The sequence below is a fragment of the Cyprinodon tularosa genome, unplaced genomic scaffold (assembly GCF_016077235.1).
Source record: "Cyprinodon tularosa strain WSP-4 unplaced genomic scaffold, ASM1607723v1 ctg406, whole genome shotgun sequence".
NCBI lineage: Eukaryota > Metazoa > Chordata > Actinopteri > Cyprinodontiformes > Cyprinodontidae > Cyprinodon > Cyprinodon tularosa.
This window is the reverse complement of record NW_024039126.1, coordinates 311,202-451,273: the sequence shown is the minus strand read 5'-3', so window position 1 is coordinate 451,273 and position 140,072 is coordinate 311,202. Positions and strand designations below refer to the sequence as shown.

At 47.0% G+C, this 140,072-nt stretch overlaps 9 protein-coding genes across 11 annotated transcripts; 1 reads left to right on the top strand and 8 right to left on the bottom strand.

Moving 5' to 3' along the window:
- Positions 1-5,512: 5,512 nt before the first annotated feature.
- LOC119791936 (helicase with zinc finger domain 2-like) lies at positions 5,513-45,658 on the bottom strand. The gene is made up of 20 exons (XM_038298329.1): positions 45,623-45,658; positions 39,985-41,376; positions 33,024-33,207; positions 32,772-32,879; positions 32,178-32,695; positions 31,460-32,095; positions 27,013-27,805; positions 26,652-26,727; positions 23,165-26,546; positions 22,967-23,052; positions 16,308-16,445; positions 16,078-16,233; positions 15,823-15,967; positions 15,614-15,730; positions 15,286-15,478; positions 8,930-9,076; positions 8,638-8,847; positions 8,278-8,434; positions 7,957-8,124; positions 5,513-6,992 (listed from the first exon to the last, which is right to left on the bottom strand). Exons 2-20 carry the CDS (start codon positions 41,337-41,339, stop codon positions 6,886-6,888), a joined length of 8,676 nt encoding a protein of 2,891 aa, XP_038154257.1. The 5' UTR covers positions 41,340-41,376; positions 45,623-45,658; the 3' UTR covers positions 5,513-6,885.
- Positions 45,659-52,303: 6,645 nt separating this feature from the next.
- wu:fj16a03 (uncharacterized protein LOC335475 homolog) lies at positions 52,304-57,379 on the bottom strand. Its single transcript, XM_038298314.1, has 3 exons — positions 57,221-57,379; positions 56,528-56,626; positions 52,304-52,499 (listed from the first exon to the last, which is right to left on the bottom strand). The coding sequence occupies exons 1-3, from the start codon at positions 57,264-57,266 to the stop codon at positions 52,393-52,395; spliced, it is 252 nt and encodes an 83-aa protein (XP_038154242.1). The 5' UTR covers positions 57,267-57,379; the 3' UTR covers positions 52,304-52,392.
- A 6,242-nt stretch (positions 57,380-63,621) lies between these two features.
- LOC119791923 (echinoderm microtubule-associated protein-like 4) lies at positions 63,622-78,663 on the bottom strand. Of its 3 annotated transcripts, XM_038298310.1 has the most exons (24): positions 78,359-78,663; positions 76,518-76,697; positions 76,323-76,443; positions 74,291-74,458; positions 73,505-73,645; positions 71,640-71,665; positions 71,423-71,458; positions 70,011-70,134; positions 69,492-69,641; positions 69,343-69,412; positions 68,993-69,103; positions 68,827-68,922; positions 68,615-68,749; positions 67,601-67,736; positions 66,597-66,754; positions 66,397-66,522; positions 66,180-66,311; positions 65,818-65,885; positions 65,656-65,744; positions 65,483-65,580; positions 65,205-65,292; positions 64,840-64,938; positions 64,633-64,763; positions 63,622-64,559 (listed from the first exon to the last, which is right to left on the bottom strand). In XM_038298310.1, the coding sequence occupies exons 1-24, from the start codon at positions 78,381-78,383 to the stop codon at positions 64,125-64,127; spliced, it is 2,943 nt and encodes a 980-aa protein (XP_038154238.1). In that variant the 5' UTR covers positions 78,384-78,663; the 3' UTR covers positions 63,622-64,124. The 3 variants fall into 3 exon arrangements, with proteins under 3 accessions (XP_038154238.1, XP_038154239.1, XP_038154240.1); XM_038298311.1 differs by lacking the exon at positions 71,423-71,458; XM_038298312.1 differs by lacking the exon at positions 74,291-74,458.
- Positions 78,664-80,647: 1,984 nt separating this feature from the next.
- On the bottom strand, positions 80,648-91,972 carry tspan14 (tetraspanin 14). The gene is made up of 9 exons (XM_038298330.1): positions 91,865-91,972; positions 86,773-86,853; positions 86,428-86,478; positions 86,210-86,356; positions 85,732-85,902; positions 85,532-85,657; positions 85,412-85,462; positions 85,214-85,327; positions 80,648-81,175 (listed from the first exon to the last, which is right to left on the bottom strand). Exons 2-9 carry the CDS (start codon positions 86,851-86,853, stop codon positions 81,110-81,112), a joined length of 807 nt encoding a protein of 268 aa, XP_038154258.1. The 5' UTR covers positions 91,865-91,972; the 3' UTR covers positions 80,648-81,109.
- A 7,766-nt stretch (positions 91,973-99,738) lies between these two features.
- LOC119791929 (potassium voltage-gated channel subfamily G member 3-like) lies at positions 99,739-104,366 on the bottom strand. The gene is made up of 2 exons (XM_038298319.1): positions 103,131-104,366; positions 99,739-100,709 (listed from the first exon to the last, which is right to left on the bottom strand). The coding sequence occupies exons 1-2, from the start codon at positions 103,706-103,708 to the stop codon at positions 100,064-100,066; spliced, it is 1,224 nt and encodes a 407-aa protein (XP_038154247.1). The 5' UTR covers positions 103,709-104,366; the 3' UTR covers positions 99,739-100,063.
- A 1,371-nt stretch (positions 104,367-105,737) lies between these two features.
- LOC119791935 (cystatin-F) lies at positions 105,738-112,727 on the top strand. The gene is made up of 4 exons (XM_038298328.1): positions 105,738-105,872; positions 110,571-110,746; positions 112,284-112,403; positions 112,476-112,727. Exons 1-4 carry the CDS (start codon positions 105,824-105,826, stop codon positions 112,554-112,556), a joined length of 426 nt encoding a protein of 141 aa, XP_038154256.1. The 5' UTR covers positions 105,738-105,823; the 3' UTR covers positions 112,557-112,727.
- Positions 112,728-117,930: 5,203 nt separating this feature from the next.
- LOC119791933 (adipocyte plasma membrane associated protein) lies at positions 117,931-124,077 on the bottom strand. Its single transcript, XM_038298325.1, has 9 exons — positions 123,902-124,077; positions 123,317-123,433; positions 121,608-121,723; positions 121,432-121,524; positions 120,323-120,439; positions 120,077-120,251; positions 119,867-120,001; positions 119,610-119,802; positions 117,931-118,676 (listed from the first exon to the last, which is right to left on the bottom strand). Exons 1-9 carry the CDS (start codon positions 123,991-123,993, stop codon positions 118,467-118,469), a joined length of 1,248 nt encoding a protein of 415 aa, XP_038154253.1. The 5' UTR covers positions 123,994-124,077; the 3' UTR covers positions 117,931-118,466.
- An 879-nt stretch (positions 124,078-124,956) lies between these two features.
- Positions 124,957-127,751, bottom strand: dnph1 (2'-deoxynucleoside 5'-phosphate N-hydrolase 1). Its single transcript, XM_038298326.1, has 4 exons — positions 127,519-127,751; positions 125,470-125,541; positions 125,279-125,392; positions 124,957-125,208 (listed from the first exon to the last, which is right to left on the bottom strand). The coding sequence occupies exons 1-4, from the start codon at positions 127,652-127,654 to the stop codon at positions 125,090-125,092; spliced, it is 441 nt and encodes a 146-aa protein (XP_038154254.1). The 5' UTR covers positions 127,655-127,751; the 3' UTR covers positions 124,957-125,089.
- Positions 127,752-130,180: 2,429 nt separating this feature from the next.
- yipf3 (Yip1 domain family, member 3) lies at positions 130,181-137,046 on the bottom strand. The gene is made up of 9 exons (XM_038298359.1): positions 136,860-137,046; positions 134,614-134,826; positions 134,305-134,411; positions 134,188-134,233; positions 134,012-134,104; positions 133,547-133,678; positions 133,355-133,468; positions 133,158-133,281; positions 130,181-130,543 (listed from the first exon to the last, which is right to left on the bottom strand). The coding sequence occupies exons 1-9, from the start codon at positions 136,923-136,925 to the stop codon at positions 130,422-130,424; spliced, it is 1,017 nt and encodes a 338-aa protein (XP_038154287.1). The 5' UTR covers positions 136,926-137,046; the 3' UTR covers positions 130,181-130,421.
- Positions 137,047-140,072: the final 3,026 nt, after the last annotated feature.

Genomic DNA, 140,072 nt, shown 5'->3' with positions numbered 1-140,072 from the left:
GCTGCTTCAGAATGGCTTCCATAGTGCATGTCCGATAATGTCCTTAAAACAACCTTAAACGTTCTTTTTTTAAAATATGCTACTCACCGGGTCGTCAGCGCTGTTCAATGACGTTCCAAAAAAAGTTTCGTGAAGAAAAACCGTTCCTGTCTTGTTTTATTTAGCATTTTGTAAGAACTATTTTTTCCGATACATCACAACCGCTTATAAACTTCCGCTTCCCGTTCGAATCTGAAGCGTTGCACACTCCAGACCACTAGTTGGCGACAATGTCTGTATATACTCCTCCTCAGTATATTCCGGTTCAAAACGGTATCCTCTACCTTCAAACTCAAAGTCCAATATGTCCTCATCAAGAATCCACCTTTCGTATTCCATTTTCAGAGTTTTTTAAAGTGTTTAACAGAGACGTTAGCACCTCGACGTCGGAGTACACAGAGTGAAGCGAAAAGACTACAACTAAGTGTAGTCTTTTCCCCATTTCCGTTTCCGGTGGCGGAGGGATATTGACTATTCCAACAGAACTCAATGGGATTTACAAAATGCTAAATAAAACACTACAGGAACGTTTTTTCTTCACGAAACTTTTTATGGAACGTCATTGAACAGCGCTGACGACCCGGTGAGTAGCATATTTTAAAAAAAGAACGTTTAAGGTTGTTTTAAGGACATTATCGGACATGCACAATGGAAGCCATTCTGAAGCAGCCAGGGGGGGATTCTGCATGAGCCAAAAAGCAGAGACAGGACCAATCGTCAAAATTTTGGTGTCGATCATTCGATTTCATCCTGGACACTACAGAAAATGGGCTAAAAGTGTTAAAAACCGGAATTCTCCTTTAAAAGATTAAGAGGACGAAATGATCAAACACAGACAGGGATTTGTAACGTCAACCTCTGCAGTAGGGGAGAAGAACTGCTGGCTCAAACCAGCACCTTTTCTCACAGATCCCTTCACAGCAAAGCCTTTTATTAACAGTTTACAACATAATAGGGTGGGCCTTAAACAGAAAACCCAGTAATGATTATCTGGCAGGATGCAGGTCACAGGACAGTGTGAAATGACCATCTGGCTGGATGGAAGTCACACAACCGTGTGACTCTGCCACATGAACTACTGGATGCAGGTCATAAAAGTTTATGACCCTTCTGGTTGAATCACAGGATAAAACCAGAACCAGAAAGTTTCATATGCCCACACATTATTTTATAAATGTCATTCACTAACTCCAACAACCACATTAAAGCATAGGGACCAAATGTCCAAAATAGGAATAATAAAGGAAGACATTTCTTATACAATAAATATATGTATTAAAAATTTAAAAAGTTTTATAAAAAACACACTTTAAATGGAGTTCCCGGGGCCCATGGAGCGCCCTGGTCCAACGGTGCCCCCTGTATGGATGGAGCCTGGATAGATGGGGCCCCTGGATGGATGCTGACCCCATGGATGGATGGTGCCCTGGATGGATGGTGACCCCTGGATGGATGGGGCCCTGGATGGATGGTGACCCCTGGATGGTGCCACTTGGATGGATGGGGCCTGGATGGATGGTGACCCCTTGATGGATGGTGACCCCTGGATGGATGGTGTGGCTGGAACATCTTGGCTGGAGGTCCTGTTTGAGTTTCTGAAATATAAAAACAATACATTTATTACATGTGAATCATTCTGTATGACAGACACTTAATGCTCATAACATAACACGGTTGTCCCGCTGCAGCGGCCCGGTACCATTCCACAGAGGTCCGCTTTAATTGTACCGGCAGCCGGCCCCACGATCACAGCAGAACCCCCCGGTGCCATTCTACAGAGGTCCGGTAGATCGACTAGCTATGCTAAGAGCTACAGGAGCTAAGCTAAAGAGCCGACCAGCGGCTACATGCTATCCCGCAGCAAAGAGCCTCGGGCCGGCTGAATACACAGCAGTCACCCACACACACACGATCTGGCAGATGAGCTCCCTCCTTAGCCGCAGTGATCCGTTCAGAGGTCCGGCAGATGAGCTACCTTATTAGCCGCTGTGATCCATCCAGAGGTCCGGTAGATCGGCTCCCTCCTTAGCCGCTGTGATCCGTTCAAAGGTCCGGCAGATGGCTACCTGGTTAGCCGCTACCTGACTCAGGCGATCGATGGTGATGTCACCTCTGGTGCCGGAAAGTCTGGTAAACAAGCGTGCAGCTGGTGGAGCCCAGTTTGTCTCACGGATCCGGCTACTCTTTTCACCGTTCAAGGGTGACGGTCAAATACATAAGCTCCATACCCGCTTCCGGGTCACGTGACCAAGCTGGTCCAGCGGCAAAGTGTCTGCCTCCGATGCGGCAGAGGTTTTTATTTTTTTGATAAAAATATAGATAAATTGTAGCCTGGTCATCCACGACCACCAGGGACTGGTTCCCCACAGACTGGGCCTCCAGAACCAGTGGAACTCATGCAGAGCACCATGGGCCGGCCTGGTTCCCCACAGGCCTCCAGAACCAGGTCAGCCCATGCAGCCCCTCTCCCCAGGGACAGGTGTCGACATCAGGGGACAGTAGTCGGCAGATCTGGGCCTTCAGAACCAGCAGGCCCGGTTCCCCACAGACTAGCCTGCAGAACCAGTGCAGCCCCTAACCCCAGGGACAAGTGTCGACATCAGGAGACAGTAGTCGGCAGATCTGGTTCCCCACAGGCCTCCAGAACTAGTGCAGCCCATGCAGCCCCTCACCCCAAAGATAGATTATCACGGGCCTGCATAGAGACGGGCTGAGCACTCCCTTTGACCTCCAGAGAACCACGTGCAGGGCCCCTGCATTTTTAAAATGATCATTCAGGGGACAGATGTGAGCATTAAACGGACAGTGGGTGGCACAGCCCTTGACCTTTGACCTCCAGAGAACGTCACACAGGGCCCGTGGGCTCAGATCGGTGACCTGGAGCATTTTAAATAGGAAAGATTAAAGGGGAACGTAGGTAGGCATTTAAAATTCAACCTTAGACTACATTTACACACACGCAGCAGGACTGGGATCCACACACTGCGTGCGCCTCCAGAACCAGCGAAGCAAGTGGAGCTCCTCTCCCCAGAGATGAAGCACTCTGGGCCCGCATCAACTTCCATGGAGCAGCCCCTGTTTCTCCAGAACCCACATCATGTCCCACTTACGACCCATTTTGCCCACCTCAGCCCACCACCGGCACTCAAACGCTCTAAAAACCCATTAGTGACCCATCTGTCCCACTTTGGACCCTTTGGCCATCCTCACCCCCCGGCAAATGCTCTGAAAACGCTCTAAAAGCACTTAATAGACCCATCTGGCCCTCTTTAGACCCCTTTGGCCCACCTCACCCCACCACCGGCACTCAAACGGTTAAAAAACACTCAATTGACCCACTTTGGACCCCCTTCTGGCATTCCCAAAACCAAAGACAAGACTGCCACCCAGTGGGGGGTGCTCTGTATCGCAGAGGACCACAAAAGGCCCACTTGAAACCCCTTTGGCACTGTTTGAGGAATACCGGACTGGCCCAAGTTGCTCTTCCTGCCATTTGGGACCCAAACGGGACAACCCCTCGGATAATGAAGGAGGACACTTAGGGCACTTTTGGTGAGGCCCCTAACCCTAACCCTATTTTAATCTGATTCTAAAACCCTAACCCTTCTATTTTTTTATATCAATCTTCAAACCCTAAATCCTAGGCCTATGCCTAAACCTAAGCTGGATCTCTCATGATGATTTTATTCTGATTCTAAAAGCCTAATCTCTTACCCTGATATAAATTTTCTAACCCTAAATCATAGGCCTATGCCTAAACCTAAGGAATATTCTAACCCTGATTCTGATTGGACTCTAAATTTGAACTGTTTATTCAATAAATCCTACTAAAGCTTAATTAAAATATTAAGTTAGAGAGACTGCAAGGCAGAGCCAGGAACAGTGATGGACTGTGCACTCAAATTCTGCCGCCAAAGGCACGTGCAATGCCTTCGATCCTCTAACCATCTGCACTAGTCGTTGGACTGGGTGGGGGGGTCATCGAGAGAGTGTCTAACGCCTAACCCCAACCCTAGCCTGGCTTGAAGCAGGAACGAGATGGGTTGGTGTGGTGGTGTAACCCCTCCCCCCACCATCCGGATTTAGGTTCACTTATTGGGTCATCTGATAATCCCGGGACCAACCACCTGTTCTGGTATTATTGGATGTGAGTGTTATGTGTGAATGTGCGTCAGTGGTGTGAGTGGGGGCACTAGGGTGGGAAGGCCTGATTGAGACTGAGTTTTTTTTTTTTTTCTCTCAGGTTGGGGTCTGAACTACTCCCTCTCCCAAACACATCTCAAGTCTTGGCTAAGTGCAGAGCCCATTCCCCCCGTCCTGCTCTCCCTCCGCTGGCTGGCACCTGGGGTCGCCGGTGCACTGGTGGAGCTCGGGGTTTGAGGGTGTATGCCTGGGTGGCTACTGGCTCATTCCTGGCGGCTTCTTCGCGGGGCCCGGCCGGCCGGGACTCCTGCAGGGGGTGGGATGCCCCTCTCCCTCCTCCCTTGGTGGGGTCAGATTTCTTGGGTTTTCCCCCTTCTTGGTTCCTTCACTCTTGGGGTCCCTTTGGGCATCTGGGGCTTTGGGTCTCCCAGCGCTGGGCTCAGTACTCTGGGGGGGCGCCTGATCTAAAACTCCTTGCATAATTATAATAAAGCGAGTTATATGCATGACTCAAGCGGAACACTATGGAAATAGCCCTACTGCTCCACTTGTGAAAGTAAAATCTGTTGGGCTTTTTTTGGTATCAAGACAACTATTCTTGTTGCCACATTGCCAGACAGGACTGTTAAGAAAAGGCACGGATCGCAGTGTCCCATCGTGCGTAGAGCCCTGCTGAACTGGGTGAGATAGGTATCTCCAGAGTTGAGCGCTGTGTGGAAGTTCCCCCCTTTGTGAGGACCTCACTACTGAATCATGGCTTATCTGCAGGGGGTTTTGATAGCTGAAAGTAACCTTCCTCCATCTCTAAAAGCCGAACGAGTTCCTCTGCTGTTGCATCAGACCTATCTAACACTCTTCAGAGAAAAGGCTGCAGCACTTGATTGCAGAGGAGAAGCTGGCTCGGAGCTCGTCTGCCTGGCTGTGTGTTTCCTGGACGGGGCCGCCTGTGGAGCTGGTTGACAGCTGCCTTTTGTATCTATGCTTCTTTTTCTATGTCTGATTCTGTCTCCTTGAACCCCAGTGGGCCTCAGCAGATGGCCGCTCACACTGAGCCTGGTTCTGCTGGAGGTTTCTTCCTGTTCAAAGGGAGTTTTTCCTCTCAACTGTCGCTACAAGCATGCTTAGTGTGAGAGATTGCTGAAGAGTCAATGAGTCGATGCAATCAACTGGTTTTCCTTAGATAGAAAACTTTTAATCAATTTGACTGGATGATCTGGTGAACTGTAAAAAGCCTTGAGATGACTTGTGTTGTGAATTGGCGCTGTATAAATAAACTGAATTGATTTGAAAGTATTTAACGATTAACTCCAGTAAAATAAACAGAGATTGATGTTTTTCACTCAGTCGGCACTTTATTTTTATCTTTGCAAAGAGAGAACAGAGAATCATACAGCCCTTATTGCATGGTAATCAGCCCTGTTCTGATCTGGCCAGCGTTTGCCTCACTTACTAACAATAATGGGAAGTAGTCAGAGTCAAAACTACTTACAGAAACTTTATTTAAACAGAAACATGTTATGAATAAACCTTGAGAAAGAATTTGGCTTATTATGGGATAAGTATTCCTTGTATGCAAAACACTTCTCACTCAGACATTTTGTGGCCTTGCAGGTGAAACAGACTGAGTAAAAACATTTTTCGGTGGGTAAATGGCATATCTCAATATATGAAATAAGAGCGATCGAAATTTACCGACCACAGTTCCACCCTTTGGATTATAAAAGGAAATTATCCTTTTGTAATCAATGAAAAAAAGGCAAAATTAATGAATATATGTAAAGAAAACTAATAACTAAGAAACTTAAAAGTAACTATTAATTAAAAAATATCAAAAATGCACATCTTTAATCAAGCCAGTGATAATTGATTACAATAGATGGAAAAATAATGGAAAAGATGATACCTTAAATATGTTGCCAATAAACAGAGCCCTGGAATCACATCCTAGTTGGAAAAAAATACATTTATCAGTTACCCTTTTTGTTTCCCTGGAAAGAGAAAAGGTGAAATCAGTTGAGAAATAGACTCTTTCATGTGTACAAAGTATAAGTCAAATGATAACCTGAGCTCCTAAACGCAACAATTTTTATTATGAGTAAAAAAAAAGATCAATCTCATTGCAAAATGTTAAAATCATAACAGAAAGATGTTTCACACAAGTTCAGCTCTTTGGAATCTGGGTCAGTCAAAGCACACATCTAAAAAGGTAAAGGTTTAATATCAGCGCTCCTCTTCCCCAATGGTAGCTGAGATGAACTTTCTACAATCATATTTCTTACCAATTTCTTAAAAATTGAAACATTAAACATGCTGGTTAGATCAATTTAATGAGACCAAAGGAAACAATAACTGTTGATGGTAAAATAATTTTGTAGTCCCTATTTATAATTTCATGTAAGGGTCCTGAACTTAATGGTAAATACAGCACCGATTCCTTTAATCCTAACGAACCTGAGATCATCTCAATAAAACTGATGAATCAATTCAGAGAAGATTTAGGACGGACTTCAATAGAAGTGGATAAGAGTGGACCTGTTTATTTCCTGAGATGCTTTTGCTGCATAAATGTTCTGATTGAACGTGAGGTCAATCTGAGTCTTTAGGTTCTTCAAAGAAATTCCTCAACCAGAACAGGAATGTGAGTAAGGGTGCAAAAATGCTGACAGGTCCTTGGAGCTCCATCCGTCTGAGCGAAACTGTTCATCAGTGGAGAACAGAGATCTTCTCAGCATCTGTCACTGCGTTGTGGCGAGTATAGTGTTTCAGCAGTTGGCGCCATGTCTTGCTGAGTCTGAGTAGTCCTTGGTTCCCTTCCAAGAGGAAGAAAGAAGAGAAATGTCATTGTGGTCTAATGAAGTCAATGAGTCGATGCAATCAGCTGGTTTTCCTTAGATAGAAATCTTTGAATCAATCTGACTGGATAATCTGGTGATGAAGTGCCTTGAGATGACATGATGTGAATTGAAGCTAAAGAAATAAACTTAATTTAATTGAGTAAACCTGGTGCCGAATTTATCTTTCACACTGAATCAGTCCTGAAACTGTTGCAGACCACATGTTACCTCTGACACATCCACATGCCCAGTTTAGAGGAAAGAGAAAAAAATTTGCCCATGATAACAGTTCAGAAAACGGATAAAGCATTGATGACTTTGAGCACCAAAAAAAAAATGAGTACGTGAAAGATGGCTTATCATTCTTCCCTCTTTATGAAAAACAAAACATCTGATCCACCTGCTACTGCCTCTATTTAAGCTGCTTGCATACAGTCTTCAGTGCCAATTTTTTCTTGTTCTCTTGAGCCAGTGGTGAGAGTAGTTTTAGCGTACCTTAGTGTTTCTGATTTCTTCATTCTGACCTGTTCTGCCTCTCAACCACTGAGCCTGACCTGGCTTCAGATTCCTGCAAAGTTTCCTAGCCCTAACCACCCTCCCCCCACCACCTGTGGTTGGTTAGCTGTTAGGATCAGGGACCATCCTAACCTAACCCATGGTTAGATAAGAAGAATACCCAGCAGCAGAGGTGGATAACTGGAGTCCAGAAAGTAAAAAGTTTGATTTTCACCATTTCCAGCTCTACAACACAGACAGGTACTAATCACTTAGTTAAGTGAAGAGGATGAAGTAAAACCAGGCAGGATTTTTACCCTCTGGACCTGGATTATCCTTCTCTGCCCAGCGATCCCTAACTTTCCTCTCAGCGTTGAACTGGCTCAGACCAAATTCTGCAGGAGCTTAGTTCTGCATCCCAGACAGCAGGTTCTTGGTTCCTTACCAATGATGCACAGTCCCTCCTTGGCTCTGGTAATGGCTACATTTATCTGGTGGGGGTCTCCTACAAAGCCGACATGTTTGGACATCCAGGCGCCGTCATGCTCTATTTCAAGCTCAGTGCTGGGAACGGAGATGACCGTGGAGACAATCACATAGCGCCACTCACTCCCTAAGAGAAAAAAGAGGTTAGATCTGGATCTACTAGACACACCCAGCTCCACTGAGGTAGTACACCACTTCATCTCTGACTTTGGATCAGACCTATTCTGACAGAACAGATAGAGGGGTTAGGGTTAGGGTCAGATCCAGGAGGAGCATTTACCTTGGCTTTTTGTGATGGTGGTCACTGTAACTTTCTCCAGTTTTATTTTCTTCAGCTCTTCCTTGATCTCAGCTACTTGGGCGTTATAAGGAGACAGAACAACAATACTCTCCTGATCCACTTTGGCCTTATTCACAAGCATTTGAGCGATTTGTGTCTGAAAGAAGAAAAAGGTAGAAATTATAGATTCTATAATGTCAAACATTTTTGCTAAGGAGTCATGTTGGGTTTAAAGGATTTTCTGGAGTTGATCCTTAACCTTAACTCCCTGACTTAACACTGAGCCTGTTTCTGATGGAGGTTTCTTCCTATTAAAAGGTAGATGGTAGATGGACAAATTTAACAGAAAATGCGACATACCACTTTATCTCTCTCACTGGCATTTGCCTTGGAGTTGCTGTTGCCCTTTGCAGTCTTCACCACTTGACAAACAGTTTCTCCTTCAATGTGCCCAAACACGCAAGGCATCGTCCTGCCTTCAACACGCAGGACGCTGCTTGGCTGATGCACGCCTGTTTTCAGCTTGTTCTCATAAAATTCCTTTGAGGGGAACTGGCAGATCTCCTCGTGCTGTTAAAATGGAACACAGCAGCAGATTAGTGTTAAAATGCCCTGCTGGAGAGGTCAGTTAGGACGTATCCGATGTCCTCACCATTCTGTACTGAGTATCCAGCATCACAGCACTTTTGTGGTGTATGGTGTAGTAGCGCTCAAAAAGAGACCTGGACATCCCCAATCTCTTTACACTAGGATTCTTCACAATTGGCTGGAGCTGTTTGTGGTCACCAATGAGCACCACCTGGTAAACAATCAGCAAGTTTAGAGGAGGTGAGTGTGACCCCCCAAAATAAACAACTTTGCTTGACACCTTTATGTTATTAATCCTTAAAATATTTCATACCCTGTGAAAACAAGGGGGGCGGGGGTCAGTCTATGTTCAAGAACATTTTTCTTATTTATTAAGTCACATACAATACTTTCAATTTATTTTTCCTATACTTTCTTCTCATTATCCAGGGCAGTATTGGGTAACTTCCCCCACTTGACGCAGCTTCAAAAAAGTTTATCAAGCTGCTATACATCAGGTTCGATAGGTAGGAAAATCCAGAACCTAACATTTCTGCTTTACCCAGGATCAACGCGAGACAAACAATGGGATAAATCAAAGTCCATCCATCCATCCATCCATCTTCCTCCGCTTATCCGGGGTCGGGTCGCGGGGGCAGCAGCTTAAGAAGGGAGGCCCAGACTTCCCTCTCCCCAGCCACTTCTTCCAGCTCTTCAGGAGGAACCCCAAGGCGTTCCCAGGCCAGCCGAGAAACATAGTCTCTCCAGCGTGTCCTGGGTCCTCCCCGGGGCCTCCCCCCGGTGGGACGTGCCCGGAACACCTCACCAGGGAGGCGTCCAGGAGGCATCCTAAACAGATGCCCGAGCCACCTCAACTGGCTCCTCTCGACGTGGAGGAGCAGCGGCTCTACTCCGAGTCCCTCCCGGATGACCGAGCTTCTCACCCTATCTCTAAGGGAGAGCCCAGCCACCCTACGGAGGAAACCCATTTCGGCCGCTTGTATCCGCGATCTCGTTCTTTCGGTCATGACCCAGAGTTCATGACCATAGATGAGGGTAGGAACGTAGATCGAGCGGTAAATCGAGAGCTTCGCTTTTTGACTCAGCTCTCTCTTCACCACGACGGACCGGTACAGCGCCCGCTTCACGGCAGACGCTGCACCAATCCGCCTGTCGACCTCCCGCTCCCTTCTTCCCTCATTCGTGAACAAGATCCCAAGATACTTAAACTCCTCCACTTGGGGCAGGACACCCCCCCTGACCCGGAGAAGGCACTCTACCCTTTTCCGGCTCAAGACCATGGCCTCGGATTTGGAGGCACTGATCCCCATCCCGGCCACTTCACACTCGGCTGCGAACCGATCCAGCGAGAGCTGCAGATCACGACCTGATGAAGCCAATAGGACCACATCATCTGCAAAAAGCAGAGACGCAATCCTAAGGCCACCAAAACGGATCCCCTCAACACCTTGGCTGCGCCTAGAAATTCTGTCCATGAAGGTAATGAACAGAATCGGTGACAAAGGGCAGCCCTGGCGGAGTCCAACTCTCACTGGAAACGAGCCCGACTTACTGCCGGCAATGCGGACCAGACTCTGACACCGGTCATACAGGGACCTGACAGCCCGTATCAAAGGGCCCGGCACCCCGTACTCCCGGAGAACCCCCCACAGGGCCCCCCGAGGGACACGGTCGAACGCCTTCTCCAAGTCCACAAAGCACATGTAGACTTGTTGGGCGAACTCCCATGCACCCTCCAGGACCCTGCTGAGGGTGTAGAGCTGGTCCAGCGTTCCACGACCAGGACGGAAACCACACTGCTCTTCCTGAATCCGAGGTTCGACTATCCGACGGACCCTCCTCTCCAGCACCCCCGAATAGACCTTGCCAGGGAGGCTTAAGAGTGTGACTCCCCTGTAATTGGAGCACATCCTCCGGTCCCCCTTTTTGAATAGGGGGACCACCACCCCAGTCTGCCAATCCAGGGGGACTGCCCCCGATGTCCATGCAATGTTGAAGAGTCGTGTCAGCCAACACAACCCTACAACATCCAGGACCTTCAGGAACTCCGGGCGGATCTCATCCACCCCCGGGGCCCTGCCACCGAGGAGCTTTTTAACCACCTCGGCGACCTCGCCCACAGAGATTGGAGAGCCCAGTCCAGAGTCCCCAGGCCCAGCTTCCTCAATGGAAGACATGTTGGTGGGATTGAGGAGGTCTTCGAAGTATTCCGCCCACCGACCCACAACGTCCCGAGTCGAGGTCAGCAGCACATCATCCCCACTATAAACAGTGTTGGTGCTGCACCGCTTCCCCCTCCTGAGACGCCGGATGGCGGACCAGAATCGCTTCGGAGCCGTGCGGAAGTCTTTCTCCATGGCCTCTCCAAACTCCTCCCACACCCGAGTTTTTGCCTCAGCAACCATCCGAGCCGCATGCTGCTTCGCCCGCCGGTACCCATCAGCTGATTCCGGAGTCCCACAGGCCAAAAAGGCCCAATAGGCCTCCTTCTTCAACCTGACAGCATCCCTCACCGGAGGTGTCCACCAACGGGTTCGAGGGTTGCCGCCACGACAGGCACCGACAACCTTGTGGCCGCAGCTCAGATGAGCCGCCTCTACAATGGAGGAACGGAACATGGTCCACTCGGACTCAATGTCCCCCACCTCCCCCGGGATGTGTTCGAAGTTCTGCCGGAGATGGGAGTTAAAGCTCCGCCTAACAAGGGACTCCGCCAGACGTTCCCAGCAGACATTCACAACACGTTTGGGCCTGCCAGGTCTGACCGGCATCCTCCCCCACCACCGGAGCCAACTCACCACCAGGTAGTGGTCCGTGGAAAGCTCAGCACCTCTCTCCCCCCGAGTGTCCAAGACATACGGCCGCAAGTGTGTCCAAGACATACGGCCGCAAGTCCGATGAAACGATGACAAAGTCGATCATCGAACTGCGGCCAAGGGTGTCCTGGTGCCATGTGCACATATGGACACCCTTATGCTTGAACATGGTGTTCGTTATGGACAATCCATGACGAGCACAGAAGTCCAACAACAGAACACCACTCGAGTTCAGATCAGGGAAGCCACTCCTCCCAACCACGCCCCTCGAGGTCTCACTGTCATCGCCCACGTGAGCGTTGAAGTCTCCCAGCAGAACAAGGGAGTCCCCAGAAGGGGCACCCTCCAGTACCCCCTCTAAGGACTCCAAGAAGGGTGGGTAATCTGAACTATTGTTCAGCCCGTAAGCACAGACAACAGTCAGAACCCGTCCCCCCACCCGTAGGCGGAGGGAGGCTACCCTCTCGTTCACCGGGGTAAACCCCAACGTACAGGCGCCGAGATGGGGGGCAACAAGTATGCCCACTCCTGCCCGGCGCCTCTCACCGTGGGCAACTCCAGAGTGGAAGTATGTCCAGCCCCTCTCAAGGAGACTGGTTCCAGAACCAGAACCATGCGTTGAGGTGAGACCGACTATTTCTAGCCGGAACCTCTCAGCCTCACACACTAGCTCCGGTTCCTTCCCCACCAGCGAGGTGACATTCCACGTCCCAAGAGCCAGCTTCTGCAGCCGAGGACCGGACCGCCAGGGTCCCCTCCCCCGGCCGCCACCCAACACACATTGCACCCGACCCCTATGGCCCCTCTCACGGGTGGTGGGCCCATGTAAGGGGGGACCCATGTTTCCTCTTTGGGCTGAGCCCGGCCGGGCCCCATGGGTAAAAGCCCGGCCACCAGGCGCTCGCCATCGTGCCCCCCCTCCAGGCCTGGCTCCAGAGTGGGGCCCCGGTGATCCGCGTCCGGGCGAGGGAACGCTGGATCCAAATATTGTACTCATCATAAGGGTCTTTGGGCTGCGCTTTGTCTGGTTCCTCACCTAGGACCTGTCTGCCTTGGGTGACCCTACCAGGGGCATAAAGCCCCAGACAGCATAGCTCCCAGGATCATTGGGACACTCAAACCTCTCCACCACGATAAGGTGGCAGCCCAAGGAGAGGATAATTCAAAGTGTTTATTTAAATTAAGAGGGCCGAGGATTCGTTGTATCAGGCTAGGGCGTCTATCACTGGAAACTCTGGTTTAACAGTTCAGTTCGTGCCCAGAGTGCTCGGTAGGATCCAACCGACAGAGTGTCCCAGATGCTGCAGCCCCAGAGAACATGCACAAGTCCGAAGCCAGGTCAGGGAAACAGATCAGAACAGGAAGGCTCAGAGGTCCAGGAGTCCAAAGCCAGGTAAGGCATACAAATCAGGACAGGAACATGCTGGTTCAGAGGTCCAGGAGTCCAAAGACAGTTTAGGCAAATGGTTCAGATGGGAAAAGAGCGGCTCAGTGGTTTTGAAACAGAACAGCTCAGGATCGGGTAATCAGTACCGCTCAGGTACGCTGAAAACCACTCTCTCCACAGATCAGATGGGAACTGGCACGCTCAGCGGCAGAACAGCTCAGAATCAAGAAATCAGAAAGGTGTGCTAAAAACTTCTCTTATCTTGTTCTTCACTGCCCGGCGAGAACAAGCTAATCTCACACAGATATATGGCTGCAAGCCACTTAAATACAGGCAGAAGCAGGTGGATCAGATGTGCAGTGAATGAGCAACCAGGTAGAATTGGACGGGTGAATGGGGTTAGCAATCAAGTCAATAATCAGCACCAAGACCATGACAGTTTAAATATGTAGTACCTAAAGGCAAGTTTGCTCTCTGAGGAGGCGTCACACAAATGTTTGAATTTTACTGAGGTGTCCAGATGACCCTTTATAAGGCAAGAGCAACTTATTTCTCCTCATTAATAGAGGAGAATAGAAATAATCTTAGATATCTTTTTAATACTGTTGCAAAACTCCCCCAGAGCCATAGCTCTGTTGAACCGTCCATCCCAACTGTCCTTAGCAGTAATGATTTTACTGGATTCATTACAAATAAGTGTCATGATCTTGGTACTGATGACTGGGTTAAATGTTCACTCTATTCACCTGCCTAGCTCCGCCCAGTTTCTCATTACTGTTCATCTCATCTACCTGTTCCTGCCTCTATTTAAGCTGCTTGCTTCCAGTCATCAGAGGCCATATTATTCGAGCCATAGGTGAGAGTTCTCCAGCACACCCTGTGTGTTGGTCTGATTGCTTGATCCTGAATAGTTTCGGGCCATTGTACCTCTAAGCATGCCTTCCCCTGTTCTGATCTGTTTGCCTGACCTGTCTTTGGACTCCTGCTGGATTCTGCCTGCTTTTCCTAGTAATAATAATTTAAGAATGTAATTTAAAAATCCTCCTTCTCACATATAAAGCCTTAAATGGCCAAGCTCCATCTGATATCAGAGATCTGATTGTTCCTTATGTTCCTAACAGAGCACTTCGCTCTCAATCTACAGGTTTACTAGTGGTTCCTAGAATTTCTAAAAGTAGAATGGGAGGCAGATCTTTTAGTTATCAGGCTCCTCTCCTTTGGAACCAACTACCAGTTTTAGTCCGTGAGGCAGACACCCTGTCTACTTTTAAGGCTAGGCTTAAAACTTTCCTTTTTGATAAAGCTTATAGTTAGAGTGGCTCAGGTTATCCTGAGCTATCTCTATAGTTATGCTGCTATAGGTTTAGCCTGCTGGAGGACATAGGGACCCCTTTTCCATCAGTCTGCTTCATTCTATCTCTATTCTCCCACTCTGCAGAATCTGTTAGTTCAATCTCTAACGTTCTGCTCTCTCTGCTTTTTCTCATAGTAGCTTCATCTGGTCTGTTCCTGTTTGGCTGTGACTCCATCCTGGAGAGAAATATCAGCTGTGCTGCTGCCATCAACACCTTTGTTTCTAGATGTTGGAGCTTGGCCTGTTTTCCAGTGTAGTCCTGTTTCTCTGACTGTGATTAACTGGATGTGCCCTCTTCATCCTCTGACATGGGAGCTGGCTCGGATCTTGCTGCCTGGCTGTGTTTCCTGGACGGGGCCGCCTGTGGAGCTGATTTAATGCAATTAATATTTGCATTCCTTTCAACTTAACCATTAGTTTTCCCAACCAAATTATGAGGCACTAAAGCTTTTTCTGTGTGTAACTTTGCATTGTCCATCGGGTCCTTTCTTTCAAATTTCAGGCTAGTTTTGAGAGTTCCCTTCTGATGTAATTTTAAACAGCGACAAGGTCATCATAGTGGCAAATTTTAAAATTTATGTTAACACTAAAATTGTCTGCTTAAACTATTTTTTACTTTTAGTAAAGTGTAACTTAGGTTTGTCTCCCCTGACAGAAATAAATCCATTTTAGTAGCTAATTATAAGAATGCTGTAACAAAACATTAAGAAGCAATGTGAGATTGTTTTCCACAGATACAGTAACAGAACAGTATGATGAACTCTTCTGGTGTCTTCTGGTATATAAGTTTTGGGGGTTAGACTGGGGGTAGACCAACATTAGCAAACACATTATGGAGCAATGCAAAGTAGGAAACACAGAACCTTTTCGGGGTTGTTGCAGACTAAAGGAATCAGAGTCTGGGGTTCCGTGGCCATGGCACTTTCATCAATCAGGATCTGACGTGCACTGACAGTAGAAGGGAGGATGGGGGTGGACGACTGAGTGCAAGTACATAGTATGACATCATGTTGTTTTAGTTCGTATATCCGAGCCTCTTTGAGAAGTTTTTTGTATCTGTGTGGAAATAAGACACAAGAAACGAGAAATCTTGATGTTTTTATTCTGTGGCTTTTTCCTTATTCAAGGGGTTAGCATGAAAACCGTCTCAATGTTTGAATCAAAGAAACTTCATGCTGCATAGTTACTTACTCTTTCACCTCGTCAGAAGTCAAATCATCCCCAAGACTAATACGTTCATCAAATTTTTTTATTTCATTTGACGAGGGGTTCGCCGGCTCACGCATGCGATGATGCATAGTGATGGCCCTATAATGATTAAACACCTGTAAGAATTAATAGAAAGCCTCCAAAGCAGTAAGCAGCTCTGGCTAGCTGTGGTACGGCTAACAGGGCAGTACCTGAGCTCTGGCTTAGAACGTTCCTGGCGAAGTGATCTGTGGGAAAACTGCAGGTCACAGTTTGGGTAAGGATATTCAACAGCCTCTACTTGCTGGCCATAGACCCTTAGAATCCGTAGTGTTTTTCCAAACTTCATCAAGTACTCTGTTGAATAACAAGATACACATAGATCCCAAATGACTCATAAAATTAAATAATGATTCAACAATTGAACCAAAAGCAATCTAAACAATACCTTTTAATAGTAAACTTACCTGCAACAACGTCAACAGACTTGTTGGAGGGGCCGCAGTAGAGAATGACTTCTTTTTTGTTTCTCTCATTTGGGTCTTTGTAATTCCTGGGGCTCTCAGAGTTTAACTTCAAAAACCAGTACACAATATTCACACCAACAACCGTCTTCCCAGTTCCTGTCAGTTACATTAAGCACATCTATGATATTGCAATGTAAAGTCATAGATAATTAACATGTTTCAGCTCCTACCTGGTGGACCTTGTATCAGGGTGAATGTTCTGTTCAGAGCATCTGTAACAGCACGAAGCTGACTCTCATTAAGCTTTGGAAGTCCTGCTGGTAAGCTCATTTTGGCAACCTGGTGTTTCAGCACACTTTCTTTTACAACTAGAAAAGTAAAGCAAAGACAACATTGCTTTGACTTGTGGAGTAACAGGGGTATCAGTACTTGTTCCACTTATTTAATCATTTTGATCCTGTTCCTTCAAGGATAGAAATAACTAATGTAAAGTTGTGTGCTGAAGCAGCACCTCATGAGCTTTTGAGCATCCATGACATCACCTCATAAACTGCACACCTGCCCCCACAAATGACAGAGCAGGTAGCCAACCAACCAAAGAGCCCACCCCAGCCACACATCCATATAGCACTCTCATACCCAAGGCTGCCAGGCAATCACAACCAAGGTAGCCTACCCCCCTAGCCCAAGTTTGGCATGCCAGCCACCTGAGCCCAGGTTCCAGACACCCCTTATGTCCCCCCATCAGACTGCAGACATAAGGTGAGTGCAGGGTCAAGGCAGACAGCAAGGCAGACCAACACAACAAGCTGAGATGCATCCGGCGACAGTGGTTGTATCCCAACTGCCGTACAGCCACACCAGTTAGCCGGCTCCCCTGGGATGGGGCCAAACCCTCCAACGAACCAGACTCCCACCCATGCATTTGTTGTTACCATGGCGGCGCTCCAAGGTGGTGGCTAAGAGTAGCTTCTCTCACCAATTTTACAAAATATGCTGCTTAAAACGATACAAACTAGACATCAAACGTGCTTCTATGATCTCCAACGCCTGGTGGAGCTAGGTCACAAAATGTTTTAAATACTGATATTTTTGACCATTTAAAAAGCTGCAGAGTGCTACAAACGGATGTCACGCCGATAGGAACAAAGAGCTCTGCGTGAATGGAAACTCCTCTGAGACTGTGACCAGGCAATCTACAGCATCTAGAGGGGAAGTACTGCCCTCTGCAGGTGAAAATGAGGAGAGCACTCTAGATGCTTCTATGCCAAATGCTGAAACAGGGGGCAAATGCCAAATGCTGAAACAGGGGGCCAGGAGGAAGCTCCTCCTGGCCCCCTCCGGCTGCTTAACCTGCCGATGGCACCACTGCTGCTTCAACCACGTCAGCCTCTTCAACCCAGGGGGTACCACCCTCACAGCATCATCATCAACTTCTCTTCCTCCCCTGAGCCAGCAGAAGCAAGTTCTTCGGGAGCTGGAGGCAGTAGTAGCAGCTCAACAACAACTGCTGCTTACATTATCATGGCTGCATTTAAAAAAATGAAATTGTCTAGAGAGCTGTTCTAAACGTAATTTCTTTTTGTCTACACTTGTGTACACAAAATGACAAAATAAATCCGTCTAAGTCTAAGAATCAGAATCCCCCATCCTAGCGGACAAGCAAACAAGACACAAGACATCAAAGCCATAAGATGGGAACCAAAGGCCAGAGATCCCAAGGAGAGCCAGAAAACCCCTCCAAGCCATGCCCAACTCCAAGGGCCAAGCCCCATTGCCACTCAAATCTAGTGGTGTTGCCTTTTGGACTATTATGTATTTAAAACCAGGGGGAGGGTAGGTGTGCCCCCCAACCCTAAGTGTCTAAATAAATTTCAACCACAGATGATCATCAGAAGCAAAGCCAGAAAGGCTCACCCACCTCCTGTGATGCTAATATGCCCACCCTGATGCCTTGCATATTTGAAATTATCCTGAATGCTAAATAGGGTGTTAAAATTGGGGTATAGCAAAGCAACCAAACCCACACCCTCTGAATAGAGTGGACGACAAAGACAAGAACCTGCAGAGAGTTGTGCATTTATTGCAACTCAACGTAAATGACATCAGGTGGAAACCCTGATGTTCCCCGTGCTTAACATGGGGGGAACAGTATCTGATGGGATTCAAACCCCGTCAGATAGCGTCCCCTCTGCTTAACATGGGGGGAACAGTATCTGATGGGATTCTAAACCCCGTCAGATAGCGTCCCCCCTGCTTAACATGGGGGGAACAGTATCTGATGGGATTCTAAACCCCGTCAGATAGCATTCCCCCTGCATAAAGGAATAGTACACCCAAAACATGATTAGCCTTCATTATCTACTCACCCCCATGCTGAACAACACTCTGGAGTAGTTTTTTTGATATCTCAAATGCATCTGGAGATCTGGGAGGCTTCTTGCTGTCTGCTGACATTCAAATAATGGAGGTCTATGGTGCCCGAGACAGAAAGGTCCATAAAAGTCCACAAAAAACGTGTCAATATTCCTCCATACTGCTCGTCCAATGTATTCCAAGTGTCCTGAGTTGGTAGCATCCAGAATTTACTCGAAACGAAGTCATTTAGAATGTTTTTAGAGCATAAACAGTAGTGTATAGGATTTCCTGAAAGCGCGCACATGCGCGTTCACGACGCTACGGAAGCCGGCAGACCAAACCAGATGAAAGTGCGCATTCAGCGTCTGCTCTGCCAATAATGCAAGCGTAGAAGAGGAAATGTGCCGTTTACCTGTGCAAAGAAAGAAACAACGAAAGAAGAATGTCTGAGGACTTCAGTGTTGAGGAAGAGCATGAGTTCTTTGCCGAGCTGAATGCGCTGGTTTGGTCTGCCGGCTTCCGTTAATAACTGGGGATGTCCCAAACCCCCCCGGCTGTTACATGCCTTCAACGAGCATGCGTGTTTCCTGTCGCTTGCGCGGTGAATCGTGCAGCCTGCGCTGTGCAGAGATGCAGGGGAAATCGTATGTGATGGGGAAACGCAGCTCGACGTAACACCGGTATTTCCATGTGGAAAACCCTGTTTTATTGCTAGAGTCCTCCTCACTCTCCATCTCTCTGTGTGTGCTGTACATTAACACCCGCCAGCAGAAACACCCACCTTCCCAACTGACAGACGGAATCTCACTATACATTAGCCATTCTCATCCTCCCCTCTCTCATGACAAGGCGCGCACGAGTCCTGTCATGACAAAAAGGTGAGTAACGTGCAGTAACGGGGGGTCAGCAATGGTAACTGCATTAAAGTTACAGTCAAAGTAATTTGTTAGAATACCTCATTACTAAAAAAAAGGTAACAGCATTACTCCCATCACTGCCCCCCACTCACAAACACACACCCACACCACACACAGAAGGCCAACCAGCCAGGTAACGTGATCTTACCAGGGGCGCCATGCCCAGATGCCCCCCCTGCCCGGGGCCAGTGTCTGCCCCTGCCCCCGATGAAGACCTCTGTCCAATCCGACTCACAACAGCCACACACCCACAAATATTCATCATACAAATGGGACTGGGACTGCCAATCTCAGCCAAGGGACTGAGCAGGTTTCCTTTTTCTGTAATATCTCTGATTCTCAGTTACTCTAACTCTCCGGAACTACTTTAAAACATAGCACCTTCTGCTGCACTTTCCTACTGAATTGAGCATAGATACAAGTCCATTAAAATAAATTTCCCAAAGAAATAACTTAGAGGTTTATCATGGCTCAACAGAAAATTAACTGAACTTAAATCAACCATAATTAACATCAAGTGCACCCAGCTACAATGACCTGGTTCTCTCTTCTGAACCTCACAATTGTCTCTTATACCTTTTACCTGAAATATAAAATGGCCTCCAATGGACTTAATAGATGTGGCTAATACATTTACCCTTTAACTAGTTTATGTTACATCCAATAACCTTTGGCAACATCTTTAACATAAACACCATAGAATTAAATCAACATAAAATTAACATGGACAAGGTCTCAATTTGATAACATCAAAATGCAGGAAGTAACGTCACACCTTACCACTTACCTTACCAAGACAGGTAAGGTAAGTTCACCACAACAGACACAAAAGTTAATAATATAATAATATAATATAAAGTTAATAATCAAACAAAACCTAGAAAAATTATAACCCAATATAAACCAAGATGTTATACTAAATCTAGGGTGACCATATTTTCATTTGGGAAAACCAGGACACCTTGGAATTGGAAGTTCAGTTTAATATAATACAACTCTGTGAATAGTTCCGTCTGAAATGAATGAAAATTGTTGTTTTAGTGGTTATTGAGTCAGATATGTGGCGGTAATGTTTGGTTTATCTAAAGGTTTTTATCTGTTACTGTGTAAATGGGTTTGGCTGTAATTTAAGGACAGATTCTAATATATCTGCAGGGTGGGAACTATAAATCTGATAGGAGTTTAATTTTTTTATTGTTGTTTTGCACAATATGCTTAACTAAGTATTTTTTGTTGTTGAATATTAGAGATTTTGCAGATATATTTTTATACATTCATTGTTTAGATTTACTTATGTATTTCTACCCCTTTTATAGTATAGAAAATCCCTTTATTGTCCCACAATGGGCGCATTTACAGCAGCAGAAAGATCATTGAAAATAGTCACACAAATGAGGACCTTAGAAAAATGTATAAGAATAACATAATAGGGAAGAGTTAAAATATAGAAAATAAAATTCTGTAAAGTGTTTTAACAATATAAAACTGGAGAATAAATAACCAATATGCAGCTATGGACATTTTTACAGTAATGGATATTTGAAAATAGCAGCAACATCAGAGATGTGCAAAATGACAGCAGCAGGTTATTTAACTCACTAAGGTTTCTATCATTACATTTGATTGGATTTGTTCCTGCTCCCGGTGGTTGGAATCTTTATTCCACTCTGGATTCTTGTGAGTGTAGTCTTTGTTCGATTTAACTTTTTTTAAAATAAATAAATAAACAAACAGTTTTGAAAACCTCGGTATTCATTCTTTTCCTGCTTTGTGTGTCAACTTACACGGTTGCTAAGCAACAGAGCATACGCTGGTAAAACCCGCCGAAGGGTGGACCTGGTCGAATTTACAGACAAAACTCTTCTGGCCTCCTCATTTTTAAGGACTTCGAAGGATCCAGTCCAGGTAGACCGCGTCTTTGGAGGATGCAGCCCAGGTTTTTGAACAGAGCCTCTGATTAAGAGCAGGGCTGCCTGCACTGACGCGGCTCAGGGATTACGTCACACGGAGCGTCGTGCGCAGTGAAATCAGGACATTTCCTCACTTTTAAAAAAAAACCCGGGACGCCCGGGACAGGACGTGAAATACGGATATGTCCCGGGAAATACGGACGTTTGGTCACCCTACTAAATCATCTGTAAAAATGCAAAAATAAACAAACCCGGGATAGTATATGAAGGCAAACTCGGAATAAAGAGATGGTGAAATCAAACAAACAAAAAAAAAATGTTTAAACTGAGAGTGATCGCACACTTGTTTGGCGACTACTTTCTCAAGAATTTTAGATCAGAAAGGAAGATTGGATATAGGTCTATAATTGACCAAGTCATCTGGGTCAAGAGACGGTTTCTTAAGCAGAGATTTAATTCCAGCAACCTTAAAAGCTTTAGGTACATAGCCCTGTAACAGAGATAGATTAATCACATCTAAAATGGAGGAGGAGATCAAAGGGAATACCTCCTTAAATAACCTGGTTGGAACTGGATCTAACATCCAAGTTGAAGGCTTAGATGAAGACAATAGTTTTGCTAACTCTGAAAGTTCAACTGGATCAAAGCAGTCTAAACCCGGTTCAGATTCCATGACTAACTCAGATGCTGCCTCACCTTCCATATTTAAACCAGTCATAGTTAGAGGAGTGCTAATGATCTTATTTTTAATAAGTTCAATCTTATTTATAAAGAATCCCATAAAATCCTTGCTGCTAAGAGCAGGTGGAATGGACGGTTCAACAGAGCTATGGCTCTGGGGGAGTTTGGCAACTGTAATAAAAAGAAATCTAGGATTATTCTTATTCTCCTCTATTAATGAGGAGAAACATGCTGCTCTTGCTTTACAAAGGGTCCTCTTATACAGCAGGAAACTATTTTTCCAGACTAGGTAGTATTCCCGTAGGCCTGTGGAGCGATATTTTTCTGTGGGCTTCTAGTTTCCTAACATTTTGCGTCAAAGTGCGCAGCTCTGCATTAAACCAAGGAGCCAGCTTTCTATTTTTAACGGTTTTCATTTTCAAAGGAGCTTTTCTAAGGCAGTACGCAGAGAACTAGCAACCCCATAAATTCAAATATATTCAATATTCAAGTCTTTCAAAGAGAATATTATGATCAACAGCATCAAATGTGGCACTGAGATCCAACAGGACGAGCACAGATACAAGTCTGTACTTGTCTTTAACTCCTGGATATTCAACAGCCTGAAGCCTGGATTCTAACTCTGACACCCTCACCTCCAAAGCTACAAAAATACTACACTTATTACACATTCCATTATCACTAAAGGAGGCAGAGGAATAAATGAACACAGAGAGCAGGAGAGAGGAGAGAAAGAAGGAAGAGTTAGAAAAGAGTTAAGGGAGGGAGAGAAAGAAGCCATATCAATGCTAAGCTAGTGCTAGCCTAGACTAGAAACTGACAAGTGCTCAGTAGAGAAGTGCAGCAGAAAGCGCTATGTTTTAAAGTGTTTTTTGCAGACGGAGATAGCCTGAACAGCACGCAGCTCAGCAGTCAAAACAGTACGTGAACATGATACATCGTACATACAACACCAGTACCCCCCTCTAGTGGCAGGAAGAAGTGGCCTCCTGAATCACATAATTTGTTCCATACTGTTCTTACCTTGTTTAGGGATTCTTTGTCCGAGTGCAATCCTCTTCACCAGGTCACATGCTACATTCAGACTAACAACAGCAGCTTCTTTCCGGCTGAGGCAAAACAAAGAAAAACATAGATTTTGGACTGAGAGAGCAAAGGTTTAGCCATATACATGGACGTTCATCGACATTCAAAAAGAAACTAAGGTCAACTTAAACTCACATGTCAGGCAGAAGCTTTGGGATGATCTCAGCAGTATAAAGAATGTTTTTCTGGGAAACACATTCAGGAACTTTTTCCATTGGCAGGTGACTGACACTAAAATCCACTTCACTTCCAGCTTTTCCCTCTTCTACATTGGTTGTGATGCCATGTGCCACCCATGTGAACTCTTTTGGGTCTACTGGTGCTGAATGATTTTGAGGTTCAGGCAATTTCAGACCTCTTTTCCGAATGCAAAGGAAGCACTTATCAAGGTAGAACTCTATAATCCAGTCTTTGATCCATTTCTGATGTAAGAAGAACTTTCCTGTCATTACATTTCCATACCTGGGAGTAAACTTTACCTCGAGGTCCTCAATGATGATGCTGTCACTTTCATCCACTGCATTTGATGCAGATTCCATCTCACACATGGGTTTCCAGATTCCTATATAGTCGTTTGTGTCATTATATCGAGTCTTTGATGGCACATAGGCAGGTTCGGTGTAGCATAAGCAGGGGTCGTGAACATGCTGGACACAAATCTCAAACTTTGGATTAATGTGCACCAATTGTATAATGGGTAAATCAGAGCCCCTTTTCTCCTCTGATGTCATCTGTACCTGAATGGTATCACCTAGCTGCAGTTGAAGAGGAATTTCAGCATAGTGCTCCAGAGAAGTGGCCGATGAAGCTACAGGTAAGACTTCTTGTTCTGGTTCCTGTGGCTCAGCATTCATCAGGAGGAACTTAGCCTGATCCAAGTCTTCTGACTGAACTGCTTCAATTACTGCAGTCCATACTGTCAGGGGAATCTTAATGGATGAACCACGACCTGACATCCTGATCAACTCTTGATGGATCTGTTGTTCGTTGGCTGCATATATCCGTCTGCACCATTTGAGGGTCATGGTATTCCTCCTGGAGTCGTAGATTGGTTGGTCCTCTAACTGTAACTCTCTAAACATGATGGATAAAGGCAACCCAAATATATGCCTGCTAAAAGGAAATGAGACTCTGAAGCTCTCTTCCTCTGGATCTGCAGAGACAACAATGGCTAGCTTTGGTGCACTCTGCTGTTTGGTGCTCACTGCATAGTGGACCTGCTGAGCCTTTTGCTCGAACTGCCTAGCTTTCTTTGCAACCGGGTCAAACTGATTACACAGATCTTCAATCTCAGAGCGTTTGTACTGCAGAGGAATGTTACATATGAAAGAATGCAAGAGCCTTTGCAAGACCAGATCCACATAACGCCTTATTGGTGAGGAGGCTTGTGTGTACTGTTTTAATTTGAGTGAAAAATGTTCAATCGCTGCTTCAGGACAGGAGTTTGAGCGGATGTAATAAGCTTTATTGTGGCACCTTTGAAATTCATAAATGACAGGTTGCAACAGAGGATGAATGTCATCAGCTGCTATGAGGTCCACCAGTCTGTCGGTATCATTTTCTTTTAGAGCTGACTGGATATCTTTCCACACAGATTCTAGGATGGGAAAATGCTCAGTGCTTGGTTCAGGTTGAGGCAGGTTTAGATCCTCAATGTTGAGTCTTTGTTGCACACTAAAAGACAGTGGTATCACTTCCCCACATTTCTCCTTGAATGTTTCCAGCCCCTCAGGCTCTGGCCTGTCCTGACAGCGGAGTGGGGTGTGGTATCTGGTCATACCGGCATCACACAGAAACTTGGCAGCAGAGCTGTTAAATAACACACTGATTTCTTCAATCATCTGGTGGGCTTTACGCCTACCAGGAAACCTGTCGTCATCACACTGAGAATATGGCCATTTATTCCCCAGTCTTATCTTCTTCTGAGCTTTAGCAAAGTGGTAGGCCACGGTCAAACAGTCCTCCACTGTGTCGAATTTTGGGGGCTCTCTGTATCTTTGGGTAATGATGTCCTCTGCTTCTTCATACGTGAACTGCCTATTGGAGCTTATCAGGGAAAGCTGAAACTTTGGATCTTCGAGGATCCTGTGTGTTTCCTTTTCAACTTTGAACATCAAGGACACGGCCCTGCGTTCCTGATAAGGCAGAAGACTAAAACGTCTAATACTCAGGTCTTCAGGGAACATATGAATGGTTTCTTTTTCGGTGTAATGTGAGGAACCACGATTTTTTACTATTCTGTCTAGTTCACTACCTAGACTCACATAACTTGCCACATCTGTAATGTGGATTCCAAGCTGATAATAGTTTCCATCATCCTTAATGCTGATGGCATCATCCAGATCTTTTGCTCCCTCCGGATCAACAGTGAAAGTCATTAGCTCTGTTTCTTTCTTTCTCTTTACACTACCTTTCTCTTCATCTTGGAGATCTTCATATGTCTCCGAAATATTTGTTTTAATGTCTAATTCTTTCTGCAGCAGCCATAGTTGGTAGTCTAAGCGTTCTCTATATCGGATAACATCTGTAACATTTCCCAAAGGATAATAGCAGTTGTCTTTCCATCCGATGACCTGCACCTTAAAAATCCTGTCCCTGACTTCACTGAAATGGTGAATTCTTGCGATGGTCCAGGCGCCACTGGTTTGCTCCCATATTGGTAGGAAGTTACGCCTGTTTTTCTTAATCAGAATGGTTATTTTAGGTGCACTTCTATTGATTGGAATCATCAACCTTTTTACCAAGTTATTTGAGTTAGATGAAGGTATTTTGCTGTGATCTTCTTCCTGAAGGAAGCAGAGGAGTTTCCGAGAAGATTTATTTTCCTTGATGATACCGACCACCCTAGCTGGTCCATCAGCAGTCTGTCTTTGAAAGAGAACTTCATCTCCAGTGAAAGCCTTCCCTATGTTGGCTTTTCCTTCAATGTATATTTGCCTGACAGGCTTTTGAAAAGGAATGACGTAACCATCCTTATAAGACTTCTTAATAAACTTTCCTTTCATGAACAAATCTGGTCGTTTATCACATAACTCCCTCAGATTTTTTCCATTATTATAAACTAACTGCTGATGGGTAAAATCTTTGTTTTTAAACTCAACAAATCTGTCCAAACTATCTTCATCCGAGCTATATTCAGTCTTCATCTGTTCATATTCATCTCTTAACTCTTGCAGGATTGAGTCAGAGATGGTGTTGCTCTCATCCACCTCTTCCACCCTCTGAAACCTGGCAGTTTCCCCTACATCTTGTTCAAAGAAACCCTTGGTGTAATGAGTGGGTTCTACACTGTTTTTGCTGATGCAGTGATTAATGAAGCTTTGCCAGAATCTGGAGCACTTCCCGAAGCAGCAGAGGGCTGCAGCATCTCCTACTACCGTCACCTGAGACTGAGCCCTGGTCATTGCAGTGTTTAGGACACGAGCGTCATTGAAGAGAGGCAGTCCGGACAGGCTGGATTCCTTAAGGCTGTCGCGGGTTTGTACAGTTGTCAGAATTATGGCCCTGAACTGCTTGCCTGTTAAAATATGATAAATTAAACCCAGTGAGGGAAAATCAGTTACACTCTAATAACTGATGTTTAGGGAATCTACAGGATTTCCAATAACAAGATAAAGGTTACCTTGTACGTTAGCAAGTCTATCAACGTTGACTTCAGAGAAATCCTTTCTTGAAAGCAGGGCTCTGATCTGTCGAACCTGTTGAAAAAGGACAATTTAAAATTATAAAACTTTCAGCTGTTTTTGCCAAAAGGTTTACTCTGGGAACCAAATATGAATCACATATATGGCAGATGTCTGAATTCCATGTTTGCTCACACTGGGTCTTATAAGGAGCCAACAGCATTGGCAGAAAGAAAAACTGAGCATTAACAAATCCACTGTCGGTTGGTACAAAGTTACTTTTAAACCATGAACTCTAAAATCTCAAACAAAATATGATTTCATACTACTTTAAACTTTAAAATAATCAGAGTATTTTACCTGATCACCTTCTGACAGAACACAAATGGACTTTAGGTCCTTGGGCCCCCAGTTCTGTGGCCAGTTTTTCAGAATGTCTTTCACAACTTCAGCAACTTTCAAAGACTCTTGCTTGTTGTACCAAGTCATGGACATGGTGTCCAAGTGACATTCTCCCCGAACATGGTGAAAACGGAGAGCATGACCATCTGGAGGAGCTGGAACGTCTCCTGAAGCTTCAATTACATCATTCTTACCAACATAAAAGTGGGTGGAGACAAACTCCACAATCTCTTTAGTTGACCGATAGTTCTGACTAAAAATGATCCTGCTGTTCAGGGCGGCATCACACCTCTGGCCTTGATAGTAGTGGAACAAACGAGTGAGGAGTGTGTGGTCTGAACGACGGTGGTCATCCACAGAGAACAGCTGGGGTCCCATCTGCATGTGATCTCCAGCCAGAACAACCTTGGTGGTCGGCCCCGCAAGACTAAGAGCCAACAAGGCTTCACATTCCAGCATCTGAGAGGCTTCATCAATCAGGATATGGGTGAAGAATCCGTCTGGGAGTTTCAGGTCATGAAACTGTCCTGCCATGGTTGTTGTAGTCACCACCACGTTGTGTTTTTCCAGGGCAGCTGTAGTAGGGGGCAAGAAGGACTTTCTATCTTCTGAGAGAAAACAATATTTTAAAGTGTCCTGATCTGTGGCAGCCAGAGCATTTTGACTGTTTGCTTTGATGCGAACAGGCCTCAGTCTGTCGTTTTTAGCCATGGAAGGGTGAAAGTGATCCCTGACGTACAAGTCTGCGGAACTGAAAGGAGACAGAAAATGGACAAGTTCAACTAATTAATAGAATCTTTGTGTACTTTCTCACAGTTTCATAGATTTTCTTAGGCAGTCCAGGCTTTAATATAAAAGCAACACATTATGTGATGTGCCCTGGTCACAGAAATAAAGGTTCCTAATTTGATTCTCAGATTAGCTATAAAGCTAATAAGTTCCAATGTATCCAATAAAGCCAATAATGTTTAGCAAAGTGTCTATTCAGGTCCAAATACAGCCAAGCTGCTGCATCTAAAGCAGGGGTCACCAACCATTTCAAGGCTGAGGGCTACTTCATGGCTATTGAATCATAGGAAGGGCTACCAATACTGACCTATGAACAAGAGGGGTCAGCGTTCACCTAAACTTCATCCAAATTAAACACATTTTTATTGTTAACTTTTAATTTTCCTTTAAACATTATGATCTTAAAATCTCTATAAATGCTAAAATGCCCTATATGATTACTATGATGAAATGCTCTATAAATGATTAAAAAGAAGAGTCACAGAATAAAATAAAATTTCAAACTTAGCTTACTGCTGAGTTGCTGTTTTCAGAAGGCTTTGAGGGCCCCCCATGTGGTCCTTGCGGGCCCCTTGGTGCCTGCGGGCACCGCGTTGGTGACCCCTGATCTAAAGCCTGGATACCCAGGATCACATTAGAAGTGTTTTGCTACCATCTAGTGGTCAGAGTATGAATGGTATCTAGTTATAATGATCACTAGTGGCAGAATGGAAAGATTTTGTATTATGATTTATTATAAGTTATGAATATCGCGTTTGAAGATTTTATGCTCATCAAAAATAAGTACATTCAAATTATCATAGTTAAACTAAACAAAATAATAATAATCTTATAATGGGACGATACCAATATGTTTTGCGTTAGTGACATTTCTGCAGCACGTCGTCCCATTAATTCCCTTAAATACATTAATTAATGAGTGCTGATTCTGCATTTACTTACTTTATAAAGTTTTCACTCAGTCCTTTCTCACCTGCACAGCCAAGCAGTGTCTGAGTGGAGATGTTAAGTCACTATTAGGGATTATTTGGGACTGGAAAAAAAGCTTCCCATAATAGGCCACACTCTTTCTCTTCATATTCAACAGATTAACTGTTTCCTAAAATGTTTGTAACTTCTTTGGGTTAACTCTATGGGGAAAAAAAACCTTCACAGCCATAATGAACTTTTTGAAGAGTTTCAGTCTGGCTTTAGAGCTCATCATAGCACTGAAACAGCTCTGGTGAAAGTCACTAATGATATTCTCATGGCCTCAGATAATGGACTTGTATCTGTGCTCGTCCTGTTGGATCTCAGTGCTGCATTTGATCCAGTTGACCATAATATTCTTTTAGAAAGACTTGAATATTTTGTTTTAATTAGAGGAACAGCTCTGAAATGGTTTAAATCTTATCTATCTGATGGATTTCAGTTTGTTCATGTTAATGATAGATCTTCCTCATGCTCAAAGGTTACCTGTGGAGTACCACAGGGATCAGTGCTAGGACCAATTCTCTTTACTTTATACATGCTCCCAATCGGAAGAGTTATTAGACAGCATGGGTTTAATTTCCACTGTTATGCTGATGATACCCAGCTATATCTGTCTATAATCCAGATGAAGCTAACCCATTACATAGATTACAGGCATGTCTGAAGACAGAAAAACCTGGATGACTCTTAACTTTCTGCTCCTAAATGCAGACAAAACAGAAGTTATAGTCTTTGGACCAGAGTCTTTGAAACAGAAGCTGATTAGTCAGTCACTTCATTTGGATGGGATTAAACTAATTTTAGATAATAAATAAATAAAAAAATCTTGGTGTTGTTTTTGATCAGGACCTGTCATTTAAATCCCAGATCAAAGAGGTTTCTAAAATTTCCTTCTTTCATCTGTAGAATATTGCAAAAATGAGAAATCTCCTGTCCAGGGGTGATTTGTTACTGATTTGGCATTTGTTGCTTCAAGGCTGGACTATTGTAATTCTTTACTATCAGGAAGTCCACAAACTGTAGTTAAAAGCCTTCAGCTGATCCAAAATGCTGCAGCCAGAGTTCTGATGAAAATGAAAAAGAGAGATCATATCTCTCCTATCCTGGCTTCTCTTCATTGGCTTCCTGTTAATTCCTGAATAGAATTTAAAACCCTCCTTCTCACATATAAAGCCTTAAATGGCCAAGCTCCATCTGATATCAGAGATCTGATTGTTCCTCATGTTCCTAACAGAGCACTTCGCTCTCAATCTGCAGGTTTACTAGTGGTTGCTAGAATGTCTAAAAGTAGAATGGGAGGCAGATCTTTTAGTTCTCAGGCTCCTCTCCTGTGGAACCAACTACCAGTTTTAGTCCGTGAGGCAGACACCCTGTCTACTTTTAAGGCTAGGCTTAAAACTTTCCTTTTTGATAAAGCTTATATTTAGAGTGGCTCAGGTTATCCTGAGCTATCTCTATAGTTCTGCTGCGATAGGCTTAGACTGCTGGAGGACATAGGGACCCCTTTTTCATCATTCTGCTTCATTCTATCTCTATTCTCCCACTCTGCAGAATCTGTTAGTTCAATCTCTAACGTTCTGCTCTCTCTGCTTTTTCTCATAGTAGCTTCATCTGGTCTGTTCCTGTTTGGCTGTTACTCCATCCTGGAGAGAAATATCAGCTGTGCTGCTGCCATCAACATCTTTGTTTCTAGATGTTGGAGCTTGGCCTGTTGTTGCTCCGGGATGGCGCCTAATAAAGGCCCCCTGACTCTGCACTCCTGGATCGGGTTAGGGCTAAAGGGTTAAGAATCCACAGCTGATCAGAAATGGTTATGACCTTTCATTTCAACAGCCTGTCCACTGCCTAATGGCGGCAGAAAATAATGGCGTAATAATGGTGTAATGGTGTAACATGGGTGAGCTCAACTGTCCGTTTTTTTTTTTTAAGTGAGGCTTAAATTTAATCTAGGAAATGACCATTCGGCTCCTTGGGACACTGGAGAAGGGTTATACTATGTAAAGAGGGAGCATGGCCGACATGATTGAAGAACGCCTGAGTCATCTTTGTGCTAAGGTAGGTTTTCCTGAGGGGATTTCTTCCTCCTCTAAATTCTTAGGACACCTTCAGCCAAGATGGGAGAGAGTTTGCATCCTTTATTCCTCTTACTTTACAGCTTCAGCTTTGTTTCCTAAGCATTCTGGATAATATGTGAAGCACTTTAACATAGATCTGACAAACCTACTGTAGGAATAATTTATAGGATAACTTTGTTGATCGTTTATTTTAGTTTATTTGTGAATTGTTTCATGGGACATAACGACTAACCGAGCAATGGATAGTTTCTCTATCCACAAAAGGAAAACATCAGATTTTCCATCTAGTTGAGTGGAGATAGGTTCATTAAACAACGCTGAGGATATAAACTCTGTCAGGAAGACTTCCTGCTACGATACTTCCTCCTCCAGCTCAGACACTCGGCCTAGAACCGCACCGCAGTCCGAGTCAGTGAGATAAGTGGATAAAACTGTCTGATAAGACATCCGTAATGTGTTTTAATGAGGGACTGCTCCAGGTCTAAGCCAAGGAAAGGGGTGTTTAAGCCCCCCAGCAACATAGCCTTTGACACTGATCAAAATAAAGTCTGCATTATTAAAGACTTTACCTGTTGGTGTGGGTGCAAATCAGGATTTTGTTATCAGGATTCCTGCAAAGCTCCATGGCTGCAGTTGCCATGGTGAAGGTCTTCCCAGTTCCAAAAGGTCCATAAATGAGCAGCGGCGCTGTGAACTTCATCTTATCGTGGTTCCCTGTAATGAAGCTCAATGCAGACTGCTGCTTGGCGTTCAGCTTCTCGTAGGTGACATCGGTGACAGGAACTGCACAGTTCTGGAGGTCTGGTAGAACTCTGCTGGTATCTGGGAGGAGGTCTATGGCTTTGTGCATGTTACATAAGAAGTGGCGATCTAACTGAAACTGCACCTCCATTTGATAAGACTCATTGTTTTGAAGAGCAAGATCAAAACAGCACTGTTTAGAGAGCTGAAGGAATATTTGGTTCTCATTGGTTCTCAGCTGCAGGACCTTGGCCTCATAAACCTTAGAGTTAGGATGCAGCGAGTCTGAAGGAGCTATCAGGGCACAATGGATGCTTCGTTTCAGTGCCAGTCCTTCAGGACTGTCCATGGTGAGCTTGTAAGGACTGGAAACAGAACAGTAAAGTTGCCCTTGAGGGGCAAACTCCATCCCAAAACCACTGTTCAGTTTATCCATGGTTGTTATTTGCCCACAAACATTGAGTCTAAAAGAAAGAAGACAGACTGTTTAAAAACTGAACCCAGTGTGAAACCTGTTAGAGAAAGCTTGAAAGATCAGGATTTTACCTTGAAACCACTTGGTCCTCTGCTAGTTCCTCATTGTACAGGAACTCATGCATCTTTGCCTTGTAGTTTTCAGCTGTTAGAGCTGTCTGGTTGTTGCTCGGCCGTCTGTAGAGAACACTGATCTCTGGAGGCTTGTACTCCTTCCAAAGCTCCTCCTGTTTTTCTGTTCTGGAAGAACAGGGTATTATTACTCTGTTCCCTCGAGTCCAGCGCTCTGTACTTTCAACAATGACCCCCTGGTTTAAGACGGGCTCCTTGGCGTCGTCTGCTGATTGCTGGCCAACTCTGACCTTGAGTTTTTTCAAGAGGACTGGTCTCATTTTAAAATCTAGCACCAGCCACTGTTCATACAGGCCTGGGTGCATAGATGTAAAAGACACAGTGATGACATAGGTCCCGCTGGGGGTGAGGAATCTTTCCCCGGTAGAGTAGATGCATGGTTCAGAGCCGTCAGCAGCACCAAGGCTGAATGAAGCTCCAGGTTCCTGCTTCAGCAGTGCAACATGCACCAACTGTCTCTGTGGAAAAACAGAAGAGCTTCTGTTATTTCAAGGCCAAACTCCAACTTTTAGGACTTTCTGTGAATTATTCTACCTCCGTCTCAACCGTGAAGTTCCATGAGAGTTTTGCATTGATGTTTTCACTCTCTACACTTAAATCTTCATCACAGGAGATGCTGACATCATCAACATTTTCAGACAACTGTTTAGACAATCAGAAATGTTAATTTGGTCTGAAACTGAAGCCGTAACTAAAGCCATTCTTATGATGTAACAGTTTTCATCTTCTGAAGTCTGAATACTTTCTTTACTCCACAACACATTTACAACAAAGCATCATACTCACCACATAGACTTCATTGCTGCTGTTCCTGTACTCGTCTAGAAGCTGCTGGTTGTAGCACATTAGGCCCTCAGTCTCCATGCTGCATCGGATCTCCTCCTCCTCTGCAGCTCTCATCATCCACTCCCTAAGCTCCTCCTCAGAGTGAGCTTTTGGACAGTTTGAGCCGTATTCACAAGTCTTTGGTCTACAATTCAAACATCGTGTTAAAAGTGCAATGAAAATATTCATCTGATGTAAAATTGGTTCACTGTTCGAAGACGTCCAACAGTCAGGTAGTGTTTTGACTCCATTTGCTCTAATAAAATAGAAATAAACTGCTGCAAAAACAAGGGGCAGTGTAACCACTGCTGAGTGACATTATGTATTAGCGTTCTTTATCCAAAGCTGAAGATTCGCCTGAGGGAAACAAGGCAGAGGCATCACTCTGCTACTGAAGCTCCATGGACAATAGACAACTGCAGGACTGTATAAAAACATGAACTTGAACTGGAAACCCCAGGTCAACACAGACAACTTGGTTAAAGCTTAATGGGTTTTACTCAGGTTTGAAATCTCTGGCTTATCTGCAGATGATGACGAGACCCTAAATGTCCTCCATCTTTCTGACTGGACTGAAATCTGCTGAAGCCAGAAAGTTGCAGGAAACAATGGAAAAACAAAGTCTCGTGTCTCGTTACTCAAAGCTGCTCCTCAGAGACTCTCTGTGTGGAGTTAGATCTATTTCCCTTTTACAGAAATCATAATAATATTAACTGAACTTTATGGATCTCACATTAGAGAAATCTGCATTTATCCCATCCGCTTGGGGAGCAGTGGGCTGCCATTGTGTGGCACCCGGGGAGCAATGTGGGGTTAAAGGCCTTTGCTCGGAGACCCAGAATGGCAGGCTGTGGGAGTGGAGCTCAAACTCAGAACCTCAGGATTCCAAGCTCTATGCCCTAACCTCAACGCCACCACTCCATCATTCTGATCCTTTGTTGAACAGTGACTTTAGAACGGCGGCTTTAACCTCGTTGTCTTTAAAGTTGCTGAATTCTGCCTTTAAACGACCTAATGACCTTGGACCTGTCTTCTGACCCGGGCTTGGAAATACCTTCAGTGCCTCTTCTGAATTCTAATCTTCTGGCCTGGAAACCTGCTCATGGTTCCACTCTGGCTTGGATGCTACCTCTGGATTCCTCGGCTCCTCTGCATGCTCTGGCTTCTGCTTGTCGTTGCTCCACTTCTCCCCTAGAACTCTGGAAGCGGCTCCATCGCAAGCCATTCCTCCGGACTTCATACCTTCTTCTGGGCTCAGACTGAACTTTACCAGGTTAGGGTAATAACCATGTTTTTTCTCCCACAACATTTGATCGCTGCTGCACTTTAAGAAATGGAAATGTCATGAGAGCTGTACAAAACGAAATTTGGCTTTGTATACACTCTGTGTAAACAAAATGACAATAACAGTTGTCTAAGTATTAGTTAGATCAGGGGTTCTCAAACTTTTGGGGACCAGAGATCCCTTAGCGGCAGCCACATGTTTTCAAGGACCCCTTTCCTTTTAGATTCCTAATGTTGAAAGCCTTTTGTACTCATAAACACATTTGGAGAATTTAAAACTAAATTCAGTAATGAGAAGATTTGGCTTTGTTAATAAGTTTCTCAGACATATTCAAGCTCTTTATTCCTCCCCTATAGCTAGAATAAAGGTAAATGGCAGTCTTTCAGATCCTATTAGCTTGGAGCATGGATGTAGACAGCCCTAGTCTCTTCATCCGAGTCATTGAACCTTTGGCACAGGCCATAAGGCAGGAGGCAAAACTGAGAGGTATCTCCATAAGTGGAGAGAAATAAAAACAAAGCCGATATGCCGACGATGTACTTGTCACATTGTCTGAACCAGTCTCTGGCTTACCTATTTAAATGGACATGCTGGAAACATATGGGAAATATTCAGGTTATGTTCTAAATATAAATAAACCCCAGGTTATAACATTTAATTTTGCTCCAACAGGAACTTAAAACAAAATATACTTTTAGCTGGCACTCAACCAGTATATTTGATTAAAGATTTGTCTCAGTTATTCCAATGTAATTATAACAATGTTAGTAAAAAAAAATATGAGAGGATCTGAATAGATGGAGTCTCCTCACCCTTGACTTTGGCAGTAGAATAAGAACAGTTAAGATGAACATCATGCCCAGATTACTTTATCTTTTTTGTCACTTCCTATAGATATCCCTACAAAACAATGGCCAATAAGAGGCCAAGGTTTAAATTTTCCACTCTCCAGTTGCCAAGGTTGCAGGGTGGGGTATGGCACTCCCATCTATAAAGGACTATTATATATCTGCTCAGCTAAGGCCACTTGAATCTCTATGCAACCCATCTTATACAGCGTAGTGTGGAAAGAAAGTGGAAAGATATAGAGACATCTTTAACAGATGTCCCCTTACAAGCATTTATATGCTGTATTGACAGGGATATGGCAAGACCACAGACAGAAATAGTTAAACGCCATCAGCTTCAGAGGGAGGTAAAACTACTCAACTGGCCTGCTTATGATCCTGACTATAAGCCACCATTGGGTCCATCATGGTATCACATCTCTATACAATAGTTAAAGATGGAAAACTTCATAGTTTTGAACATTTAAGTAGGGCCCATGGTTTGAGGAGACAGGATTTTTACAGGTACTTACAAATGTCTAATTATTTCTGTAAAGAGGTTAGGGACTCTGAAAAGAAAGGTTGGTCTAAGGTTGTTCAGTTATTTGTTGGAGCATACAACTGCATGAGCAGTAAAGGACTGATAAGTAAACTGTACCACGCTGTCACATCTCTTAAGAAGGACTCAATAGAATATGTGAAGCAGCGTTGGGGGGAAAAAAACTGGACATTGTAATAACAGAAGACATATGGACGAATTCTTGGAATCACAGTCAACTACTACAAACTCATTGGGGTGGAGAGACTTCTGCTGGAAGAAACTGATCTTCTTATAGAAAACTTCTTTATAAGCCCTAAGAAAAGGAGCAAACACACAGACACTCAGCTGGGATGCTGGAGAGAATGTGGAGAAAACATGGTGGACCATGCGCATATTTTTTGGTTTTGCCCCTCCATCCACACTTGGTAGACATTATTGATAAGGTCTTGGGTTATAGTGTGGATGTGACATTTTTTTTTTTCTGTATTTATGTCATTTTCCTGAGGAAGATGATGAGTATCTCTTAAAAATTCTGATCTCAGCAGGGAAAATGGTAAATGGCCTGTACTTATATAGCGCCTTTATTCAATTTAGGAGACTTGACCATAGCGCTTTACACTACATTCATTCACCCATTCACTCACACACTGATGGTGGCAAGCTACATTGTAGCCACAGCTGCCCTGGGGCTCACTGACAGAAGCAGGGCTGCCGTACACTGGGGCCACCGGGCCCTCTGACCACCATCAGTAGATAATGCAGGTGAAGTGTCTTGCCCAAGGACACAACGACACTGAAAGTCGGAGTCGGGGCTTGAACCGTCAATCCTTCGATTTCAGGGCAAACTCCTGCATCCAACGCCACTGTCGCCAATTACCAAATATTAGCTTTTCAAAGATATGCCTACGGGCACATTAGTTGGCAGACTAAAACATTTACATCTCCGTGAGCAGATGACCTTTTCCTTAAAGGAATAGTACACCCAAAACATGATTGGCCTTCATTTTCTACTCACCCCCATGCTGAACAACACTCTGGAGTACTTTTTTGATATCTCAAATGCATCTGGAGATCTGGGAGGCTTCTTGCTGTCTGCTGACATTCAAATAATGGAGGTCTATGGTGCCCGAGGCAGAAAGGTCCATAAAAGTCCACAAAAAACGTGTCAATATTCCTCCATACTGCTCGTCCAATGTATTCCAAGTGTCCTGAGTGGGTAGCATCCAGAATTTACTCGAAACGAAGTCATTTAGAATGTTTTTAGAGCATAAACAGTAGTGTATAGGATTTCCTGAAAGCGCGTTCACGACGCTACAGAAACCGCGGCAGACCAAACCAGATGAAAGTGCGCATTCAGCTCGGCAAAGAACTCATGCTCTTCCTCAACACTGAAGTCCTCAGACATTTTTCTTTCGTTGTTTCTTTCTTTGCACAGGTAAACAGCACATTTCTTCTTCTACGCTTGCATTATCGGCAGAGCAGACGCTGAATGCGCACTTTCATCTGGTTTGGTCTGCCGCGGTTTCCGTAGAGTCGTGAACGCGCTTTTAGGAAATCCTATACACTACTGTTTATGCTCTAAAAACATTCTAAATGACTTAGTTTCGAGTAAATTCTGGATGCTACCCACTCAGGAGACTTGGAATACATTGGACGAGCAGTATGGAGGAATATTGACACTTTTTGTGGACTTTTATGGACCTTTCTGCCTCGGGCACCATAGACCTCCATTATTTGAATATCAGCAGACAGCAAGAAGCCTCCCAGATCTCCAGATGCATTTGAGATATCAAAAAAGTACTCCAGAGTGTTGTTCAGCATGGGGGTGAGTAGAAAATGAAGGCTAATCATGTTTTGGGTGTACTATTCCTTTAAACAATGGCTGTGTTTGGATTCACAGCGTCTCCTTGGTGATGGGGCCAAAGAACCCAAACATCCATGACTCAGATCTGGGGCGTTTCTCAATATGCGTTCTTGAGCGTTCTCGTGTGCTCGTGTACTCGTGACACGTCATCAGCCTCAGCCCGAGTACCGTTCCAATTCTCAAGAACGCCAGATCGAGAACGCATAAAATCTCCGGATGTTGTTCTCGCCCCGCCCTCTTTATCGAGCATGCATCAGAGCAGACTTGTGTGTTCTTCAGACTGACCGCTTCCCCAGAATGCCCCGCGGCCGCAGCTTGATTCGAGACAGCGCTCACAGTGGTAAGTTAAACATTGCCTTTTCTGCTGCTGTTGTTCTTAAAAAGTACACTATATTGCCAAAAGTATTTGCTCACCCATCCAAATTATTGGAATCAGGTGTTCCAATCACTTCCATGGCCACAGGTGTATAAATTCAAGCACCTAGGCATGCAGACTGTTTTTACAAACATTTGTGAAAGAATGGGTCGCTCTCAGGAGCTCAGTGAATTCCAGCGTGGAACTGTGATAGGATGCCACCTGTGCAACAAATCCAGTCGTGAAATTTCCTCGCTCCTAAATATTCCACAGTCAACTGTCAGCTGTATTATAAGAAAATGGAAGTGTTTGGGAACGACAGCAACTCAGCCACGAAGTGGTAGGCCACGTAAACTGACGGAGCGGGGTCAGCGGATGCTGACGCGCATAGTGCGAAGAGGTCGCCAACTTTCTGCAGAGTCAATCACTACAGACCTCCAAACTTCATGTGGCCTTCAGATTAGCTCAAGAACAGTGCGCAGAGAGCTTCATGGAATGGGTTTCCATGGTCGAGCAGCTGCATCCAAGCCATACATCACCAAGTGCAATGCAAAGCGTCGGATGCGGTGGTGTAAAGCACGCCGCCACTGGACTCTAGAGCAGTGGAGACGCGTTCTCTGGAGTGACGAATCGCGCTTCTCCATCTGGCAATCTGATGGACGGGTCTGGGTTTGGCGGTTGCCAGGAGAACGGTACTTGTCTGACTGCATTGTGCCAAGTGTAAAGTTTGGTGGAGGGGGGATTATGGTGTGAGGTTGTTTTTCAGGAGCTGGGCTTGGCCCCTTAGTTCCAGTGAAAGGAACTCTGAATGCTTCAGCATACCAAGACATTTTGGACAATTCCATGCTCCCAACTTTGTGGGAACAGTTTGGAGCTGGCCCCTTCCTCTTCCAACATGACTGTGCACCAGTGCACAAAGCAAGGTCCATAAAGACATGGATGACAGAGTCTGGTGTGGATGAACTTGACTGGCCTGCACAGAGTCCTGACCTCAACCCGATAGAACACCTTTGGGATGAATTAGAGCGGAGACTGAGAGCCAGGCCTTCTCGTCCAACATCAGTGTGCGACCTCACAAATGCGATTCTGGAAGAATGGTCAAAAATTCCCATAAACACACTCCTAAACCTTGTGGACAGCCTTCCCAGAAGAGTTGAAGCTGTTCTAGCTGCAAAGGGTGGACCGACGTCATATTGAACCCTATGGATTAGGAACGGGATGTCACTTAAGCTCATATGTGAGTCAAGGCAGGTGAGCAAATACTTTTGGCAATATAGTGTACGTTTTGAAATCGTTTGAGGCGATAACATTATACATTTAAGCCTCCCTGTGTGGCCTGTTTACAGAGTTAGTGCAAAATTAAAAAAAAAAGTCCGACGTTGAGCGGACCAGAGTGACCAGCAGACCTCCGAGGGTAACCGCAGCCAGGGCTAAATTTACCCCGTCTGTAGTGCACTTCTCTCGGTCTAGTTATGTGTGAACTACCGCTCGTTCTGATGCCGGTTTTTTGCGGTTCGGTAATTTTTTTAAATGTTTTTTAAGCTTTAGAAATTAAAAATATTGTTTTCAAAATGTTTTGTGTAGGGAATAAATAGTTTTGACTGTTAAAGAAATGCTAAACAACGTTGCCTGTGATGACGTCACGAGTACGCTTCTGCTCCAATACACATACGTGCTTGCGTGCTCGCGTTCTCGTCAAGTCCGATCTTCCTGCGTTCTCGCCAAGAACGGACTTGACGAGAACGCGAGTACGTACTCGCGTTCTCGTGAATTGAGAAACGCCCCTGATTTCAGCTCCATTTAGAAGCATGTAGTTGGGCTTTATGTTGGTTTTTACATGTTGTGCTGCTATAAAACTCAAATCTATGAGCAGCAGTGAAACTGCTTACTGATGAGTTAAAACATCAAGATGTGTCTCTCTATGTGTTGCGCTGCTCCTGGTGTTAGTCTATTCTGATTTTCTCCAGATATAATGAGAACACAAATGCTCTTCTAGATAACAGGACATGTATGGTTCTACATATGTGATGCCATGGCGTGAGCTATTTACCTGTCGCAGAGCCATAACTCTGCCCGCCGGCCGTGGGGAGGCTGCCGCTGTTTCCAATTGGTGATGGTGTCCTGGGACAGGAGCTGGGCATGTTCTAGTGTAGAGCAGTGCTTGTAGAAGCTCTCTGGGGTGGACAGCACCAGCAGGCATACCTTACAGAATATGGAGACCTGCTTGGACTGAACCTGATTCTCCTGACTGAGCCGAAGGAGGAGAGGACGCACTGAGAGGCCGCTGTGCTCAGCCTTCCACACCGCCATCTCCACCTCACTCTGGGCGGCCTTGCAGTGGCCAGCCTGGTGCCAGCAGGGCTTACCCTGACGGATGTGACTGCAGAAGGTAAAGGGGCAGTTTGGGGGAAGGGGGCGGACCTGGCTGTAGATGTGCTTTGAGCTGTCCTCTGACAGGTGATGAACTAGAACCGGCTCCCAGGCGTGAGCTGCATCTGCAGAGCAGGAGTCATTCCATCGCTTTGGTGTCAGCTTAGTCGGCCGTCCCAGAAAACAACTTTTGCAGAACTCCATGAATCTTCCAGAAAACCTCTGAAGGATTCTATGGGCTGCATGTTCTGGTGTTTCTGAGACTGGATCAGACTCGATTATGTCTGTGATTAACTCCGTCTTACTGAGACCTTTTTCTCTGAGGAAGTTCCACACTGTGGCCTCTTCAGAGCTTTTGGCATAGGTGCATCCCCTACCTAAGTTATGTCTGCTGCATCCAGATCCCTCAACAAAGTGATCACAGACCTTATAGAGGACTTTAGCTCCAATGGTTCCCCCAGTAGGCCGCTCAGCTATAGACTTCCACTGGTTGGAGGCCTTGTTTTTGGCTAGGAGGAGACTCCGGCCACACTTGTGAATAACGGACTGAACGCTGTAGGTGATTTCATTCACCTGCTTGGAGCATAAATCACAGACAGCCTTCAGATCCAGTATGGTGAAGAGGGTACCCTGATGTGCTGCATCGGGTTTCTGCTCAGGTTTGCCGTTGGACTGGAGCAACATGTTACAGAGAAGCTCATGGTCCACTCTGTGTTCCTTTTCAAACGTCCACACGGCTGCTTCCTCTTCACTCTTTGCAAATGTGCAGCGGTTTTTATGCACGGTGCAGCCTTGGCCCTCCTTAAAGAACCAACAGGCTTCATATCGTTTGGGATTTGGAAACGCTGGTCGCTTGGCAACGGGCCTCCAACTGCTGCCGCCTTTAGTTCTGCAGAGTAGGACCTGATGCTGACACTGGTGTGGAACTGGTCTTAGCCTGAATGTGATCTGGTTCTCCTTGATGCAGCAGCGATCACAGGCCGGGGTGAGTTCATGGGTTGATAGCAGAAGAGCCAATGGAGATGACGCGGCCATGGCCTCAGAAGGCTGGGTCAGAGAACCAGAAGTGAGTCTGGAAAAGGAAAGAGCAAAGATGATTAAACAGCTTAAACCTCTTTAGGAGCTGGGGCCCCATAGGATCATGATGCTTAAACCTCTTTAGGAGCCGGGGCCCCATAGGATCATGATGCTTAAACCACTTTAGGAGCCAGGGCCCCATAGGATCATGATGCTTAAACCACTTCAGGAGCTGGGGCCCCATAGGATCATGATGCTTAAACCTCTTTAGGAGCCGGGGCCCCATAGGATCATGATGCTTAAACCACTTTAGGAGCCAGGGCCCCATAGGATCATGATGCTTAAACCTCTTTAGGAGCTGGGGCCCCATAGGATCATGATGCTTAAACCACTTTAGGAGCCAGGGCCCCATAGGATCATGATGCTTAAACCTCTTTAGGAGCCGGGGCCCCATAGGATCATGATGGTTAAACCTCTTTAGGAGCCGGGGCCCCATAGGATCATGATGCTTAAACCTCTTTAGGAGCCCGGGCCCCATAGGATCATGATGCTTAAACCACTTCAGAAACTGGGGCCCCATAGGATCATGATGCTTCAACCTCTTTAGGAGCCGGGGCCCCATAGGATCATGATGCTTAAACCTCTTTAGGAGCCGGGGCCCCATAGGATCATGATGCTTAAACCTCTTTAGGAGCCGGGGCCCCATAGGATCATGATGCTTAAACCACTTTAGGAGCCAGGGCCCCATAGGATCATGATGCTTAAACCTCTTTAGGAGCTGGGGCCCCATAGGATCATGATGCTTAAACCTCTTTAGGAGCTGGGGCCCCATAGGATCATGATGCTTAAACCTCTTTAGGAGCTGGGGCCCCATAGGATCATGATGCTTAAATCTCTTTAGGAGCCGGGGCCCCATAGGATCATGATGCTTAAACCTCTTTAGGAGCCGGGGCCCCATAGGATCATGATGCTTAAATCTCTTTAGGAGCCGGGGCCCCATAGGATCATGATGCTTAAACCTCTTTAGGAGCCGGGGCCCCATAGGATCATGATGCTTAAACCTCTTTAGGAGCTGGGGCCCCATAGGATCATGATGCTTAAACCTCTTTAGGAGCTGGGGCCCCATAGGATCATGATGCTTAAACCTTTTTAGGAGCCGGGGCCCCATAGGATCATGATGCTTAAACCTCTTTAGGAGCCGGGGCCCCATAGGATCATGATGCTTAAACCTCTTTAGGAGCCGGGGCCCCATAGGATCATGATGCTTAAACCTCTTTAGGAGCCGGGGCCCCATAGGATCATGATACTTAAACCTAGATTTTGAACAAAAAATTAAGCAGTAAACAAATCTATTTGAAATTATGTAATTTAGTAAATGTAATGAACCTTAAGCTTAAAATATCGAAGTAACCAAATATTTGATATTGATATAAATATTTGTAAGCAAGATGGCGGCACTGTGATGGCTGCGGCTGCTTTCAGATCCTGACAACCTGCGAGCATTTTCTTCCAAATATGCCGCCTAGCATGCTACGTTCTCTGCATCGATCCAGTAGGTTAGTTAATGACCACCAGCGCCTGCTGAAATTACGGTCATAAAGTGTTTTTTCTCGACTCGTAAATACAACTACTCTCGATCGTTTAAGTAGCTTCGGAGTGCTTTAAGCGCAAGGCCCACAGACCTACAATCCAGCGGAAACGCAGAGAAGCACAGGAGCAAACAAAGATGGTGCGACCAGCGACAAAAGTGAGGCAGCAGAGGCGAGCTAAAAGCAAAACTAAACGCGAACCCCTACAAACCACCACTCTCCATAATCCTGCTCTCCAATGTCCGCTCACTGGACAACAAAATGGGATCATGTTCAACTCGGACTCTCTTCAAAGAAGGAGATTAGTAACTGCTGCGCTGTCATCTAGGGATGCACGATATTGGGATTTTGGCCGATATCCGATATGCCGATATTTTAAAACTCATGTAGCCGATAACCGATATCGATACCGATGTTAAAGCTGGACAAAAATAAGTAGTCATTGAAAATAGCAGTTTTGTTATCCATTTCTGACACTTTAAAAAATAATATACTCAAATATATTTTCATATGCTGATATCAAATTGATTTTTAAAAACGCGGTATCGATCTATTTTACTTTCAAAATCTCGTGAAATTTCATCGTTCTGTTACAAACTCGTGATATTTTGCAAATTCTTGTGAGATTTTGTTAGTAAAATAGATCGATACCGCGTCAATATATCAACATATAAAAATATGGCAAAATTTTGTGAATTTTCGGGGGATTTCGTAGCATAACGATGACATATAGCAATATTTCATTAGTAAAAGAGATTGATATGGTGTTTTTAAATGGCAATATATCAGCATATGAAGATATTGGGATATTTTAATGTATCAATATTTTTTCCCTCGTCTTTAGAAGTTTTTAAGTCTGTAAAAAAGAATTTTTTGAAGAAGAATAAGTAGTATTTATTTATTTTTTTTTAACTCAGAAGCTGATCAAATATCGGGTTAAATATCGGTGGGGTGGCCGATGTCCGATATTCAGTTTTAAGGCCGATACAGGCCGATATCGATAGGGGGCCGATTATATCGTGCATCCCTACTGTTAACTGAGAAATCATTTGTTTAAGGTTGTGATCCAACAGTTTTATTTGCTTCTCTACCTGTTTTCATTATGTTTTTTTTTTCTGCTTGCTTTTATTCTGCTGTTTTTGTCTTTTCTTCCTTCTTTGTCTGGGAGTTTGTGCTGCGATTCTGACGCATTTAAATACTTCAGTATCCTTTAAACGGCCAGATTATTAGAATTTCCTGTGAAGTTCGACACAAAGTGACGTAATCAGGCCTCGCTTGCAGAGATCCAGATCAATCACATCATGCGGTCAGATTAAAGGTTTGAAGTTACTATGTAGGGAAAACCAGCTGATTACAGTGATTCATTGACTGTCCAATCAGGAGACCTCAGGTCAGAACCTGTGGAACCTGAAACCAGTTGGGAGTCTGAGGAATATTTTGTTTTGTTATTTCCCTTTGCTGCCGGTTGTTCCAGTCGGTTCTGTTGGATGAGCGTACGTGCTGACTATACCAGAGTAGTACCTGTCAGGGACAAATTAGCTATAGTATTATCAGCAGCAGCCACTCCCTGCTGTAGATGAGGAAACCCATCAGGTCACGCCTCAGTGACGCAGGTGCAGAGACAAAGAGTGCAGGTGTGTCACAGTTCAGAGATCACACAGGAAAAGGTTTGATTCAGGAAGAGAGGAAAAAATGTGTAATGCTGACATTAAACCATCCAGCAGAGATTAGTGGCTGCTGACAGAAGGCATCAAGTCAAACAGGAACTTTTCTCTGACAGCAGAAGCTCTCAGTGTATCTTCAACCACATAAACAGGAAGTTCTGCAGAGCAGGAACAGACCGAACCAGAGCAACAAAAACTTCATCACAGATGATGGAAGATAAACACAGGGACCTCAGCGTAACCAGCAGATCCAACCAGCTCAAATTAACTGTCAGATTTGATTTTAACACCCTTCAAGTGTCTATATGGCTCCACACCAGCAAATGTTAATTTGACTCTTTTTGGAGAGTTGGCATTGTAACTCTTATTTAGTGTAAAATCATGAATCTTTCTGGAGTTTATAAATTTAACACTTAATTACACCAACTAGGTATTAGAATTGGAATATTGACACTCTCACTGAATGTTTTCCTAACTACATAGGAGTTATTCTCTAAATATAAAAGCAATTTTACTTATCTGAAGATATAAAAATCCCTTTAGAAAAATTTGTAAATAAAGAAGCAATATTTGTTTTTGTTTTTAGGAAAATATTCATGCCAAAAGTGCATCACAGTTGAAAAATATTTTTTCAAAACACGTAACAATGTGGAACCTTTGCCACTTCAATATTTTGTATCTAAATTTAAACTAAAAAATATTTCCATGCACTGTAGAGGAGGTTCATTTCTCCAATTAAACCGCCGTTTGCTGCATTGATTTTTAAGGGAGACAGTCTTCTGATAGATGGGGATTCACGCAGCTCCATGTGTTTGCGATAACATTTCTAATCAAACTATCTACCAGTAAGACCAGTTTACTATCAACCAGTAATCACCAGTTTACTATCAACCAGTAACCACCAGTTTACTATCAAGCACTAACACCAGTTAACGAGCGTTTTCCAGCGCAGACTGGTTTCCACAGCAGCCAGTAGAAATTATTCCAACTGGTTCCAGCGCAGCGCAGCTCCTCCCAGTATAGAGCAAGAGGTTTAAACTGGACTCACCTGGATCAGGACGGAACCGGTCCAGACCAAACCTCCTCTGGTGCTTTGAACTCAACGCTTCGTCAGTTTTGTTGAGTTTAAGTTTCGTTTCTGACTTTTGACGGCACGCGCACAATCTCCTTGGAAACGGGGAGATTGTCCCGGAAGAAGCGCTCCGAGTGATGCCGGCTATGGCAAGCAGTTATAAAATTTATTTCAACAATCAAATCAAATATTATTTATATTTTATTCCAATAATACAGTCAAAATATTCCAATATATTTATGTTATATTCGTGTCCTCATCTGACGCTTAATGAAATAATGTGTTAATAACTTTATTCATTATTTAGTTTGTAAAAGAAACACATCAATCACCCAATCAACGTTTAACCTTTGTACTGAACAGTAACTGCTCTTCCTGCAGTTCAGATCAGCTGTTGGTCAATAAATCAGTAAAGATGAGAATTTGATATTTGGAGATCTGTTCAGGGGTTGAAGGAGCAGTTCCGCAGTCAGAGCTGAGGGGCTCTGAGCACCACACAGAGGAGAAATGATTTTAACAGACCATTTATTGATAGTTTAGTTTTATTCTGGCAGAATTCAGCTGCTGTTGGTCCATGAGCTAGCTTCTTATAGCTAACTGCTAAACAGTTGCTTGTATTTACTGTAAAAAAAAAACAAACAAACAAAAAAGCTGTTACCAGAATATTTGAGATGAGGAATTGCTGCTAAAAACATATTAATACTAAATCTATCAGGGGCCGCAGTGGGGGCCACCAATAGGTTAATCAGCTGGAAGTCAGAAAAAAGTAACCTGTCACTGATAAATCAATACGAACATTTTTTACTCTTTTAAATTGTGTTTCCTATGTAGAATTGTATGTTTTCACTTAATAAGATTTTGATTTCTAAAACAAGTTTTTATCTTTTCTTTTCATGAAATCAATCCAAGAACCTGATTGATAGGGGTGAATAAACTTAAATAATAAAGTGTAGCCACTGGCAAAAAAAAAACATGTACTGTAAGCCTTTAAATATGTACATAATAATCACATATTCTTTGTATGATAAATGAGAGTCTTATATCATTGTTTTTTGGTTGTTTATTTTTAATGTTTAATCTAGGTGATTATTTACAATGTTATCTACATATTACACTATTATTTACATGTGTGTAAACTTGCTTTTCAAACTAAACTTATATAAGTCTATAGACTATAGACTCAGTACCAGGAAAAGAAAAAAGAAAGTAGTAAAAAATCGGAGCAACAAGTGAATTTAACCAGTAAAAAAAAAAACGGAAAGGGGATGATGGGAGGAAGAAGGGGAGAGCGGGAAAAAAGGGAAGCGGATGGAGGACGCCGATGGAGGCCTGAGCTGAGGAGAGATAACGAGTTTGGAGAACGCACCGAACAGTTCATGGGTGTTTTTTCAAGAGTCGACTCACTCAACCCTCCTAATCTATGAGCTCTGAGGTGTGCTGAGACGAGAAACCGAGATGTGATCTGCGGCTGATCTGAGGGAAACTGTGGCGAAGTGATTGTGTTAACCTGATGACACTAGCTCCAAGGTTACTGAGTAGTTTCTCCGAGGCTAAGATGAAGTAGTAATAACGGAGGGATAATCGAACCTTCCGTGTGCGGGCGGAGATTACACCTGTTAAGTGACTGTTCATGTCATTTTCAGAACATTGTTGTTTTCATCAATGATGACGATGATGAAATCATTTCGTTGACACTCATGTTCTTCATGACAACAATAAAAACTGACGAGCAAAATGTGGACCTCTGATGAGCAATCAGGAAGCATCCATCCATCATCCATCCATCATCCATCCATCCATCCATCCATCATCCATCCATCCAGCATCCATCATTCATCCATCCATAATCCATCATTCATCATTCCTTCATCGATCCATCATCCATCCGTCCATCCATTCATCCATCATTCATCCATTCATCCATCCATCATTCAATTCAATTCAGTTTATTTATATAGCGCCAAATTCACAACACATGTCATCTCAAGGCACTTTACAGTTCAACCATCAATCATCTATCCTTCATCAATCCAGCATCCATCAATCATCCATCCATACCATCCATCCATCATCCATCCATCCATCAATCCAGCATCCATCCATAATCCATCATTCATCCATCCATCATCCATCCTTCATCCATCCTTCATCATTCCTTAATCAATCCATCATCCATCCATACATCCATTCATCCATCTATCCATCCATCACCCATCATCCATCCATCCATCCAGCATCCATCCATCATCCATCCTTCATCATTCCTTCATCAATCCATCATCCATCCATACATCCATTCATCCATTCATCCATCCATCATCTATCCTTCATCAATCCAGCATCCATCCATCATCCATCCATCCATCAATCCAGCATCCATCCATCATCCATCCTTCATCAATCCATCCAATTCAGTTTATTTATATAGTGCCAATTCAAAGGCACAGAGCCATCTGCTGAGGCCGACTGGGGTTCAAGGAGACAGAATCAGACATATAAAAAGAAGCATAGATACAAAAGGCAACTGTCAACCAGCTCCACAGCTCCACAGGATGGAGTCACAGCCAAACAGGACCAGACCAGATGAAGCTACTAAGAGAAAAAGCAGAGAGAGCAGAACGTTAGAGATTGAACTAACAGATTCTGCAGAGTGAGAGAATAGAGACAGAATTAGGATTTTAACAGTCGGTCCAGGAACCACCCAGAGGTGAAAGGCACAAACCCAGGTAAGTAAATAAATTAGAGCTACAATTATTCAACTGAGAACGTTAAATTGATTTCACCTCGGATTTTGAATAAGTTAAATAATTAACTATAATGCCAGTTCTAGTTAATCATTTATTCATTATCTGCAGGATAGTATTTTGCACAACATAAACAACTGTTTATATGGTTCTCTATTTGGAGCAAGGACAGTGTCTTCAGAAGCAGGGTCAGGTTGAGGAAGAAGGCAAGCTCACGGGACAGCAGCTGGAGATGAGGTAGGTGGTGTGGCTTGGTAGGAGGAGACTGGTGTGGAGCTGGATCCTTGGAAGACAGAGCACAGGTTAGTTCGCTGTAGAAAATCCCCAAAGGCAGATGAGTTTATTTTCACACAAAGATGCTGGCAGATCTACAATCTAAAAGGTGATGCCTCACGTCCAAGGTTTTGTGCACGGTGAACGCAGGATGGCCATCAATGGACAGTGCAGGAGGAGGGGGTTCAGCAGGAGGGCTAAGGGCACTGGAGGACACAGGCTTTAGCAGAGAAACATGGAAGGGCGAACTAGAATGGAGTCAGGCAATTTCAATCTAACAGCTGATGGATTAATTACTTTCTCCACCTGAATAGGGCCGTGATGGGGGGCGAGCTTCCATGACTCCACTTGCAGGGGGAGGTCCGGTGTGGATGACCACACCTTCTGACCTAGTTGGTATAGGGGGCAGGAGAACAATCTGGCAGTACCTTGTTGCGTTGGGCGGAACGTGTAAGGGATGCCTGGATGGCCTTCCACACTCCTTGAACTCAGTAAAGATGTGTTCAGGCAGATGGCACTGCAAGATTATGATCTTGAGTGGGGAACAGAGGAGACTGAAAACCATTAGCTGCCATGACTGGGGACATACCTGTGGCCGAGCTGACTTGGGAGTTGTGGGCATATTCAATTCATGGCAGCTGGATGTTCCATTAGTAGGGATGCCTGGCAGAGACACCTGAGGGCTCCCTCCAAGTCCTAATTGGTCAGTTTGTGTGGCCCTTGTCCAGCTGTTGAACTTGTCATTAGCACTCCTCTATCCACGATTGTATCTGAGGTAGTCATGGAATCTGAATCGGGTTTAGACTGCTTTGATCCAGTTGAACTTTCAGAGATAGCTAAATTATTGTCTTTATCTAAGCCTTCAACTTGTATGTTAGATCCAGTTCCAACCAGGTTATTTAAGGAGGTATTCCCTTTTATCCCCTCCTCCATTTGGCTTCCTTCACACCCCTCTCAAACCACTTGTCTTCTTTGTCCAAAATCTTAACATTCTGGTCCCCCAAAGAATGTCATTTGTCCATAAGGTGTAGATGTACAGCAGAGTCTTGTCCAGAGGAGGGCGCTCTTCTGTGTTGGGCCATGCGTCTGTGGAGAGGTTGTTTGGTTTCTCCAATATAAAGATCAGAGCATTCCTTACGGCTTTGAACTGCAGACACCACTCCGCTCAGATTGGGTCTGGGGGTTTTATGTTTAGGATGCACTAGTCTCTGTTTAAGGGTCTGTTTGGTTTGTAATATACTGGGATTTTTTGTTTGGAGAAAATCCTCTTGAATTTTTCAGGGACTCCAGCAACATATGGGATAGAGATGTTTTTGTGTTTAATCTTCACACCGTTATGTTCTGCTGCGTGTCTTTTGGATTTCCTTGCTGATTTGATAAACACCCAGTTTGGGAATCCACAGGTTTGGAGAGCATCATCTGTTTCTGTTCTTTGTGCCTCTGTTTTAGTAGGGACATGCTCGGCCCACTGTTGGAAGGTTCTGATGACTGAGAGTAAGGGTTTTGCTCAGGGACCCAGAGTGGCGGTCTGTGGCAGTGGGGCTTGAACTCAGAATCAACAATGCCCTAACTATGAGGCCACGTTTGTCTCCCACCCCATGCATGAAGCTGGTGCTGAACTGGAGAGCTCCTTCAGTGACACACTACTGCACCCTAAATGCACCAGGGGTGTTATCACAGATCCTTCCTCCCAGCAGCTGGAAGACTCTAGAACCACCACTGTTCCCAACAACCTCAATCAGGTCGTTATTATCAGTTCTTATATTCATGCTGATGTAGCAGGAAGAAGCCTGCCCCAATATTCAGAACACCTGGCCCCCTAATTACCTCATGATTGCTGGCGAGTATAAAGGGGAAACTCTCACCTGGTTGCTTATGCTGGCATTTGGTCACACGCCGTCGGGAAGGTCACTTGGAAAACATGCAGGTCTTAAGCTCTAACATCAGTAAGTAAGGTTTCTCCTTCTGCATAAGACCTACAAATTTAGTGTTTGATTTGACTTGTTTAAATCTAGAAACCACTGGAAGTCTGCTGCTTTGTACCGGGGTGTGGCTGTAATTCACCCTCCCCAGTGCAGTTAAAAAAGGGTATGTATTGTTTTATTGCACCCACACAGCTCCATAACGCAAAAATAACAATTATTTATATAGAGAATATATTGGAAAGCTGATCCTCCTGCTGTGGGCCGGAAAGGTTCCTCTGATTTGAGGTGAAGTCATCCAGCTCTGGTAGGTGACAATGGTTTCCTCTGGCTTCCATCTTCTGTAAATCACCTACTAACCTTTTGATTCAATTCCAGCTCTGACAATGCTGCAGCTCGATGGAGACCCTGCTGTTTTGTTTCTTTTTTTTTTTTTTTTTTTTTTAGTTTATCTGGTTCATTGGTTGGTATTTCCTTTGGAACATTCTATTGTTTTGTGTGGCCCCCAGTTTTGTTGCAGATAGCAACCAGGGGTTCTTTTAGACCAGGGGTGTCAAACTGGTTCCAGAAAGGGCCATGTGGCTGCAGGTTTTCTTTCCAACCAAGCAATGGTACACCAGACTCCATTCATCTCATCAAGTAATCCTGTTCAGATTGGACTAACTTGATGAGATGAATGGAGTCTGGTGTGCTATTGCTTGGTTGGAAAAAAAAACCTTGCAGCCACACGGCCCTTTCTGCAACCAGTTTGACACCCCTGTTTTAGACTGTTCTATTAAAGCATTGATGATTTTAATTGGTTATGTTGGAGATAACCTCATTTTAGTCTTTGGCCAAGTGTAAATGGTAATATTTGTATATTTTTTTGTATTTGCTTGTTTAACCCCACCCTTTTGTGGCAGGCTCACACTGAGCCTGGTTCTGCTGGAGGTTTCTTCCTGTTAAAAGGGAGTTTTTCCTCTCCACTGTCACTACAAGCATGCTTAGTGTGAGGGATTGCTGAAGAGTCAATGAGTCAATGCAATCAGCTGGTTTTCCTTAGATAGAACATTTTTAATCAATTTGATTGTATGATCTGGTTGATCTGTAAATTGCCTTGAGATGACATGTGTTGTGAATTGGCGCTTTATAAATAAACTGAATTGAATAAGCGCGTCTTTGACCAGTTGGCAGTGCTAGATTGTCTGACACCTGACTCCGGTTGAGGTAAATGAATCCCCCTCCTGATTTTAAAGACTCTTTCAGTCTCTGGCTCTGATTCAGTCCTGGAACCTATGAGTTCTTCCAGCCCCTTATTTATCAGGTTTGTCCCTCGTAGATTTCTGCATGGATCCGGCTAGAGTCCCTATCCACAGAAAACCAGTTTTCAACATCACCTTTGAACCTAAGCTCTGGATTTTTAATACTGCTAGATTCAGAAGAAGGTTATTGGCTCTTTGTCTAAACCTAAAGATCCAGTGAATCTCCTGTCCATCCACTAACCTGCTCTCTCCCTTCCAGTGGTTCCTGCTCCGTTGGTTTAACCTGCTCCAGAGATCTCTGCAACATTCCTATAATAAACCTATTAACCGTTCCCTGTTATTTCTGGTTGTATTTGGGTCTACAGTCTCATATGTTCTTCTGTTTCTATAAAAAGTCATGATGAAGAGCTTCAGGCATATTGATAGATATTGAAACAGCATTTATACTCCACTGGTAAAATAAACCACACACTCTGGTTATTGGGCCATCCAACAGTTTATTGGATCTAGACTCATTAGATGGGCTCTGAGGCACTCCTCACAGGAATTATCAGGACTCTGACTAATCATCCAGACTGGTTTGAATGTCCCTCATTGCAGCGGTCCGTGTGGCAGCAGGTCCATCCGGGTTTTGAGCAGTTCTCCAGCCGAGTGCAGCCTTTCTCTCCATTATCTGCAGACAGACAAAGTTATCAGCACCTGTGCTGGAGTAGAAGGTGACCGAACAGTCAGAAGGGCTTAGTCTAGGTGTAATGTCAGCTCTAAACTGGAATGAGGTTCTGTTGGACCAGCCATTGGGCTAGATGGTTCTTGGCTGTGTTTTTTGGTCCTATGTTTAGTTTAGTCTCAGAGAAAAGTTGGTTCTCTGAACTTTGAAAAGAATGATAAATATTAAAATCATTAAATGTTGGAAATGGTTCTAACTGGTTCCAAACAGATGAACTTAGATGAGATCTAGAACTAGTTTTTGGATACTTTTCATCAGGCCTCTTGGCGGGTGCATCAGGTCTTTAACCCATGTTGGTGGGCGTGCCTTGACGGGTGCATCACGCCTTTAACCCATCTCCTGGGTGCCTCTTGGCGGGTGCATCACGCCTATAACCCATCTCCTGGGTGCCTCTTGGCGGGTGCATCACGCCTATAACCCATCTCGGTGGGCGCATCTTGGCGGGTGCATCACGCCTTTAACCCATGTTGGTGGGCGTACCTTGGCGGGTGCATCACGCCTTTAACCCATGTTGGTGGGCGTACCTTGGCGGGTGCATCATGCCTTTAACCCATGTTGGTGGGCGCATCTTGGCGGGTGCATCACGCCTTTAACCCATCTCGGTGGGCGTACCTTGGCGGGTGCATCACGCCTTTAAACCATCTCGGTGGGCGTACCTTGGCGGGTGCATCACGCCTTTAACCCATCTCGGTGGGCGTACCTTGGCGGGTGCATCACGCCTTTAACCCATCTCGGTGGGCGTACCTTGGCGGGTGCATCATGCCTTTAACCCATCTCGGTGGGCGTACCTTGGCGGGTGCATCATGCCTTTAACCCATCTCGGTGGGCGTACCTTGGCGGGTGCATCACGCCTTTAACCCATCTCGGTGAGCGCTTCTTGGCGGTTGCATCACGCCTTCAACCCATCTCGGTGGGCGTACCTTGGCGGGTGCATCATGCCTTTAACCCATCTAGGTGGGCGTACCTTGGCGGTTGCATCACGCCTTCAACCCATCTCGGTGGGCGCTTCTTGGCGGTTGCATCACGCCTTCAACCCATCTCGGTGGGTGTATCTTGGCGGGTGCATCACACCTTTAACCCATCACCGAGCTGGGATGAATTGATTCTGACTGTGGTGCGGTTCTAGGAAGTTTGTCTGAGCTGGAGGAGACAGTATTGCAGCAAGAAGGCTTCCTGACTGAGTTTATAACCTCATTGTTCAGTTAGTGGGTTTCAAAACCGATGCTTTGTAGTGCAAAAAGTGGACGTTTTAGGCCGAGGAAATATATCTAACATTTCGGCTAATGCTAACTGCTATTTACCTCAAACCTCTGCTTTGAAGAAGTATGGCTGCTGCATTTGATTTGAGCTAAGCATGCAACAGTAGTAACATGGCTGAATGGGGGACGGCGTTGAAGGAATTAAGAGGTTTCCAACAGGAAAATAATGTGTATCTGGGGGAATTTAAAGAAGATATTCAAAAGATGAACGCCAGACTAGATGAGACGGAGGGTCGGATTGAAAAAGCGGAGGAGAGGATTTTAATCACAGAGGACAACGCTGAAATAATGAAGCTACAGATAAAGCTGGAGGATATACTAATGGAGCTAGAGAGCCGTACACGAAGAGAGAACATATGCATTTATGGAGTACCTTAGTTGGCAGAACAGGACTCGGCATCAATGGGTGACTTTGTGGAGAAGTTGCTCCATGAGGGCTTGGCGCTGTCCTAAGGCGAGCTCGACATACAGATTGAACCGGCGCAGCGCTCTCTAGGCCCTCCACCCTCAAGCAATGCTCCACACCAGTCTAATATTGTGAAATTCCTCAGTTTTAAAACCTAAGAACTCCTCCTTAGCAAGGCATGGCAGAAAAAATATTTTACATGGAATGGCAAGCCAGTGAGATTGGATCATGACTAGCCCCCTCTGATTGAAAAAACTAAAAGATCCGTGCAAAGGATCCTGAAGGAGAAACGGATCCCTTTTCAGACCTTCTTTCCACCCGGCTGAGGGTGAAATATGCCGATGAAACAAAGATTTGCAACACGGTGGTGGAAGCTACTTAAGATATGTCCTGCAGAGGCTACGCTGTGCAGGTTGGTTTTGGAACAACTGAAGCAGCTGACCTGGAGCAGGGTATGCAGAGGTGAGGTAAACAAGAGGCAAGACCCTGCATCCGGATACAAAGAAAAACTTAGAGCCTTAAATAGGACTTCAAACCATGCCCACGGAGGTTTAACCATTCTGATAGTAATAAGACTTGCATTTGGTTTATGATGTACCATAAGTAATAAAGTTAGGTTTCTCTCTATACTGAGACCATAGCCACCAGGGGCCCCTTCATTAACCTATGAGGAAGCCGCCATTGGGGATGAAGAAGGGTCCACATTCGAGACCCCCACCTTGGAAGTCAAGAGTTCAGTTTGAGTTTTGCTTGTCCTTAATATTGACTTTTTCCTATGTTTATGTTCAGTGTTTTCAAGAGTGAGCGGCGAGCCCATTAATCTGTGTTATAATTAAGAAATAGAATTTGTTATGTTTATGCTGCCTGGATTACACTGCGGGATGGAACGCTGTGGAAGGGGAAACATTCAAGACAATATCGATTAAAGCCATAATAGTCGACGCAAAACTGCAAAGCAAAATTCCTCTGGCAGATGAGCCAATATCACAAGTAATGAAATCTGCCTGGAATAAAGCAATACGTGGGTTAGAAAAGGGCTGTAAAGGTTTAAGATGGTGCGATTATGACTTAGATTTTAACCAACCAACATGATGATAGGTTCAAGAAATAGATTTCAAAAGGCCTAACTAGTTACTATTCTTTTTTTCCATAAGGGGGCGCTCCAATGCTTTGATACCTTGAAAAGTAAATATGATTTATGTGCAGATGAGTTTTTCAGATATCTACAGGTCAGAAATTATTTTTATCAGGATCTAAAGCACATTTACATAGTTTGAGATTTGTGGAAACATTTATATTAACTAAATCAAAAACAGGCAAAAATGTTTGTAGGTTGTACAACGCTGTCCTGCAGTGTAAGAACAGCTCCGTTTATGTTAAAGTGGGAAAAAGAAAGTGGCCTGACGATTCCAGAGAACGACTGGGAACACATCTGTAAGATATCATGGACGAGATCAAAGGTTTGGCCTGAATTTAGCTCTAAAAGCATTATAAAATTTTTCATAACTGTAGAGCAAAAAAGATATGAGGGAAATGGCGACACCTGCTGGAGATGGGGCAGGGATGCTGCCAATCATTCCCATATTCTCCAGAGTTGTCAAACCATCCAGCAATATTGGTCTCAAATTCATCAAGATTTACATTTTCACATTTAAATTCCCTTTAACCTTTGAATGCACATTTCTGTGTAATATAACAGTCGACAAACTGAAATATAATGATCAGAACTTATACATTTTGCTGGCAGAAAGCAAAAAGGCCCTCACAAGAAAATGGCTAAAGCGGGAAAGAGTCTATCTCAGATCTCAGGTCTATTTCAGTCAGTAATTCAGCAGCACATTCATGGGTCTGACAGGAAGAGAGACTTTGGGGGAAAATACTTGGCATAAAAATTACATTTAAAATTGAACGATTTCAGGAGAATTGAAGATATGGAACCAATTCTCATTGATTCTTCATGCACCGGCCCATTTTCAGAACTCAGCATGGGATGAAGAACCATGATGGAACGGTAGCTCTCTGCTAACCAGTAACATCCCTGCTTCAACTTCAGTCCCATGGACCCATTTTTGGGGTCAGAACCAGGTCAGAGGTTGGATCATTATCAACTGGATCCTCATCCAGCCTCATTCTTCACTTTCAGATCCACTTTTACCAGAACCCGGTCTGGATCGGATCTGGGACCAAGTAATAAGACCCACAGCAGGTGTTGGACTAATATATCTGCTCGTTAAGAACCTGAAGATCTAAGACAGAAAACTGGGTTTCAGTCTGAGCCACGGGGCCCGAGGGGCAGGTCCAGGACTCACCTCTGGTGTAACAGGCCTGTTGGACCTTCCCGGTGCACTGCAGAAGCATGTTGTTGACCATCAGGAAATCTTCTCCATAGCAGTGGATGTTGAACTGGGCTGCAGGAAAAACAGAACCAGTCAGAACCAACCCTCAGGTTAGATCCGTTGCCCTTTTATCCAGTCTAGAGGTCAGAGAACTGAGCTCCTAAAGTGGCTGCGAGGTCCCTGGTTCAACACCCAGAATGCCATGCTGTGCCCCTGAGCAGACTGCCCGGGCTCTCTGGAGGACAGGTTTAATTGGGATGTAGAACATGTAGATGCTTGTTATTAGAATTGCACCAAAGAGCTCTAAGGATGCGAATATCAACAACTGGACCCTGTCTTTAACGGTGGCCCGACTGAACAGAACTATTCTGTTGAATCCTAGATGATGTCACTAAAACAATTTTCTTTTTCACAGCAGACACATGAGAACGATGGAGGGACATGCAGCTAAGGGTCCGGTTGGGATTCAGACCCAGGTCGGCTGAGTAGAACCCTGAGTTATCCTGTTAAAAGGGAGTTTCAGCAGAGCATCGATCCCAGAATGATGTTTGATCCAATCTGCAGATCAGAACATTTGGTTCCAAACAAAGTCTGGTTCTAAAGTCAGTTTGACTTCCTCCCGGTCCTGATAGTTGGGTTCTAAACATGGGAACAGAATTTTCTTACCGTAGCAGAGCGGCAGCAGCAGAACCAGCAGCAGACAGACCTTCATGTTTCTGGTTCTTTGGGTCTAAAATGTTCTGGAAAGAAAAACAACTGATTTGAACAAACGAAGCTGGACTTTTATCCTCTGCTGATAAGGATCCATAAACAAACTGTCCTGAACCCATGAACTCCGGGTCAGAAACACCCTCACAGGCTGGTTTAGATCTGCTGACTCAGGCCCAAGTCAGGGTTCAATTCCCAGGTTCTGCTGAGTCATGGTTCAATTCCCAGGTTCTGCCGAGTCATGGTTCAGTCCTGAGGTTCTAGTGAGTCATGGTTCAGTTATGAGGTTCTGTTGAGTCACGGTTCCGTTCTGAGAACACACAATTGTGCCATGTTTAATGTGGTATATACTTTACTAAGTATTGTTATTACTGTTTCTTTTGAGGTAACCCTAAACTAAATCAATAATAATAATAAAACTAGCTTGATCTTTTTCCTCTTCCTCTTATTGTCTGTAATCTGAGGTCTGTTTAACAAAGAAGGTTCAATGGAAAACTCCAAGTTTTCTTAACCTGAAATCAGGGAAACTGACTTTTCTGTTTCACAAAGAGAGCTCCCTCAACCTGTTTCTGTTGCCATGGTAACATCCTCCCAGAGCTAACCTGGTCAGCAGCAGGTTTCCTTCAGTAAACTCAGATTCTCCTCTGTCTCCTTACAACCAATCACGCTGTTTTAGTTCCTGATTTAGTCCGATTTGTCGTAGTTTTGGCCTTGAAAAAATAACTAGGTCCTTTAGACACATTAGGTTTTAAAAACAAACATTTCATGTCCGTTTGACGAGGATCTTATTAAAAAATTATCTGTAATAATTCACAGAGAATTCAATATTTATAGGGAGAGGATTCTATAACTCAGTGACAGGAGATTTTGGTTTGTTTAATACAGTGGTGTCAAAAGTTCACACATGTGTTACTTAAGTAGAAGTTTAGATACTGCAGTTTAAAAACACTCTGGTAAAAGTTGAAGTATCAACTTAACCTCTTTACTCAAGTAAAAGTGAAAAAGTATTTGCTCCAAAAACTACTTAAAATATAAAAGTATAAAGTAACCTTTAATAAAAACATCCAGAAGCAACTATATGAACTGAAAGCTCAATTTTACGACTATTTCTAAAAATTCTTTGAGATAGGGCCAAGGATGAGGGAGGTCTTGTTGGTCTCCGTCTCCCGATACGCTCTCGCCGAAACAGAACCAAAACCCCAGACGCCCCGCCGGGGCACCCGCCTGAGGGCAATGCGCCCCAGGGACCCCAGACCCACCCAGCAGCACAGCTACCTGGCCAGTAGCCCACGTCCGCTACCACGGAACCCCCCCCAAGAGCACCACAAGTGGCCGCCGTACGATGCCCCGACGTCCCAAGCCCCGTCCCGATGGGGGTTACAGACCCCGGGGTCACACCCAGCAGGTACCCCACTCCGAGCGCCCACCCCCGCACCACTTAGGATGCCCCACACAGCCCCTCACTACACTAAGTGATGGTGCCGATCAAGGGCTCCATCATCCATGGACGGATGATGGATGAATGATGGATGGATGCCAAATCCCTGACAGCGAGCTCAGGCCAAATCTCAGTCCAGTTGGAACCAACAGGCAGTTTCAAAGCCTTGGCTTTTGGGCATTTTATCTATTCCATTCTGTAGGTTGCTAATAACAGATTTATGTAAAAAATCTGCAGTCCAGCAACAACAATTTTGACTTTAATTAGTGCAGCTGCGTCTCTGGAGGATGTACTGATGTCCGCTGCAGGTCTGGCAGCGCGTCCACCTGATGCCATGATGTCTCCTTCAAACATCGAGTTTTTAATCCTAAGTAAACACATGTTTAAATACAATGAAGCTACTTATTTCAGTCATACAGCAGTCAACAAAATGCTCCAGGATTTGGATTTTATTAAAGGTCAAATATCAGTTAATGAGTTCAATCCAGACTAGTTCAGGTGGTTTGCGTACTACCTCAGTAAACTTACCTTTATAATACTCTAACTTGATAAGCGCATTTTTTTTATTACCGTATTCAAAATTTTTGTTGTTTTTTTGTAAAAAGGAAAAAAATAAATGTAGGACACTTTAAGATTTTTATTTAGAAAGGCTTCCACACATTCTGTCATTTCTTGATTATTTGGCTGCTTTTTTTATTTGTATTTGTTTCAAGTTAATGTCATTGTGTTTTAGAAAATGTTACCTGTGGAGTACCACAGGGATCAGTGCTAGGACCAATTCTCTTTACTTTATACATGCTCCCAATCAGTAGAATTATTAGACAGCATGGGATTAATTTCCACTGTTATGCTGATGATACCCAGCTATATCTGTCTATAATCCAGATGAAGCTAACTCATTACATAGATTACAGGCATGTCTGAAGACATAAAAACCTGGATGACTCTTAACTTTCTGCTTCTGAATGCAGACAAAACAGAAGTTATAGTCTTTGGACCAGAGTCTTTGAAAAAGAAGCTGATTAGTCAGTCACTTCATTTGGATGGGATTAAACTGATTTCAGATAATAAAGTAAAAAATCTTGGTGTTATTTCTGATCAGGACCTGTCATTTAAATCCCATATCAAAGAGGTTTCTAGAATTTCCTTCTTTCATCTGAGGAACATTGAAAAAATGAGAAATCTCCTGTCCAGGGGTGATGCTGAGAAACTAGTCCATGCATTTGTTACTTCAAGGCTGGACTATTGTAATTCTTTACTATCAGGAAGTCCACAAACTGTAGTTAAAAGCCTTCAGCTGATCCAAAATGCTGCAGCCAGAGTTCTGATGAAAATGAAAAAGAGAGATCACATCTCTCCTATCCTGGCTTCTCTTCATTGGCTTCCTGTTAAATCCAGAATAGAATTTAAAATCCTCCTTCTCACATATAAAGCTTTAAATGGCCAAGCTCCATCTGATATCAGAGATCTGATTGTTCCTTATGTTCCTAACAGAGCACTTCGCTCTCAATCTGCAGGTTTACTAGTGGTTCCTAGAATTTCTAAAAGTAGAATGGGAGGCAGATCTTTTAGTTCTCAGGCTCCTCTCCTGTGGAACCAACTACCAGTTTTAGTCCGTGAGGCAGACACCCTGTCTACTTTTAAGGCTAGGCTTAAAACTTTCATTTTTGATAAAGCTTCTAGTTAGAGTGGCTCAGGTTATCCTGAGCTATCTCTATAGTTCTACTGCTATAGGCTTAGACTGCTGGAGGACATAGGGACCCCTTTTTCATCATTCTGCTTCATTCTATCTCTATTCTCCCACTCTGCAGAATCTGTTAGTTCAATCTCTAACGTTCTGCTCTCTCTGCTTTTTCTCATAGTAGCTTCATCTGGTCTGTTCCTGTTTGGCTGTGACTCCATCCTGGAGAGAAATATCAGCTGTGCTGCTGCCATCAACACCTTTGTTTCTAGATGTTGGAGCTTGGCCTGTTTTCCAGTGTAGTCCTGTTTCTCTGACTGTGACTGAGTGGATGTGCTCTCTTCATCCTCTGACATGGGAGCTGGCTCGGAGCTCGTCTGCCTGGCTGTGTGTTTCCTGGATGGGGCCGCCTTTTACAGCTGCTTTTTGTATCTCTGCTTCTGTCTCCTTGAACCCCAGTGGGCCTCAGCAGATGGCCGCTCACACTGAGCCTGGTTCTGCTGGAGGTTTCTTCCTGTTCAAAGGGAGGTTTTCCTCTCCACTGTCGCTACAAGCATGCTTAGTGTGAGGGATTGCTGAAGAGTCAATGAGTCGATGCAATCAACTGGTTTTCCTTAGATAGAAAACTTTCTATCAATGTGACTGTGTTATCTGGTTGAACTGTAAAGTGCCTTAAGATGACGTGTGTTGTGAATTTGGCGCTATATAAATAAACTGAATTGAAATTGAATTGAAAAATGTTCATCATTTCGAGCAAAGATGAAGCTGATTGGCTGGGCTGTCACCATGGTAACGTTTATTTGCATTTTGCTGTTAAAATCTTCAGTACAATCTGTCCTCTGACAGGAATGCATGAGAGAAGATGATTGGCTCAAAACATTCACATAAAAATAATCATTAATGAGGATCAATGTCGTTTAAAACAAAAAGCCCCGCCCCCTCACATGGCCCCGCCCCAACCTGAACATCTTCCACAGAAGCCCTTCAGAGACATACAAAATACAAAAATCAGTAAGAAAAAAAAGCAAGATCAAAGTCCCGCCCCCACCCAGAATGACATCATCAGCACATTCAACAGCCTGAAGCGAAATGGTCCAGAACAAACAAAAACATCACTAGCAGAGTCACTGAGAGCAACCAATCAGAACAAAGAGCCTCCCTCTCCTGTCACCCAGTTGGATGAGAGATGTTCATTAAAGTGACTGTGGAGGTGCTGCCCTCTAGTGGTGAGCAGAAATATACACAAAAGTCTGCAGGATATACAAACAGATCCTTTGCTTACAGGAGGGCTTACTATCATCGATTGGTGCAAGAGGGAGGCTTCATTCTGATTGGTTCTCTGTATCGACATGTCACAGTTTTTCAACCTGAAGGTCAACTTTGCCCAAGAAACACTTCCTGTTTGCATCCTGTTTGGTTTCCTGTTAGCAACAGTGTGGAGCTCCTGAAAATTACAGGTGCTGGTCATAAAATTAGAATATCATGAAAAAGTAGATTGATTTCAGTAATTCCATTTAAAAAGTGAAACTTGTATATTATATTCATACATTACATACAAACTCATATATTTCAGATGTTTATTTTGTTTAATTTTGATGATTACAAATGACAACAAATTAAAATCTCAAATTCATCATATCAGAAAATTAGAATATTGTGAAAAGGTTCAAAATTGATGGCCCCTGGTGCCACACTCTAATCAGCTAATTAACTCAAACCACCTGCAAAAGCCTTTAAATGGTCTTTCAGTCTAGTTCTATAGGCTACACAATCATGGGGAAGACTGCTGACTTGACAGTTGTCCAAAAGACGACCATCGACACCTTGCACAAGGAGGGCAAGACACAAAAGGTCATCGCTAAAGAGGCTGGCTGTTCACAGAGCTCAGTGTCCAAGCACAGTAATAGAGAGGCGAAGGGAAGGAAAAGATGTGGTCGAAAAAAGTGTACAAGCAAGAGAGATAACCGCACCCTGGAGAGGATTGTGAAACAAAACCCCTTCAAAAATGTGGGGGAGATTCACAAAGAGTGGACTGCAGCTGGAGTGAGTGCTTCAAGAACCACCACACACAGACGTATGAAAGACATGGGTTTCTGCTGTCGCATTCCTTGTGTCAAGCCACTCTTGAACCACAGACAGCGTCAGAAGCGTCTAAAGAGAAACAGGACTGGACTGCTGGTGAGTGGTCCAAAGTCATGTTCTCTGATGAAAGTAAATTTTACATTTCCTTTGGAAATCAAGGTCCCAGAGTCTGGAGGAAAAGAAGAGAGGCACTTCATCCACGTTGCTTGAAGTCCAGTGTAAAGTTTCCACAGTCAGTGATGGTTTGGGGTGCCATGTCATCTGCTGGTGTTGGTCCATTGTGTTTTCTGAGGTCCAGGGTCAACGCAGCCACATACCAGGAAGTTTTAGAGCACTTCATGCTTCCTGCAGCTGACCAACTTTTTGGAGATGCAGATTTCATTTTCCAACAGGACTTGGCACCTGCACACAGTGCCAAAGCTACCAGTACCTGGTTGAAGGACCATGGTATCCCTGTTCTTAATTGGCCAGCAAACTCTCCTGACCTTAACCCCATAGAAAATCTATGGGGTATTGTGAAGAAGAAGATGCAATACACCAGACCCAACAATTCAGAAGAGCTAAAAGCCACTATTAGAGCAACCTGGGCTATCATAACACCTGAGCAGTGCCACAGACTGATCGACTCCATGCCACGCCGCATTGCTGCAGTAATACAGGCCAAAGGAGGCCCAACTAAATACTGAGTGCTGTACATGCTCATACTTTTCATGTTCATACTTTTCAGTTGGCCAACATTTCTATAAATCCTTTGTTTTTATTGGTCTTCAGTAATATTCTAATTTTCTGATATGATGAATTTGAGATTTTCATTTGTTGTCATTTGTAATCATCAAAATTAAACAAAATAAACATCTGAAATATATGAGTTTTTATGTAATGTATGAATATAATATACAAGTTTCACTTTTTAAATGGAATTACTGAAATCAATCTATTTTTTCATGATATTCTAATTTTATGACCAGCACCTGTAACAACCGGAATCTAAATCGGTTTGAATGGACTTGAAACATTTAGATTTTTGTTTTATTCATGAATAATTTAAGTTCGAGTGAAACCTGAATGTGTTCTGATTTCAGAATAAAAGCCTGCAGCAGTTTGCTTCCTTCAGTGACGGTTTGATCGTGAACAGATATTCACTTTTTAGTTCACAGATTTTGAACACCTGTCTTACTCTGACTGAAGAGTTTGAGCATAAAGCATTTGCTTTTAGCCGATTTCCAACTAAATGTCAAGGTTTCCCCTCAAACTGAAACCTCCAACGTCTCCAGAAACCCAGGATGAAGCCCTCAGGTCGCAGGAAAACGGCCCCAGTTTGTTCTACAAAAAGTGAAGAAAGATCGCTGCTGCCCCCTGTGGCAGACAGGATCAGGACAGTTCCTATGCCGCCTCCAGCTTTCAGAGGGGGACAGGTGTGGGAGGCCCCGCCCCCTGCAGACAGCGCTGGAACACGGAGCGGCTGTGATCGGAGGAGAGCAGCTCCTGGCAGCTCGCCGCTGACGCCACGTGGATAGTTACTGACCTGGAAGCTGTGGGTTCAGATGGACCAGAGATCCACACTTCCTGAGGTGGTTCTGAGTCTTAGCGGGCGTTCTGAGGTCGTCTCCTCCACCCAGAGTCCAGAGGAAGCAGCACCTGGAGGAGGAGAAGCCGCCTCTCTAGGAGGACGGGGTGAGGGGGGGCAGGCCCTCGTCGCTGGGCGTGGCCGTGTCGTCGCTCGTCTCCAGGCTGTCCTTCAGGCTCATCGTGCTGTCTGAGGGGGGCGGGGTGGACTCTGAGGTGGGCGGAGCTACTTCAGCCAGCGGGGAGACATGATTAGACGGTTCCTGGACCGGAGCGGCTTCTGGCAGAGGAGGTGTGGCCACTGTAGGAGAGGCGGCCACCGTAGGAGGCGTGGCCAACACTGGGTCAACCCTGCGGGGGGCGGACTTGGAGATGATGCCGTCTGAGAGGGACAGGGAGGACTTCCTGACCAGACGCCACTGCATGATGCTGGTGTCCTTCCCCCCCGTGGAGATCAGGTGGCTATCGCTGTACAGGAAGCTGACGTTGGTCACATGGCTGCTGTGGGCGCTGTACTTATGGCTGGGAGCCTGCAGAGATGGGGGCCATTAACGGGAGCACATTCTGACTCTGCCTGGTCCGGGTGGCGGTTCTAGGACTGACCTTGAATCTGGAGCAGGGGTAGGCGAACAGGTGGACCTTACAGAAGTCATCCGCCAGAGCGATCACCTTCCTGTTGTGGGACCTCATCAGAGCGTTGATGTCGGTGCCGTCAGAACCTTCGGGCCAAACACCTGAGAGACACCACATTCCATCAGAACCAGCAGAACGAACCAGAACGCATCGCTAATCCCAGCCGGAGGTACTGACCAAAGACGTGGTACCCCAGGACACACGTGTAGGTGGCCCAGTCGATGTCCTTACACTCGGAGCGGTTCCGGATCAGCTGGCAGCCGCTCGGGATGTCCCCTGAAAGGAGAGCTCTGGGTAGCATTGCAGGAGAGTACTACAACTTCTCAGTACCGCAGTACTACCAGGTCAAACTACCGCAGTACTACCAGGTCAAACTACCGCAGTACTACCAGGTCAGAGTACCGCTGTACCAGGTCAGAGTACCGCTGTACTACCAGGTCAAACTACCGCTGTACTACCAGGTCAAACTACCGCAGTACTACCAGGTCAAACTACCGCAGTACTACCAGGTCAGAGTACCGCTGTACTACTTTAGTACTCACAGTACAGGATCTCGTAGTCTCCAGAGTTGGACATGATGAACTTGTTGTCAGGAGACCAGTCCAGGTGTGTGATGTAGCTGGAATGTCCCTGTGGAAACATCAGAGGAACCATCAGCTCAGACTGGTTCCTGATCGGACTAGAACCACTGATTCTAGTTCCTGATCGGACCAGAACCAGCCCCGTGTTTCTAACAGAGGGCTGGTTCGTCTGAGTTTACCAGATGTCACGGGTTTTAATGCCACTGAATACTAGAGGGTCACCATGGCAACAGTCTCACCGTGCACTTCCCATAGCGGCTGTACTTCCGTCCTCGATCCGAGACGTTGTAGAGGTAAATAAAGTTATCATGAGATCCCACAGCCAGCATGCTGCCATCTGCAGACAACACAGAGCGGCATGATGGGAACTGTAGTCCTTCACATCAGTGACATTACAGCAGACTCAACCCACCAACTGAGAAACGCAGGACTGACAGCTGCTCGTTCCCGTCTGTGTGGATCCCAACTAGATCGGAGGTCTCAGCATCCAGAACAAACCACCTGGGGGGAAGGATCAGTTAGAACCTCGGCAGAACCTGACGGATCAGTTAGACACCAGGATATTAATACTGACTTCCCAGAGTGTGTTCCAATGACCACCACTGATCCACTGGGATGGAACTCCGCACAGTGTCCATGTTCCTGCAGGACAGACACAGCTGTGAGTCCAACAACAATTAAACCACCCGCCCACAATCTATGGGCCCCGTCCCAGTCCTGTCCCTCCCCCAGTCCTCTTGTCCCTCCCCCAGAGGGCCTGCCCTCCAAGTCCTTTGGACCTGCCCCAGTCCTGTAGAGCCGTCCTAGTCCACTGTACCGTGAACCTTTCAATCCTCTGTTATTCCTTAACCATCCCGATCCCATGATCCTTGGTGAAATTCCTCCTGTCCCACAGTGCATCTTCCTCCTCCTCCTGCTTCTCCTCCCTTTTCTCACCTCTAGGCTGCGGCTCCACTGTAGGCTGTGATCCACCGAGTTCCAGAGGCAGACCAGCTGGTCCTGAGCGCAGGTCAGGAACAGTTCCCTGGATGGATGGGTGGCCAGACCCCACAGCTCATCGGTATGACCCTGAAAGACACAGGCACAGGGACCGTGAAGGCATTTCCTGGCTGTGAAACAGGAAGTCGCTCCTCTGAGGACGCCGTGACCTCACCTGGACCTCCACCTGGAAGCCATCGTTGAAGGTTCCTCTCAGGATGAAGTTACGGGACGTCCCGACCAGGAACTCATCACCCTTTCCCTCTGCCAGCGCTCTGATGTGGCCGTACTGATCCGGGACCTGGAGACACAGAATGTCATGTGACTTCAGCGCTCCAGGATACTGCGCCAGGCGGGCGGGCGTGTGTCTCAGACCTCCAAGTCGCGGTCCAGGTGCAGCTGGTGGTCCCACAAGACGACTCTGCGGTCCTTGGCTCCTCCAGTCAGCAGACAGCCGCTCCTCAGCTCACACATGCAGAACACGCCTTTCTCATGGGCCTCCAGGGGCCCGAGGTCTGTCCTCATGTGGAACGCTGCAAACAGAACACCACTAAACTGGACCAGAACCAACAGCACAGAAACACATCACAGCACAGGCCTCTGGCCCGGTTCTGAGCTCGGCTCCAGCACCGTTTAGGAAGAATGATTTAGAACCAGAACCCTACAGAACCCGCCCTGCGCCTCAGGAGGCTGAATTCATTCTAAAGCAGACAGACGGGCGGAACCGGGTCTCGATCCGGACCTCAGGATGACTGAGGTCCAGAAGCAGGGAACCCAGACAGGGTGGAGACGCTCAAACTGGACGAGAGGAATCGCAACTACAGCTGAGAGGATTCTGAGTGGGTTCTAAGAGGGTTCTGATTGGGTTCTAAGAGGGTTCCGATTGGGTTCTGAGAGGGTTCTGAGTAAACCGGATCTTCATGGTGCACTCCAGGTGGGATGGATCTACAGATGTGGTTCTATTCCTGGGTTAAGAAAGCCTTTATCATATCAGAACCAGAATTCCTTCCCTGCAGCAGGGGTCCACCGGTACCGGTGGCTGAGTTTCGATGGGTTCATCTGCTTTAGATCCAAAGCAGAACCGCTCTGACCCGCTATGTTCTGACTCGTTTCCTGCTCTAGGCATTCCAACCGCCGGCTGAAGGCAGTTCATGTCTGGCGCTGGTCCAGGACCAGCGTGCTGAGCCAGGCAGGAACCGACCCGCAGGCGGCGGTTTTTCCTCAGAACCCAGCCGACCCAGTTTGGCAGGAACCTGAAACCATTAGAGGCGCGGCAGGAACCTGTCCGGATCCGTCCCACTGAGGAATGCCGCCAACGGTTGCACGACAGAACATCACCGACCCGATTACAGACATCCGACCCGGCGCCGCTTCCCCACCTTGCGGTCCCTTCCCAGGAGGTGCCTCGGCAAGGGTTCTGGTCCAAACCAGGAGCTGTCCAGCAGAGTCTCCGGTCAGGATATCTCCGTTGGCCCGGAACGTCAGACATTGGATGAACTTGGGCCTGTCGTGGTTCTGATCAGAGAGAGGACATGGTTAGACTGGGACCAGTACTGGACTTTAGTGGTTCTACTGGACTTTTCACACTGAAGGGCAGCAGAACCTTCTTCTGTTCTGACCTTAGGAACCACAACCTAAAGTAAAGGTTCTGGAGGTTCCCCAGAACAAACAGAACTTGGTGCTGCAAGGGTTCCTGCTAGAGAAAGTTCTGATCGTTGGCTCTGCCGACCTGATAGAAGAACCGGGTTCTGACAAAGGACCAGTTTGCTTTTTCACCACCAGTAATGAAAGTTCTGATCCGTTTCAGTTCTTTCAGAACCTCTAAACTATTGGGAAAAAAACAGTGGTTCTGATCAGCAAAACTGGAAAACTGGACCTAAACAAAACCTTCAGGGTCCAAAGTATTAGAGCTAGCAGGAGCCAATCAGAGAGAGTTAAAGATACGGGTCACCAACAACAACCGGGTCATAGCTAAAGAACCCACAGAACCAGAGACAGATAGGTTCTGCTGTTCTGGTGCCGACTGGCTAGGAACCAGTGTTGGACCGGAACCAGATGTGGACTGGAAGACATTTTCCAGGTTCAGAAACCTGCTTCCTTCTGAGGTTCTGCTGGCATTGTGTAAGGCGGTTCAGTTCTCCCAGCTTTCCAGAACCTATCATCAGTGCAGAACCCGGTTTCAGGGGCTCCTAAACCAAGCTTCTCTGTTGACATCATTCAGATGCCGCTGGTCCAATAATGTCCTGACCTCAACCTCATTCCAGACCAATGGATGGGATGGGAGGAACCAACGGATCTTTAGTGTGGGTTTAGTGTCCTGCTAACGGAGGAACCTTTTGGACCTGAGTTCCTGAAGATGAACAGAACCCCACTAACAGTACCGCTGACCTTACCCCAAACAGCCCCTGCTTCCGGAGCAGCGAGGTCCCGTTCCAACTCCAGAAGAAGATGTGGAACTTTCCACAAGTGACGATGGTGGCCGGGTCGGTGGGGTGGAACTCCACGGCCAGAACCACATCAGTGGTAGTCTGAGAGAGAGACAGAGAAAACGTTTAGAACCAGGTCTTTAGGTCCGTTTATCTGAGAACAAGTAGAAGCATCTCACCTTGATTTCTGCTATCTTTGACTTCTTCTGCCATTCCCAGACGGTCAACATGTGGTCGTTGCAGTCGTCGATAACACCCAGGTGCTGACCAGAGTCCTGTAGACCACAAGTTTGCTCAGAAGCCTCCAAACAGCAGGAAGTCTGTGGCTGATGAGAAGATACTTACAGCTTTGGAGAAGGCCAGAGACCCGACACCCCTTTCAAAGGTTCCCAGACCAATGACCTGCAGGGTGGACAGGCTGACGCTGTCCCAGACCCGGACGTGAGGCTGCAGTGCCTGGAACACAGAAGCAGCCGGGTTATTGGACGTCCCAACGTCTACAGCTCTTCTGGCCGACCCAACTGCATGGTTCTGCCGTGTCTGTGGTGTAATTCCCTAATCCTAGAATGCCAGAACTTCTCTAGACTTACAGAGTTCTTTCATCTAGACCATCAGAATCTACGTTCTGTTCACTGAGGAACTTCGGTTCCTCCAACTTAACCTTTACATAAAGTCCAACTGGAGGTTCTGCTTACACGTCCGTCTTTGTCCACTCCGGCGATCTGTCCGGTCGCGATTCTGATCTTATCTGGATGGATGGCCAGACTGCCGCACAGAAACACACCAAGTCACGACCAGAAAACAGCCAGTGGCGGAAGAGGAAGTGATGCGGAGAGGTTCTCACCATTTGATGCAGTCCGTGTGTCCCAGGTAATGTCTCTGAGTGCGCTCCTCGTAGTTGAAGAGAACCGCCACAGACGCAATGAAGTAAACAATCTCTCCAGTTGGAAGCAAGTAGACATTGGCCCGGCAGTCCCTGCCACGGTAACCGTACCTGCAGAGAGTCAAGGAAACCACTGAGGTTCTACTAGATGTCCATCAGCTTCTACTAAGGTCCCCTTAGGTTCTACCGTGTTCCAGTGAGAACTACTGTTCTAAGGATTTCCTTCTCAGGTCCTCTGGGATTCTAAACAGGTCCTATTGGGATTCACCTGTGGTCCTCCTATATAGTGTCAGGTTCACCAGACATGGGAACCTGAAGGAAGCACCAGGACAATGTTTGGAGGTCTGTCAACAACCCTAAATAGGATGTTGACAGAAGAAGGTTATTTATTGACCTTCTGAGGACCTGCAGAACGGACTTGCTAAGGATAGTCTAGTCATAATCTCCAGGTTCCCACGGGGTCATTCTTTGAAAGGATACACCCATTCCAGCTTGAGCCGTTCTGGAGGAAGTTCGGTCCGAACGTCGTCGTAGTTCTCCACGTCTGAAGGGATGAACATGGTGATTGGTCTACCACGCATGAACATCTTGATGGCGTTTCCCTCTAAAAAAAAAACAAATGGAACCAATGAGGCTGATTCTAATCATTGTGCCCTATGAACAAAGCAACCAGATGGAAAGAACATTAAAGACATAACATCAGGGAGGAGCTTTCTAAGGTTATCCTAGAACCAGAGACCAGGACAGGAGCAGGAAAGCTGCAGCAAGGGGAGAGCAGGCTGGGGAATGTCTGGTGAGGGACAGGAGGGGGGCGGGGTCTATATCGCCGAAGCGTTTGCTCCTCTGCCTTTCTGAACTTTCAGCATTCCTCTTTGGGTCCGAAGTTGGTCTCTCCTCACAGCTCTTCAGGAAAGGCTGTCCTCTGGGTTCAGGAGAATCTTCTAGAAGCTCATTGCTGAGGTCAGACACTAATGCTGGGAGAGAGGGTCTGTCTCTCAGCCTCGGCTCCCATTCCTCCCAAAAGTGTTCTACCGAATAGAGGCCAGAACCCTGCGTGGGCCAGTCCATGTCCTCCATGTCTCTGTGGACCTGGCTTTCTCCTCAGTCATGTTGGAAGAAGAAGGACCCATCTCCAAACTGGTCCAGCTACAGTCCATCTGATGACTAGATGGAGAAGATTTGTCCTGTTTTCCTCCGCTGGTGGATCACGGAGTTCTACCTACTGTCCTGGAGCGGATCTGAAGACCACATGAAGTTAGGAGGTCTGCAGCGATGGAACCTGCAGAGAGTTGGTGACCTCAGCAGCTGCAGGCTACGGCAGCCTTCCTGTAGCTCCCAGTCACTTTGCTATGACATCACTGGCAGCTGTGAGGAACATCTGTCTAGGAGCCACTGGACCTACAGTGTATCACAGAAAGGGGCTGCAGTTCACAGAATGATTTCTACCCCTTTGGTCATGGAAGGGACTGGAACACCTGGTGTCAGTTATTTGGGAGCAAATACTTCTGGCAATGTAGTGTGTTAGAAACAGGGGGGGGGATCTACCCTACAGTCCCTCGGACTGAGGAAACGGAAGTCTCGTTTGCCCAAGTTAGCAGGAAAAAGTGTGCAGCTGAGACGACCTGTGATTAGTCCACCGTGATTCTGCTGATGCAGATCTGATTTTTGATTGGCTGTTAAACTCTGACAATTGATACAGTTCTGACATTCAATCAAACTCTCTGATTTGCTCACCACTCAAATAAATGTACGGTAAGAAAGGTGGGATGCAACATCATCTGAGCAGACAGGAAAGGGAAAAGCAGGGCAGCCAATGAAAGCACAGAGAGAGGGCTGTGATTGGTCCAAAAACAGGAAGTGTTAGCCAGGTGGCAGATTCCAGGAGAACTTACCAGCTAGGCTGTTTTTCTCTCTGGTCGACATTTTGGCTGGTTTGAGACAGAGACACGGTCACTTAACAACAGCAACAAAAACAACATGGCATGTAGGAACCCAGAACACATCTGGACCCGCTCAGAACCAGAATCTGGGTTCCTTCTGGTACATACAGATAAAGATGATGATGATGGTGGTGGATGTGGAGGGTTGGTGGAGAGGAAAGTTTATTACCTTGGCTGACGACCGGATCTTTGTGTCTGAAAGATAAGAAAAACGTCATTATTTCTTATCTCAGACTAGGGGTTACTAGAGCCCTGCATAAACTCAACACATGATCAGTAGATCAAACAACGCGGATGTGTAAAGGAGACGGACCGTCTAGGGTTGAGGGAATATCACGGGTCTGTACGGCAGAGGGAACGTCTAAGGCAGAGAGAACGCCACCGGTCTGTAAGGCAGAGGGAACATCGCGGGTATATAAGGCAGAGGGAACATCGCGGGTATTTAGGGCAGAGGGAATGTTGCGGGTCTATAGGGCAGAAGGAAAGTCGCGGGTCTATAGGGATGACGGGAATGTCATGGGTCTAAGACAGACGGGAACGTCGCGGGTCTATAAGGCAGATGAACGTTGCGGGTCTATAAGGTAGTCTACAAGGCAGACGGAACATCGCAGGTCTATAAGGCAGAGGAACGATGCTGGTCTGTAAGGCAGAGGGAATGTCATGGGTCTATAAGGCAGACAGAAGGTTGCGGGTCTATAATGCAGAGGAACGATGCGGGTCTGTAAAGCAGAGGAAAGTCGCGGGTGTACAAGGCAGACGGACCTTTGCGGGTCTATAAGGCAGACGGACCGTTGCGGTTCTAAAAGGCAGAAGGACCGTCGTTGGTCTATAAGGCAGAAGGACCGTTGCGGGTCTATAAGGCAGAAGGACCGTCGCAGGTCTATAAGGCAGAAGGACCGTCGTTGGTCTATAAGGCAGAAGGACCGTCGCAGGTCTATAAGGCAGAAGGACCGTCGCGGGTCTATAAGGCAGATGAACGTTGTGGGTCTATAAGGCAGATGAACGTTGCGGGTCTATAAGGTAGTCTACAAGGCAGACGGAAGGTTGCGGGTCTATAATGCAGAGGAACGATGCGGGTCTGTAAAGCAGAGGAAAGTCGCGGGTGTACAAGGCAGACGGACCTTTGCGGGTCTATAAGGCAGACGGACCGTTGCGGTTCTAAAAGGCAGAAGGACCGTCGTTGGTCTATAAGGCAGAAGGACCGTCGTCGGTCTATAAGGCAGAAGGACCGTCGTTGGTCTATAAGGCAGAAGGACCGTCGTTGGTCTATAAGGCAGAAGGACCGTCGCGTATCTATAAGGCAGATGAACGTTGCGGGTCCATAAGGTAGTCTACAAGGCAGACGGAACATCGCAGGTCTATAAGGCAGAAGAACGATGCTGGTCTGTAAGGCAGAGGGAATGTCATGGGTCTATAAGGCAGACGGAAGGTTGCGGGTCTATAATGCAGAGGAACGATGCGGGTCTGTAAAGCAGAGGAAAGTCGCGGGTGTACAAGGCAGACGGACCTTTGCGGGTCTATAAGGCAGAAGGGCCGTTGCGGTTCTAAAAGGCAGAAGGACCGTCGTTGGTCTATAAGGCAGAAGGACCGTTGCGGTTCTAAAAGGCAGAAGGACCGTCGTTGGTCTATAAGGCAGAAGGACCGTTGCGGTTCTAAAAGGCAGAAGGACCGTCGTTGGTCTATAAGGCAGAAGGACCGTCGTTGGTCTATAAGGCAGAAGGACCGTCGTTGGTCTATAAGGCAGAAGGACCGTCGTTGGTCTATAAGGCAGAAGGACCGTCGTTGGTCTATAAGGCAGAAGGACCGTCGTTGGTCTATAAGACAGAAGGACCGTCGCGGGTCTATAAGGCAGAAGGACCGTCGCGGGTCTGTAAGGCAGATGAACGTTGCGGGTCTATAAGGTAGTCTACAAGGCAGACGACCAAAACCAGAACACTCCTGAACACTTGAGCTCAGGTCTAGGCATCGGTCCAGTATGTTGGAAGTGAATCAACCTGCGGGGGGTGCTGTGGGGTGTATTTGAGGGTAGCATACTTGTCAGCGTTCTTCACAGCTTTAGCCAGCAGCTTGGAGGTGGACGCAGCCTTCACAAGCTTGTTCTTGTTCCTGTCTGAGGAATCCCAGGTGCTGCTCTGAGAACGTTCCATCCCTGAAGACCGCTTCACGCTGGGACCCCTGGACAAACACACATCGCTGTGAGGAGGAGAAGAAGGAGCAGGAGGAGTCACTGAGCCATGTCTGATCAGCCTTTTCAGCATTTCTCTGGTTGGTTTATTTATTTCAGCTCCAGGCATTAATTAGGCTTTTATTTTGAAAAATAGCTCAGACAGAACTCAGAGACTTCCTGCTTCACAGATACCAAAAGCAACAACAGAGGGAGGTCAGTGAGGCTGGAGGAGATCTGCTGGGGGAGCAGGAGAAGCAGGGCAGGACCCTAAGCAGGTCTGAGGTTTGTTGCTATGGAAACAGTAAGAACCACTATGTTAGGATCAGCAGGTTAGTGGAATAGTTAGCAGGTTTATATTAACCTAAGGGGCTGATTTGAAAGGCAGCTTAGCTGAACTGGGTCAGAACCAAAATTAGCAGAAGACCAGATCAGAAGGAGAGCTTTACTGATCCGTCAGAATAACGGATCAGAACTTTGAAAGCATCAAACAGCTAAAGGACAGTTCTTCCTGCTCTGCTCATGTCTGATTGGCTGAAGAACAACTTCACCAGCCAATCAGGAGCTGGAGACAGTAAGCTCAGGGGCGGAGTTAGTACAGTGATGTCAGAGCAGCATCAGCAGGAAGTGAAGGAAGACCGATCAGAAAGGGGAACCTTTTAGGAGGGGCGTGGCCTCTGCTGCTCTCAGAGTGGGGGGAAGCTCTGTGGGAGGGGTGGGGTGGAACAGGGGAGGGGTCCTTTGTGGGGGACACCTCCTGGTGCTCCTGGATCTCCTCCATGTGAGAGCGATGGCTGACCACCTCCTTCTTCTTCTCTGGGCCGCTGTGAACAAAACCAGGACCATGAAGGAACTAGGTTCTAATGCGGTTCTGATCCGTTTCTATGTTTAGATCATTTCCTTCATGGATTTTATGCAAATTAAAAACTTTCACACACTGAGAACAAATTAAGTTCTAATACTGACTGCTTTAGATTTCTCCCAATCCAAAAATATGACGAAAAATGCTTAAAGGACAAAAGAAAAGTAACAAAATAGTCTTTGGATTAAAGTATTTGTGGATTTTGACGTTACAAACAATAACTAAAAAAACAATTTCCGGCCTCTGCAAAAGGCTCCATCAAAAACAGGAACAATAAGAAGCAAAAATGGATAAAACAAGGGTGGAATGGTGGAGGGTGAGGGTTCTCCCTACGGGGGAAGGGCCAGGGTTTACCCTACGGTGGAAGGGTGAGGGTTCTCCCTACAATGGAAGGGTGAGTGTATCCCTACGGTGGAAGGGTGAGCATTCTCCCTACAATGGAAGGGTGAGGGTTCTCCCTACGGTGGAAGGGCGAGGGTTCTCCCTACGGTGGAAGGGCGAGGGTTCTCCCTACGGTGGAAGGGCGAGGGTTCTCCCTACGGCGGAAGGGTGAGGGTTCTCCCTACGGTGGAAGGGCGAGGGTTCTCTCTATGGAAGGAGGGTGAGGGTTCTCCCTACGGTGGAAGGGCCATGGGTTCACCATATGGTGGAAGGGCGAGGGTTCTCCCTACGGTGGAAGGGCGAGGGTTCTCCCTACGGTGGAAGGGCGAGGGTTCTCCCTACGGAAGGAGGGCGAGGGTTCTCCCTACGGAAGGAGGGCGAGGGTTCTCCCTACGGAGGGAGGGCGAGGGTTCTCCCTACGGTGGGAGGGTGAGGGTTCTCCCTACGGTGGGAGGGCGAGGGTTCTCCCTACGGTGGAAGGGCGAGGGTTCTCCCTACGGTGAAAGGGCGAGGGTTCTCCCTACGGTGAAAGGGCGAGGGTTCACCCTACGGTGGAAGGGCGAGGGTTCTCTCTATGGAAGGAGGGTGAGGGTTCTTCCTACGGTGGAAGGGCCATGGGTTCACCATATGGTGGAAGGGCGAGGGTTCTCCCTACGGTGGAAGGGCCATGGGTTCTCCCTACGGTGGAAGGGCGAGGGTTCTCCCTACGGTGGAAGGGCGAGGGTTCTCCCTACGGTGGAAGGGCGAGGGTTCTCTCTAAGGTGGAAGGACAAGGGTTCTCCCTATGGAGGAAGGGCGAGGGTTTACCCTAAGGTGGGTGGACGAGGCTTCTAACAACAGTGGAAGGGTTAGGGTTCTCCCTAAGGTGGAAGGGTGATGGTTCTAACAACGGTGGAATGGTGAGGGTTCACCCTACTGTTGAAGGGTGAGGGTTCACCCTATGGTGAGAACACTCGCCCTCCAGGGATGGTTCTAGAATCAGGGGAGCTTCTGTTCAGACGTTTTCTAAGTTTTTGAAACTTGCTCTGTGGTTTTTTTTTCCCCCAGTGACTAGAACAGTTCTGGCCCAGGAGTCTGACTCGGAGAACTAGAACAGTTCTGGTCCAGGAGTCTGATCCCCTGAACCAAAAGGCAGATCTACTGATCCTTTGGTTCTCTGTGTCTCTCCGTTCTTCTCCTCCTTAAACAGTGAAGTAAAGCAGATGATTAAGGAAATGTTCAGACAGGGTCTGGAAAGTGTTGATCGGGCGATCACAAAATAAAATCCTCTATTCTCTGTTTTCTTACCTTCTGACTGATTTTTATCTTGTTTTTGTTTTTTTTGCAGAAGAAACGTTCAGAGAGGAAAACTCCCTTTAACAGGAAGAACTTCCAGCAGAACCGGAACCAGAACCAGGCTCGCTGTGAGCCGCCACCTGCGGAGGCGGAGCCAGAGGGGTTCTTACCTCTTGGCGGCGGACGACATCGTCTCCTTCCTGGTGACAGAGGCGGAGTCTCTCTTCCGTCCAGGCGTTCCTCCGTTAGAGATGCAGGACATGGAGTAGGCTTCACGCATGGCGGCGCCACCTGCAGGGGGCAGCATAGAGCCGTTGGCTACATGTTCACCTGTGTTGCCACGGCAACAGGCTGAAGTTCCATACCTTTCGCTGCGTGCTGCTTCTTGCTCGCTGCAGAGTCCTCGGATGCAGAGAGGCGACGGAGCACGTCGGCCAGCGCCGCCTTCATCACCGTCAGCTCGTCTTCCTGCTGCTGGACGCGCAGCTCCAGCGCCGACAGGCGGTCGTTGACGTCCGAGACGCTCGTCGCCGACATGCTGTCATCTGTAGAACACCAGACAGAGCACCCGCTTAGATCAAAAGGCCACAAGAACCGACTTAAGGGCCACAAGAACCGACCCAATGACCCAAACTGACCCGAAGGACACAAGAACCCGCCCAAAGGTCACAAGAACCGACTTAAGGGCCACAAGAACTGACCAAAAGGCCACCAAAACCGTATCAAAGGCCACCAGAACCGACTCAAAGACCCGAACTGACCCGAAGGTTACAAGAACCAAAACCTGTTGCAGCTCTGGTCCAGATCCAGCTGCAGTTCTGCTCCAGATCCAGCTGCAGATCTAGTCTGGAACCAGATCCAGCTGCAGATCTGGTCCAGAACCAGCTGCAGCTCTGGTCCAGATCCAGCTGCAGATCTAGTCCGGAACCAGACCCAGCTGCAGATCTGGTCCAGAACCAGCTGCAGCTCTGGTCCAGATCCAGCTGCAGATCTAGTCCGGAACCAGACCCAGCTGCAGATCTGGTCCAGAACCAGCTGCAGCTCTGGTCCAGATCCAGCTGCAGATCTAGTCCAGAACCAGACCCAGCTGCAGATCTAGTCTGGAACCAGACCCAGCTGCAGATCTAGTCCGGAACCAGACCCAGCTGCAGATCTAGTCCGGAACCAGACCCAGCTGCAGATCTAGTCCGGAACCAGACCCAGCTGCAGATCTAGTCCGGAACCAGACCCAGCTGCAGATCTAGTCAGGAACCAGACCCAGCTGCAGATCTAGTCCGGAACCAGATCGAGCTGCAGATCTGGTCCAGAACCAGCTGCAGCTCTGGTCCAGATCCAGCTGCAGATCTAGTCAGGAACCAGATCCAGCTGCAGATCTAGTCCGGAACCAGACCCAGCTGCAGATCTAGTCCGGAACCAGACCCAGCTGCAGATCTAGTCCGGAACCAGACCCAGCTGCAGATCTAGTCCGGAACCAGACCCAGCTGCAGATCTAGTCCGGAACCAGACCCAGCTGCAGATCTAGTCCGGAACCAGACCCAGCTGCAGATCTAGTCCGGAACCAGACCCAGCTGCAGATCTAGTCAGGAACCAGACCCAGCTGCAGATCTAGTTCGGAACCAGATCCAGCTGCAGATCTAGTCCGGGACCAGATCCAGCTGCAGATCTAGTCCGGAACCAGACCCAGCTGCAGATCTAGTCAGGAACCAGACCCAGCTGCAGATCTAGTCAGGAACCAGACCCAGCTGCAGATCTAGTCAGGAACCAGACCCAGCTGCAGATCTAGTTCAGAACCAGATCCAGCTGCAGCTCTGGAGCAGATCCAGCTGCAGCTCTGGAGCAGATCCAGCTGCAGCTCTGGTCCAGATCCAGCTGCAGATCTAGTCCGGAACCAGATCCAGCTGCAGCTCTGGTGCAGACCCAGTTGCAGATCTGGACCGGAAACAGATCTAGCTCAAGCTGCAGATCTCCTGCTGCTTCTGGTTCTATAGCTCATAATTTCTGCTTGGACTCATTCTGGGTTCACAGGCGGGGGTGTTGGTTTCGCGGCCCTGCAGCGGCCACAGGGGCGGTGCAGGTTCTTCCTCAAACAAACAGCAGTGACACGTGTAAAGCTGCCAGAGGCGCGTGCGACCCTCACCTTCCCACCCATGCAACGGAGGGTGAGCAGGTTCGGTTCGGTTCGGGCTGCGGACCGGTCCATACTCACCCAAACTGCCGGTGAGTCCGTCCATTTCGCGGGGGTCCGGGCCGAGGGCCTGCGGGAGGAGGAGCGCACACCTCGGGCCTCCGTCCGGGGTTTTCCACCGCGGAGGGGCAGAGGAGGAGATCCGGAAAGGGTCAGGCTGAGCCGCAGCTGTCTGTCCCGGAGGACGAGGGTCCGCCGCCGGACTGCGGGCTGAGAGCGAGCCGGTCCGGAGGCCTGGAGAGCGGACAGAGAGGAGAACCGAGCCGCGACGCTGCGGAGCGTTTCCGTCTGCCTGCTGAGGCTGGAGAGGAGCCGAGAGGAGGAGTCAGGGGGAGCCGAGAGGGGGAGCCGAGAGGAGGAGCCGAGGAGATCCGAGAGGAGCCGAGGAGAGCCGAGAGGAGGAGCCGAGGAGATCCGAGAGGAGCCGAGATGAGAAGCCGAGGAGAGCCGAGAGGAGGAGCCGAGAAGAGCCGAGGAGAGCCGAGAGGAGGAGCCAGGGGGAGCAGAGTGGAGGAGCCGAGGAGAGGCAAGAGGAGCCAGGGGGAGCCGAGAGGAGGAGCCAGGGGAGTCCAGAGGAGCCGAGGAGATCCGAGAGGAGCCAGGGGGAGCCGAGAGGAGGAGCCGAGGAGATCCGAGAGGAGCCAGGGGGAGCCGAGGAGATCTGAGAGGAGGAGCTGAGGAGATCCGAGAGGAGCCAGGGGGAGCCGAGGAGAGCCGAGAGGAGGAGCCGAGAAGAGCCGAGGAGAGCCAGGGGGAGCCGAGAGGAGAAGCCGAGGAGAGCCGAGAGGAGGAGCCAGGGGGAGCAGAGTGGAGGAGCCGAGGAGAGGCAAGAGGAGCCAGGGGGAGCCGAGAGGAGGAGCCAGGGGAGTCCAGAGGAGCCGAGGAGATCCGAGAGGAGCCAGGGGGAGCCGAGAGGAGGAGCCGAGGAGATCCGAGAGGAGCCAGGGGGAGCCGAGGAGATCTGAGAGGAGGAGCTGAGGAGATCCGAGAGGAGCCAGGGGGAGCCGAGGAGAGCCGAGAGGAGGAGCCGAGAAGAGCCGAGGAGAGCCAGGGGGAGCCGAGAGGAGAAGCCGAGGAGAGCCGAGAGGAGCCAGGGGGAGCCAAGAGGAGGAGCCAGGGGGAGCAGAGAGGAGCCGAGAGGAAGAGCCGAGGAGAGACGAGAGGAGCCAGGAGAAGCCAAGAGGAGAAGCCGAGGAGAGCCACAGGGAGCCGAGAGGAGAAGCCGAGGAGAGCCGAGAGGAGAAGCCGAAGAGAGCCACGGGGAGCCGAGGAGAGGCGAGAGGAGCCGAGGAGATCCGAGAGGAGCCAGGGGAAGCCAAGAGGAGAAGCCGAGGAGAGCCACGGGGAGCCGAAAGGAGGAGCCGAGGAGATCCGAGAGGAGCCAGGGGAAGCCAAGAGGACGAGCCGAGGAGAGCCGAGAGGAGAAGCCGAGAGCAGGAGCCAGGGGGAGCCAAGAGGAGGAGCCAGGGGAGTCCAGAGGAGCCGAGGAGAGCCGAGAGGAGAAGCCGAGAGCAGGAGCCAGGGGGAGCCAAGAGGAGGAGCCAGGGGGAGCCAAGAGGAGGAGCCAGGGGAGTCCAGAGGAGCCGAGGAGAGCCAGGGGGAGCCGAGAGGAGCAGCCCAGGAGAGGCGAGAGGAACCGAGGAGATCCGAGAGGAGCCAGGGAGAGCCGAGAGGAGGTGCCGAGGAGAGGCGAGAGGAGGAGCTGAGAGGAGCCAAGGAGAGACGAAAGGAGGAGCCAGGGGGAGCCGAGGAGAGCTGAGAGGAGGAGCCGAAGAGAGACGAGAGGAGGAGCCGAGGAGAGACAAGAGGAGGAACCAGGAGGAGCTGAGAGGAGGAGCCGAGGAGAGCTGAGAGGAGCCGAGTAGAACCGAGAGGAGCCAGGAGGAGGCGAGGAGAGCCGAGAGGAGCTAAGAGGAGCTGACACAAGGAGCCAGGAGGAGGAGCCGAGGGGAGGAGCTGATAGAAAGATCTGAGGAGAGCAGAGAGGAGGAGTCGAGAGGAGGAGGCGAGCGGAAGGTTTAGATTCCGAAGAAGGGTGCGTGATCTGCCCACAAGGTGCTGCAGCGACACCCAGTGGCCACTGACTGAACTGCAGCCTGACATGAAATCAGATCAGATCAGATTTACAGAACATTAATCAATAAAACATCAGCCTGCATGAGAGGAAAATTCACTTTTATTATGTTGAATGTAAAAAAGATAAAAAATTCACTTTGTAAAAAAAAAACAATCCCTTCAAAATAAAAGCTCCAAACAGAGTCAGTCATTAGATCAATGAATCAAACATTTCCTCTGATAAGTCACAGCATGAATATTCAAACTAAACTTTATTCAGACTAATTTGTCTTCCAGTGTCAAACAGGACGTCTGCACTCATTCAAATGTGACCAGAAACTATTTAAAGGGCCAGTCTGTTAATTTGACCTGTCATCCATCAGTCTGGTTTAGGGTCAGAAACGGACTACAGTCCAGCAGGAACCAGAACCTAGTCCCCGAGTCTGGGTTCTAAGAATGACATCCAGACTGAGTAGTTATGATGATGATGCTTGATCAGGTAGGATCTAAAGGCCTCTGAGGTGAAGCAGACGTAAAGGCATTTAGGCACAGAGCAGAAACATCAGACAAAACGCTCATCAGGAAAACTTCACATTCAGTCAGACAATTATAGGAAGACTAAACTGCAGAACAGTATGAAGGCACATGTGACAGCCGACACCTGCTCCAGAACAGGTTGTTTAGGCTCCGCCCCCTGCAGGTCAAGGGCAGCTGACTTCAGTAGGGGAATTTAACCTTTTCAATGTCTGAGATCAACGTCCGGGCCAGATAGATCCCCACCATCTGTCAGCAGAGAGGAAGTGATCACAGGTTAGTATTGGTTACTATCAATTCTATTCAGTTTATTTCTATAGCTCCAATTCACATCATGTCATCTCAAGGAACTTTCCAGTTCACCAGATTGACTCTTCAGCAATCCCTCTAACTAAGCATGCTTGTAGCGACAGTGGAAAGGAAAACTCCCTTTGAACAGGAAGAAACCTCCAGCAGAACCAGGCTCAGTGTGAGCGGCCATCTGCTGAGGCCCACTGGGGTTCAAGGAGGCAGAAGCAGACATAGAAAAAGAAGCATAGATACAAAAGGCAACTGTCAACCAGCTCCACAGGCGGCCCCGTCCAGGAAACACACAGCCAGGCAGACGAGCTCCGAGCCAGCTCCCATGTCAGAGGATGAAGAGAGCACATCCAGTTAGTCACAGTCAGAGAAACAGGACTACACTGGAAAACAGGCCAAGCTCCAACATCTAGAAACAAAGGTGTTGATGGCAGCAGCACAGCTGATATTTCTCTCCAGGATGGAGTCACAGCCAAACAGGAACAGACCAGATGAAGCTACTATGAGAAAAAGCAGAGAGAGCAGAACGTTAGAGATTGAACTAACAGATTCTGCAGAGTGGGAGAATAGAGATAGAATGAAGCAGAATGATGAAAAAGGGGTCCCTATGTCCTCCAGCAGTCTAAGCCTATAGCAGCAGAACTATACAGGTGCTGGTCATAAAATTAGAATATCATGAAAAAGTAGATTGATTTCAGTAATTCCATTTAAAAAGTGAAACTTGTATATTATATTCATACATTACATACAAACTCATATATTTCAGATGTTTATTTTGTTTAATTTTGATGATTACAAATAACAAATGAAAATCTCAAATTCATCATATCAGAAAATTAGAATATTACTGAAGACCAATAAAAACAAAGGATTTATAGAAATGTTGGCCAACTGAAAAGTATGAACATGAAAAGTATGAGCATGTACAGCACTCAGTATTTAGTTGGGCCTCCTTTGGCCTGTATTACTGCAGCAATGCGGCGTGGCATGGAGTCGATCAGTCTGTGGCACTGCTCAGGTGTTATGATAGCCCAGGTTGCTCTAATAGTGGCTTTTAGCTCTTCTGAATTGTTGGGTCTGGTGTATTGCATCTTCTTCTTCACAATACCCCATATATTTTCTACGGGGTTAAGGTCAGGAGAGTTTGCTGGCCAATTAAGAACAGGGATACCATGGTCCTTCAACCAGGTACTGGTAGCTTTGGCACTGTGTGCAGGTGCCAAGTCCTGTTGGAAAATGAAATCTGCATCTCCAAAAAGTTGGTCAGCTGCAGGAAGCATGAAGTGCTCTAAAACTTCCTGGTATGTGGCTGCGTTGACCCTGGACCTCAGAAAACACAATGGACCAACACCAGCAGATGACATGGCACCCCAAACCATCACTGACTGTGGAAACTTTACACTGGACTTCAAGCAACGTGGATGAAGTGCCTCTCTTCTTTTCCTCCAGACTCTGGGACCTTGATTTCCAAAGGAAATGCAAAATTTACTTTCATCAGAGAACATGACTTTGGACCACTCACCAGCAGTCCAGTCCTGTTTCTCTTTAGCCCAGGCAAGACGCTTCTGACGCTGTCTGTGGTTCAAGAGTGGCTTGACACAAGGAATGCGACAGCAGAAACCCATGTCTTTCATACGTCTGTGTGTGGTGGTTCTTGAAGCACTCACTCCAGCTGCAGTCCACTCTTTGTGAATCTCCCCCACATTTTTGAATGGGTTTTGTTTCACAATCCTCTCCAGGGTGCGGTTATCTCTCTTGCTTGTACACTTTTTTCGACCACATCTTTTCCTTCCCTTCGCCTCTCTGTTAATGTGCTTGGACACTGAGCTCTGTGAACAGCCAGCCTCTTTAGCGATGACCTTTTGTGTCTTGCCCTCCTTGTGCAAGGTGTCGATGGTCGTCTTTTGGACAACTGTCAAGTCAGCAGTCTTCCCCATGATTGTGTAGCCTATAGAACTAGACTGAAAGACCATTTAAAGGCTTTTGCAGGTGGTTTGAGTTAATTAGCTGATTAGAGTGTGGCACCAGGGGCCATCAATTTTGAACCTTTTCACAATATTCTAATTTTCTGATATGATGAATTTGAGATTTTCATTTGTTGTCATTTGTAATCATCAAAATTAAACAAAATAAACATCTGAAATATATGAGTTTGTATGTAATGTATGAATATAATATACAAGTTTCACTTTTTAAATGGAATTACTGAAATCAATCTGCTTTTTCATGATATTCTAATTTTATGACCAGCACCTGTAGAGATAGAATGAAACAGGATGATGAAAAAGGGGTCCCTATGTCCTCCAGCAGTCTAAGCCTATAGCAGCAGAACTATAGAGATAACTCAGGATTGGTGACCACAGGTTAGTACTGGTGACCACGGGTGGCTATTGGTGACCATGGCTTAGTATTGGTGACCACAGGTGACTATTGGTGACCATGGATTATTATTGGTGACCGCGGATGGTAACCGTTACCATGGTTTAGTATTGGTGACCAGGGGTTAGTATTAGTGACCACGAGTGGTTATTGGTGACCACAGGTGGCTAATAATGACCCCGGGTGGCTACTGGTGACCATGGGTTAGTATTGGTGACCGCGGGTGGCTACTGGTGACCATGGTTTAGTATTGGTGACCATGGGTTAGTATTGGTGACCACAGGTGACTATTGGTGACCATGGTTTAGTATTGGTGACCATGGGTTAGTATTGGTGACCACGGGTGGCTATTGGTGACCACAGGTGACTATTGGTGACCACGGGTGGCTATTGGTGACCACGGGTGGCTATTGGTGACCATGGGTTAGTATTGGTGACAGCGGATGGCTACTGGTGACCATGGTTGCGTATTGGTGACCATGGGTTAGTATTGGTGACCACGGGTGGCTATTGGTGACCATGGGTTAGTTATTGGTGACCATGGGGGGTTATTGGTGACCACAGGTTAGTATGGGTGACCACGGGTGGCTATTGGTGACCATGGGTTAGTATTGGTGACCATGGGTGGCTATTGTTGACAACGAGTGGCTATTGGTGACCACGGGTTAGTTATTGGTGACCATGGGGGGTTATTGGTGACCACAGGTTAGTATGGGTGACCACGGGTGGCTATTGGTGACCATGGGTTAGTATTGGTGACCATGGGTGGCTATTGTTGACAACGAGTGGCTATTGGTGACCACGGGTTAGTTATTGGTGACCACGGGTGGCTATTGGTGACCACAGGTGACTATTGGTGACCACAGGTTTTTATGGGTGACCACAGGTTATTATGGGTGACCATGGGTTAGTATTGGTGACCACAGGTGACTATTGGTGACCATGGATTAGTATTGGTGACCATGGATTAGTATTGGTGACCATGGGTTAGTATTGGTGACCATGGGTTAGTATTGGTGACCGCGGATGGCTACTGGTGACCATGGTTTAGTATTGGTGACCAGGGGTTAGTATTGGTGACCATGGGTTAGTATTGGTGACCACGGGTGACTATTGGTGACCCCGGGTGGCTATTGGTGACCATGGGTTAGTATTGGTGACCATGGGTGGCTATTGTTGACAACGAGTGGCTATTGGTGACCACGGGTTAGTATGGGTGACCACGGGTGGCTATTGGTGACCACAGGTGACTATTGATGACCACAGTTTTTTATGGGTGACCACGGGTTAGTATTGGTGACCACAGGTGACTATTGGTGACCATGGGTGGCTATTGGTGACCACGGGTTAGTATTGGTGACCAAAGGTTAGTATGGGTGACCACGGGTTAGTATTGGTGACCACAGGTGACTATTGGTGACCATGGGTGACTATGGGTGACCACAGGTTAGTATGGGTGACCACGGGTTAGTATTGGTGACTATTGATGACCATGGGTGGCTATTGGTGACCACAGGTGGCTATTGGTGACCACAGGTTAGTATGGGTGACCACGGGTGGCTATTGGTGACCACAGGTGAGCTCGGGTACAGGATGGCGTTGTGGTACCTGCAGCAGTGAGATGACGATGAAGACGATGGCCACCGTGTACAGGTTTCTAGGTAACCAGTCCTCCAGCGCCGGGATGCATCCTCTGACGTAGATCTGTTGGTTCCAGATCTCCTGTAAAACCCAGAAAGTCAATATCCAAGCAGGAAAAAGACTACATCCCATCACCTGGAGATCATTGGGGGGAGCAGAGCTCACCTGTGCTTTGTTCCTTACATCATAGCCACACTGCGAGTTTAGAACCATGTCCTGAAAGAGCAGAACCAGAATTACTCTGAAGCTGGGGTCAGTGGATCAGAACCTGAGCAGAAAACTCACGGCAGGATCTGTGATGCAGCAGGAGAAGGGCACGCCACACTTCTCTCTGCTCCGGTGGGTTCCGTTACAGCTGAAGTACTCGTTCAGATCCCAGTCATTGGGTTCCTGAGCGCCACAGCAGTGGTTCTGTTCAGGGAGGACAGCGGTCAGTAGCGGGCTCACACTCTACTGAGGAATAGGACCCAATTCTGAGCTTCTACCAGACTCTGCAGAGAGTCGATGAGGTTCTGCAGGTCGATATCGTCACGGTACCCTTTGATATTCTGCAGGAAGAAATCGTTGATCCAATCTTTGACCTGACTCTGGAAAACCACGGCCAAAACAGCTACAGTCAGCTCCAAGAAGAAGATGAAGCCGATGACACCTGAAAACTGAGTCAATATAGAAGGATTCAGAGTTTGGATCAGAACCAAGTTTGAGACAGAACAACAGCTTAATCCAGCCCACTGCCTACATGCCCCAGAATGCCGTGCTGTTCTCCCTCAGAATTCTATAGGATGTGCTGATCAGTTCTATCGATTCATTGGTAGGCTGAACAGTCTACAGGCCCCGCCCTTAATGTGGGGGACCCTCCATGGGAACAGAGGGTTAGTGCTTAGGGCCTTAGAGTCCAGTTTATTCCCCACCTCCTCGGTTCCCCCGTGAACAGAGGTTTCATTCAGAGAACCAAAGACGTACAAACTTCAGTAGACAGATGTTCTCCCTCAGAGCTCCAACACAGCCAGCAAAGCCAAGAGTGAAGGTGACTCCACCAACCACCAGAACCAGCCAGACTGGATCAAAACCGTGCAGCCTGGTCACCTGGGTCAGGTCCGACAAGACCCCCTGCCGACAAAACAAAGAGACGTTAGACCGTCTGTTTATAGACCAGAGTCCTGTGGTTCTGGTCCACTCACCTTCTCACTCCAGGCCCAGAATCCAATGGCAATGAAGGCGGCTCCTGCCAGCTGCAAATGAAACAGAATCAGCGGCATAGAAACATACAGAAAACCCGTCAGCCATGATGGTTCTGCTGTGGGTTAGAGGTCCGCGGGAGCTCAGCTCTACCAACTGGCTGCATGATGAAAATCTAAAACTTCATGTTCACTGCAGGAAGCCTCTGACATCACTTCCTGTTTCTACATGTCAAGAGGAAACAGAACTGTGCAGGAAGACGCACCGCAGTACACATCCTTTGTAGGTGGTTGACAGGAGGTTCTGCTGCTGCCGAGTCCAGAAGGAGCTCAGCAAGTGTGACTCACCCAGAAGATGATGTTGTAGCTGAACATCAGGTACTTGTAGCAGCAGCTGACCTCAGCGTTGTCATAGCGATAGTAGTACATCTGGAACACACAGAACCTAGTCAGTAATCTGCTCAGAACATGTTCTACACACCAGATCCTCCAGAAAACATGCTGATTATGAACCAGAGCATCACAGCGCTTCATCAGCTTTCACAGACAGACCATTATGAAACTGGACTGCAGGAACCCGCCGACAGGTTCTACGGCCATCTGGACCTCAGGAACCCAATGACCCGCCTATAGGTTCTACGCCCATCTGGACCTCAGGAACCCACTGACCTGCCGACAGGTTCTACGCCCAGTCTGGACCTCAGGAACCCAATGACCCTGCCGACAGGTTATACGGTCATCTGGACCACAGGAACCCAATGACCCGCCGACAGGTTCTACGGCCATCTGGACCGCAGGAACCCAATGACCCGCCGACAGATTCTACGGCCATCTGGACCGCAGGAACCCAATGACCCGCCGACAGGTTCTACGGCCATCTGGACCTCAGGAACCCAATGACCCACCGACAGGTTCTACCCCCGTCTGGACCGCAGGAACCCAATGACCCGCCGACAGATTCTACGGCCATCTGGACCTCAGGAACCCAATGACCCACCGACAGGTTCTACGGCCATCTGGACCTCAGGAACCCAATGACCCGCAGACAGGTTCTACGGCCATCTGGACCTCAGGAACCCAATGACCCGCAGACAGGTTCTACGCCCATCTGGACCTCAGGAACCCAATGACCCACCGACAGGTTCTACACCCATCTGGACCGCAGAAACCCAATGACCCGCCGATAGGTTCTAAGGCCATCTGGACCTCAGGAACCCAATGACCCGCAGACAGGTTCTACGGCCATCTGGACCGCAGAAACCCAATGACCCGCCGATAGGTTCTACGGCCATCTGAACCTCAGGAACCCGATGACCCACCGACAGGTTCTACGGCCATCTGGACCGCAGAAACCCAATGACCCGCCGACAAGTTCTACGCCCATCTGGACCGCAGAAACCCAATGACCCACCGACAGGTTCTACACCCATCTGGACCGCAGAAACCCAATGACCCGCCGACAGGTTCTACGGCCATCTGGACCTCAGGAACCCAATGACCCGCCGACAAGTTCTACGCCCATCTGGACCTCAGGAACCTGATGACCCACCGACAGGTTCTACAGCCATCTGGACCTCAGGAACCCGATGACCCACCGACAGGTTCTACACCCATCTGGACCTCAGGAACCCAATGACCCACCGACAGGTTCTACAGCCATCTGGACCTCAGGAACCCGATGACCCACCGACAGGTTCTACAGCCATCTGGACCTCAGGAACCCAATGACCCGCCGACAGATTCTACGGCCATCTGGACCGCAGGAACCCAATGACCCGCCGACAGGTTCTACGGCCATCTGGACCTCAGGAACCCAATGACCCGCCGACAGGTTCTACGGCCATCTGGACCTCAGGAACCCGATGACCCACCGACAGGTTCTACAGCCATCTGGACCTCAGGAACCCGATGACCCACCGACAGGTTCTACACCCATCTGGACCGCAGGAACCCAATGACCCGCCGACAGATTCTACGGCCATCTGGACCGCAGGAACCCAATGACCCGCCGACAGGTTCTACGGCCATCTGGACCTCAGGAACCCAATGACCCGCCGACAGGTTCTACCCCCGTCTGGACCGCAGGAACCCAATGACCCGCCGACAGATTCTACGGCCATCTGGACCTCAGGAACCCGATGACCCACCGACAGGTTCTACAGCCATCTGGACCTCAGGAACCCGATGACCCACCGACAGGTTCTACACCCATCTGGACCGCAGGAACCCAATGACCCGCCGACAGATTCTACGGCCATCTGGACCGCAGGAACCCAATGACCCGCCGACAGGTTCTACGGCCATCTGGACCTCAGGAACCCAATGACCCGCCGACAGGTTCTACCCCCGTCTGGACCGCAGGAACCCAATGACCCGCCGACAGATTCTACGGCCATCTGGACCTCAGGAACCCAATGACCCACCGACAGGTTCTACGGCCATCTGGACCTCAGGAACCCAATGACCCGCAGACAGGTTCTAAGGCCATCTGGACCTCAGGAACCCAATGACCCGCAGACAGGTTCTACGGCCATCTGGACCGCAGAAACCCGATGACCCGCCGATAGGTTCTACGGCCATCTGGACCTCAGGAACCCGATGACCCACCGACAGGTTCTACGGCCATCTGGACCGCAGAAACCCAATGACCCACCGACAGGTTCTACGCCCATCTGGACCTCAGGAACCCGATGACCCACCGACAGGTTCTACAGCCATCTGGACCTCAGGAACCCAATGACCCGCCGACGGGTTCTATGCCCATCTGGACCGCAGGAACCCAATGACCCGCCGACAGGTTCTACGCCCAGTTTGGATACTTTTTTTGGTTAATTGGTGGCTGTTGGACCGCCTATAAATAGGCTGGGTTTTAAATTGGGAGGTCCGCCCTTTTACTCGCTCATTCATCACCCTAACCCTAACCAGCTGCTGTAGGCCGCAGCCAACACTTCCGACCCGCCATGCGCTATTTTTGTTACCTTCGCTTAGAAGCTGATTTCATGTGATTTTGTCCGGGTGGGACCAGTTGTCCTGTTTTTTAAATCTTTATTTCTCTTTAGTAGTATATTTTTGCTGTAGTCCGGTACTAGTACGGGCGTCGACGGCCCCGTATAGGGTTAACCTTCTGCTGTACTGTGTTGTTATTTTTGATCGGCTCACCAGGTCCATGGTACTTTGGGTTTTTTCCCCTTTTCCTTTTTTTTATTGCCACAGAAGCTGAGGATATTTAATTCAGTTTTTTCTTTTTCCTCTACAATAATAATAATAATGAATTTTATTTGTAGTGCACTTTACATTTGAATTCAAATCTCAAAGTGCTACATTTCAAAAAGGGAAAATTAAAACAAAGGTTAAAAGACCATAACATTAAAAAAGAGCAAAAGACAATCATTCATCAATACATTCAAAGGCGTACGTAGCCTATTAAATAAAATCTAAAAATCAGAACTTGAAAGCATTTCTAAAAAGGAAAGTTTTCAATCCTTTCTTAAAACAATCCACCGTCTTTGGGGCCCTAAGGTGGTCTGGGAGGGCATCCCACAGACGGGGAGCTGCAGCTTCAAAGGCCCCGTCGGTCATTGTTTTTAGCCGTGTCCTGGGTGGGGCCAGACGGTGCTGTTGGCCTGACTGGGTCCGGGAAGAGCTGTGTGGTGTGAGCAGTTCAGTCAGATAGGTGGGGGCCGCACCGTGCACACAGTGATGGGTGTGCAGAAGAATCTTGTACTCTATACGGGCGTGAATAGGGAGCCAGTGCAAAGTTTGAAGGATGGGAGTGATGTGCTGGTGTTTCCTCACCCTCATCAGGACCCTGGCAGCGCTGTTCTGTACGTACTGGAGCTTCTGAAGGCTCCTGCCAGAGATCCCCATGAGGAGAGCGTTGCAGTAATCCAGCCTGGAGGAGACGAAGGCGTGGACGAGCTTGGAGGGGCGGAGTTTGGAAATATTACGGAGGGGAAAGAAGGACGTTTTGCAAATGGAGGTGACGTGATTCTCAAAGGAGAGGTGGGGGTCAAGCCTGACCCCAAGGCTGGTAACAGAGGGAGAGGGGAATGGTATGAGCACAGAATGAAACAGAGGTGAGAGGAAAGGAACGGAGTTGATGAGGAGTACCAGTTTGGATGGCCTCTGTTTTTGAGGCATTAAGCTGCAGGAAGTTTTGACTCATCCACGCCTTAATATCCTCCAGGCAGCAGCTGAGGTGGGTGACAGAGGTGGCGGGGGAGCTGGGGGGGGGAGTCATTTTAATGTAAAGTTGTGTGTCGTTAGCATAGCGATGGAAGTTTGACCCCATGCCTGCCGACGACACAACTAAGGGGGAGCATGTAGATGGTGAACAGGGTAGGGCCGAGCACGGAGCCCTGGGGGACCCCACAGGTGACAGTGTGAGGTCTGGATTTTGCCTCCCCCAGGGCCACGTACTCGGTCCTGTCAGTGAGGTAGGAGTGAAACCAGTGGAGACCAATGAAATGCTGGAGGCGGTGGAGGAGGAAGTGGTGATCTACTGCGTCAAACGCAGCAGAGAGGTCGAGAAGAATGAGGAGGGACGTGAAACCGGAATCAGAGGCCATCAGCAGATCGCTGGTGACTCTGATGAGAGATGTTTCTGTGCTGTGGGAGGGACAAAAACATCCCCACAGCTGTCTTGAAAAAAGAGTTAAACAACAGAATAAATTAAATAAATTATTTTGTACCCTCAGTTTTGTCTGTTTCCTTAAATATGTTGTGCCCTTGTGGACGTAACGCAACGAAAGAAACAAATTAACAAGAAAGCAGGGCGTTAAAAACAAAAATGCCGCGCCCCAAAGTCTGGGTTTGAAAAAAGGAAGAGAAGGAGGAGAGAGAAGGCGTCCGATCCCTGATCCAGTTTTTTTCATTCTCAAATTTGTTTTTTATTTTGTTGATTTGTTTTTAATTTTCAAGAAAAAAAACAAACAGGATTAATCCAGCATTTATTAAGCCTATTGTGGCACTGTAAATAACGAAAAGACCACAGTTATCAGAGGTTTAACATCAGCTACTAGATGTTTAACATATTTAGATTAAATAAAATCTGTGTCAATATTAAAACAGTTTAGTTAGATTTTTATATTCAGGGCCAATATCAATGTCTTTCATGGGGCCCAGACTCCTGGGGGGCCCCACAGTGGAACTGGGTGTTCATTGGTTCCAGTTCCTCTGTGGGTTCTGGCCCTTTAAATGTTACCGAACCGACCGGAAACGATCCAAAGGTTCGGCTTTGATCCTCCGACCGTTCCGGTTCTAGAAGAACCGAACTCTAAACCCGCAGGTAGATTTCATGACGTCACATCGATGATCTATTCCTGGAGTGACTCCATTAGTTTTGTTTTGAGGGGCGAACCGGAAGTGGCTGATGGTAACAGCTAACGGCTAACAGCTAACAGAAATACAACCGGAACCAGCTGCGATTCTCTGGACTCACCTCTGGATCTGATCAGTCAGGTCCAAATGATCCGACACCAAAACTTCTCTGCTCCTCTTCTCCTCTTCTCTTCCCCTTTCCTTCTTCTTCTTCTTCTTGTTCTTCCTCTTTGTCGTCTTCTTCTTTTCTTTACTTGGTAGAGTGCTTGAAGTGGCAGTAGCGCCCCCTCTGGTTTTTGCACTAGAAGTGAGAATTGAAACATTCCCTTCAGATTTTTCTAATTTAGATTTTTTTTTTTAGATGAAATTAAAATTTCGTTGTGATATTTTTGGTTATAACTGTATTTCTAACTCACCTTTATGCCCATCAATATTTCTAGGATACATGAATACTGATCATTGGTCCAGTTTCTGCAATAATCATGCCTCCATCTTTAGTGAGGTGTGTCTATCTTTAGTGAGGTGACAGCTCAGAGTTGCAGGACTAAATTCGAAATCTTTTCCTCCATCAAAGCTAAGGCTACGTTTCAGATTAGCCTACCAGCCTACAACATGTGAGCAGATCTGATTCCACCTAGAAATCTGTTCCTAGATTAAACCTGTAATTTAATTTAGGTAAATTCCTCCATTTTTAGAAGGTTTTAAACTTTTAATTTCACCTTATTTTATGCCCTACTTACATTGTTTGTGTAATAATTTGATAGTTTTTAGCTAAGAGTTATTCATTTCCTCTAAGAATTTAGAGTTTTGTTTATTTAAAAGCACCATTGAAATTAAAATTAATTATTATTACTTAGTGTAGTGTAACTCTAAAATATCGTACAGTGTAAATATGGGCAGTGTAAGGGTTAAACACTCCCTATGGCCTTCTAATTATATTTCATTTCTTGGGCTGAGGTGATTTCATGGATACGGAAGAGGATTAGGGCCACTGGAAAAAAAAAAAAAAAGTAAACTGATTTTTAAATTTTATTTCGGTTTAACATGGGAAAAAAGTCAGAATTCTGAGAAAAAAGTCAGAATTCTGACTTTTTTCTCAGAATTCTGACTTTTTTCTCAGAATTCTGACTTTAATCTCAGAATTCGGACTTTTTTCTCAGAATTCTGACTTTAATCTCAGAATTCGGACTTTTTTCTCAGAATTCTGACTTTAATCTCAGAATTCGGACTTTTTTCTCAGAATTCTGACTTTTTTCTCAGACTTCTGACTTTAATCTCAGAATTCTGACTGAATTCTGACAATAAAAAAAGTCAGAATTCTGAGATTAAAGTCAGAATTCTGACTTTTTTCCCATACTATACTGAAATAAAATAAAGAAAAAATCAGTTGTTGTTTTTTCCAGTGGCCCTAATCCTCTTCTGTACGTGGAACTCTCCTCTTCATCCATCCATTTTAAAATGTTTTTTTTTTTTTTCAAATCTGTAAATCTTCTTACCCTAACTTCTTTTTAGCCTCTAACTTCTCCTCATATTGGTTTCTCTTATCTTCATCATTTTTTTGTTTTGCAACATTAAAAGAAACTCCTTGAGGAAAAGAGAAAGAGATTTTCTTGCATAAAATGAAAAATCTCTCCTTGGGTAGTTGACATTTCCCTGGAACCTTGCCTTTGTTCTAGTGCTTAACAACTGCAAATTTGTCCCATCATCTACCAGTAATTTAACTCTGCCAGATATGCACACCAATCCTCTGGTGCCGACCTGGATAACTGGGGGGCTAACCAACGTCTCAGTAAAATGAAGTACCTTCTGGTGATACCTACAACCTTCCTCTCAGTGCTTAGAGAGAGCCTCACGTTCCTACGCCAGGGCCTTTTGGTTCTCAGGTGAAAAAAAAACAAATCGTCACTCTTCTCATGAAAACAAAGTTATCTTTTACCATTTATGTATGTATATATATGTGCGCTATGTAGGTAGGTTCTTTAGTATTGTAATGATGCCAGTTACGCCGAGGTAATTCCGTCAACAGGGTTTATTTAACAAACACGAGCTGTTATTTCTGAGGCTACAGCTCACGCCCCTCACAACATGGCTAGCATATAACCGTATGGAACCCAATAGAACCAAACACAGAATCATTACAGTATTATACACATTTTTAGTGCATTAGAAATGATTAACATATTAATCTTTTTTTAGTTAGGATTTTTTTTTGCTAAATAGATTACATTTATTTATTTTATTTTATATCGACAAGTAGAGGATTTGTTTGAAATAATTTTACAGTATTTGATTTCTAATACTCTTTAAATCTGTTAACAATCTGTTGTTTTTTAAATTTACTTTTAACTGTGCCGACAAAAGACGCTGACCTCCAGGGACCTCGATGCCAGAAGTCCTCACTCCCTTAAACTTCTAAACGGGGTATTGAGGCTGGAAGACAATCACTGTCCTCAGAAAAACCCAGTTAAGAGAATCATTCCGTAAAAATTCAAAAAAATATCCACTGGACTTGGTTTTCAAGATTTGAAGACGTTTCGCCACCTCTCCAGGAAGCTTTCTCAATTGAGAAAGCTTCCTGGAGAGGTGGCGAAACGTCTTCAAATCTTGAAAACCAAGTCCAGTGGATATTTTTTTGAATTTTTACGGAATCCAGGTCATATTCATTTTTACGGAATGAATATGACCTGGATGACTTGGAACCTTCATCAGCATACAGTTAAGAGAATCCTGCCTTAACAACGCCAAATTGTAGTAGGAAAAATGTATTCAACTATTCCCCAGTTAAATAAACGGCACTTTATTTTCATGTCTTTGCAAAGAGAGAACAGTTCATCATACGGCCCTTATGGCACAGTAAAAGGTGATCTTTTGGTTCTCAGGCTCCTCTCCTGTGGAACCAACTACCAGTTTTAGTCCGTGAGGCAGACACCCTGTCTACTTTTAAGGCTAGGCTTAAAACTTTCCTTTTTGATAAAGCTTCTAGTTAGAGTGGTTCAGGTTATCCTGAGCTATCTCTATAGTTCTGCTGCTATAGGCTTAGACTGCTGGAGGACATAGGGACCCCTTTTTCATCATTCTGCTTCATTCTATCTCTATTCTCCCACTCTGCAGAATCTGTTAGTTCAATCTCTAACGTTCTGCTCTCTCTGCTTTTTCTCATAGTAGCTTCATCTGGTCTGTTCCTGTTTGGCTGTGACTCCATCCTGGAGAGAAATATCAGCTGTGCTGCTGCCATCAACACCTTTGTTTCTAGATGTTGGAGCTTGGCCTGTTTTCCAGTGTAGTCCTGTTTCTCTGACTGTGACTAACTGGATGTGCTCTCTTCATCCTCTGGCATGGGAGCTGGCTCGGAGCTCGTCTGCCTGGCTGTGTGTTTCCTGGACGGGGCCGCCTGTGGAGCTGGTTGACAGTTGCCTTTTGTATCTCTGCTCCTTTTTCTATGTCTGCTTCTGTCTCCTTGAACCCCAGTGGGCCTCAGCAGATGGCCGCTCACACTGAGCCTGGTTCTGCTGGAGGTTTCTTCCTGTTCAAAGGGAGTTTTTCCTCTCCACTGTCGCTACAAGCATGCTTAGTGTGAGGGATTGCTGAAGAGTCAATGAGTCGATGCAATCAGCTGGTTTTCCTTAGATCTGGTGAACTGGAAAGTGACCTGAGATGACATGATGTGAATTGGAGCTATAGAAATAAACTGAATAGAATTGAATCGAACCTCTAAATCCAGAACCTGAGGTATCAATGGATCAGCAAGGGTTCTTACTGATGTTAGCCATCTTCACCTTCAGGATCAATCGGGATCCTGGTGTCACGATGATAAAACAAGACAAGTAAGATCAGTTAAATACAATAAGAAAAGATAATATAAGTATGATAAGTAAGAGAAGTAAGATAGGATAAGACAAAATAGACTTTATTGATCTCACATTGGAGAAATTCACTTGTCACATCAGCTCGTTAAAAGAATTTGCCAAAAGGAGGAAAAGGTGATTGGGGTATATACAGTGCACCCACATATATACAGTGAATGGAGAAAATAAAAAAATGCAATAAGGCAGAGGTTTGAGATGACTTATAAACATTTGGATTTGGTGTTGTACATTAATTGTAGAGTCTGGTTGCAGCAGGGATGAATGACCTGCGGTAGCGCTCCTTTTTCCTAACAGGCTGTAAAAGTCTTTGACTAAAGGAGCTGCTCAGCTCCTCTCCAGTCTGCTGCAGACGGTGGAAGGTGGCGTCCATGATGGATGGAAGCTTGGACAGCACCCTCCTCTCAGCCACTGAGTCCAGAGTGCAGCCTAGGACAGAAACGGACAGTTTGTTCAGTCTCTTTCTGTCCCGCTCTGAGCTGCCAGGGGCCCAGCAGACGAGGAGGGCTGATGCCACCACAGAGTCAGAGAAGGATTGAAGCAGGGGCCTGCTCACTCTAAAGGAGCTCAGCCTCCTCAGGAGGTGGAGGGAGGCGGCTCTGGCCCTTCTTATACAGGGCGTCAGTGTCATGAGTCCAGTTTATTATTGACGTGAACACCCAGGTATTTGGGGTACTACAGACTGCCACATCTGACTGACAGCCGTAAATGTCATGGAGACATGACAATAATGTCCTCTGTTGCCATGATGACAGGGATGCAGGTTTCTGGGTCGGGCCGTTTAGATCAGCACCAACATTGCAAACAGCCACAGTGGGTTCCGTATGGTTGATCAGGACCAGATGATCCAGAACCACCTCAAAATGGTCCGATCTACAGATCTGTGTCTGTATCACTTCTCTGTCCTCTGATCCGTCAGCACGACTCCTCGCCTCCAGCCTTCTGTAAAGGTCTCCATGGCAACACACTCAGAGCTGTGACACGCTCCACTGACTTCAGATCATTTCCTGTCCTCTAGCTCAGCACCACTTAGGTAACACATTGATTCTGTGTTAAAACTGGTTACCATGGAGACACACTCCCATGGTAACAAGCAGCATCCTCACCTTCTGATCCTGTTAGCGATCCGCTGATCAGAACCATCAGGACCACAGAGCAGAACCTGCTTTAAAAGCATCAGAATCATTACTATACAGACATGATCTACAATCAGATGGCTCTGATCCAAAAACAGCAGGAGAGATGTAGCCGAATGGGGGTGGGGTGGGGGTGGGGGGATGAGTCAGAACCCTTTCATCACCTCCTGCTGCCTCAGAGGGAGAAATTCAGCCGAGACTGTGGTCCATCAGCGCCTGGCGAGTCGACCTCTGACGGATCAGAAACCTCTGACCCAGTGAAGCCTGGAGAACCTTAGATTCTTCTCAGCTCATATGAACAGGATGAGGGGGGTCAGCTGGTTCTGATGGGCTCAGCTGGTTCTGATCCGGGATGGAGAGGGTGCTAGGGTGGAGAAGGGTGCTGAGGTCGAGAGGGGTGCCGTGATGGAGACGGGTGCTGGGGTGGAGAGGGGTGCTGAGGTCAAGATTGGTGCTGGGGTGGAGAGGGATGCTGAGGTCGAGAGGGTTGCCGGGATGGAGAGGGTGCTGGGGTGGAGAGGGGTGCCGGGATGGAGAGGGTGCCTGGGTGGAGAGGGGTGCCGGGGAATGGAGAGGGATGCTGAGGTCGAGAGGGTTGCCGGGATGGAGAGGGTGCTGGGGTGGAGAGGGGTGCCGGGATGGAGAGGGTGCCTGGGTGGAGAGGGGTGCTGAGGTCGAGAGGGGTGCTGAGGTCGAGAGGGGTGCTGGAGTGGAGAGGGGTGCTGGGGTGGAGAGGGGTGCTGGGGTCGAGAGGGGTGCTGGGATGGAGAGGGGTGCTGGGGTCGAGAGGGGTGCTGGGATGGAGATGGTGCTGGGGTGGAGAGGGGTGCTGGGGTGGAGAGGGGTGCTGAGGTCAAGAGGGGTGCTGAGGTCGAGAGGGATGCTGGGGTGGAGAGGGGTGCTGGGGTGGAGAGGGGTGCTGGAGTGGAGAGGGGTGCTGGGGTGGAGAGGGGTGCTGGGGTGGAGAGGGGTGCTGGGGTCGAGAGGGGTGCTGGGATGGAGAGGGGTGCTGGGGTGGAGAGGGGTGCCGGGATGGAGAGGGTCCCTGGGTGGAGAGGGGTGCCGGGATGGAGAGGGTGCCTGGGTGGAGAGGGGTGCTGAGGTCGAGAGGGGTGCTGAGGTCGAGAGGGGTGCTGGAGTGGAGAGGGGTGCTGGGGTGGAGAGGGGTGCTGGGGTCGAGAGGGGTGCTGGGATGGAGAGGGGTGCTGGGGTCGAGAGGGGTGCTGGGATGGAGATGGTGCTGGGGTGGAGAGGGGTGCTGGGGTGGAGAGGGGTGCTGAGGTCAAGAGGGGTGCTGAGGTCGAGAGGGATGCTGGGGTGGAGAGGGGTGCTGGGGTGGAGAGGGGTGCTGGAGTGGAGAGGGGTGCTGGGGTGGAGAGGGGTGCTGGGGTGGAGAGGGGTGCTGGGGTCGAGAGGGGTGCTGGGATGGAGAGGGGTGCTGGGGTGGAGAGGGGTGCCGGGATGGAGAGGGTCCCTGGGTGGAGAGGGGTGCTGGGGTGGAGAGGGGTGCTGAGGTCGAGAGGGGTGCTGGGGTGGAGAGGGGTGCTGGGGTGGAGAGGGGTGCTGGGGTGGAGAGGGGTGCTGGGATGGAGAGGGGTGCTGGGGTGGAGAGGGGTGCCGGGATGGAGAGGGTCCCTGGGTGGAGAGGGGTGCCGGGATGGAGAGGGGTGCTGGGGTCGAGAGGGGTGCTGGGATGGAGAGGGGTGCTGGGGTGGAGAGGGGTGCTGGGATGGAGAGGGTGCCTGGGTGTAGAGGGGTGCCGGGATGGAGAGGGGTGCTGGGGTCGAGAGGGGGTGCTGGGATGGAGAGGGGTGCTGGAGTGGAGAGGGGTGCTGGGGTGGAGAGGGGTGCTGAGGTCGAGAGGGGTGCTGAGGTCAATAGGGGTGCTGGAGTGGAGAGGGGTGCTGGGATGGAGAGGGGTGCTGGGGTGGAGAGGGGTGCTGAGGTCGAGAGGGGTGCTGGGGTGGAGAGGGGTGCTGGGGGTCGAGAGGGGTGCTGGGATGGAGAGGGTGCTGGGGTGGAGAGGGGTGCTGGGGTGGAGAGGGGTGCTGAGGTCGAGAGGGGTGCTGAGGTCGAGAGGGGTGCTGGGGTGGAGAGGGGTGCTGAGGTCGAGAGGGGTGCTGAGGTCGAGAGGGGTGCTGAGGTCGAGAGGGGTGCTGGGATGGAGAGGGGTGCTGGGGTGGAGAGGGGTGCTGGGATGGAGAGGGTGCCTGGGTGTAGAGGGGTGCCGGGATGGAGAGGGGTGCTGGGGTCGAGAGGGGTGCTGGGATGGAGAGGGGTGCTGGAGTGGAGAGGGGTGCTGAGGTCGAGAGGGGTGCTGGAGTGGAGAGGGGTGCTGGGGTGGAGAAGGGCGCACTGTGAGACACTCTGTTCTAGCCCGAAGGAGGCGCTGTGAGGCACTCTGTCCTGAATTGAAGGAGGAGCTTTGTGGCGTACTGTCCTAACCTGAGGGAGGCACTGTGGGGCGCTCTGTTCTAGCCTGAAGGAGGTGCTGTGGGGCACTATCTTCTAACCTGAGGGAGGCGCTATGGGGCGCTCTGTTCTAGCCTGAAGGAGGTGCTGTGGGGCACTATCTTCTAACCTGAGGGAGGCGCTATGGGGCGCTCTGTTCTAGCCTGAAGGAGGCGCTGTGGGGCGCTCTGTTCTAGCCTGAAGGAGGCGCTGTGTGGCACTCTGTCCTAACCTGGGGGAGGCGCTGTGGGGCGCTCTGTTCTAGCCTGAAGGAGGCGCTGTGTGGCACTCTGTCCTAACCTGAGGGAGGCGCTGTGGGGCGCTCTATTCTAGCCTGAAGGAGGTGCTGTGGGGCACTATCTTCTAACCTGAGGGAGGCGCTATGGGGCGCTATCTTCTAACCTGAGGGAGGCGCTATGGGGCGCTCTGTTCTAGCCTGAAGGAGGCGCTGTGTGGCACTCTGTCCTAACCTGGGGGAGGCGCTGTGGGGCGCTCTGTTCTAGCCTGAAGGAGGCGCTGTGTGGCACTCTGTCCTAACCTGAGGGAGTTGCTGTGGGGCACTATCTTCTAACCTGAGGGAGGCGCTGTGGGGCACTCTGTCCTAACCTGAAGGAGGCGCTGTGTGGCACTCTGTCCTAACCTGAGGGAGTTGCTGTGGGGCACTTTCTTCCAATGTGAGGGAGGTGTTGTGGGGCAGTAACGTCTAACATGATCAAAGTTGTTGCCTCTTTGGTAGAGGTTGTCATAGAAGCTCCAATCATCAGGCTGTACTTAATTTTCTTCTTTTCTATGGATTAAAAGATGCAGCAGGTCTTCCTGATTTTTGCCACTGTTTTCACTCAGAAATCACCGGAGCAAGTCAACAGATTGTCATTGGGTGAATTCTGCCGACAGCCTGTGATTGCAGCGGGTTGAGCGCACCTTGAGCTCATAATAACATTGGACAAAGCTGTGGTATATGAAAGTGATGGGCAGCGCCAGAAGCACTATGCCGCTCACCACACAGACTCCACCAAGAACCCTTCCTGCCACCGTGACTGGATACATGTCGCCATATCCCACTGTGGTCATGGAGATAATGACCCACCAACATGCAGCCGGGATGCTGGCATAGTCCTGGTTTCCACCCTCCAGATCCAACCCGTGCTCCAGAAGCTGCGCCATCGCACTGAAGATCGCCATGGCAACACAAATGAAAACGAGAAGCATCACCATTTCACGGTAGCAGCGGCGCAGTGTCAGGCCCAGAGTCTGTAGGCCCAGGAAGTGACGGGCCAGCTTTATCACCCAGAAGATCCGCATCATCCGCAACACGCGCAGCAGGACCCCAGCCCTCTGCAGCTGTGAGTTCTCGCCTGTCAGCATCGTCATGGTAACAGAGATGTAGTAGGGCATGATAGCCAGCAGGTCGATGATGTTGAGAGGACGGCAAACAAACTCACATTTATCTTGGGACACAAGGAAACGTATCAGACATTCCATCGAGAACCAGGCAATACAAACGGCCTCTATGATCCTGCAGAGGGGACAACCAACCAGAGACAAGACCAAACAGAGAGAACGGTCAGAGAGATCAATCAGTGCTAAGCTAACCTAGCCTAAGCTAACCTAACCTAACGATTCACTGATCCACAGAATCACTGATTTACTGTCCCAGAAACATGTAGTGTTAAATTAGCTGGTACTGACTCTTTACCGTACCCATTATTTATCTATGAAATAAAAGCTTTATTGTGACTGAGTTTTTTTATGTGTCTTAAAGCGGATTTAAAGTTCCCGTATGATGCAAAATCCACATTATATAATTTCTTGTTACAGTCATATGTCTCCTGTGTATGAGATTCACCCATGATCCCCCCAACTGCCTTCCTCCACCTCTTAGCTGTTTGTTCAAAATGCTCTGCTTGAAAATCATTCCCCTGATGATGTCATCAGGGGCATGGAAAGCTCATCAGAGATTTTTGGTAAAGCCTTTGCGTAATCTGAGAGGAATTTTCCTGCACATACGGAAAAAAACGTGCTCTAATATTTTTATTTTTAAATGTAGCATAATGTGGGACCTTTTAACTGCGCCCTGATTAGAGGACCTTGATCTTCTAACAAAAGAGGAAAGCTGTAAGAATAGTCATCAAAGATGAGATTAAATGGTTTGATGACAGCTGAAAGAGAGCACCAATCATGAAAGCTTAACAAGTTCCAGGGGAGGGAACCAGTCTTAGAAGGGATGCAAAATGGACACATCAGAGAGAAGGAAATAATACATTGTTATGATGTGGCCCACTACAGGTGAGAGGGAATGACTTGTGGTTCCTACTTTGGTACCATCTGAGGTCAACATTAGACCTGTTTCTTTCATAGTGTTCCAGCTGGTAGAAACTTAATGGGAGTTTGTTTACTAGCTTAAACATTAAAGGAATAGTACACCCAAAACATGATTAGCCTTCATTTTCTACTCACCCCCATGCTGAACAACACTCTGGAGTACTTTTTTGATATCTCAAATGCATCTGGAGATCTGGGAGGCTTCTTGCTGTCTGCTGACATTCAAATAATGGAGGTCTATGGCGCCCGAGGCAGAAAGGTCCATAAAAGTCCACAAAAAACATGTCAATATTCCTCCATACTGCTCGTCCAATGTATTCCAAGTGTCCTGAGTGGGTAGCGTCCATAATTTACTCGAAACGAAGTCATTTAGAATGTTTTTAGAGCATAAACAGTAGTGTATAGGATTTCCTGAAAGCGCGCGCCTGTGAGTTCAGGACGCTACGGAAACCGCGGCAGACCAAACCAGATGAAAGTGCGCATTCAGCTCGGCAAAGAACTCATGCTCTTCCTCAACACTGAAGTCCTCAGACATTTTTCTTTCGTTGTTTCTTTCTTTGCACAGGTAAACAGCACATTTCTTCTTCTACGCTTGCATTATCGGCAGAGCAGACGCTGAATACGCACTTTCATCTGGTTTGGTCTGCCGCGGTTTCCGTAGACTCGTGAACGCGCTTTCAGGAAATCCTATACACTACTGTTTATGCTCTAAAAACATTCTAAATGACTTCGTTTCGAGTAAATTATGGACGCTACCCACTCAGGACACTTGGAATACATTGGACGAGTAGTATGGAGGAATATTGACACGTTTTTTGTGGACTTTTATGGACCTTTCTGCCTCGGGCGCCATAGACCTCCATTATTTGAATGTCAGCAGACAGCAAGAAGCCTCCCAGATCTCCAGATGCATTTGAGATATCAAAAAAGTACTCCAGAGTGTTGTTCAGCATGGGGGTGAGTAGAAAATGAAGGCTAATCATGTTTTGGGTGTACTATTCCTTTAATATTAGGAATGCACAGCGCTGAAGCTGGGAACATCTTCAGGACCAGGGTGCCTCCGTGGGACCTTGTGGTAGACAGAGGAAGACTAGCAGGTGAACCAGAGAAGCTGCTGTCCTGTAGGTCCAATATGCTGTTGGAAACTGTTATCCTCTTCAGGGAGTACCACCCAGACAGCAGAGGTAAAGTGAGAGAAGCTCAGGAGTAGCAGAGAGCTGTGCGGAGAGAGGAGAAAAGGTCTCTGATTGGTTGAACTAACCTAGATCGTCAGCAAACAGACATCCTCAGGCTACTGGCTTGTTTGACTTGTCTAATGAAAAAGGGTGTGGCCCCAGGTGGGGCCATTTAAGAGGCCTAGAGTAATTAATCAGTCCTATTTGACCAACCAATTCTTGGAGATCAACGCTTGTTAGCTTTAGCATTCTTAGACCTGGTTGATTTGAGCTGTAACCCTACATAAAGATGACATCACTCGATCCAGGTATGTCCTTTGCATGGCTTCGCTTCTGAATGCATCTCTGCATAGAGATGACCCTCTGGTTCCAGCCGTTTTGTTTGGTGTAAACACAGCATGGACATGCTGGTGACTGGGCAGGTCCAGGATGGGTGTTACCTGTGCTTCTCCATGGTCTCTGTGCCTCTCCAGTCCGGTAAGGTGCTGGCACACAGCATTCCAATGGAGACAACGACAAACAGGACGGAAACCGAGGCGAGCAGCCGAGCCAGCAGTGACGACGTGGGTTCCTCAAACGTCCTCCTCAGGGTCTCCATCCAGCAACTCTGAGCTACCTCCTCCAGGCCTCTCTGCTCCGTCTCGGGGAAGAAGTGGACGAAGCCGTCTGACAGGCGGTCATCCAGACGGCGCTGGCAGCAGGGCTGTAGGTCAGAGCTCTCCAGGCCCCAGTACAGCATCTCATTGTAGAAGGAGAGCTCGCACATTTGTGGCACGAAGCGCAGCCTCCCATGTTGGATGTAGAGCATGATGAAATTAAAAGCCTCAGAGTGGCGGTCAAAGAAGAACTCGTTCCTGTCTCGATCGTAGTCGTCACAGAGCTCCAGCAGTTCACGCTCTGACCCACAGCGTTGCAGCCGACTGAGTCTGCTGAGAGGAAGGCGCTTCATCAGCTCTGCTGGGACGGAGAACCTGCGGCCGCCAACGTTCAGGATGCACAGCTGGCTGCTGAACTTCATCTTCACCAAAAAAAATTCCTGCAGCAATGGTTTCAGGCAGACTTGGTTCCGCAGCAGACGGACTGCCTCCAGAATCCAGGGGTTCAACTCAGCCAGAGAGATCTTTGCTGAAGAATCCAGAAACTGCTCTGACCGTCACGTCTTATCATGGAAAACTTCCAGCAGAGCAGAGGCAACAGCAGCAGATCTGCGTCTGGGTGATTAGGAGCAGTGACCTGTTTCCACAGAAGCTATGCTGACAGGAAGTGGAGGCAAGGAGACGATGAATGGAGCAGATTTTCCCCAAATACTCTCAGACCTTTGCTCTGTTTCCTTGGTGGGTTGAATCTGAGAGTGGAGAGCAGCAGCAGACACTTCTGCTCCTCTTTGTCCTCCTTCTGAGGGAGAAGAGGAAGATCAGGAGAACCTGAGGGAGTAAAGCCAGCCTGGAGTCCATAAAAGTCCTTCTGTGATCCCCTCTTCATCTCTGCCGTTCCTCTTCCTCAGATCTGCTCCACTTATCAACCAATCATCTGCTTCATTTATTAACCAATCATCTGCTTAAGGGATCATCAAAGGCTCACATCAAAAGAGATTTCATAATGTCACTAATAAGAGCAGGACAGAGGAAACAGCGTCCTCTGCTGGCGACTCCTAAGAGCTGCTCCCAACATGATGAACTAATGAAGGCAGAGGGACACCCTGAAGGAGTCCATGAGGAGGACACTGAGGGACAGACTGAATGAGAAAGGAGTCCATGAGGAGAACCCTCGCCCATCCAGCGTAGGGAGAACCTTGACCAACATGACGATGACCCACTCTTTCTGTGAGCAGGCGAGCACAGCCTGTGTGTGTGAGGGAAATCTTATTAGTTTAAAAAATAACAATAATGACCATTATTTGCTCACATTGTCATTGATTCTTTGTAGGCTTTTTTGTTCCATTTAGATTTTTAATGTTAGTGTAATGTAAAAAATGTTATGGCTCAAAATGTTCATGTTTTACTATGAGTTTTAAGCACCTTAGTGGACCACAAGGGAAAAAAGAAAAAGTTGGAAAAAAATAAAATAAAAATTGTAACTCCGCCATAGTGTCTCTTTATGGTTAATTTTTCCAATCCCGGGTAAAGGAGGAGGGTAAGTATTATTATAAAATAAACATTAATAAAAAAATAGGTTAACAGGAGTCTTGGCCAGAAGATCAGAGATTCTGAGAAGTATCAAAAGAAAATCCAGGATGGTGTCAGGAAGCAGATCCAGGTTTGATCAACAGGCAGAAGTCAAGCAAACAGATCAGAACGGGAACCGGCAGGCTCAGAGGTCCAGAGGCAGGACGGGTCAGGAAAGGGTAATCAGAAACCCTAACATAATGCTGAAAAACTCTCCCCACATCCTTGAGAACAAGCTGGCACTGATAACTGGAAAGCAGGCAGGTTAAATAGAAGCAGGAGCAGGTGGATTAGATAAACGGTAATGAGATAACAGGCAGAGTTATATAGCTGAATGAAACAAATAATCCAGCCTGTCATCAGCACCGAATGCATGGCAGTTAAATAATTTGTATCATGTTGAAAAAAAGCTTATTTTAAATTATAACTTAACTTCCAATGTGCATCACATTATTTTTTTGCCAGATCTGTTTGCTACTTTTTTCTTATTTATTACTTTTGATCTATTTGTCTGCTTTAAATATGATTCTATTTAAGGTCTTACCCGCGACCTTTAAGAATGAATGCTTTATAATTACCTTTTAAACTAATTTTCTAAACACATTTCTATTAACTTTTCAGGGTAATTTCAATGCTGAGACTTCAGGATGACAGATGGAGACAGCAGATGAGCTCAAGACAGGAAGAAGGCCGGCTGGTTGATCCACTGTTGTCATGTGATCAAACCAGCAGTGAAATGATGATGAAGCATTCAGACATAAAGAAGCAAAACAAACAGAGAAGTTGCTGTTGCTGTTTTCCCACAGAATCTTGCTAACTGACCCTTTATTGGCCTCAGGTGTTGGGAGGGGGCGGAGCCTGAACACAGCCAGAAAACAAGCACCGTCTCACAGGAAGTGATGTCAGACCCGTCTGAGGCAGAGGCAGAGGGAGGAAGTAGCTGATCTGTTTTCACCGGAAACACTCAAATGGAGGTGAGAAAGATGCTGCCGCTGCTGCTCGCTGCTGCTGCTCTGGGTGAGTTCTGGTTCTGGTTCTAGTAAACTGACACAGTGCAAAGCTCAGGTAATGGTTCCTGCTTGGTTGGGGGGGTCCAATCTAAGTTGGTTTCTCTCATGGCAGCCAGAAGGGCTGAACTCTGACCTTTGAACCTCCAGAGAAATCCTCCCTCAGTTAATTTCTGTCCAGTTAATTCATGTCTTTCTCCAGAACTGGTTCTGATCCAGGTTCTGACCTTTCTTCCAGCTGATCCACTAAAACAAGAACTGGTTATGATCCAGGTTCTGACCTTTCATCCAACTGGTTCTGAACCAGAACTGGTTCTGATCCAGGTTCTGACCTTTCTTCCAGCTGATCCACTAAAACAAGAACTGGTTATGATCCAGGTTCTGACCTTTCATCCAACTGGTTCTGAACCAGAACTGGTTCTGATCCAGGTTCTGACCTTTCTTCCAGCTGATCCACTAAAACAAGAACTGGTTATGATCCAGGTTCTGACCTTTCTTCCAGCTGATCCACTAAAACAAGAACTGGTTATGATCCAGGTTCTGACCTTTCATCCAGCTGGTTCTGAACCAGAACTGTTTCTGATCCAGGTTCTGACCTTTCATCCAACTGGTTCTGACCCAGAACTGGTTCTGATCCAGGTTCTGACCTTTCATCCAGCTGGTTCTGAACCAGAACTGGTTCTGATCCAGGTTCTGACCTTTCTTCCAGCTGATCCACTAAAACAAGAACTGTTTCTGATCCAGGTTCTGACCTTTCATCCAACTGGTTCTGAGCCAGAACTGGTTCTAAACCAGAACTGTTTCTGATCCAGGTTCTGACCTTTCATCCAACTGGTTCTGACCCAGAACTGTTTCTGATCCAGGTTCTGACCTTTCATCCAGCTGGTTCTGACCCAGAACTGTTTCTGATCCAGGTTCTGACCTTTCATCCAACTGGTTCTGACCCAGAACTGGTTCTGATCCAGGTTCTGACCTTTCATCCAACTGGTTCTGAACCAGAACTGGTTCTGATCCAGGTTCTGACCTTTCATCCAGCTGGTTCTGACCCAGAACTGGTTCTGATCCAGGTTCTGACCTTTCATCCAGCTGGTTCTGAACCAGAACTGGTTCTGATCCAGGTTCTGACCTTTCATCCAGCTGGTTCTGACCCAGAACTGGTTCTGATCCAGGTTCTGACCTTTCATCCAGCTGGTTCTGAACCAGAACTGGTTCTGATCCAGGTTCTGACCTTTCATCCAACTGGTTCTGACCCAGAACTGGTTCTGATCCAGGTTCTGACCTTTCATCCAACTGGTTCTGACCCAGAACTGTTTCTGATCCAGGTTCTGACCTTTCATCCTCCAACTGGTTCTGACCCAGAACTGTTTCTGATCCAGGTTCTGACCTTTCATCCAACTGGTTCTGACCCAGAACTGTTTCTGATCCAGGTTCTGACCTTTCATCCAACTGGTTCTGACCCAGAACTGGTTCTGATCCAGGTTCTGACCTTTCATCCAACTGGTTCTGACCCAGAACTGGTTCTGATCCAGGTTCTGACCTTTCATCCTCCAACTGGTTCTGACCCAGAACTGTTTCTGATCCAGGTTCTGACCTTTCATCCAAATGGTTCTGACCCAGAACTGTTTCTGATCCAGGTTCTGACCTTTCATCCAACTGGTTCTGACCCAGAACTGTTTCTGATCCAGGTTCTGACCTTTCATCCAACTGGTTCTGACCCAGAACTGGTTCTGATCCAGGTTCTGACCTTTCATCCAACTGGTTCTGACCCAGAACTGTTTCTGATCCAGGTTCTGACCTTTCATCCAACTGGTTCTGACCCAGAACTGGTTCTGATCCAGGTTCTGACCTTTCATCCAACTGGTTCTGACCCAGAACTGTTTCTGATCCAGGTTCTGACCTTTCATCCAACTGGTTCTGACCCAGAACTGGTTCTGATCCAGGTTCTGACCTTTCATCCAACTGGTTCTGACCCAGAACTGGTTCTGATCCAGGTTCTGACCTTTCATCCTCCAACTGGTTCTTTACCAGAACTGATTCTGATCTGCTATGGAGAGCTGTTTCATTCAAAATAAATAAATGTTACTATTGATAAATTGTCAATGAGTAAAAATAAAATAAAACAACATAAATGTAAAAATGATTTTTAGCTTATTTTATTTTATCATATTTCAAGATTTTCTGTTTATTCAAAATGTATTAAATTTAAAAAATGCAAAATTTATTTCTTTATTATTTAACTAGTATTATATAAAACTTCCCTCCTCATATAGACATCCGTCCATCCATCATCCATCCATCCATCCATCCATCCATCCATCCATCCATCCATCCATCCATCCATCCATCCATCCATCCATCCATCCATCCATCCATCATCCGTCCATCCATCCATCCATCCATCCATCCATCCATCCATCCATCATCCATCCATCCATCCATCCATCCATCCATCGTCCATCCATCCATCCATCCATCGTCCGTCCATCCATCCATCCATCCATCCATCCATCATCCATCCATCCATCCATCCATCATCCATCCATCGTCCGTCCATCCATCCATTCTCCATCATGCTTACCCCAGCTTGGGTTGCGGGGGGTGCTGGTGTCTATCTCCAGCCGTCTACGGTCGAGAGGCGGGGTCCATCCTGGACAGGTCTCCAGTGCATCGCAGGGCAACACAGAGACAAACAACCACTCACACCTAAGGAGAATCTAGAGAAGCCAATTAACCTAACAGTCATGTTTTTGGACTGTGGGAGGAAGCTGGAGTACCTGGAGAGAACCCTTGCATGCTCCGGGAGAACATGCAGACATGCAGAAAGACCCATGGCTGGGAATCAAACCCAGAACAGTCCTGCTGCAAGCGAGAGTGGTACCCACTGCAGCCCCTAATTTAGAAATAAGAACATGAAATAAAAGGAGCTTACAAATAAAAAAAGTTAAAAAATAAAAATCAATAAATACGTAACATAGCTGTACAAAAAAGTGTCACAAAATAATCCATTATGACAGAAAGAAATAATAAAATAAATGAAATTATTTTTTAATCTACACTACATAAAAAAAATCCTTAAATGTAATTGAATAAAATAATTAGATTTTTTAGTTTTATTTCATCAGGATATTAATATATTTGATAGAATATTTATCTATACTGAATCCACCAGAAGCTCACTTGTTCAGGCTAGGACCAGTGAAACCAGTGAATGAACCAGCAGCTCGCTGGCTAAAAACGTAACTTTAAGGGCCCCTGTCTAGAACTTCATTTGGATGGGATTAAACTGATTTCAGATAATAAAGTAAAAAATCTTGGTGTTGTTTTTGATCAGGACCTGTCATTTAAATCCCAGATCAAAGAGGTTTCTAGAATGTCCTTCTTTCATCTGAGGAATATTGCAAAAATGAGCAATCTCCTGTCCAGGGGTGATGCTGAGAAACTAGTCCATGCATTTGTTACTCCAAGGCTGGACTATTGTAATTCTTTACTATCAGGAAGTCCACAAGCTGTAGTTAAAAGCCTTCAGCTGATCCAAAATGCTGCAGCCAGAGTTCTAATGAAAATGAAAAAGAGAGATCACATCTCTCCTATCCTGGCTTCTCTTCATTGGCTTCCTGTTAAATCCAGAATAGAATTTAAAATCCTCCTTCTCACATATAAAGCCTTAAATGGCCAAGCTCCATCTGATATCAGAGATCTGATTGTTCCTTATGTTCCTAACAGAGCACTTCGCTCTCAATCTGCAGGTTTACTAGTGGTTCCTAGAATTTCTAAAAGTAGAATGGGAGGCAGATCTTTTAGTTCTCAGGCTCCTCTCCTGTGGAACCAACTACCAGTTTTAGTCCGTGAGGCAGACACCCTGTCTACTTTTAAGGCTAGGCTTAAAACTTTCCTTTTTGATAAAGCTTCTAGTTAGAGTGGCTCAGGTTATCCTGAGCTATCTCTATAGTTCTGCTGCTATAGGCTTAGACTGCTGGAGGACATAGGGACCCCTTTTTCATCATTCTGCTTCATTCTATCTCTATTCTCCCACTCTGCAGAATCTGTTAGTTCAATCTCTAACGTTCTGCTCTCTCTGCTTTTTCTCACAGTAGCTTCATCTGGTCTGTTCCTGTTTGGCTGTGACTCCATCCTGGAGAGAAATATCAGCTGTGCTGCTGCCATCAACACCTTTGTTTCTAGATGTTGGAGCTTGGCCTGTTTTCCAGTGTAGTCCTGTTTCTCTGACTGTGACTGAGTGGATGTGCTCTCTTCATCCTCTGACATGGGAGCTGGCTCGGAGCTCGTCTGCCTGGCTGTGTGTTTCCTGGACGGGGCCGCCTGTGGAGCTGGTTGACAGTCGCCTTTTGTATCTATGCTTCTTTTTCTATGTCTGCTTCTGTCTTTTTGAACCCCAGTGGGCCTCAGCAGATGGCCGCTCACACTGAGCCTGGTTCTGCTGGAGGTTTCTTCCTGTTCAAAGGGAGTTTTTCCTCTCCACTGTCGCTACAAGCATGCTTAGTGTGAGGGATTGCTGAAGAGTCAATGAGTCGATGCAATCAGCTGGTTTTCCTTAGATAGAAAACTTTGAATGAATCTGACTGGATGATCTGGTTGAACTGTAAAGTTCCTTGACATGACTTGTGTTGTGAATCGGCGCTATATAAATAAACTGAATTGCATTGAAATGTAACTCAGGTGGTTCCTGTGGGTTCCTGTCTCCCTGCAGCTGGTGCGGCAGCAGGAAGCTATCATGGCGTCTCCATGCCAGGATCTCCATCCAACATCAGCAGGAATGACGCCGCTCTGCAGCAGGTGGTCCTCACCGCCGCTGCTGACTTCAACAAGCGGTCCAACGATGCCTTCCTGTTCAAACCTTCGGCCATAAGCACAGCGCAGCGACAGGTACCTCTCACCTCATTGGTCGCTATGGTGACGCACAGCACGACTCTTTCTTATTAAGTCAGTGATTACAATAAGAAGACGGTGTTTCTCTGATTCCATGTTATGAACTATGTTGATAAATCCGAGTGAGGATAAAAGACAACATGGTTTACATTTGAACGATGTTTGGTTGAAAAGGGAAACTAAAAGCCGCCATTTTTAGACAGTTGAACGTCTATTATTAGACTAAAGTTGGACAAAAAAATCAGACTGACCAAATAAAGGCCCATTTTGAACAACTAGGATGTCGCTAAAGGATATCGCTTTGGCACACTGGCAGGTGTGCATGGCTTTCATCAGGTAATCTGAGGGATTAAATCCCACCCAGGCCCTCTGTTGTCTACATTCCCACACGGAAAGTGTCTTTATTGGGAGGGGTGGTCTCATGGTTAGGACATAGAGCCTAGGATCCAGAGGTTATGAGTTCGAGCCCCACTCCCAAAACCCCACACTGCTCCCCGGACGCTGCAAAATGGCAGCCCACTGCACCCCAAGGAGATGGGTTAAATGCAGAGAGGGAATTTCTCTATTATGAGATGAATAAAGTTCAGTTATTATTTATTATTCTGGACTAAATCTAGACTGACAGAGGTTTAACAAAGCAGGTTTACTAAAAGCTCTGACTTTTCTGTTTCACAGAGTTTCCTCATCCTGTTTCTGTTGCCATAGTAACATCCTTCCAGAGCTAATCTGGTCAGCAGCAGGTTTCCTTCAGTAAACTGAGAGTTCTCTGTCTCTGCTCTCCTTATAGCCAATCACACTCTTTTTTTTTTTTTCCTGATTTAGTCAGATTTTTGTTGTAGTTTTATGCATTAAAAAAAATAAATAATTCACTAAGTCCGTTAGACAGATCAGGTTTTAAAAACAAACAGTTAATGTCCGTTTGACAAGGATCTTATTAAAGAATGATCGGCATTAATTCACGGAGAATTAAATATTTATAGGGAGAGGATTCTACAACTCAGTGACAGGATAGGAGATTACTGGATTTTGTTTTGTTTAATATGAGCGAGATTTTTGTATATTTATACAAAATGACATTTCGATAAATACAGGTTTAACATTCAGTGAGCAGCTTACAACAGTGAAATGAACATTTCCATTTATAAAGTGCAGCAGTGATCAGAAGAAAAAGGTGCAAATGCACCATATGAATTGATCAATTCATTTATTTATTTCGCTGGGACAAAAGGAATTACTCTAAGATTGAATTCACTGGATGATACCAACCTACTGAGCCTACTGGCCCAATCTGAAGCCGTTCTATGGGACTGATAGCCGCTAATAACGACCATTTATTGGGACGATAACATCGGAAACGCTGCAGCAAACAGCCACTGATTTACTGAGTAAAAGAGACTGAATCAACATGAGGAGGAACCCATGAGATGATGAACAGGTTCTATTTATTAGAATAACGTCTTTATTCTTCATCTTCACCTGCTGACAGATGATTTCACCTAAATAGATCCACTGATCTACGACCAAACTGTTTCAGGTGGTCAAAGGGATCCGGTACATTGTGGATTTCCAGATTTCCAGAACGGTCTGTCCTAAACGGGATCCCATCCAGGACCTGTCCAAGTGCGACTTGCAGCCTCAGGGCCTTCTGCACCAGGTGAGTTCTGACCAGCAAATTGAGCTGGAGGTCTCTGAGGTCCCGTAAGATGTTCTCTGCTTTGTCTTCCAGACGTTCCGCTGCCACCTGGACCTCTGGCTGATCCCTTGGAAGCATCGCCATGAAACTCTGGAGCTGCTCTGCAAACCCTGAACCATAGAAGCATCAGCAGCATCTGACCCAGAGCGCTTCTGTTGGACTACTGCTCTTCATTTGAATAAAAGTATTGGCTTTAAAACCTTCACCCCCTCAGTTCCTCTGATCTACTCAGAACCTTTGATGGTTCATCCTCGGCCCACTTAATAAATAAACCAGAACACAGCAGCTTTGTTTTCCTTATTATTTTGTTGATGCTCATGTTTTTCATGACAATAATGAAAACTGACGAGCTAAACGTGGATCTTTGATGATGAAAGCCTCTCTGCCTCACTTCCTCGCTGCCTCCTCACAGCCTCACTGCCTCCTCACTTCCTCGCTGCCTCCTCACTTCCTTGCTTCCTCCTTACTGCCTCGCTGCCTCCTCACAGCCTCGCTGCCTCCTCACAGCCTCGCTGCCTCCTCACAGCCTCGCTGCCTCCTCACAGCCTCGCTGCCTCACTTCCTCGCTGCCTCCTCACTTCCTTCTCATTTCCTAGCTGCCTCCTCACTTCCTCGCTGCCTCCTCACTTCCTTCTCATTTCCTAGCTTCCTCCTCACTTCCTCGCTGCCTCCTCACTTCCTCGCTGCCTCCTCACAGCCTCGCTGCCTCCTCACTTCCTCGCTGCCTCCTCACTTCCTTCTCATTTCCTAGCTTCCTCCTCACTTCCTCGCTGCCTCCTCACTTCCTCGCTGCCTCCTCACAGCCTCGCTGCCTCACTTCCTTGTTGCCTCCTCACAGCCTCGCTGCCTCACTTCCTTGTTGCCTCCTCACAGCCTCGCTGCCTCCTCACAACCTCGCTGCCTCCTCACAGCCTCGCTGCCTCCTCACAACCTCGCTGCCTCCTCACAGCCTCGCTGCCTTCTCACAGCCTTGCTGCCTCACTTCCTCGCTGCCTTCTCACAGCCTTGCTGCCTCACTTCCTCGCTGCCTTCTCACAGCCTTGCTGCCTCACTTCCTTGCTGGATCCTCACAGCCTTGCTGCATCCTCACAGCCTTGCTGCCTCCTCACAACCTGGCTGCCTCCTCACTTCCTCCTCACAGCCTCGCTGCGTCCTCACAACCTCGCTGCCTCCTCACAGCCTTGCTGCCTCACTTCCTCCTCACAGCCTCGCTGCGTCCTCACAACCTCGCTGCCTCCTCACTTCCTCGCTGCCTCCTCACAGCCTTGCTGCCTCACTTCCTCTCTGCCTCCTCACAGCCTCGCTGCCTCCTCACAGCCTCGCTGCCTCCTCACTTCCTCGCTGCCTCACTTCCTCGCTGCCTCCTCACTTCCTCGCTGCCTCACTTCCTCGCTGCCTCCTCACAGCCTCGCTGCCTCCACGCCGTTACTCCTCCTCTTACCATTTTTGATCAGCGTTTCTTTTGCGTTTTGCCTTTTCCTTTCTTTTTGAACGCATCATCTCTGATATCAAACTCTGTACCTACGCATTTCCTTGCTGCCTGACAGCTGTTTGATGCCTCTGCTGCACTAACCCTGAACTAAGCAATAAATCCATCTATAGCCGATGATCCTATAGTATAGTCTGTAGACTAACATTAGTCTCAGACTGACTGGAAGACATTGACCGAGTTAGCCACTGACATTGGCTCTAATGTTAGAAAGTAGAAAGGAGAGGAAATAGAAAGTCATTCACTGGGAAATGTTAATGTAGTAAATCTTTATTAGATTGATGATGCTGTGTTTGTCGTATTTCTCGTTTGAAAAAGTCATGAGCTGAAATATGTTGCATGTTATATTGAGGGGAAAAAAGCAACTAAAACATGATTAAAGGCTAATGAGCAGACACAGTATAAAGTATACGGCATCGTTCACAATCTGCAAACAGACAAATACTACAGCATTAACAGCCATATACTTGTAATTCAGTCCTGATGTGAAATCTTGAAATCATACGCTGATATGCTCAGCTCAAGAGCACGTTGGCACACTATGGCTGTTAGTCACAGCTGGTACAGGAAGCAGGGGCTGGGGTTCTTCTTCTTTCACCATTTCTTACTCATTCTACTTTCCTAATTCTCTGTCTTCCTTTATCTTATCGTCTGCTTCTTCCCTCTGGTTCACACAATCACACGGTTTGATGCTACCTGCGTCTAGGTATAACTATTTATTCAGAGTCATGTACTTTTCATCTTCCCACTCACACCTATGGTGAATGTAAGGTTTGTGACATGGAATGACCATGGAGCTGGCACCAGAGAGAAACAGCTGAAGATTTTTAACCGGCTTAAAAGATTAAATGCAGATGTTGTTTTATTGCAAGAAACTCATAAATCAGCGGCAACTATAAGTAATGAAAATAGAGCATAAAATTAGTCTTTACGCAGATGATGTATTACTTTATCTCCAGCACTCAAACACTTGCCTCCCTCAAGTGATTAGTTTACTAGAATCTTTCTCAAAAGTCTCAGAATCCTTCAGGTTTATAATTGCAATCAGGAAATATCAAATATTTGGGAATTACTCTGTCATCTAAACTAGCTGAGTTACCAAAACTCAACCACATCCCTCTTTTAAAAAAAATAGAAGAGGACCTAGAAAGATGGAAATGGCTTCCGATCTCCCTTATGGGTCGGGTAGCATCAATTAAAATGATGGTCCTACCCAGAATTAACTACCTATTTTCAATTATCCCAAATAAACCATAAACCGAATGGTTTAAATCTCTAGATTCTTCCATCTCTGAATTTCTTTGGAAGGACTTAAAGACACTACAGAAAACTAAAGACAGAGGGGGACTAGATTGACCTAACTTCCAACACTACTTAGCAAATATATTACAAAACATCTCTAAATGGATAAAACATAATCCCTTAGATGAGCCCTGGATAGACACAGAACAGGAAATATGCAGTAATATAATAATCTCAGATTTGCCGTTTATTAGCTCTAAGATCAAACGGCAGCCTGTTTTAAAAATATTAACATCAGATCTTCCCTGACAGCATGGTGGGAATTTCCTAAAATAACGAACTCATCACTTATCCCGTGCAGTCGTACACCCATCTGGAATAACCCGGACATTCTACAAAACAATAATGAGATAAACTTTCCGTACTGGAAGAATAAGAACTGGACTTTTCTTACATTTGCTAGATTAAATTTGCAGTATGGCATTAACAAAAATAAATTCTTAGAATATGAGCAAATCAAAGCTATAATTAGAAATTAATTTAAGCATATTGATGGAGGTTTAATAATTCCAGCTAATATATCAGAGTTTCTAGAGTTAACCCCCCCCAAACTACTGTCTAAACTATACAGGACGCTGTCTAAACTGGATGATACAATATCTCTTCCTATGACTAAATGGGAGGAGGATTTATCAGTCAGCTTTGAACAAAACATTTGGACTCAGATATGTCTAAGAACTTTTAACATGACTAGAATCCCCAATTTACAATTAATACAATACAAAATCCTCCACAGAGTGCACTATACAGGTCAAAGATTATTCAAGATGAATATCTGTCCACGGGCAATCATCTTGATAATTATTTTCATGCGTTATGGTTATGCACGCCGGTTCAGACGTTCTGGGTACAGCTATGTAAGGATCTATCAATGTGCCTGGGTTGTAAAAACACACTTTGAGGGAAGCTCTATGGAAAAAAAAATCAGTTTGCATGGTTTTTACTGCGTTATGTATCGCAAAGAAAACTATCGTCATTAATTGGAAAAGTCAGGATAAACTCAGCATCAATCAGTACAAAGATCATATTAATGTTGAGACAGAATCTGCATCCCCATCAGACCGATCTCTCAGTTATCAGTTAATGTATTAATTTAGCATTGATTGATCTTATGTTCAGCTAACTGTTAATTGATAAGCAGCCATTTTCCTAATAAGGAAATATATTTGTTTCGTCTCTTGCTGACTCTTAAAGGAATAGTACACCCAAAACATGATTAGCCTTCATTTTCTACTCACCCCCATGCTGAACAACACTCTGGAGTACTTTTTTGATATCTCAAATGCATCTGGAGATCTCGGAGGCTTCTTGCTGTCTGCTGACATTCAAATAATGGAGGTCTATGGCGCCCGAGGCAGAAAGGTCCATAAAAGTCCACAAAAAACGTGTCAATATTCCTCCATACTGCTCGTCCAATGTATTCCAAGTGTCCTGAGTGGGTAGCGTCCATAATTTACTCGAAACAAAGTCATTTAGAATGTTTTTAGAGCATAAACAGTAGTGTATAGGATTTCCTGAAAGCGCGTTCACGAGTCTACGGAAACCGCGGCAGACCAAACCAGCGCATTCAGCTCGGCAAAGAACTCATGCTCTTCCTCAACACTGAAGTCCTCAGACATTTTTCTTTTGTTGTTTCTTTCTTTGCACAGCTAAACAGCACATTTCTTTTTCTACGCTTGCATTATCGGCAGAGCAGACGCTGAATGCGCACTTTCATCTGGGTTGGTCTGCCGCGGTTTCCGTAGACTCGTGAACGCGCTTTCAGGAAATCCTATACACTACTGTTTATGCTCTAAAAACATTCTAAATGACTTTGTTTCGAGTAAATTATGGACGCTACCCACTCAGGACACTTGGAATACATTGGACGAGCAGTATGGAGGAATATTGACACGTTTTTTGTGGACTTTTATGGACCTTTCTGCCTCGGGCGCCATAGACCTCCATTATTTGAATGTCAGCAGACAGCAAGAAGCCTCCCAGATCTCCAGATGCATTTGAGATATCAAAAAAGTACTCCAGAGTGTTGTTCAGCATGGGGGTGAGTAGAAAATGAAGGCTAATCATGTTTTGGGCGCTCGGAGTGGGGTGCCTGGTGGGTCTGACCCCGGGGTCTGTAAACCCCATCAGGGCAGGGCTTGAGACGCCTCGGGGGGTCCTACGTCGGCCCCTCGGATGGGGGCCCCGGTAGGGCATCAGGGCTTGGGGTTCTTTCGGTAGGGCTGCTTGGGGTCTGGGCCGGTGTACAGCCGGATGTCCGGCCCTGCCGGTGCCTCTGGTGTGCTGGGGGGCCTCGGGTCCTGTTGGGCTTGGGGGGAGGGACATTAACACCTTATGGCAGATGCTTACCCCTTCAGGGGTTTGCACTCTGCTAGTGGGGGAAGGGGAGGGAGGGGGAATGATCTCGGCCTGGATGTCTTGTGTGGCGAGTGGTTTGAATGTTATGTGGGGGGGGTCAGGTCTGGCTCCCCATCTAATGTCTGCAGACCTGTATTACAGGCATAGCCTAACAAAAACCTCAACGACCCCCCATTCCAAGGGGGGGGACCCGTTCATCCGTTTCTATTTGCATGTTTTCTAAACTAAAACCAGGCTTTGTTGGGCTGCTGGATTAAAACCTGGAACTAAACGCTATTCCTGACATTTTGGATTGAAAAATCTTCCTGGATGGAAGAGAAACGTCTTCAAACTTGGAAACAAAGTCCAGAGGATTGTTTATTAATGAAACTATTTTTCCAGACTAGCTAGGACTCTGTCCCAGTAACCATGGCAACGCTGAGACTCATTAAAGGAACCCACTGGTAATGAAAAGTCTGTCAGTTCTGTTTGCAGACAGAAGCTGCAGCCTTCTAGGTGATACGGTTCTGGACGGGGGCCGCCGGGACCCGGGTTCAGGTAGGAACCAGCATGTGTTGTTCACCATGGAGGAGCGGGCGACGCTCCGGTTCAGCAGCGCCTCCATCAGGCTGGCCGTTTACATCCGTTTCTGGTCAGAACCCCCCACCCCACCCTCCCCCCCAAACATCAGACCCTGAAGCTGCTTTCTTTGCTTTTATTGGACTGTTAACAACAGAGGCCCCACCCCCTGCTCTGATTGGTCCGTATGATCGGGACCAGCTGGTGCAGCCTGGCCTCAGGCTACTGGGAACCAGTCCAAAGGCTTCAACAGAACCTCAGAGTCTGTGTCTCTTCTAGTCGTCCCTGTTGGTGTCGGTTCTGGTCCGGATCCCAGCCTAAGCTTTCTGCAGGTCCAACACGGCGATGTAGGGAGAGCGGAAGGAGCCCACGTACAGCTTCCCATCATGCTCGTGGGCCTCGCTGGCGTAGGCCGCCACCAGGCCGCCGGCATCATGGAAGCTGCGGCTGCAGACGCCGCCATCATGGAGCTCCGCCACCAGGCTGTACCGAGGAACGAACTTCATCAGAACATCCTGACTGAAGAGCTGCGGGGGGGCAGAGGTCAGAGGTCAGCAGCTTGTAGCTTCTGTCAAACAGGCTGTTCCTCAGTCTTTCGCAGTTCACAAGATGAGAACAGACCAAACCCGCTGGTGTTGTTCCCTCCCTCTTTACCCAGCATGCACCATGTCTGCAGCCAGGGCTAACGTTAGCCTGTCCGCGGCACACAGGGCTAAAGTTAGCCTGTCTGCGGCACACAGGGCTAACGTTAGCCTGTCCGCGGCACACAGGGCTAACGTTAGCCTGTCCGCGGCACACAGGGCTAACGTTAGCCTGTCCGCGGCACACAGGGCTAACGTTAGCCTGTCCGCGGCACACAGGGCTAACGTTAGCCCGTCCGCAGCACACATGGCTAACGTTGGCCCGTCGCGGCACACATGTCTAACGTTGGCCCGTCCGCGGCACACATGGCTAACGTTGGCCCGTCCGCAGCACACATGGCTAACGTTGGCCCGTCCGCGGTACCCAGGGCTAATGTTGGCCCGTCCGTGGCACACATGGCTAACGTTGGCCCGTCCGCGGCACCCAGTGACAACGTTAGCCTGTCTGCGGCACCCAGGGCAGACGTTGGCCCAACCGTGGCACCCAGGGCTAACGTTGGCCCGTCCGCAGCACACATGGCTAACGTTGGCCCATCCGCGGTACCCAGGGCTAACGTTAGCCCGTCCGCAGCACACATGACTAACGTTGGCCCGTCCTTGGCACACATGGCTAACGTTGGCCCGTCCGCGGCACCCAGGGCTAACGTTAGCCCGTCCGCGGCACCCAGGGCTAACTTTAGCCCGTCCACGGCACACAGGGCTAACGTTATCCGCGGCACCCTGGGCACGTTAGCCTATTCGCAGCAACCACATTTGCTCTCTGTTCTCACAGAGGCAACTCTGCTGTGTTCAGGTCAAAGGTCACACTAAACACCTCACCTTGAAAATAAACTTCTTGATCCAGGGTCTCTGGGACAGGAAGTCCAGCATGGAGAAGCCGGGGTTGGGTCTGACGGCAGCCATGGTCACCCAGTAGCCTCCGGTGGAGCTCGGACGGACGTTGTCTGGGAAGCCTGGCAGGTTGTCCACAAACGTGTCCATTCCCCCTTTGTTGAGTCCAGCAACATGGACCCTGGAGAGAGGACAGAGTCAGACCTGTCTGACCTGCAGACAGACCGGGTGCTGGGGCAGGGTACCTGCGGATCCGGGCCATGGTGGTCTCTGCAACCAGAACCGACTCTTCATTGGGCAGAAGCTGGATGCCGTTTGGAAATCGGAGGTTCTCCATGACGACTGACAGCTCTTTGGTCTCTGCGTCGTACTCCAACACCCTGAAGGAGACAAAAACAGGCTTTTATTTTCCCTGGTTTGCAGTTCCAGTCCAGGAGTGGCCAGACGGGTCCTACCGGCCATCAGCCGTGGCCTCCATGATGAGTTGCAGGTAGTCTCTACGCTGCCACCTGCTGCTGGAGTCGGTGAAGTACACCTTCTTCCCGTCCTGGGTCACTGTCAGGTCGTTGATGAAGGACAGCTTCCTGCCAGCGACCACCTGACCCCCCGACACCAACCGGGTGGCAGCTCCTGCAGAGAAAACTGCTGAGCTCCAACAGGAAGGCAGCAGGTGGAAGGAGGCGTGGCCAGAGGGAGCTCACCTGTGGTGGGGTTGACCTCGAACAGCCCCAGGTAGGCGTCGGCTACAAAGAGAGTCCCGTTGGGTCCGACTCGGATCCCCAGAGGCCTCCCACAGGTGGGCTCGTCTTCTCTGGAGCCTGCAGAAGGTCAGACAGCCACAAAAAGGCTTTAGCCAATCAGAGCCCTGCTCAGAGCCGATGGCATCAGCCACAGTTTGAGGCGAAAAATTGAAAACATCTTAAAAGGACCTCGGACCTCCATCTGCCACGTCTGACTGGGTGTGACCCGACTGAATGCCCATCAGAACCCTCAGTGCGTCAAGTAGCGCGTCTAAAGGTTAGCATGCTATCAGAACCCGCCGTGGGAGGAGCTATGGGCTGCAACCGTCAGAGCTAATCAGTTCATGATCGGAGAGGAAAAGGTTGGCGACAGAAGATTGACACGGAAACAGATCCGAGTCGATCTGATCGGCTCCGAGTCTCTGGCAGCTTCCTGTTCCCCAGCTAACGAGTTGATCGCTAAATTAGTTCAGGATTATTTGGATAATCAAAGAATTTCTCCCAGCGGCTGCTGCTCCTTTATTTTGACCAGCGATGAAAACTTAACGTCATCATCATCATCATCATCATCATCATCAGCTGAGCTTTGGCCTTCTGGATGAACCCTGATGCACTTTGCTCCCAACTCATCATGGAAAACTAAAGGTCAGGATTCCCTTATGGCTCCTAAATGGCCCCATGTCAACAGGAGGAGCAGCAGGAGGAGCAGCAGCAGGAGGAGCAGCAGCAGGAGGAGCAGCAGCAGGAGGAGCAGCAGGAGGAGCAGCAGCAGGAGGAGGAGCAGCAGGACGATGCATCTCACCATCACGCATGTGCATTCAGACACGGGAAGCTTCAGCGTGAAGGAACATTTCAGAGCAATGCACGTAAAAACGCACGCTGCAGAGGAACGCTGCTGAACCAACGAATAATGCTGAACGTACGCTGCTGAACGAATGTACCCTGCTGAACGAATGTACGCTGCTGAACGAACGTACGCTGCTGAACGAATGTACGCTGCTGAACGGACGCTGCTGAACGTACGAACCCTGCAGAACCCACACTGCTGAACGAAACCAAACTGATCCTACCGCATGGCAGCCTGCCGAGCCTAGTCACCGTGACGACTCTCCGTCCGATCAGCTTCAGGATTTTCCCGTCCGCCGTTCCAGTGAAGAGGACGTCTGCAGAAAGACAAACAGACTCAGTTCTGGTTCCTCTGGAATCCACTGGTGAGGATGAGGATGATGATGAAGGCAGAGCTGACCCCCGATGTTGGCGATGGATTCTGGTCCAAGGATCTGGTCTTCATAGAGTCTCTGGGCCTCTCGCAGCTTCTGGTTGGGCTCCCAGCAGCCCTTCATCAGAGGCGGATCCTTCAGACTTCAGCGGCAGGAATGGCCAGGAGGGGGCGGCAGCACGCCGGGTCATGGAAGGAAAGAGATGAGGGTCAATCTGCAGGGCTGATAGTCCAGGAAATAAAAACCACAGGTCAGCGATTACCCAGCAGACCATCCAGGCTGTCCTGCCGCCGCCACTGGGCGTCGCTGCAGGACGAAGCTGCCCAGTAGGCGCATGGTTCAGGTTCTGGTTGGATCCAACTCATTTTTTTAGGAGTTTAACTCCGGTGCAAATGTTTAAAATGGAGCTTTAACAAGCCTAGCAGATGGTTCTGGTTCTGGTTGTCTGCAGCCTGTAGGTCCAACAACTGGACCTCTGAGGTCCATGGAGAAACTCCAGGACTGTTCTGATGACACATGACTGCGTCCCCAGGTTCACCACCAATCACATCGCTTGCTCACCTTTTACATCATGTCTCTCCTACACTTTTAACATTTTGATCAATAGAACTGTTCATTTCACTGATGGAAACTTATTTATATTGAAGTTCAACAGTAAAGATTATTTAAGTCAAACTGATGGAACAGCTGGACCTCTGAGGTCCATCCTGACGGAGGGTTAGAGTCCCAGCAGGATTTGGTTCTTTAAGGCAGGAACAAAACCTTCGGGCTGTTAAAGGAATAGTACACCCAAAACATGATTAGCCTTCATTTTCTACTCACCCCCATGCTGAACAACACTCTGGAGTACTTTTTTGATATCTCAAATGCATCTGGAGATCTGGGAGGCTTCTTGCTGTCTGCTGACATTCAAATAATGGAGGTCTATGGCGCCCGAGGCAGAAAGGTCCATAAAAGTCCACAAAAAACGTGTCAATATTCCTCCATACTGCTCGTCCAATGTATTCCAAGTGTCCTGAGTGGGTAGCGTCCAGAATTTACTCGAAACGAAGTCATTTAGAATGTTTTTAGAGCATAAACAGTAGTGTATAGGATTTCCTGAAAGCGCGTTCATGACGCTACGGAAACCGCGGCAGACCAAACCAGATGAAAGTGCGCATTCAGCGTCTGCTCTGCCGATAATGCAAGCGTAGAAGAAGAAATGTGCTGTTTACCTGTGCAAAGAAAGAAACAACGAAAGAAAAATGTCTGAGGACTTCAGTGTTGAGGAAGAGCATGAGTTCTTTGCCGAGCTGAATGCGCACTTTCATCTGGGTTGGTCTGCCGCGGTTTCCGTAGACTCGTGAACGCGCTTTGAGGAAATCCTATACACTACTGTTTATGCTCTAAAAGCATTCTAAATGACTTCATTTCGAGTAAATTCTGGATGCTACCCACTCAGGACACTTGGATTACATTGGACGAGCAGTATGGAGGAATATTGACACGTTTTTTGTGGACTTTTATGGACCTTTCTGCCTCGGGCGCCATAGACCTCCATTATTTGAATGTCAGCAGACAGCAAGAAGCCTCCCAGATCTCCAGATGCATTTGAGATATCAAAAAAGTACTCCAGAGTGTTGTTCAGCATGGGGGTGAGTAGAAAATGAAGGCTAATCATGTTTTGGGTGTACTATTCCTTTAAGAACATCAAGGTAGATCAATGTTTGGTTGCCCCACTCTGAGGTGGACCTACCTGAAGACCTCAGGGTGGATGGGAGACTCCAGGATGAGGATGATGACGAGCAGAGGAAGGAGCAGGAAGCCCCCCAGGGACAGCAGGGTCACCTTGAACACCTTCCCACTGTAGGAGCTGCCAGGGGAGACAGAGCTGCGTTAGATGGTGAACTGGTTCTGCCTGAGGTTCCTCAGGGTGAACAGGTTCTGCCTGAGGTTAACCCAGAAACCTGTGGTCTAATAAGAAGGTCAAAGGTCACCACAGAGGCGGTCGGATTTCTGCCTCTGATGGATCTGTTTTTATTTGGGATTAAATAATCCAATAATCTGTGATGTCATCGGATTATAGGCCCACCTGCCTGGTCAGGACCTTCAAGGTTCTGGAGGTTCAGAATCTGGTTTCTGGTTCGGCTCCTGTCTGTTTTTACTGTTTTCATTTCAGAACCAGTTAGTTCTGGTTCCCAGGTCGGATCCGTTCTTTCCTGAACCGGATCTTCTCCGGGAATCAGAACCTGCAGGCAGGAGAACGTTCTCCAGAACTGTTGCCTGTTCTAGCAGCAGAACCAGGACCAGCGGCCCCGGTCTGGTCCGGTCCGGTTCTCACCTGGACCCTTTGAGTCTCCGCTCCGGAAGTTCCTCTGTGATCACGTGAGCTCGGTGCAGCCGCCGGAAGCGGACTCCTGCGGTCTCGTTCATGTTGGGCTGGACTCGGTTCGGCTTCAGTCAGTGGTCTGGACCAGCGGCTGTTGACACCTAGAAGAAGAAGAAGAAGAACCTCTTCTTCTTCTGTGGTTTATAGCTGCGCTCATTTCCGCCTCCTGCTGGAGCAGCGGAGTACTGCAGTACTACCAGTAATCATCTACTAAAGTAAAAGTAAAGTATTCAAGAACATTTTGTTATATCAGAACATTTCAGTCTAATTTTCATTTTAAAGAATCTTTAGAAATCTCTTGATTGCTGCATAGAACCACATACTCTAGATTCTACACCACCTGGAAAGAAGTTCAGCGTTAAAATGACACAAAAACATAAGGACAGAAATGTTATTATTTCTTATTAAAAATCAAACCAATGAGAAAAGAGTCCAGATTCTCCTCATTCTTTCTCTATAGAATAGAGGATTAAGGTTGAATTAATAAATGATAAACTAATAATAATATCTGCTCTGACTTTCTCTCATTAGTGGAACGGCATTAAATCTGTGGCGTCTCGATTCAGCCCATAGCGCCGCTATCCGCCATGATGGATGAAAAACAGAAACATTGGATTAAAAAGCTGAGCTGAACCAAAAGGAAGAAGAAACTAACAGCTTCCTGGGAATGGAGGGAAAGTTAGATACTATTCAGATCAGATTGTTAGCTCAGATTATTAGTAAAAGGGTTAAAGAATCAATTATTTATAAACAGATCAATTATTTTATAAATGGATCAATGAATACGTTTATTATTAAAACTGATCAATTAATCATTTCATTTGTAAATGGATCAATGAATCAGTTCAATAATGAACAGATCAATGAATCGATTCAGGATCAGGATGATTAGCCCCGCCCCCTGCCCTGATCAGGATGATTAGCCCCGCCCCCTGCTGTGATCAGGATGATTAGCTCCGCCTCCTGCTCTGTAGAGTCATGCACCAAAGATAAATTCACACCAGCAATGAAATTCAAGATTTTATTTGAAACATTCAGCACATTTTTCAAACAGGCCTTCACAATAAAAGCCTGTCCAGGCGGCAGTGGCTCTTTCTCAAGGTAACGGTGAGTCTGCGCTGTTCTCTGATTGGTTGTTGCTTAGACTGCCTCCAAGCTGCTGAAGAACTCTCTCAGTATGGTTTCCAGTTCCTCCTCGCTGTAATCCCGGACCAGGAACCGCTTCCCATCCGCCGCTCCTCGGATCATGGCCGACAGAGCTGCGGGCGGACGCAAGTAAGCAACCAAACTACAGCCAATCAGATCAACCCGTACAGGAAGTGAGCTCACTGCGTCCTGATGACGGCCGGAACAGACACAGCATCTTCTTCTTCTTCATGTCCACAGCTCGGCCCAGCTCATAACCAACACCCAAAGATGGCTGCGTCACCTCGGCAACCACCACTGAGACACAAACACAGGTAAGAGGTCAGCATTCAGCTGTCCACCAATCAGGGCCCAGCTCAGTGACCAGCTCTAACCATCAGACTGCTTCAGCCAGTCCACGTCTCGGTCATGGATGTCTCTGTCGTCCCCTGTGGTCGCCAACTCTCCTGTCCAACCAGAGAAAAGACAGATTCACGCCGGTCCTGTCAGTTAATTAGTAAACGGATCAGTGAATCAGTTCGTTAACAAACAGAGCAATAAATCTGTTCATTAGTAAACAGATGATTCAGTTCATTTATAAACTCATCAATGAGTCAAATCATTAGTAAACAGATTAAAGAATCAGTTCATTAATAAACGGATCACTGACTTATTTAATTTTAAATGGATAAATTAATCGGCTGATTTATAAAGGATCAATAAATCAGTTCATTAATAAACGGATCAGTGCTGAATTAGTTCATTAATAAACAGATCAAAGAATCAGTTCATTAATAAACAGATCCATGAATCAGTCCATTAATAAACAGATCAATTGATTGGTTAATTTAGTAATGGATCGATGAATCGGTTCATTTATAAAGGATCAGTGAATCAGTTATTTATTAAACGGATCAATGCTGAATTAGTTCATTAACAGATAAATGAATCAGTTCATCAATAAATGGATCAATTCATCTGTTTTAATAAACAGATAAATGAATCGGTTTTTAATAAACAGATCAATGAATCGCTTCATTTATTAACGGATCAACAAATCGGTTAATTAATTAACATATCAATGAATCGGTTAATGGATCAATTAATCTGTTAATTAATAAACGGATCAATGAGTAAGTTCATTAATAAACGGATCAATGAATCGGTTCATTAATAAACGGATCAATGAATCAGTTCATTAATAAACAGATCTGTGCTGAATGGGTTCATTATTAAACGGATCAATGAATCAGTTCATTTATAAACGGATCAATGAATCGGTTCATTAATAAACAGATCAATGAATCAGTTCATTAATAACGGATCTATGCTGAATGGGTTCATTAACAAACGGATCAATGAATCAGTTCATTAATAAATGGATCAATGAATCAGTTCATTAATAAACAGATCAATGAATCAGTTCATTAATAACGGATCTATGCTGAATGGGTTCATTAACAAACGGATCAATGAATCAGTTCATTAATAAATGGATCAATGAATCAGTTCATTAATAAATGGATCAATGAATCAGTTCATTAATAACGGATCTATGCTGAATGGGTTCATTATTAAACGGATCAATGAATCAGTTCATTAATAAATGGTTCAATGAATCAGTTCATTAATAACGGATCTATGCTGAATGGGTTCATTATTAAACGGATAAATGAATCAGTTCATTAATAAACAGATCAATGAATCAGTTCATTAATAACGGATCTATGCTGAATGGGTTCCTTATTAAACGGATAAATGAATCAGTTAATTCATAAACGGATCAATGAATCAGTTCATTAATAAATGGTTCAATGAATCAGTTCATTAATAACGGATCTATGCTGAATGGGTTCATTATTAAACGGATCAATGAATCAGTTCATTAATAAACAGATCAATGAATCAGTTCATTAATAACGGATCTATGCTGAATGTGTTCATTATTAAACGGATCAATGAATCAGTTAATTCATAAACGGATCAATGAACCAGTTCATTAATAAATGGTTCAATGAATCAGTTCATTAATAACGGATCTATGCTGAATGGGTTCATTAACAAACGGATCAATGAATCAGTTCATTAATAAATGGATCAATGAATCAGTTCATTAATAAACAGATCAATGAATCAGTTCATTAATAACGGATCTATGCTGAATGGGTTCATTAACAAACGGATCAATGAATCAGTTCATTAATAAATGGATCAATGAATCAGTTCATTAATAAACGGATCTATGCTGAATGGGTTCATTAATAAACGGGTCAATGAATCAGTTAATTAACGGATCAATGGATCATTTCATCAAAGCACCGCAGGGATCCGTTCTTGGCTGCTTAGGGTTAATCTGAACCTGGCTTTTAACTCTTCCCTCTGACTGTTAAACTGTTCATCACTCAGTTCATTAATAAACCATTTAGTGCGTGTGCGCGTGCCACCTTCGTCGCTGAGCTCGGGGCTCGACACGTGCTCGGTAAGCACGCTCCCGTATTTCTGCAGCTCCTGCACGATTCTTTGGTAGAGCTGCTGGTCCGACCTGCCGCCGCGGATGCTGCCGCAGAAATAGATCTTCATCCTGGACCTGCTGCTGCTGCTGTCTGAGGCTCAGATCCAGCCGAGGAATCCGCTACTTCCGGAAGCTTCCCGCGCACAGCTCTTCTTCTTCTTCTTGTAGATCTTGTAGATAGCAGGGGGCAGACTGAGAAAAAATTAAATCCATAAACTTCCGATAATATGAAGTAAAGCAGTTAAAAAATGAAAACTGTAAAATTAATCAAAGTGTTTCTAAATTATTATACTCTGTTTCCTTTTGTAGAATTCTTATTATCTTTCTTTCTGACATTTCCTACAAACAGAATTTATTCTCTATTTTCTTTCCCCACCAAACTCTTTTCTTATGCTTTATTGGCAATTCCGTGTAACATTACAGAATAAATCAAACATCAAGCACAGATATACAACAGTTGGTGACATTAAAACTTTAAGAAAAACGAGACATAGAAGGTAATAAATAAAAAAATAAAAATAAAAAAGGGAAATAAATAAATAAAATAAAATAAACAAAATAATAATAGCTAGGGGTTTACATTAAGTTTACGGTCATTTACAAAAGCGTAGAATTTTATACTATTTTTCTTCTTCATAAATTTAAGTGATTGAAAATACAAAGTTCTTTAAGGATCAAAATCACATTTAAGGAGGTAGTTAATTCCTCCTAATTCTATAAATATTTTGGAGGGGATATGAAACCAAAAACTATTTTCATTTTTCAGAAGCCTTGGAGGAAAAATCTATTGATTGCAGGATTTTTGGTATTTGATTGCTGTTTTTCATGAATACGGCCGTATCATCGGCTAGTTGGGTTATGGCGATTTTGTTGCCTGAAACACTGAGTTTCTGAAAATCTGCATTTTTAATAAAGGATAACATCCCTGCTGCAGGGATGAAGAGTAAAGGAGAAACAGGACATCCCTGATTAATGCCTTTATTAATAGAGATTCTAGAAGAGATGCCATGTGGCAGTGAGATCACACTGTTTGTGTCGTTGCATGATGTTTTTATTAAATTTAAAAATTTTGGTCCAAAGCCAAATAATTCTAAGGTGGGGAACATTAATTTGTGTTCAATGGTATCAAAGGCTTTAAAGAAATCTAAAAATAAAATAAAACTTTCATCTTCAATTAGATGATTATAGTCTAGTAGATCGAATATAAGACGGATATTGTTATTATCTGTAATAATCTGTAATAAGTCCTGGAGGTGGTCAGAGGACCTGATGGGGGTCAGAGGACCTGATGGGGGTCAGAGGACCTGATGGGGGTCAGAAGACCTGATGGGGGTCAGAGGACCTGATGGGGGTCAGAGGACCTGATGGGGGTCAGAAGACCTGGAGGTGGTCAGAGGACCTGGAGGTGGTCAGAGGACCTGATGGGGGTCAGAAGACCTGGAGGTGGTCAGAGGACCTGGAGGTGGCCAGAGGACCTGATGGGGGTCAGAAGACCTGGAGGTGGTCAGAAGACCTAGAGGTGATCAGAGGACCTGATGGGGGTCAGAGGACCTGGAGGTGGTCAGAGGACCTGATGGGGGTCAGAAGACCTGATGGGGGTCAGAACACCTAGAGGTGATCAGAGGACCTGATGGGGGTCAGAGGACCTGGAGGTGGTCAGAGGACCTGGAGGTGGTCAGAGGACCTGATGGGGGTCAGAAGACCTGGAGGTGGTCAGAGGACCTGGAGGTGGTCAGAGGACCTGATGGAGGTCAGAAGACCTGGAGGTGGTCAGAAGACCTGGAGGTGGTCAGAGGACCTGATGGGGGTCAGAAGACCTGGAGGTGGTCAGAGGACCTGGAGGTGGCCAGAGGACCTGATGGGGGTCAGAAGACCTGGAGGTGGTCAGAAGACCTGGAGGTGGTCAGAGGACCTGGAGGGGGTCAATAGCAATAGCTCACCAGACTTCATTCATCTCATCAAGGGAGTCCAATCTGAACATGATGACTTGATGAGATGAATGGAGTCTGCTTGGTTGGAAAGAAAACCTGCAGCCACACTGGAACCAGTTTGACACCTGTGCCCTGGACATTCAAACACTCATTAAAAATGGTGGATAAAGTGATTAGGGTGGAGATTCAGACACAGCCTAAATCTAAACTGAAAATACTGACCTTTTCCCGCCATCATCCTCCACTGATCAGCTGATCCCGATGGGCTGAAAGCCTCTGCTGCCACCTGGTGGCAGACGGGGGAGCCTCAGGGTTTTGTGCCCTGTGCAGAGACTGGCAGGCAGAAGGTTTTTATTCATTGTTTCAGGATGTGAAACTTAGCTGAATATTGCTGGTTTTGCTGTGAGCAGAGCGCCAGCTAGCAGACCGCGCCCAAAAATGAGCCGTTTAGGTGAGACAGCAGGAAAACCCAGTGGAGTGAAGCCAACGCCACGACCCCTGCTGGCTCTGGCACATCACTTCCTGTCTGACATCAGTAAGGTCCTGATGGATGACCCGCCTCCAGGTACCATGGATGCTTCTAGACTGTAGGAGGTACACCAGAACCCAGACCTACACAGGCGGACCCAGGAGCAACACCAGCACGGACCAGAGAAGACTAGCCAATGGGAGGTCAGAACTTTATTGAAGATCAGTGAACAGAGAAGCTAAGATTTCCCACAGGCCCTCAAACACAACACAGTAACTAATAACAACTGGACCCAGTAAACTGGCGACAGGAGAAAAGTCCAGGAGGATGTCCTGGTCACAGCTGTGATCTTCTCTGGACACAACAACCAGGTTCTGCTGATGGATCCAGAGGAGATCTGAACCAGCTCCTGTAGAACATAGAGAGGCCCCTCCCTCAGTGGGCCCTCAGCAGGGTCCCCAGGCTACTGGAGCTCAAGTTTAGCGTCACCTCATGCACGTCCCGGGCAACCCGCCCCATGGGGGCCAGAGCGGGTCCTTCCAGAGAGTCCAGCAGACCTGCAAGAGCAGAAAGGAGAACATCAGAACCACATTGACGGATTCTACTACAACACCAAACTGGTGCTCCCAGACCTAGAGCTAGACTAAGACCTAAAACCAGACCTAAACCCAGACCCAGGTCTAGAACAAAACCAGACTTAGAAGAACCAGACTTAGACCTAAGCTCAGACCTAGATCTACACCTAGAGCTAGAACCAGACCCAGACCAGGATCTAAACCTAAAACCAGACCTATACCAGGACCTAATGCTAGACCCAGACTTACCAAGACTAAACTAGACCTAGACCTAAAACCAGACCTAGAACCACACCTACCTAGTCCAAGACCTAGAAATATACCAGGCACCATAGACCCAGACTTAGAAACACACCTAGCCCTTGAAACAGACCTAGAACCAGATCCTTACCTCGAGCCAGACCTAGACCCACACATAGAAACAGACCTACCTAACACCAGACCAGGACTTAGACCAAGACCTAGAGCCAGATCTACCTAAAACCAGACCTAGACCATGCCCTAGACCTAAACCCAGACCTAGATCTACAGCTAGACCTATAACCAGACCCAAACCTAGAACCAGACTAGACCCAGACCTAGCCCTAGAATCAGACCTATAACCAGATCCTTACCTCAAACTAGACCTAGACCGAGAGATAGAACCAGCCCTACCTAACACCAGACCCAGATCAGGACCTAGACCAAGATCTAGATCTAAACCTAAACCCAGACCAAGACCTAGCACCAGACCCTTGACCTAGACAAGACCTAGAACCAGACCTACCAAAAACCAGAGCTAGGACTAAAACCAGACCTAGACGTAGACCGCGAACCAGACTAGAATCAAACCTAGACCTAAAACCAGACCTAGACCCAGACCATGAACCAGACTAGAACCAGACCAAGACTTAAAACCAGACCTAGACCATAAAAAAAGAGAGAGATCTAGACCTAGACCTAGAACCAGACCCCAGACCTTGACCTAAACACAGACCTAGATCTACAGCTAGACCTAGAACCAGACCCCTGACCTAGACCTGAAACAGACCTAGACAAGATCTAGAACCAGACCTACCTAAAACCAGAGCTAGACCTAGACCATGAACCAGACTAGAACCAGACCAAGACTTAAAACCAGACCTAGACCATAAAAAAAGAGAGAGATCTAGACCTAGACCTAGAACCAGACCCCAGACCTTGACCTAAACACAGACCTAGATCTACAGCTAGACCTAGAACCAGACCCCTGACCTAGACCTGAAACAGACCTAGACAAGATCTAGAACCAGACCTACCTAAAACCAGAGCTAGACCTAAAACTAGCCCTAGACCCAGACCGTGAACCAGACTAGTACCAGATCTAGACCTAAAACCAGACCTAGAACCAGACCCAGACCTGGAAGATCCGCCTCTGACCGGCCCCTTCCTGTTGACAGACAGGAAGTGAGCCAATAAACCCAACTGGCTCCAGGTGGAGAACAGACCCTCCATCATCAGGAGCAGGATTCCATAGATGGACCTCTGGGACCTCCCATTCTCCCATGCTGACCTGTTTTATCCTGAGGAGGACACAGACATTTTGGGACTGTGTCCATCTAATGCCAGGGACATGTGGACGGCACCGTGGGACATCTATTGATCCAGTTTATCAGCAGATGCTGAGTGTCGTCCTGAAGAACCTTCCTATCGATCTCCAGACGGTTCTGATTCCCAAACCGGTTTTTACAGTTTTCCGTCTCCTCATTCCAGAACGATCCCAACAGGATCCTAACTCGGTCAGGCCCCCCTCCTACTCCGCTCCCCATCAGAAACCAATGGAGGTCAGTCTGAAAGTCTCCCTTAAAGCTCCAATATTTGATCTGGCTCCGCCTACACAGAGAAACACTCATCATCATTGGCTTAGCTGTTTATCGATCAGAATCTTTCTAGCTATGCCACCATGTTACAGGATTTTCCAGGTTGGCCCATATCCATCTGCAGACCAGGCCCTCAGTTCTATTTCTATGCTGCAGCACCTGCAGCATAGAAATAGTCTTATTAGAGCCTGCTTTGTTCTCCAGTTGAAGGGCTACTTCCTGTCCATTGTTCCCAGTCTGTACTGGTTTAACTGGAAAGGACGGAACCAGAGCGGACCGGCTAAACACCTTGGTTCTGTTCACTGTGGTTCTGCAGGTCCTCCGGATCCAGTCAGTAGTTCTGATCAAGAGAAGCTCTGTGTTCCTGAACCAGTTCCACCGTGATGGGAGGTTTGGGATGATGAAGGCAGCAGCTGCTCTTCCTCGTCTTCCTCGTCTCTTTAAACCAAGTCTTCCTTACAGACCTTCCTCCATCCTGGCATTTGGACCCGATCAACTGATCACCGAGTCCTTCTTTAAAGTTCTGAATCAACAGGTCCGTTTGGACCCCTGGAGGTGGTCTTTGACACACTCAGACCTTCTAATGCCGATCCATCCGGTCCTCGTCAGTCAGACCTGACCAGTCTAAGGTGGTCTGCATCAGAACTCATAGGGGTCATGGTTCTGGACACCTGACAGCAGACGGATCAGCGCCTCCCTAGAGGCTTCCTATCGCCCAGCATTCACACTGAGTGGTTCTGTTCTGAAGAGGTTCTGACCTTCTACGATCCGGTGGTAGCTGAAGTGCAGGTACAGCAGGAAGCTCATGTGCAGCAGCGCCAGCGTCCCACACAGCAGCAGACGAGGAGTTTGACCCACAGTCCGAGACAGCAGAACCGCCACCTGAAAGACACAGACAGAACGGGTCAGACGGGTCGAATGGGTCTGACGGGTCCCGATGGGAACCGGGTCCTACCATGCGCAGCGTGGACAGTCCCCCGATCAGCAGCCACAGGCCGTAGAACAGAGAGTGAAAGTGGATGTTGTAGGTGACCAGGAGGACCACGCAGTGGCCGAACAGACCGTAACCCTGGCAACGACACAGAGGAAGTGATGTCACCCTGGTCCTGAAGGGCGACACTCGGCAGAGGCCAGAACCAGTACTCACCAGCAGGGAGAGCATCTGCAGCAGGGTGATCTGGGCATTGACCAGGTAAGCCAGGAAGAAGATGAAGGAGGAGACACCCAGCCAGTAGCCGAAGCAGGTTCCGATGGCGGTTCCCATCAGGGTTCCCTCCCTCTGCAGACAGGAACCAACGCAGAAAGCCTTAAATGGCCAAGCTCCATCTGATATCAGAGATCTGATTGTTCCTTATGTTATCTCTATAGTTCTGCTGCTATAGGCTTAGACTGCTGGAGGACATAGGGACCCCTTTTTCATCATTTTATCTCTATTCTCCCACTCTGCAGAATCTGTTAAAATATCAGCTGTGCTGCTGCCATCAACACCTTTGTTTCTAGATGTTGGAGCTTGGCCTGTTTTCCAGTGTAGTCCTGTTTCTCTTCCAGATGTAGCTATGGGCTCAGCGTTAGAAATAAACGTCCAATAGTCAGGAAATCTCTAAGTTCTTACGATAACGGTTCCAGAAGTCTTCATGCCGTGCAGCAGGATGGCCACCAGGGTGAAGACGAGCATCAGCGGGCCGTAAAGCTCACCTGCCACCTTCTGCAGAGGAGACAGTGATGTCAGAGGTCTCCCACCTTGCCCCGCTTCTACCTGTCTGATCGTGCACAGGGACTTGAGCTCACCTGGGGGAATGTGATCATGCGCACAGGTACCATGGAATCCACCAACCTGAGAGGAGACACCTTTCTCAGTCTCAGAACAGGAGACGACTGATCAGAAACAGGAAGTGAAGCTCTTACCTGCTGCGTACCTGGGAAGGCTCAACGTCAAAGTACGGTCTCAGGATGTCTATGTTGGCGTACAGGTTGAAGGCTTTGGACGCCTGTCTCTTCCCCGCCTGCCACACCTGCAGATGGAGAGGGGGCGGGGCTTAGCTGCTGTGTGTTCCCTGTGCTCCAGGTAAATGCCATGTTGCATTTAACCTTTTCTCCCATTCATTCTCTGACCCTGCCGACAGCCATCGCCATGGTAACAAGTATGTCTCCATGGGAAAATGAGGTCCAGCTCTGATTGGTCGGTATAAAGACACATCTGATTGGCTCACTCACCTCGTCTGCTACCTGTCGACCCAGTTGGCCTTTTATCCCCTTCATCCCCAGGAACTCTCCATCGTCGGCGCCGTCGTCCTCGGCGGCCGCCGCTTCCTCGGAAACCTCCTCCTCCTCCTTCATCCTCTGGTGCATCTCGCCAACGTCCTCAAAGCTGGAGCCCGATGTGTCGTCCATGTTTTCCATGTCAATAATGGCCGAGCCTCCGCTACCCTGAACAGAACCGTGAGAACATCGGTCAGTGGGTCACAAGACCAGGGAGGGCGAGTTCAGACCAGAACCTCAGCAGATCAGAGGAAAGGTTCCACCGGCAGAACCCCAGAGCTCCAGTGTTCCACCGGCGGAACCTCGGAGCTTCAGGGTTCCACCGGCGGAACCCCGGAGCTCCAGGGTTCCACCGGCGGAACCTCTGAGCTCCAGGGTTCCACCGGCGGAACCCCGGAGCTCCAGGGTTCCACCGGCGGAACTTCGGAGCTTCAGGGTTCCACCGGCGGAACCTCTGAGCTCCAGGGTTCCACCGGCGGAACTTCGGAGCTTCAGGGTTCCACCGGCGGAACCTCTGAGCTCCAGGGTTCCACCGGCGGAACCTCTGAGCTCCAGGGTTCCACCGGCGGAACTTCGGAGCTTCAGGGTTCCACCGGCGGAACCTCGGAGCTTCAGGGTTCCACCGGCGGAACCTCGGAGCTTCAGGGTTCCACCGGCGGAACCTCGGAGCTCCAGTGTTCCACCGGCGGAACTTCGGAGCTCCAGGGTTCCACCGGCGGAACCCTGAGCTTCAGGGTTCCACCGGCGGAACCCTGAGCTCCAGTGTTCCACCGGTGGAACTTCGGAGCTCCAGGGTTCCACCGGCGGAACCCTGAGCTTCAGGGTTCCACCGGCGGAACCCTGAGCTTCAGGGTTCCACCGGCGGAACTTCTGAGCTCCAGTGTTCCACCGGCGGAACCCTGAGCTTCAGGGTTCCACCGGCGGAACTTCTGAGCTCCAGTGTTCCACCGGTGGAACTTCGGAGCTCCAGGGTTCCACCGGCGGAACCCTGAGCTTCAGGGTTCCACCGGCGGAACTTCTGAGCTCCACTGTTCCACCGGTGGAACTTCGGAGCTCCAGGGTTCCACCGGCGGAACCTCGGAGCTCCAGTGTTCCACCGGTGGAACTTCGGAGCTCCAGGGTTCCACCGGCGGAACCTCGGAGCTCCAGTGTTCCACCGGCGGAACTTCGGAGCTCCAGGGTTCCACCGGCGGAACCCTGAGCTTCAGGGTTCCACCGGCGGAACTTCTGAGCTCCAGTGTTCCACCGGCGGAACTTCGGAGCTCCAGGGTTCCACCGGCGGAACCCTGAGCTTCAGGGTTCCACCGGCGGAACTTCTGAGCTCCAGTGTTCCACCGGTGGAACTTCTGAGCTCCAGTGTTCCACCGGCGGAACTTCGGAGCTCCAGGGTTCCACCGGCAGAACTTCGGAGCTTCAAGGTTCCACCAGCGGAACCCCAGAGCTTCATGGTTCCACCAGCGGAACCTCTGAGCTCCAGGGTTCCACCGGCGGAACACTGGAGCTCCGAGGTTCCACCGGCGGAACCTCTGAGCTTCAGGGTTCCACCGGCGGAACTTCTGAGCTCCAGTGTTCCACCGGCGGAACTTCGGAGCTCCAGGGTTCCACCGGCAGAACTTCGGAGCTTCAAGGTTCCACCAGCGGAACCCCAGAGCTTCATGGTTCCACCAGCGGAACCTCTGAGCTCCAGGGTTCCACCGGCGGAACCCCGGAGCTTCAGGGTTCCACCTGCGGAACCTCTGAGCTCCAGGGTTCCACCGGCGGAACCCCGGAGCTCCAGGGTTCCACCGGCGGAACCTCGGAGCTTCAGGGTTCCATAATGGCTGACTGTGGGTGGTTTCCTCATCAGGTCCAAAGATCATAAAGTCCGTTTTTCAGCTGCAGAGTTTTAGAACATCTGGAATTGATTCTCTACGCTTCGGTTCTTAGAGCTTGTTTAGCTTCACCTGGTGAGATCTGGCATAGAGCTGCATTCATAGATATGACTGATGGCATTACAGTGAGCAGGACAACAGAACTGAAAGGCTGTTTTCTAGAGCTGGAGCTGCTGGTTGGATTTCCTCAGGAGAACCGACCTGACAAGGTCCCAGTAACACCTGGTCTACAGGTTACTGGGAGGACTGGTACGACTCAGTCCAGTCTGCCGGGCAGGATCCAGAACCTCCCAGTATGGAGGGCCTGGTTCTGGTTCCGGTTGGAGTTACCTGAATCAGGGGCTCGTCGAATCCGCCCCACGGCTCCGAGTTCCTGCCTCCGGGTCCCGCAGACATCCTGGGTTCGGATCTTTGCTGTGGGCCTCTACAAACTGGACCGGAACCGATCACAGCCGATGTTGTTGTTTCGCCCCGCGATGACGTCACATATACTGCGTGGAAGCTATAGAAAATCGCGAGGTTTCCGCTTAGGGCGGGACTTCCGGTACTCTCCTACCATAGACCTACCATAGATAGATAGGCCCGCATCATCAGCTGAGGCATAGACCTACAATAGATAGATAGGCCCGCATCATCGGCTGAGGCATAGACCTACAATAGATAGATAGGCCCGCATCATCAGCTGAGGCATAGACCTACAATAGATAGATAGGCCCGCATCATCGGCTGAGGCATAGACCTACAATAGATAGATAGGCCCGCATCATCGGCTGAGGCATAGACCTACAATAGATAGATAGCAAATCAAGACTTGATTACTGGCTAATAATAAATGAATGATTAACATAAACTTTGCAGCGTTAATGAACTATACTTTATTACAAATGAAACTGGAAAAAATATGAATATATATATATGCGTCCCCCTCATATATATATATATATATATATATATAAAAAAAAATATATATATATATATATATATATATATATATATATATATATATATATATATATATATATATATATATATATATATATATTTTTTTTTTATATATATATATATATATATAAAAAAAAAAATATATATATATATATATATATATATATATATATATATATATATATATATATATATATATATATATATCATATCAAATGCAATATATACATATATAAATATATATGTATTTATATACTTATATGTATATTTATATATATATATATATATATATATATATATATATATATATATATATATATAAATATATATACACTATATTGCCAAAAGTATTTGCTCACCCATCCAAATTATTGGAATCAGGTGTTCCAATCACTTCCATGGCCACAGGTGTATAAATTCAAGCACCTAGGAATGCAGACTGTTTTTACAAACATTTGTGAAAGAATGGGTCGCTCTCAGGAGCTCAGTGAATTCCAGCGTGGAACTGTGATAGGATGCCACCTGTGCAACAAATCCAGTCGTGAAATTTCCTCGCTCCTAAATATTCCACAGTCAACTGTCAGCTGTATTATAAGAAAATGGAAGTGTTTGGGAACGACAGCAACTCAGCCACGAAGTGGTAGGCCACGTAAACTGACGGAGCGGGGTCAGCGGATGCTGAAGCGCATAGTGCGAAGAGGTCGCCAACTTTCTGCAGAGTCAATCACTACAGACCTCCAAACTTCATGTGGCCTTCAGATTAGCTCAAGAACAGTGCGCAGAGAGCTTCATGGAATGGGTTTCCATGGTCGAGCAGCTGCATCCAAGCCATACATCACCAAGTGCAATGCAAAGCGTCGGATGCGGTGGTGTAAAGCACGCCGCCACTGGACTCTAGAGCAGTGGAGACGCGTTCTCTGGAGTGACGAATCGCGCTTCTCCATCTGGCAATCTGATGGACGGGTCTGGGTTTGGCGGTTGCCAGGAGAACGGTACTTGTCTGACTGCATTGTGCCAAGTGTAAAGTTTGGTGAAGGGGGGATTATGGTGTGGGGTTGTTTTTCAGGAGCTGGGCTTGGCCCCTTAGTTCCAAGGAAAGGAACTCTGAATGCTTCAGCATACCAAGACATTTTGGACAATTCCATGCTCCCAACTTTGTGGGAACAGTTTGGAGCTGGCCCCTTCCTCTTCCAACATGACTGTGCACCAGTGCACAAAGCAAGGTCCATAAAGACATGGATGACAGAGTCTGGTGTGGATGAACTTGACTGGCCTGCACAGAGTCCTGACCTCAACCCGATAGAACACCTTTGGGATGAATTAGAGCGGAGACTGAGAGCCAGGCCTTCTCGTCCAACATCAGTGTGCGACCTCACAAATGCGCTTCTGGAAGAATGGTCAAAAATTCCCATAAACACACTCCTAAACCTTGTGGACAGCCTTCCCAGAAGAGTTGAAGCTGTTCTAGCTGCAAAGGGTGGACCGACGTCATATTGAACCCTATGGATTAGGAACGGGATGTCACTTAAGCTCATATGTGAGTCAAGGCAGGTGAGCAAATACTTTTGGCAATATAGTGTATATATATATATATATATGCATATAATGCATATCATATCAAATGCAATATATACATATATATAAATATATATGTATTTATATACTTATATGTATATTTATATATATATAAATATATATTATATATATATATATAAGTATGTATATACATATATACACTATATTGCCAAAAGTATTTGCTCACCCATCCAAATTATTGGAATCAGGTGTTCCAATCACTTCCATGGCCACAGGTGTATAAATTCAAGCACCTAGGAATGCAGACTGTTTTTACAAACATTTGTGAAAGAATGGGTCGCTCTCAGGAGCTCAGTGAATTCCAGCGTGGAACTGTGATAGGATGCCACCTGTGCAACAAATCCAGTCGTGAAATTTCCTCGCTCCTAAATATTCCACAGTCAACTGTCAGCTGTATTATAAGAAAATGGAAGTGTTTGGGAACGACAGCAACTCAGCCACGAAGTGGTAGGCCACGTAAACTGACGGAGCGGGGTCAGCGGATGCTGACGCGCATAGTGCGAAGAGGTCGCCAACTTTCTGCAGAGTCAATCACTACAGACCTCCAAACTTCATGTGGCCTTCAGATTAGCTCAAGAACAGTGCGCAGAGAGCTTCATGGAATGGGTTTCCATGGTCGAGCAGCTGCATCCAAGCCATACATCACCAAGTGCAATGCAAAGCGTCGGATGCGGTGGTGTAAAGCACGCCGCCACTGGACTCTAGAGCAGTGGAGACGCGTTCTCTGGAGTGACGAATCGCGCTTCTCCATCTGGCAATCTGATGGACGGGTCTGGGTTTGGCGGTTGCCAGGAGAACGGTACTTGTCTGACTGCATTGTGCCAAGTGTAAAGTTTGGTGGAGGGGGGATTATGGTGTGAGGTTGTTTTTCAGGAGCTGGGCTTGGCCCCTTAGTTCCAGTGAAAGGAACTCTGAATGCTTCAGCATACCAAGACATTTTGGACAATTCCATGCTCCCAACTTTGTGGGAACAGTTTGGAGCTGGCCCCTTCCTCTTCCAACATG

Excerpts from the sequence above, each read along its gene's own strand:
- LOC119791936 (XM_038298329.1), bottom strand. The coding sequence starts at position 41,339 with ATGGCCGCGTCATCTCCATTGGCTCTTCTGCTATCAACCCATGAACTC. Across the intron at positions 32,880-33,023 it reads GCAGCAATGAAGTCTATGTG|TTGTCTGAAAATGTTGATGA; the intron begins GTGAGTATGATG and ends TTGTCTAAACAG. Across the intron at positions 16,446-22,966 it reads ACAAAGAATCCCTAAACAAG|TTGTAAAAGAAAGTGTGCTG; the intron begins GTAAGAACAGTA and ends TTACTTTTCTAG.
- wu:fj16a03 (XM_038298314.1), bottom strand. The coding sequence starts at position 57,266 with ATGAAGGTCTGTCTGCTGCTGGTTCTGCTGCTGCCGCTCTGCTACG. Across the intron at positions 56,627-57,220 it reads GCTGCTGCCGCTCTGCTACG|CCCAGTTCAACATCCACTGC; the intron begins GTAAGAAAATTC and ends TTTTTCCTGCAG. Across the intron at positions 52,500-56,527 it reads ACAGGCCTGTTACACCAGAG|ATAATGGAGAGAAAGGCTGC; the intron begins GTGAGTCCTGGA and ends GTCTGTCTGCAG.
- LOC119791923 (XM_038298310.1), bottom strand. The coding sequence starts at position 78,383 with ATGGACGGACTCACCGGCAGTTTGG. Across the intron at positions 65,886-66,179 it reads AGTGGAGCCGCAGCCTAGAG|GAACATGGACACTGTGCGGA; the intron begins GTGAGAAAAGGG and ends TCTGTCCTGCAG. Across the intron at positions 65,293-65,482 it reads GCCGCTATGGGAAGTGCACG|GGACATTCCAGCTACATCAC; the intron begins GTGAGACTGTTG and ends ATGTTTCCACAG.
- tspan14 (XM_038298330.1), bottom strand. The coding sequence starts at position 86,853 with ATGTACTACTATCGCTATGACAACGCTGAGGTCAGCTGCTGCTACAAG. Across the intron at positions 85,658-85,731 it reads TCGACTCTCTGCAGAGTCTG|AACCACTGCTGTGGCGCTCA; the intron begins GTAGAAGCTCAG and ends CTCCCTGAACAG. Across the intron at positions 85,463-85,531 it reads GCTGCATCACAGATCCTGCC|GACATGGTTCTAAACTCGCA; the intron begins GTGAGTTTTCTG and ends CTGCTCTTTCAG.
- LOC119791929 (XM_038298319.1), bottom strand. The coding sequence starts at position 103,708 with ATGAAGTTCAGCAGCCAGCTGTGCATCCTGAACGTTGGCGGCCGCAGG. Across the intron at positions 100,710-103,130 it reads GAGACCATGGAGAAGCACAG|GATCATAGAGGCCGTTTGTA; the intron begins GTAACACCCATC and ends TCCCCTCTGCAG.
- LOC119791935 (XM_038298328.1), top strand. The coding sequence starts at position 105,824 with ATGGAGGTGAGAAAGATGCTGCCGCTGCTGCTCGCTGCTGCTGCTCTG. Across the intron at positions 105,873-110,570 it reads GCTCGCTGCTGCTGCTCTGG|CTGGTGCGGCAGCAGGAAGC; the intron begins GTGAGTTCTGGT and ends GTCTCCCTGCAG. Across the intron at positions 110,747-112,283 it reads TAAGCACAGCGCAGCGACAG|GTGGTCAAAGGGATCCGGTA; the intron begins GTACCTCTCACC and ends AAACTGTTTCAG.
- LOC119791933 (XM_038298325.1), bottom strand. The coding sequence starts at position 123,993 with ATGAACGAGACCGCAGGAGTCCGCTTCCGGCGGCTGCACCGAGCTCAC. Across the intron at positions 120,440-121,431 it reads GCTCGGCAGGCTGCCATGCG|GCTCCAGAGAAGACGAGCCC; the intron begins GTAGGATCAGTT and ends GACCTTCTGCAG. Across the intron at positions 119,803-119,866 it reads ACCATGGCCCGGATCCGCAG|GGTCCATGTTGCTGGACTCA; the intron begins GTACCCTGCCCC and ends TCCTCTCTCCAG.
- dnph1 (XM_038298326.1), bottom strand. The coding sequence starts at position 127,654 with ATGAAGATCTATTTCTGCGGCAGCATCCGCGGCGGCAGGTCGGACCAG. Across the intron at positions 125,542-127,518 it reads CCCCGAGCTCAGCGACGAAG|GAGAGTTGGCGACCACAGGG; the intron begins GTGGCACGCGCA and ends CTGGTTGGACAG. Across the intron at positions 125,209-125,278 it reads CCGGCCGTCATCAGGACGCA|CTCTGTCGGCCATGATCCGA; the intron begins GTGAGCTCACTT and ends GTCCGCCCGCAG.
- yipf3 (XM_038298359.1), bottom strand. The coding sequence starts at position 136,925 with ATGTCTGCGGGACCCGGAGGCAGGAACTCGGAGCCGTGGGGCGGATTC. Across the intron at positions 133,282-133,354 it reads GACTGTCCACGCTGCGCATG|GTGGCGGTTCTGCTGTCTCG; the intron begins GTAGGACCCGGT and ends TGTGTCTTTCAG. Across the intron at positions 130,544-133,157 it reads CTACCACCGGATCGTAGAAG|GTCTGCTGGACTCTCTGGAA; the intron begins GTCAGAACCTCT and ends CTGCTCTTGCAG.